The following is a 144,179-nucleotide window of genomic DNA, read 5'->3' as shown; positions in this document are numbered from 1 at the left end:
AAATTCTCTTCCTCATACTAACACGCACTGCGCTTTGAGGTGTGGACGCGAGGACCCCGAAGAAGGATGACAATAAAACACGAGGGAGGAGAATGGAGACGGTGAAGTAAGAGAAAAGGATTTCTCGGTGGAGTTCAAGGGAGTTAGGGATTCATAAAGACAATTAAATGGTGATAAAATAATTCTCGTAGTATAGGTCACACATGGGGGATGATTACAAAATAATTTTTAAACTTTTGGGCTCTTACAGCATTCGTTAACACTTTCACATTTTTGAATAAAGCCTTTTTGAATTGTTCCATTAATAAATACACTCGTAATTGAAAGAAATATATTCTAATTACATTCCCAAGAGATTCTTTGGAAAATTGACCTGACCTCGAATTCAAACCAAGCTGCATTCAACAGATATGCATTTTTTTAATTGTGGCGAAAACAGGGTTTTAGGATCTTGGTGAGAGGATAGGTATCCCTCCCTCCGCTGGGGAGATGATTATTAAGATAATTAATTGGGAGATTGGACAGGGCAATTTTAAAATGCACAAATCAAACCGACCTTGAATGGTAAAATACTTCAATAAAATAAGTATGTCCGGTTCTACGAAAAACTACAGCAGTAGATTACCTGCAATGGTCATTTTAAAAAATTCGTATTCCTGGGATAGTTTCACTAAAGGGTCATCACTCTGCTCATCGTAGCCGGATAGGCCCTGGTTACACCTCTGTCTTGACCTCACCTTGACGACCCGAGAGGAATGAGAATGCTCTGCAACGGATGTATTCCGACAAGTGTTCTCACTTCCCCTCAATATCTCTCTCTCTCTCTCTCTCTCATCCACGAGAGCCCGGAATCAGCGAGCGAAGTTTAGCGAAGCGTGAGCACGCACACACGTCTCTGGTTTTGAGATTAATCAAGCGAGCGTAAAATTGGACCCCGACACAAGGACCCAACCCTCCCCCGACACAGGAACAGTTCTTCACCCTCAACATTGCCGTCTCTTTCTCCAAAATGATACACCTTTTTCTTAATCCTGCATCACCATCGTCTTTAAAAAAAACATCCAGGGCCGAACTGATCACCCGAAGTCCAATGCGACGAGGTCAAAGCAGGTGCTGGCAATGAGGTTGGGCTTCAGCACCCTCTGAAAACTGTTCCCTTGTGGCGAATATTCGGAATACATTATTAAATCCATCGCGATACTGGTGGAGAGCCCTAGCCGAGAAAGGGAAACCTATCTTCCCACCAAGAATCCTAAAACCTTGTTTTCGCCACAATTCAAAAAATACATATCTGTTGAATGCAGCTTGGTTTGAATTTTAGGAGGGGGCAGCTGCCCCTCGCTGGGTACGCCCATGGTCGTGCTATCGAATTGTTAACCAGAGTAATGGAAAATTGTATTTTATTCACCGATGGAAGATGCAACAGTTCCACGAATAAAAATTATGTACCTGAACATATGTACATATACTTAAAACAAGTTAACTGGCGGGGAAAATGGTTAAGGATTAGTTGCTTTCGAAGGGGAATACCCCGTCATCATTGTGGGTACCTCTAGGAAAGGAGTTCAGCACATGAAATGATAAACTTTTTGAGGTTAACTAATATATTCATAGAAACAAATTAATAAAGAATATGCTTTCATTTTCCATAGTTAATGGAAAGGTTTCACGAAGTTCAGCCTGCAATCGTCATTTATAGTTCAGCTCATGCGGAAGACTCGATTTGTAAAGAAATCGCATCGCGAGGGAAAGAGGCGAGGGGGCGGAGGAAGAAACAAATGAAGGGCGAAGGATAAGGCATCGAATGAACGCTTTGGCGCGCAATGAGAGGACTGCCGAACCATTACCACCCTCACAAATCGTCGATCGCTTCCCTCAACGGCCACTCCAAACTCTCTCACTCTCTGCTCGCCTCGAACGGAAAAAATACATCGCAACTCCTTCCTCCTTTCCTTGCCTCTCTTGCACTCGAACTTCGAGGCCTCGATTAAAAAGCTCGCCTCGACCGCAGCGCGAAGCATTCTGGGAAGCCCACTCCAAGTCTGCACCTGGTTGAGGACCCAACTTAAGCTTAAGATGGGGCAAGCTATAGGGGAACTTATCCACTGCCCCCATCCACCATCGGCAGTGCGAACACAGATCTGTAATATACTCAACTTCATCATTTATTTCCACTTTTGGAATTCATTGAGTTTCATACTCGTCCAATGAATCAACTAGACTGCCATTTAAAATAATCAAATTTACTATTATTATTGAAGAATCTTGCCTGGATAATTTTGAATAATTATCTCGCTCTGTCTCCCATCCAAAATTGCAGCTCCCTTTTCGCACGAACAATAAGGCCTACTCCCTTTCTTCATATCAATCGATCCTATTCCATTCCTCCCCATTCCGCGATTACTAAACATTCTTCCCTCTATCACGGTAACTAGCACCCCTCCTAGATCCGTACTCGCCCCATCCAAACCCTCCGTCCCTTAGGTACCAAAAGATTTCTCTTCTCGCCCAAATGCACCAAAGCAGTCAATGGACAATGTAATAACTGAATACACATACCTAAAAGCATTACTCACTTTTATCTTTACCAAATCAATAACAGAAATTTACCGATCTTCTTAAATGACAATCCCTAAAGGTATTCCTGGCAACTAATACATAGTTGTCAGTGATAATGTACATGTAGAATGTAAGACAGCCAACAAACTAAAAATTTCAATGTAATTTAGTACGTTAGCTAAGAATCCCATAAAATATGTGGCAGAAAATTTCCTTCTCGTAATAATGTACCGAAACGTTGGCCGAAATTTTTTCCATCAATTCATACAGATGTACACTCGAAGACACTAACAAATACAAACAATACTACGCACCGTTGTATAAATATTATATTATTAAATTATATTATAGTAAACATATAATATGTAGTGTAGTAAAAATTCAAGACGCTAGTAATAATAATATTCAGTCTGAAAACCACGCCACCAAAATTCAGTGCCGTCAAACCCTAAATAAACATCCATCCACACCCCTGTCGCAAGTACAGATTCATTATTCATACTCTCTAGCTGCACTCTTTACAAAAAATAAACTTTCTCCCCCCTCGCCGTTCCTTCAAACTATCACTCACTCGAACTTCTGAGCGGCAAGGGCTCGATTAAAGCACTTCACGTGGCACACACACACACACACACACACACAGAGTACGAATCGAACTTTTTCGGAGTGTCGAGAAATAGCGAAAGAGCAGGGAGACAAGTGGTTGCGGAGGCAAAGAAAAAAAATTAAATGATAAACCTTCCCTCCCAACAAAAAAGAGAAGTCGGAGAACTCTCTCCCCTCCTCTCTCTATCGCAGCAGTCAGGGAGGGTTTCGCGAGAAGGAAAGAAAAGGGGGAAGAAAAAAAACGAAAGACTTGGAGCGAAACAGGAGCAGGCACGTACAATAAGGGGGCACTCGACAGCGGACGAATAAAAAAAATTGGCTTTTGGGTTTTGGGGACGATTGGTGGGTGGGAGGGGAGGGGAAGTTTTTTCGCCATGGAGTTGGTTTTGGAGGGGTTGGTGGAGGGAGGAAGTGGATTCCTATGGGGTGGTGGGCACTACAAGAACCACTAAGCAATGATGGACGAGGGATGGTAGCAATCTGAAAAGTGCACTCACCTGATGCAGACATTTAAAGAATCGCTTACCGATGACTGTCATTATTACAGGTTTTCCATCGCGTAAGACGAAGCATCCCTACCTCTGGAGCTTTCGAGTGTACATCTGTAAGAATTTATTGAAAATTTTTCGGCCAACGTTTCGGTACATTTTCATACCTTCATCAGGTTCTTTTTAAATGAAATTGATTTGTTTGAAGTCATAGCTTTAATTTTAATCCAGCAATGCGCAATACTCAATTTTAACGTTGATAAGTGTCTTGGATTGTAGGTCTTTATTAAGAATCACATACAAAATTTTTGCCCAACGGCTAAGTATATTTTATATCTTCATCAGGGCTTTTTTTCAGAGAATATGATTTGTTTCTTTCAAATATCTTGAAAACATTTATGTATTTAATTCTTTAAGGCCTTCACTACAAGACACTAATCAACGTTAAATACTAAGGTCAAGATAAAGAAAATAAGTATTTCAATATTTCTAGTAGCGCATTGTTGGATCAAAATTAAAGTCACAATCTAAAATATTTCATAGGATAGAAAGTGCACCCTTGCTAACATTCGTATGTATATCACGTTCAAACTAAAATGTGACTCAAAAAACACAGATGAAAAGTTTTCAACTTTCAGAAACAGGCAAATGTCAACAAAGGGTTTCCATGGAGCATTTTGCGAATCACTCATACAGTAGTACCCCATCCCAAAAAATGAACTTCCTTCTTTTATTCCTAATGACGGTTATTCCTTTTCAATCGATTTAGAAATTTAATTCTCTTTCTTACAAGCTAACTAACAATTTTCCCCTTTTACGGTGTTTAACATCCCCTCCCCGTTTAGTACTCGCTCCATCCAAACCCTATGTCTACTCTCTATTCAATGAAATTCCCCTCCTGTGAAACCGATGCGTGAGAGGTAAGGAATTGATTCACAATCACGACTTACTCTTGCATTGAATTTTCGTCATCCAAATCTATGCACAAATTCCGATGTCGTTCATAATAATAGGGTTCATAATAATAGGGTGGTTTCCTATTATTTTTTTATTGCCTAAATCGAAAGATTATTACCCCTGGAGTATGCATTTCACGCTTTTAGCTTCTCGAATGACGATATCTATTTTTCACAATTAAAAGGAAAGTGAAAAATTTCACGCGCGCGAAAACGCGACGGCTAAGTATGACTGCTGGGAAAAGCCCGTGTGACGTCATTCTGGTTCTGACTGCCGCCGTGTGAGGCCACCATGGTGCGAGGCTATGAGCGCCGCTACGATGCAGGCTCCTAGCACGTAGCAGCAGATATCTAGCTGGCTGCTAGCAGATATCTCTTGGCTTAAATAAGAATTATTAATACCCTATCAAACGAAGGAAATTTTCCGACCATAGGCATGTTTTAATAGGTGATTATTAAGAGATGTTTCCCTGAGCCCTGAGCTTCATGCATGCATTGGTAATCTCAGACGATGTAAAACTCCTATCAACTCGTATATAAACTAGTTCCCTGTGACGTCACGTGGAGTGGAATTGCATGGGCGCCAATCTGGCCTTTTCAAATGCGGTTAAAATTGACCGTTGCCATTCGTCTAAACTGGGATTTCTAAAACCAAATAATTTGTGTATCTATGAATACAGTAATGGCGGGTAAGGAATCGCAATCCATGCATTTCGTTTTCTTTGATGGAGGGAACTACCTATTAAAAGCATTTTTCGCGTGCCGTTCGGATCTACTAAACAATGCAAAGGCAGTCGATAACTGGATGAGAGGAAGCTTTTGGAGAAGTGCATTTAGAATAAACGCACGTGATGAAAATTAAATAACCTGTGAGTGTCGATTGCGTTGCTGGGTATTGATTCAAGGTTTTCCCATGATTGAATTTGCCCATAGGCGGATTTAGGGGGGGAGTACGGGGGTTCGTGCCCCCCCCCCAATCCCCAGACGCTTTAGAAACTAATAAAAAGATTTTTAATGCGGTTATCATTACGTCCGTTTTGTTTAGTATATTGTGGAGCCGAAACGGTTGAATTTCATATTAAGAACTTTAATGTTAAAAGAAAGAGAATACTTCGTACAGTATTTGTTGCACCTTATTTTTAACCTCAAATATGAAAATATCGTTTGCCTTGTCCTTTGCCCTACAAAATAATCCTGGATCCACCCCTGCCTTACTCACGCGAAAAAATATTATGGATTTATTACATTGCAGACATAATACCAAGATCCAGTTAACGGTGGATATGAGTTAGATAGGATCTAGGTAGCTAAAAAATACATCCATTATACGGCAATAATTCAGCAATTGAAGAGTCCCTTAGGCATAAAGCGTGAAGAAAAGAATTTCATCAGAATTGTTTAATGATAGGATTTTGAAATTTGAAAGTGAGACGATACAATGTACCTAACCTAAAGAGGAAACAATTAACTTCACGTTATTTCGACCATTACCTTTCGTCAGCAGCTTCCGAACTGCCATGAGGAGCCCCTTGCGCGCATATTACGGCGCCTGGAGACTTGCATTGGTAGGAGACGACAGTTTTCGCGCTATCCGCCCAGCGCGCCTCGCGACAATTCCCCGTGACACCTCGTAAATCAACGAAGGCGGCTCGCACACCAGCATCTGCCGTCGATGGCTTTTAATCCTCTCCCCAACCATATCCGAGAAACTGCGCTTAAAGTGTTTTGCCGCGGCTGAGGGCTCCAAATACGACGCGACTGCACAAAATGACTGGAAACCTATTGCGCTGCTATCTCAGCGCTATACGAGCGGAGTTAGCGGAATTAGTCGGAGGCAAGAGCTTGCAAATGCGATGTCGGTGGAGCAAAAAATTAAATCGCGGATTGGAGGGAATTTATGCTACTGGATACGCATCCACAGGCTTCTCTTGTTTCTTCCTTCCGTTTCAAATCGACACCAATAACTCGAGTGGAAAAAGAAAAATTGAATTCCATAAAATTTGCATTAATTTAGCACATATAAAAATCCTTATAAGCCACGAGAGAAATTAGATATTAATGCCATGTTCTAGAGGTAAAATATTTTTGTAAACAAAAACTGCAATTACCCAAATATTTCAGCCATTTAGACTAGATTTTATTTCTGAATAATTGTCTCCGCTTACTTGACAGCTACAAGCAGGAACTTGTATAGATCTTATGGTACATTGCATATCTGCTGAGGATAAATATGTCTTAATGTCGTAATATCTTTACCCATAGCCATTGCCTCTGAATTTTTCATAACAAATTTTCATTTCAAATAAATGCTGAACTTAAATCAACAATCCAATTTGAAAACAAGTAAATATGAAAAGTAGAAATCCACTCCCAACGTTTGAAATTTACAATTCGGAGAAAATTGCGACCATAATGCCCTTCCGTGAGAAAACAAAATTCTAGGGTAGCAACGAAAATAAGCGAGATTTATACATTCCGAAACAGCGAATTCCATTCCGAGAAATATAAAATACTAATGTAGAGAATTGAACGCTCTTGTTTCTGTCTGCGAGTACAAAAACGGAAACAAATACTGTGCATTTAAGTAACTACGTGAATTCAAGTGTGAATAGAATTGCCATCAAAAAATTGAAAACTGTTCATTTAAATTTTTGATATGGCCATTGCGGGATACAAGTATTGCATCATTGGCTCTAAAACTGGTGAGAATAATTAAAATGGTCTCTCTCCATTAAAATAGTTAGGCACCAAAATTAATAATAGTACAACTCTGAAACTATTTCAATGATGTATTTAATAAAAAAGTATGGCAATATTCCAAAAATTTATTTAATAATGTGCGACGCTTTTCGACCGTCAGGTCATTCTTAAGTACAAAGTATTTTCGAGGACAATGCATTTGCATATTAATTAGAATATCGCCTCCTCTCTTTTTCATTACATTCATTCATGTCATTCCGCTACATCTCGTCAGCCTCAGTTAATTTTCATTCAACGATATCGTTCGAGGATGATGTAAATCTGAGTCAGGTGCATTGATGCTTCATTAGAGACTTGAAACTCATTGGCTAGTTACATTATGATTGCAGGAAGTTACAGGTGCGGTGAAGGAATGATGTGAAGCGCTGCAGACATTTCCGCGCCTCATACTATATCATATATTTATGCAGGTGAATATAAATAAATAGAACTTCTTCTTGCCCTGTGTAACTAAATGTGTTTGTGAGCCGACCGTAGGGCAAGAAGAAGTTTCATTTATTTGTGATGCTCATGTAAGTCAATTTCAAACGCGTTTATTCATACGCTTACATACCTATCGATGGCTAATTTCTAACAACACGTATCTCAAATTCGGCCGCTTTGAGACAGGTATCTTAATCAAAGTGTAACAACATTAAAAAATTAAATTAAATCAAAGAACAACTCTTCATTTACAAATGAATGCTTCTTTTTCAGTTTTACGAACTTTTGATTTTTAATTTCAGTGTGCAAGTAAAAGACACGGTCTCAGGCGTTACTCTGTGGAACTGCTTCATCATAGAATAGAATAAAATTACTTTGTTCTATTCCACGCTTTATTTTAAATAGCACGACCCGGGTTTCAGCATCTCATGCTATCATCAGGTCGCTCTGTCGACGAAGGCATGAGACGCTGAAACCCGGGTCGTGCTATTTAAAATAAAGAGTGGAATAGAACAAAGTTATTTTATTCTATTCCATGCAAGTCATTAGCAAAGGAGGCGTTCATGAGCAGGAAGGAGCTTCTGAGAGGATCGTTATGTAAGAGTTTAAAGAAAAGGTTAGTGAAGAGCTTGATTTGGATTGTAGCTCGCTACGGTGCGGAAACGTAGACACTGAGGAAAGAAGACGAGAGAAGATGGAGGATCGAGATGTGGGTAAGGAGAAGAATGGAGAAGGTGAATTTGACAGAGAGGAAAAGGAACGACAAAGTGCTGGATATGGTTGGCGAGGAGAGGCAGCTTTTAGATGAGGTACGGAGGAGGCAGAGGGTGTGGATGGAGTTAGTGCTTAGCGGGGAGGGGATGTTGAAAATGGTGTTAGAGGGTAGAATGTTAGGGAAACGAGGGAGGGGAGGGAAAAGAATATAATTTTTAGATAGAATGAAAGGTAGTAGGTCTTATTGTGCACTGAAGAGGGAAGTGTATGATGTAAGGGGAGGCTCCCGGAATTCTTCTTAAGCACTCCATGGAAACCTACCTTAATCGGTCGAATACTTTAATAATAATCTATGCCAGTAAAAGAAATTAGTATTGGTTTTTTTTGCTCTCCTGAGAAGTTGCTATTTTTGAGATTCGTGTTGTAAGAGCTTAGCCATCGATATATGCCTCATATTTTCATCTGGACATTCTTTGGCGAAAAACAGTGAAGAGTGTGTTGGCGCACGGCATCCGTGGTGCAGGCAGGTCAGGTGTCCGTGTCCACCCAGGCGCCGTTTCATCAGCCTGCGATTGCGACTAACCCCCCACGCTGCGACTGATTCAGCGAGATATTCGAGGCGGCGAGAGGGGGGGGGGCAGTAGCAGTGGCGAGGAGAGGGGTCATCAGTCGAAAGAGTGGCAACGTCCACGGGCATATGGATAGGGTCCAGGCACGCAGGGAGAGAGAGAGGGTTGGAAGAGGGAAGTTGGGATAATGGTGGGAAGATTAGCGAAATGGGCACGGCGGCCGGGTGCACACGCGCAGTATGGACAAGAGCGGCAGTGGAGATGGGTGCCCCTGATTCGAATGGGCCAAGCATACGATCGCGAACAAACCACAAGGGTACAACGGTAATTACGCCATTGATTAGAGCTCTTCCCTAAGGGCTTCGAGGGCGCGCAGACTTCGCTTCCCCATTCTCCCTTTCCTTTTTTGCTGGTACAATCTGATCCACGCCCCATAGATTAGTACTATTCTCACAAGATATCACAAAAAGAATTGCTTACTACACGGAAAAAAAAGATTTGATTAAAACTATCAAACTGGTGTGATAGGGAATATTTTTGTTAAATTTACTTAAACTATTACTTATATTACTTCATTATTTGGATTTCTTCAATAACAATCTATATTTTCACTTAATTCCACATGAGATTACAATTTCACAAAAATTGCTTTCACTTCCCATAAAATTTATTAACCCTTAGCCAGTGACGTGAACCATTTGGTACACTACCAGTGGCATGCGGTCTGAGAGACCGCAATAAATCAAATATTCATGAAATGTTACGACGTCATTTTTATTGCTTAGGTTAATGTTTATTTATCTGCTAAACAATACTAACCTATATATTTTATGCGTTACCAATACGCATCAATTTTTCGGTAAAAAATAGTTTAAAACAGGATCAAAAAGCTGGCGTCAAAAACACTTGAATTACTACTATCGTTTTTAAGTGTTAGTGTCTCGCTGTATTTCAAAATAAGTCCTTAAATTTTAAAGTTTTACATAACTAATTAGAAACAATTGAATTTATCTCGTTTATTAAATTTTCTTGACGCACTCTGCAGGCATGACGTGAGGCCTCTCAGACCGCTAATTGAATTAATTTGCAAATCAAAAGAATTAAATAATAAAAAAAGTTTCATTTTAAGTTATATACAAAAATATGAGGCTAACGATGAGTATAGATATAAAAAAATAATTTTGAAAATATTAATAATCTCAAAAACGCAGCGGTCTCTCAGACCGCACGTCACTGGTTAGGGGGTTAACTTAGGTACCTAAGATAATCGTCCTTACAAGGATAAACTTCTTTTCCCTTGTCCTATGAGACAATATTCAAAGATGAAAACTTCTCGGGTTTCCAACCGGGTCATAGTCTGCATAATGTAAGTCGACGTTTCGTTGAGACACTTTCCCAGGAATCCTCAGAATAGTAAGAATAAGATAAGTCTCTCATCAGCCCTGATGATGCTGCGAAAGTGTGTCAACGAAAGGCCGGCCTGGACCATGCAGACCATGACGCGGTTGAAAACCCGAGAATTTTCATCCATGCTACTCACCGGGAAAAGCTCAGATTCTTCAATATTCAAAGACATTTCGGTATTCATAAAATTCCTTTTTTATTCATGAAAGTTCTTGAATGTTTAGGAACGAATTACACGTTCATAAAATATGAGGTGAATACAGTAGATCACAGAAATCGAATACATCCTACGAGGTAAGAGCTACAATGAAATTGCACACACACATACTAAAACGTAATTTCTGAAAATAAATTTAATTTTATCACCACATTCACAAATCAGAGGGTCTTTTAAGTTCATACTAGGGAGAGGAGAATTATGGGATAATTTCAACATAATTTTATTCCACAACGGGTGGAAACTATTAGCAATTCACCCCAACGTCAAATGAAAGTCAAATAATTTATATCGAGAAGGTACATGGCAAAAAATGGGAGAGGAATACCAGAATGAAGAAGAAATAGAGTGAATGAAGTGTTTGAATATCAGAAAGCTAACGTTGAAAAAAAAATATTCTTCTATAATGACCTCACGAAAATAGGCGGTGATTTATTCATATAACTCAGCCATAATTTATATTATTATCCATTGATTTCAATAAAAAATAAGGCCACTACTTTGAGGAAGACATTTCCAACACCACAATCATATTTCTTAGCAAAAAACCATAATTGGTACCTCGATCATCAATGCGAATTTTATTGATAATTTAAATTTCTTTTCTTCCATTGATGCAAATGTATTCCTACAAAAATTATACGCTTTGTAATTCGCGAACGGTTGTCTCTGAAGTCCTCAAGACCGTAGTCATGGACAAAATAGTGAATAATTAATTACTTTAAATTTAAAAAATTTAAATTCAAAATACCAATTAAGTATATAAACTATAGGGAGAGGATGTACTAGGGAGATATGTGCATTAGTATAGCATTTTCAATTTATCTCGATTAAACGCTGAGTGAGAAATGAATGAAAACAATTACGATTCACCGAAATTCACATTTTGCGGACTCCATTTCAGCTGGCATAAATTTCAATGGCACAGGGAGCAGTCGACTTTACACGTCCCATTCGTATGAAATACTCGAGTTCCCCTAGAATCATGAATGCACGATGGTTAATTAGGGAGTCGCTTCCAGAATTGCAGGTACAGGTACTCTACTCGTGAATTCTCGTCGGTCTTCCGCCACTCGAGTTAAGCGAAATACGACTAACCGCATAAATTGCAGTGAGCCTCTCTTCGTAACCACTACACGTAAGCTTTTCTAAGAAGCTCTCGGTGGTGCGGAGGCTGGCAAACGGTTTAAAAGCTTCCGGAGTCCAGCGAAAAAGATATTGCAGAGCAGCCGATTTAAAATTTCCTACTAGCTTCATTTCAAAGACGATGACATGTGGCACACTTAGTTACGGGTGAAATATATAAACTAATTTTGCAAAGCCCAAGGTACTTGCTTATTAGCCGACTCAAATAACGAGCAAGCGATATCCATATCAAACATATACTGCTAATTTCATGTTCAGTATTTTTTCAATTCGCTCACGTAATATATCCTGAACTGATAATACTATCACCATTATTTATCTTAGGCATTCCTTACCATTTTTAACATTCTGTAAAACAGCCATTTATTTTGAAATAAGTTTCTTAAATATTGCAAATTTTTGAAACCCAGAAAAATTATATCCAAGTTTACGAAATCATCAAAGAGAATATTTACATGATATCAACAAATATTGGCGCCCCACATGTTTTGCACATCTACATAAAAATCAAATATTCATTTAAGAGCTCTCATGCTTTGTAAACAAGGCATATGTATAAACATATCTATAGCTAAGTTTAACAACACGTATCTCAAAAACAGCAACTTTCAGGAAAGCACAATAACGATTATATTGTTTTATTTGTACGCTGAAATTAAAAACCAAAAGTTCAAAAAATTGAAAAAGAAGCATTCATTTGTAAACAAAGAGTGGTTTTGTGCTTGTATTTAATTTTTTTAATGTAATTACACTTTGTTTAAGATACCTGCCTCAAACCAGCCGAATTTGAGATACGTGTTGCTAGAATTTAGCCATCGATATATTCCGTATGGAAAATCAAACAAGCAAGAAGTGAGAGCTTCATAAAACTCAAACGATTCTTTTCTAGATGTTGATTTAAGATGAGCTTCCGACGATTGTCAGGACACCACCGCTGACAAATTCCTTCGCATTACAAGCAATTTCACTTCTATTAACTTACACATGAGCCGCTGTCTCTCACTACATGCAACACCTTATACCACAAGTCATCTCCACCATTGCCCGTTTCATAGTCTGCAAAGTTTTACGTACTGTGAGAGCGTTCACGCATTTTCACACAACAAATGGCAAATTTCTTCATTCAATAGTTATTGATAAACACCTTAAGCCAAAGTTTTCATTGTTGCATATGAAATATATCCAATAGCCTACATGGCAAATATTCCACTTAAAGCGGGGTGAATTCATACCGGTGAAATCTCCAATATCTACTCTGAACGCGTCATCGGCTCATTAGAGAAACTCATCAGCAGTAATTACTTAATAATTATTTTATTTAGATAATATTATTATGAGGAAGATTTTAAAAACGCCAATGGCAACGGTTTTTAAGCAAAAAAAATTGGAAAAATATGCAGCAGAAGAGAGCTCTCGTTTCCGATATAATGCAAATAATAGTCCTGATGCAGTATCACAATGGGTCAACTCAATCGTAAAATATAGCGAGCATTCAACAAACATAGAAAAATGGAAATAGAATCCGAGACTGTAAAATAGAGGGAAACGGTATTAAACCAAATTATTTCCACACTAATCCCATCATTTCAATATCATTCATGAGTGTACATCCGCATGATATTAACTTTGATCTGCTTCAATGCCCCACAAATGGGCAAATTGAGCAAATTTTGCATGTATTTTCCATCGGATCACAAAACTGCACGATAGCGTGTCAATTATCAACAAAGGTTCTCATTTCAGACGGCCGTAATCATTATCATGGTCATACGAAAACTTGGTTGGCAAAAAAAAGCCCATGTTTACCCAGTGGTTCGGGCTGAATAATTATCCGCAAAGATTTTATTTCGATGTCCTCCACTTCACGCCGCCGGTATTCGGTGGAGTTGTCACAATCGTATTATGAAAATTTCCTCATGCAAATGTGTATCATCTGTGGCACACTGCCGGACGACTGACCGGTCTTTTGCGATTTTATTTCGGTATTCACCAGCACTGCATGCAATTACCCTCGCTATCGCCACGAACTGGAATAAAATCAAACTTCTATATTCACAATTCCATCAACAAGAGCCTTTTAACGTCCCTCCCATTAACAAAACGATCGAATGTAACCGACCGTGCGCAACAAGAAACGTTTGTCAATGCACTTAAAACGCAGGAACGCAAAAAAAGTAGATGGTTCTGTGCACTCGCAATCTTTCGAATGGTATTTTAAAGTGTCCCGCAGTGACAGCGACGACGGATACTTCGAAATTCAGTTCCACGATTAAAGGGGAAGTATTGACTGCATTTCCACCCTCCGTCACTCAAAAGTTAGCCAGAGACAGCCGAGGAAACTGGAAAAGACAAATCATAGGGAAAAAAAAGAGCCAAACATGCAAAGACATTCGAATCCATTCGACATCAGATGGACGAAACGAAATTTGATTAACAATAAAACAAACGAAGGCAATAAATAACGATTTCCGTCAAGATATCATAAAAGCTCTCAAAACAATTTGCTCAAGAGCAAGAAGACGGGTACGAGGTACGGAAAATGACGCGGTTTCACATCTACATCTACATAATACCCTGCGAGCCACCTCTAGGGTGTTTGGCAGGGGGTGAAAAATCACATTTCGATCGACGACTTAAAAACTGATGACTGTAATAACACAAAACTCCGAATGAATAGCGTGAAATCCTTCAAGGACAACACATAGAGAGGATATTTTGATATCTCGATCCGCCATGTAGTTTAAGCCGTATATGCAATGCATCCCTGCGGCAACCCCAAAATTCTATTAAAATCCGCCTCTGAGTACACAATAAAATTATTATCATCACTTACAAGTGTCCATACCATTAGTAAACGCATCAACAATCGAGCTAACATTTGATGAGCATTTTTTTGTCGCATGAGATATGAGGGGTTGGGAAGCCAATGGGGGTGCAAGTGATATTTTTCTCGACATGGGTAAGTAAACTTAATTGTTAGAAGAAATACACAAAAATTGGTTGCCAAGGTGATACGGGTGAGTCTCCGTTCTGCGCTGACATCGAGTGGAAAATCAAATCCACTCCTAAACATCTAATTGATCTCGTTTGTTTTCTGTGCCTAATTTCTGTACCTAACTCTGATTAGAAAAAAAGAAATCTCTTGTACCCAATGGCTTCTCACCGACTCATATAAAAGATGTATAAGAATTCAAATTTGATTGCCAGAAGAAAGATCTAGTGCTCTCGGAGTGAATCAATTGTTTGACATTTCTCGAGCCTCCCACCGGGTGATGAACACAATCTCCGTCGACGTTTCGGTAATAATCCCAAGGACTCTAACTACGAAACTCATCCTTAAGAAATACCCCGAAGGCAGAGAAGATCGAAGCACTGATCGATAGGGAGGAATCTGATTCCATGCGCAGAGTGTGAAAGACTGACGAAAACGGCACCTGGAAGTCCTGAGGATTATTACTGAGCCCGTAATCGAAACGTCGACGTCGAAGAAGTCAGTAACCCGACGGGAGACCCGAAAGAAGTGGACACACAGTTATGTATTGGATAGCAAGCTCTCGCTTATTTTGCCAAAGACAGCCCGAAGAGATCACATACATTCACTCTACTCTAGTTAGGTTGAAACTGAACTATAACACAAGAAATTGGAATAAATTAAAGATATTGCGACGAAAGAGGTTTGTCTAAAGAGTCGAAAGGTTTGAATGGAGGCAGTATCCCAAAATTAATAACAAAATTATATTAGCCTAAACCCTAAAGTATAATCGTGGGTTTTACATCGTTTATACATGATTTACCATGAGCATAAAACACACGCGCTCTTTTTTTCTCATGGCGATGCATGCCTATTTCACCACTTTTCACGTGGCAGGCCTTGATATATTACACTTTACATGGTTATTTATTTTCGAAGTTATTTAATACGCGTTATATGTAATGTTTATGTGAACTATCGAATAGAGAAATATCCATAGGCATTCCCGTAAGTATTTGCTTTTAATTTTTCTTTGCCTTATTGATTAAATTCGAAATTTAATGGTTCCGATGTTATTCATTGTGGTATGAAAGGTTCTTGGGAGTTCCCTACACCCAAAATATAATACAATGAGTGCACGTCATACTTGATATTGAGATACGAAGATTTACAGCCAAAACCTGCGCGTTATATATGAGTTGCCGTTATAGTAATAGTAGGAAACTTCGGATTACGAAACACGTAGTTCAGAGTATGGCGCATGTGCTTGAGATAAATAGACGGGTAAAGATACATGACGTACCTATGGGTGGTGAAGAAATAGATGATTTCATTTTTTTCAATTACTTCGTTTCAAAAAATCCACTTAATGCCTTAATATCTTTTTTATTCGGTTGGGTTCAAGACTTGATTGAGGAGAGTTTATTGAAAAGATGCTAGCTAGAAAAAGCAAGAAAGTGTGTCGAATTGAAGAGAAAAATATGCGTAACATGTGTTTGGTGAATATTATGTGTCGACCAATGTTATACAGGGTGTCTCATTTATCTTGACCACCCGAAATAACTTTTTGTCCAGATGCAAATTCAAAAATGTGTCAAGCAAATGTTCATTAGCCGTCAGGGGGACATTAATCAGCATGATTTCCTTCCTTGTAGCTTTGTTATTTACAAAGATATGAACAGCGGTATGTCTTTTTTAAATGGCACCCTATATTTTTTATTCGGCAATTCATTTCCTCTCCAATAACTCCTCCTGTTCATATCTTTGTAAATAACAAAGCTACAAAGAAGGCAATCATGCTGATAAATGTCCCCGTGACGGCTAATGAACATTTGCTTTACACATTTTTGAATTTGCATCTGGACAAAAAGTTATTTCGGGTGGTCAAGATAAATGGGACAACCTGTATATGTAACATGCTGGATTCCAAGTAGACGTAATTCAATCGGTAGATAAACAAAAATAATGTTGCTCTCATTATGGAAACCATCAAGAGTTAAAAATTGGCGGGCGATATTTGCTCAGTTTTTCTCTCACAGAGGCACTACAAAAATCCCAAATCGTAACGGGCACCCACTGCAAAACACAGTCATACCATTTCCCCATGAGGGAATTAAAATTTCAACGAGGCCATACTGGTCCAATATCCCCTTTTCACGTAACTTAGATGAGGAGGGTATTATCATCGCAAATTAATTGGTCCCCTCTTTCCGTTTGCAAATTAAAATCATCGATGCCCATCGGGATGAATATGGATCAATCGCATGCATTAAAAACACACGGGAGCCCATACTGGATCCGGCATCCACTGAGCCGCGAATTTATTTCATACACGTGTTATTTATTATTTTGTTTAACTTCTCCACTAATGAAGCCACTTAATACTTAAAGTCCTTTGTGTTAGGGTGGGTCTCCAATACCCAATTTCAGTTTCAACAGAATCACAACGAAACACTCCGAGGCAGATCAATTTCAAATCAATGGAGCTTTTTAACGGCTAAACGGACAATTATGAAATAAAAAAAAACCAAAGCCCAATTTCATGCACATGTAAAAAAAAACTTGAAAACGGATTTCAGAAATCCTGGGAAAGTTAAAGGGCATATAAGGTAAAAGGCTTCAGTTTGTGAGGAAATCGGGGCATCCGGATGATAAAAATGTTGATGGGACGATATTTTGGAAAGTGCTTTCGGTGCATTAAAATTATCCCAAAATCCACGCAGTGAATAGACGCAGAAACAAAAAAATTCACTGATGAGCATAAATAGGCTACTTGTGATAGAAATGAAGAGAATCCAAGAAATAATCGTAGAAAATCCGACTTCAGGAAAGATATATCATTCAGTCAAGGTATACTCAAGGTATAAATTTCATACTCCCCATTCACCCTTAACTGTTTCCCCCTCTCCTCCGCATGCATGATCAAACAAAAGTGCTCTATATATCTAATACATTAAATGCTGAGGGCACTGGTACAAGGCTTATCACATAATTACCGTATGCATCGGTGGCGTAACCAAGAATTTTATTCGGGGGGGGGGGGTCCACAACCATGGGGAAAATGTTTGAAGAACAGGGTACTAAGTAATGGGTTTTAAACTAATTGTAACACTTTACATAATAGGAAAAACTTCATTTGTTAGAGAAATATTTTGTAAATTCATGATTTTTCAATATTTTGCTTTCTTTTATGAAGGAAAATAATTGTGTTTTTATATTACGGCGGGCGATAAGGGGGTTCGGACCTACCCGCCCCCCTCCTGACTACACCGCTGGTGTGCAATCTCCGCCAGCAAATCATTCTTTATATGAGAAGAGGAGAGGGAGGTCTTCTATGCTTGACTATTTTCCTAAACATTTCATCACGATATCATAAAAACAACAAATAGAATGAGGAAAAATTCAACACGAGGTATGGATATTAGAATTTCTAATAAGAAGGTGATATATTAGGTAATAAAAACTTTCCTATTTCCTCAAAAGCCTATTCCTTGGATATTTTTTTCCAAAAATCACGAATTCGTATAAAACTGATGGTTAGAGGCGTGACTTTGTGAAAGCGATTCATTATTTATTACAGTATTCTCCCGATTAAGGTAGGCTTTCCATGGAGAATTCAAGAAGTGATCTGGGAGCCTCCCTTTCCTTCCAGCACTGCATTCTTCAATTCACTTTAAGGCCTACTCCCTTTCAATCTATCTAAAATACTATTCTTTTCCTTCCCCTCCCTCGTTTCCCTAACATTCTACCCTCTAACACCATTTTCAGCATCCCCTTCCCGCTAAGTACTCCCTCCATCCATACCTTCTGTCTCCTCGTTATCTCATCTAAAAGCTGCCTCTCCTCACCCACCATGTCCAGCACTTCGTCGTTCCTTTTCCTCTCCGTCCATTTCACCCTCTCCATTCCTCTCCATACCCACATCTCGAATGCCTCCAATCTTCTCTCGTCTTCTTTCCTCAGTGTCCACGTTTCCGCACCGTAGAGAGCTACACTCCAGATCAAACTCTTCACTAACCTTTTCTTTAAACTCTTACATAACGATCCTCTCAGAAGCTCCTTCCTGTTCATGAACGCCTCCTTTGCTAATGCAATTTGCTTCCTGATGTCCTAGCTACTGCGTCCCGATTCATTATGAAAAATGAAAAAAAGTTTCTTCTTTTCCATTTTTCATAACGAATTCATGTTTCAATGAGCCAATTGGCGTGTTTTGCGCAATAAGTTATAAACTGCAGAGTGCTGGCACAAAGGTTTCCGATCTATTACGCGTCCATTCCACGGCCAATCGCCACAGTGAGTGAGTCTTCGAGTGGAGCAGCAACTGTCTGTCTTGCGGAGGAGAGCGCAATGGAGGTTAGAAGGCGACGCGGGAGGCTGGAGACGGTTGGTTGGCGTTCACTGACTGGATCCGCGGGGGTGAATGAACTTGGCTCCGGAGGAGGAGGTTTACAAGAGCCCCTCCCCCTCATTACCTCCCCTCACCTCTCCCATTATTCCTCCCCGACTTCCCCTTCGAAGCCGCAAGGCCTTGTGTTGCGAATCATCGATGCCGTCGTCAAAAGAAGCCGAACGCCACGACGACGATCGTGTGAGTGAGTTCTCAGGCAGTTAGCAGTAATGTTCGAACAGAGAGAGAGAGAGAGATTGGCGGGACGAATTCGGCTTCTCTGAGGAGCGTGAGCCCCCTCTGGCGTTTTGAACTGAACTGAAATAAAATATCGATGGCTTTCGACAGAACTTCACCTCCACCGTCCGGGGGATTTGCAAAATCATCCACATTATCCTACCTAAGCCGGTGGAATATTATTGAAAATTATGCAACTCCAGGAATGTTTTCGTTATGTCAGGTTTGAGTGAATGACCTTATTAGGAAGAGAAAATCCTCCGCAGGCAAGCGATCAATGGATGTCTGATCTAACTGATTGCTTGTTGTAACGTCACCAACTCAAGAAAAATGGGCGGATGCTTTCACGTTTTTTATTTATTTTGAAACTATGAGAGAGTGGCTTGAATGAGGAAAATTCTGAAGACAAAATCCTCCTCAGATTGGCCTCCAACGGATGCCTGACATAACCGATTGCTATTTCATTAATTTTGAAAAAATACGGGGAAGTTTACGTCTGTCAAAGTGGCATATCAGTGGAATGCCGACATTAAGGAATATGGCCAGGCAGTACTGCATAAAGACACGACCAAATCAGATATCGCCCTCTACGCCTTCGCCTAGAAAGGACACGTAATTACATTCGACAAGACGACGGTATTATCAAATATTTCCGAGACGGTTATTACACAAGGCCGAAGGGGAGACGAGTCACGACACACAAAAACATATTTCGAGGAAGAAATAAGGAGAAAGGGGTCAGCAGCCTTATACATAATAATGCTATGGTGATTTTCTTCTAATAAACTCCCGAGGATGCCCGGGGAAATGGCCGCGTAGGCTGGAGAGAAGACACGAAATACTCAGATGAAAACGCAGAATTTAACGAGTGATTTGATAACACATTGTAGGACTTAAATATTTATAAACATCATTAAACGTATTTATTAACTCAATCAATATTTTTTAATAATTTACGCAATCTTAAGAATATATGCTAGATTTATTTTCAATGTATCTACCAGAGAAATAGTCCTAAAAATCAATTTATTGATCTCTGCACAGTGGCGGTATTAACCAGGGAACAGTGGGTGAATCCGCCATGGAGCCACTTATTGTTAGTACAATGACGCCAGTCAATACGACAGAATACCAAGAAGGAAAATGTAAAGAAAATATTTTGCACAATTACTAACCAAACTTTATTAGATGTATCAATTGAAAAGCAAAAGAAATTAAATTTTCAGGTTATATGAATGAAAAAACAGTGAATTTTGAACTTAATCTGATTTTTTTTAGTCTACAAAAATCACCAACGCAGTCGTCTGCTGTTTCAGCCCAGCTGCACTTTGAATACACCATCTTACCACAATAAGTGCATCTGTGGCATAGTTCGTTTGTGCCACATTCTTTGCATTCAGCATGAATTTCAACGTTTGGAAATTTGAATAAGGGAACACTATTTTACTTTAGAATTAGGAACGGAAAGTTTCAACAAAAGCAGTAATCGTAATCGATAAAGTTTCACAACTTTTTGTTGATTCAACCACACGCGAGAATTCGAAATAAGCCCGAAAAGCAGGAAAATACGCTGTGATGTAAACATTTACAAAAACAATATATATCATGAGAACGAAAGGAATAAATCCAGCGAGGATCGAATGATTAAAACGTCAATGGCCAATAGCGGCGGATTGCGATCCGAATAATATATGGAGAGACGCGTTTCACAATAAAAAAAAAACAGGACGAGAGAGGGAAAAATCAACCGTAAATAAAATTTGAATGAAACATTTCCATCGTAGTGGTTTGCCTCTCCCCCCTCGCTCCCCCACGGCCAGAAAGGGATGATCCCACCCTCCCTCCCCGTTGTCACTGCTAATGCCGAGACCACGAACCCAAAACCGAACACCCACAAATACCCCCCTCGTCCAACCCCCTCTCTCCCTTATACCACACACCGTGGGACTCATGTCGCATGGGTCATGTCCTTGTAGCACAACATTCAGCTGCGGGGAAGGGTGGAAGGGGGAACAGGGAGGTACAAGGGAGAGTAGATGCGCTCAACAACAGTGTCATAGTCACGGGGCCCTCTTAAAGGGGAACCACTCATTCATTTCTAAAATTCAACAGAGCTTGGCCTGAGGAGGATTCATTCATTCCGCAACTTTGGTCTGCATCTAAATCGGTTTTCAAAAATGTCAGCAAAAACGCCTCGACATTTGTTCCTACCGAGGATGGATGTAGAATAGGGTGGCTTCCTATTATTTTTTATTGCCTAAATCGAAAGATTATTACTCCTGGAGTATACATTTAACGCTTTTAGATTTTTAAATGAAGATATCTATTTTTAGCGATTAAATGAAAAGTGAAAATTTTCAAGCGCGCGAAAACGCGACGGCTATGTATGAATGCCGGGAAAACGCCGTGTGACGCCATTCTGGTTCCCGCTGTCGGCGTGTGAAGTGACCTTGGGGCGAGGCGTTGAGCGCTGATACGATGCAGGCTGCTAGCAGGTAGCGCTTGGCTTAAATAAAGATTATTATTCCCCTATCAAACGAAGGAAACTTTCCGACCATAGGCAGTTTTAATAGGTGATTATTAAGAGATGTTTCCCTGAGCTCTGTGCCTCATGCATGCATTGGTAATCTCAATGTAAAACTCCTATCTACTCGTATAGAAACTAGGTCCCTGTGACGTCACGTGGAGTAGCATCGCATGGGCGCCAATCCGGCCTTTTTCAAATTCGGTTAAAATTGGCCCTTGCCATTTGTCTAAACTGGGATATCTAAAACCAAATAATTTGTATATTATGAATACACTAATGGTGGGTAACGAATCGCAATCAATGCCTTTCGTTTTCTTTGATGAAGGAAACTACCCTATTTGGATGAGATTACATATATATAATACCCTGCGAGGCACCTCTAGGGTGTTTGGCAGGGGGTGATCAATCACCACCATGCAGCATGCAAAGAAGACCGCCACATGCACACCGCAGGGTCATTGAAATATTACGCATAATAACAAAAAATACGTGTATATTAATGCAAGGACAAAACTTGCCAGCGGTTAGTGATTCCTATACAAAATCCATGCAAGTTTAGAACAATGGAGTACAGAGGCGAATCCAGGATTTATTTCCGACAGGCAAACGATCATTTCATATACAGCATACGACAATTACAGTACGGAACTCTCTTTATTTTTACATTAATGTTATTTGTATAAAATTATATGATTGAGGCTCCGTAATAGACAAAACAATGCGAGCGCATTGATAACCGTATTAAAAATGTTGTCTATTTTTTAAGCGTCTTGGGGAGCACGTTCCCCCGAGCCCCCCCCCCCCCCCCTCCTATATGCCTATGAGGGAAAAAATAAAAAAACAATCATTGAGTCGTCCAAGCAAGTGACGCCCTTAGTAATATTAATCGAGACACTGTAGCTATCCTTAATAGTACGAGGAGACACTGACATTTTAAATCTCTTCGTTTTACAGTCTATTTCTTCAATTTTCTTCTGGAGGATTCAGCGAGAAATACGATGCAGCAACTTAATGGGACCGAGGAAAACGAAATTTGACAAAGATGAATTATTACATCGACATGGCATCAAGCATCTGTGGTATACATACACCCACACTGGGCTGTTAATGAAAATAATAAGGTGTAAGGCTGCTTTGGCTGTCGCGTTACAAGCAGACTTGGAGAGCGAAAGGGTAGGTTGGCGATTATAATAAAAAAATAATCCGATTTAAGAATTAGATAAGCGAATTGACGAAAACAATATAGAAAAATCCCATGTTCTTGCGACGACAGGTAACCGTGCCTGAGGAGACTACGCCTTCCTCTTACATGCTGGCAGAGGGGATATATCGTGAGAAATTATGACTAGAAGGGGACAATATGATTGATTTGTTAATGAAAACTTATGAAAAGGGCACTTCAAGCGAAAAAAGGGAGGACAACTAGGATTTTCACGTTGAAACAACTGCACGAGATCTCGTGACTTTTCATGCCTAACAATCAAAGTTAGACCACGGGAGACAAGACTTGGAATTAGTTAGATTCCCATTTCGCGTTGACGGGCACACGAGCCAACTACACGCACGACCCATTGCATATTAAAGGTGTGCTGTCCCTCGGGTGGCGCTCAATGACACTGCGTGGCTGACGTGTCCAAGACGGAGTTACGACACGGAGAGGATGACGAAGGCGCCCATCGGCTGCAGGGCAAGAGGATTTGGGGCCGAAGGGAGAAGCGCGCATTGGCAGTTGCCTCACGCCTGCGGATACGAATGTGCGCGTGATAATTTGTCCGAGACGCACGTTTGGGACACTCCTTAAATGGAGTGCCAACGGCGGCTCAACACGTTTCGACGAGAGAATGAACGCCATAAAAAAGACGACCGATGCGTCATCTTCAAAAAAAGAAATTAGTTTTGCAAAGGGAAGAGGTTCTTTGATAACAACATGAGCCAAATTTTAACATCGTCAAAGTATTATACAAACGCACCTACTCACGCTTTCTCCCAACTACTGACAGCTGTGGAATCAAATCAGTGTCTAAGATACGAAATTTTCTCAAAATAGGTTATTGATAACAACTATCACGAGGGCTTACGCGAAGTGAAATGCACACAGCTAAATAGCATAAGAATCGGTAGCATAGAGATCTACTCCAAGATAATATATCTGAATTTAATGTCACAAGTTTCAACTTCTGTGGCTCACCTCTATTGAATGCCTTTCAAAATTATGACAGGTACTTCCGCGACCAGATCGCCCATCCCGTGGCTTTAGAATGTTCCGATCTCCACGAAATCCCATCCCAAAGCGAGGGGAAAATACTGCTCCCACCCAATCAATATACCTGTCCACATTCATCAAAGGAAACGACAGAAGGACCAAGCATTTATTTCCATGCTATCAATCATGCCGTCAAATAAATTTCAACTGAATGAGCGAACTAGTAAAATGAAGAGACACGGCTCAATCACGAATTGAGTGATTGAGACTTCCGAAAGAGACTTATTCCGTTGGGAACAGTTCTCGCCAACCCTTTTCAACGGATCGCAATACAAGTCACGGAGACATTGACGATTACTCGCTCAGAGAGAAAAAAAAAAGATTTTTCATCGAAATAGACAAAATCCAGAAATTTATACGAAGTACCCTAAGAAGACACTTAATCTCGTGGGGTTGTAAATTTGATTTTTCTTTATGGCGTATTTCGCTTTCGATAATAACTTTACGATCTTGAAGTATTCAGCTTACGAAGATGAAATGGATAGATAGCGTCAGTGATGCGGAAATTGTATTGACAGTAGGTGAGAAGAGATGTATTTTGAAAATCTTGGATAGAAGGGGAGACGGCGTTGGGATTCTATAAATAGAATTATTCCAGAGATTTTCCGTAGGTAGAAGAAGATAGAAGATTTAATTGGTCACATCATGAGATAAGTGTATCTCGTGAAAATCATCATTTAAGGACAGGTGGTAGGGAAGACGGGGAAAGGTTGGCCACGCATGAGGTAAACGGAACAAATAAAGAAGGATACGGAAGAGATGAAATACGAGAAAAGATTGGCCGATATGAGATTTGAGTGGAGAGCTGTGTTAAACTAATTTCGGGATATTTGCTTGGGTCTCCGATATAAAAATTTTCATCTGAGAGAATCCTGAGGTGAAAAATTCAATTTCGAGACACAGGCATATATCGACGAGGATGTAGCCGGAGGACTTCAAGGTGATAGCATCGGTCAGCAAAAATTCGTCTAACATTCACTTCCAAACATCATTTTCCGCTCAAATTGTTCGTTCATTTGCCCCAAATTGCCAATTCGCGGAACAGGCATGAGAGGTCGAGAGCAAGGAAATCCTGGTAAAATCACGAACATTATGCCGCGAACATTGGAGCAATTTCCTGAGGATTCATTAATCTGATGAGAGTACAAGCAATAAAACGATATCAGGTTGTTTGACTTACTCTATGAGAAGGAATATTTCAGGCAATTCCCTGCCCTGCCCTGCCCTGGGTAGATAATTACCTGAAAAGATAGAGAGAAAAGATTAGCTGATAAAAGATTGATCCATCCATGATGCCAACAGTCGACATTAAATTATAAAAATTAAGTTATCACTAACATTTTTCGAGTGTAGAAATACTTTTGCGCAAATGTGTGTTGACCACACTAAATGGAAGAATACACACAACAAATTATCCAATGCATCTATCGAATGCCGCGGTTACGCTTCGCGTCCGAGCCTACAATAAATGGGGAAACATATACATAGGAGCATCATTACGGCCATGAGATAGGGTGGACTCCACACGAAGCCAAGCCGGGGCAATATAACGTATGTATGTATGTATATGGTGCACCCGCGTGTCTATTTACTCGGTCCACGGCGCTGCAGTTGGACGGAAACCGCTGACAGATCCCCCCGCGCCCCACTTGGCCCATCACACACTTCGTCAATCTCCACCGCTGCTGGCGGGGGAGTCCCCCTCACACCCCCTTCCCATAAAACACGTTGCCAATGCCCTCCCCCGCCCCCCTGTCCATCATCCCTCGCGGTTCTGCTCCATTTCTGCATCGTACGCGGCCCCGACCCCGACAATCTATCGAGACGAGATAGCCGGGTCATCGGAGATGTTAAAGCGCTATGCAACACATCGGGCATTTATTATTACTGCATATTAAGTATTTTACCAGTTTTGGCAAGATAATATAGAGCATTTTGTGACTTGTCCCACCCTGTCTCCCTTCTGCCCCGCTCCTTTCATTCTATCAATTAAATACCGAAAATATATATTTTTCATGAATTTTCTATTGTTCATGACATTCATAGCAATCATTACACCTGATTGATCGCTTTAATGTTAATTGCCGTCATTACGTGGTCGTTTAAACGGCTTTTGTTCCAAATAGCCGTAGAAAACTCTTGGTGAAAATCTCTGTTGGGTTCTGTTCTTCGCCCCAAGTAAGTGGCCACCCCTCACGGTCTCCCCCGGCACAAAAAAAGAAACAGGATCCAATGCAAAATTTTAGATCATTCTACCCGAAAAAATATCAAGCACAAAATTTTCATCAAACGCGTAATCCTTTGCTTAGCTGATCTCCATCATCCCTGCCTGTCCTATTCCAACCTCGTACGCGGCCGATCGACTCGGCTCCTGCCGTGCTGGACTCGAGAAAGCCAGGTCATCAGGGAGCCCCACGGCGGCCGCGCGTTGAATGCCAATTAAAGGAAGAGTTGGGGTCGGATAGGAGCGTTGATGACCTCAGATAATACGAAGTTAAGTTTCCGCCGAGGGTTCGCATGTGACACCCGAGCGCTGCAGGCAACTATCCGATAATGTACATGCGAAAGTAAAAATGGGTGAATTGTGGCTGGTGCCTCTACAACGAGCAACCCCGGGGGTGCTTGTAAGGGGGTTCGACATCATAGCATCAGCAAATAATGACAGATACCAACTGTTTTAAAACCCTCAATATCATCCACCGAGTAATACAGGATTTCGCGATTTTAGTAACCCTTGGATGCCTTCCGTTCCATCAGTGAAGCCAAAAAGGGACATGGTAATGCAATGACCCCTTTTTCCAAACAAGATTCAAAATTTGTTGCAATTAACTCTTATTTTTAACGAAGAAAACGTCGAAATGCTTCCCAATAATCATACTAATTCATACATCAGTTTAGTGCACACATAATTATTATAGTAGCGTGACGATAGTTCCATTATTTCCATTTCTTTGAGCTGTTGTGAAAGCGTGTTGACTGAAACGAGATTATTGAAACACCATTATGCCTTAATAAATTATAACATAATATTACCCTTTTAAATCATTGAAAATCAATGTCTTCCGTGGAAGGCATGAACTGGGTACTGATGACCTCGTTCGTATTTCAGGTAATTTATTGTAAAGAATACTAGGTACATATATTTAAGTCTAAAGCCTGAATCATGCGATCATTTTCCCGTTCCTTTCCAGCGATTCCGCCAATGCTGACGGAAAAATAACCGTTCCACACGATCACTTTCTGCAATGGCTCCAGGGATGGCAATCCCATCCCTATTCCTATCATTCGTCACGTCCCTTTTTCCGTCGCTTTGATGCCACCGTCTTTCAACCAATCAAAACACACGACCGTTAAGAGCGATTGAAACGCCACGTTTGGACTTTTAATGGAACGACAGTTGTAAATGACCTTGGGATGCAGTGGCGCAGCTAGGGGGGGGGGGTTTGGGGGATAAACCCCCCCCCCAGAGCTCAGAGAAATTTTGAAGTTTAATCTATTTTACTTAATTGGATTAATATTACTTATAGAATAATGCGAAAAATTAATGAAATACCCCTCCGAAAGACGTAAAACTCACCATTTTGAACCATTTATCTTAAAAAAATTCTGCCCCCGCCCCTCCCGCTTCCCCTGGAGGGTATTCCATACCCCCAAACTCCCCAGTATTAGTTGCGCCTAAAACCCCCCCTAGACTTAATTCCTAGCTGCGCCCCAGTTGGGATGTAGGCTAAGCAATACGAATTTCAGCTTGCATTCGGCGATTTTTCCCTGGGTCTGAGGAGGACAGGATGAGACACGGGATTCATCGGCGCGACATCGCACGTTCCGAACCATCGCAAGAGTCTTTCGAGCCGAAACAAAAGAAGGACGGATGTATGACGCCGCGGCGCTTCTACCAGCGCTGTGACCGCACGCAGTGGCTATGGCCAGACCGCAAATTAATCGGCTGCGCCCCTGTCCCTCGCTGCTTATGCATGCGTGCGTCGGGTCACGGTTCCCAAGATGCACCGCTCCTCCTCCTCTCAGGGCACAGAGCGCGCGCACGTCCAAGATTTTGCAGTCTGTGGAGCACTCGTGACAATACTGCTCTTGCTAGAGCGGCAACATGTCCCGAATACGTGATTCCGAAGGCCCGCTGCTAACGGGGATGAATATTCAAGTCCACCCGCTGCGACGTAAGAATATGCTAGGGAATTTACTACACAATTAAAGTAGTAGCCTCGTTTTTTTCAGTACTAAATTCAACCGATTCTTGCGTGATAAACTTCGAGGAATTGATATGAAAGGTAGTTTCACTTTTACACAATAATTTGATGCGTGCGACACGACACTCAGATATCATGAACGTGTAGTGCGGAAGAAATAATTGTGGGAAAGAGCAGATACCTCTCGTTTCAATTTTTTTCAGTAATATTCACCCATATTCGACTGATTAGAGAATTAAATTTCAGGGGCAACTTTACAAATATACTTTAATTTCACTTCAAGACCGACTACAACGCATTTTGTATCATCTTCAGGTGAAGATAGTCAAGCGTTCTCCAGTAGACAATATGAAATTTATTGAAACCGGTTGTGAAGTGTTATTTCAGTATTGGTGCAAGATTGCACATAACTTTGAATTTGCTTATCTGCTAAAATGTCACCAGATTAAGCCAGATACAACTCTCAATTCAGTACATAGTCAGATCTCATTAGAATGCGTGAATATTTTATAAATAAGCATGAAAAATTAATTTACACGGAATATTAGCATGTTTTATTACTGCTATTATCGTTCAGGCAGAATAGATTTAAATCAACCATGTGGCCAGGGAGGTAACATGCGAGCAGAATAATTTTTTTTTAAATATGCCAATTAAAAAAGGACGATGCCCGAATAAAAAAAACGAAGACCATATAATAACAGAAGAGGAGAACCCTCACGGTATAAACATACACTTCATTTGACCTCGTCTCCAATGCTACGGTTGGGAAGGGATTCAAAACTTCCTTGAGTAATCCGTGCCTGTATTCCTCCTCCAATGCAAGAAAGAATGCTCCACTGTGTTTGAAAGCTGCTTCGGACGCTCAATCTTATATTCTTTAACTTCATTGACTGCCACGCCTATGTTCCAAATATTCACTACGGATTACATAATGTTTATACCGACAGTGGCGCAGCGAGGGGGGGGGGGGGGTTTGGTGGGTAACCCCCCCCCCCCCCCCAGAGCTCAGAGAAATTTTTAATTTTAATACATTTTACTAAATTGGATTGATATTACTAATAGAATAGTGCAAGGATTAATAAAAAATATCTCTCAGAAAGCCGTAAAACTCACCATTTTGAACTGTTTATCTTAAAATTCCGCAATTTATTAATTTCGCACATACCGCTTATCCTGGTGGGTATACCATACCCCCACACATCCAGGTATTAGTTACACCTAAACCCCCCCCCAGCATTAACTCCTAGCTGCGCCCCTGTATACCGTCAATAGGTTGTGCCTGAGTTCACTTCCAAGATAGTAATTATCTAAGCCACGTGATCTACCTCCATCCTTAACCTCTCAAAGTAAAGGCTGACTGGCTATTATACCATTAGCGCCCTCGTTGAATCGGCTGAGTATATCTATTTCCACAGAATATTTTATTTTCGCTTATAAATTTAAGACCGGCAACAAAGAAGTTGTATCACTTGAATAAAAGCTGTATTATAAGTGCTGGACTTTTGATTGATTGATTGACTTGATTTGTTTTTCCCATTTTCCTTAAAATATAATAGAACTATTTCAATACCACGTGCCGCAGGTGTTGGCGTAGCATGAACATAAATCACTTAAATTTGAATACGATTTGAAAAAAAAAATTAAAAACGCACGCTGGTATGATAGCATAAAAGTTAAATGCTAAATTTCTCCATTCAATCCAATTAATTTCGAAAATGTGCAGCCAATTCAAGGAAAGAACTTTTCCAATCGGATAATTATATCCTTAAGAAATCCAGGAATTCATGGATAATAAGTTCTCTCTCTCTCTTTCTCCGCGTAAATATAAAAAAAAACAGAAAGAGAGGTAAAATAGGGCTGACGAGTGCCTATTTTCCATTCAAATATAATATTTCACACTATTATATGACTCAATAAACCCATTTAGCACCCGAGTCATTTGCGATCTATTTTCCTCTACATCTCTAAAACTCGATTAACACGAGAAAATATATTTCCATCAACCAAGGCCTTTTTCAAAAAGAAATGAATTTTTGACGGGTTCATTAGTTCACGAATTCATAGGAAATCCATGTTTTAGAGGTCGCAAATGAAATTAAATTGAAATAAATCCCTATTCACGGTTCTCCCAACAGTTTAGAGGAGAAAAAAGGTGGCGTCGTAAAATCTTTTCGTAGAAAGCCCTGTAACACTAACATGAGGGTTCATGGTGTACGAATCGAAATTTATTTATTGCATTGAAATTTATTCCTACCCAATTCTTCAAAAGCCAAAATCCTACACCACTCCTATCCATTGCTATATGGGACAAAAGTACGCTAGTACCTCTAAATCGACAAAGAAAACAACGCGGAAAGCTCCTTGTTTCCTTAAAACAGTTGGTTAAGGGTGATCCGATGCTAAGGATCTCCCACAAAATCTTTTGGTTGTCTTTCTGTCATAAATCTGTGAGGTAAATCATGTACAACTCTAATTCTAAGAAGCCATAGCAAAAGCAAAAATAAATACATAAAATTAAGCTCAGCTTATATCTGCTTAATATGCCAGATAAAGAAGAGCCGGCATAAACTTTTTGCAGATGAGCCAAGTTTTAGGGTACACGGTTGAGATTCACCTCTAAGAGGTAAGAATTTCGAATTGACACGTCTTATGTTGAAAATGTTCATTTTCTTAAAGTCTGATAGGTAAATAAAACTGAAAAAATAGCTATTTTATATTTTTGCATTGTTGCGTCACGAAGTTTTATTGATAAACCTCTTAATTGGATTTTGTGCATCAAAAACAAAGAGGAAACGATGAAATCCACCCCTTAAACTTTCCGAAAAAAAATACATTTTGACTGGAGCAAATGTAAAAAAATACCTTTGGATTTCCTCCTCCACCCCTGGGGTAGAGGGCGCCTGCACCCTTACCAGTTGGTATATCGATGGCTAAGTTCTAACGACACGTATTTCAAAAAATAGCAAATTTTCAGGAGAGAAAGAAAATGATTATTTTTTTACTTGCACGCTGAAATTAAAAACCAAAAGTTCATAAAACTGAAAAAGCAGCATTCATTTTCAAATAAAGAGTTGTTCCTTGCTTGTATTTTATTTTTTTAATGCTATTTAACTTTGTTTAAGATACCTGTCTCAAACCGGCCAAATTTGAGATACGTGTTGTTAGAATTTAGCCATCGTTATGTTACATAAATTCCTGATCTTCGCCTGCCGCAGAAACCGATGAAAATAGTAGTTCAACCACCTCATTACGATAGGGCAATCTCGTTGGATTTTTTCCGAAACGGGACCCAACGATATGAAATTAACGAACTGGGCGGCCATTCAGCTGCGCAACAATGAAGCCAACAATGGAAAGTTTAACTCCCGGCCGCTTGACGCGATGCTGAATAGCCATTCAGGAGCGGCCTTTTATTGGTCCAATCGAGAGAGAGCTTTAGCATGGCGACGCAGCCAACACAGAGTCAGTGGAAAAGGCGGGCGAGAAAAGAATAAACGAAACTAAAGGCCCATTGTGGGGACGAGGACTATTTTCAAAACTATTTTTCAAAACGCTCTCTTTTTCGGCGGCGAAGTAATGAAACAAAAAGGAGAACGAAAATAAAAATCTTAGAGGAAAATATTTTATCGTAGAGGCGTACACTGCTGCCTATATAAAAATTGACCCCACCCACTCCCCTTTCGCTGGCAGAGGTCATCGTTTGCTGGAATGGAAAGAATAAGATCGAAATCGACAAAGGAGGATTCATGCGGTAAAATAGTACGTGCCCCAAAATCCTCAGGACAAGATGGCGACGGGTTCGTTTTCAGTGGCGGGTCACAATAGCCTATTGAGCTGGAATAAAAAGAAGACAATGGAGAAATCAGCAGCATATTGTCCAAGGAGCCCTACCTAAATTTCTACACCCCCAAAAAGCCCACATACGGTCTTCTTCAGGCAACTCATTATCCTCGGGTGACTAACTTACATCAACTGTTATATTGGCTCCGTGAGCAGCTTGTCAATAATGTTTTCCCAATCACACGGAGACCTACTCTCATAGCTAGAAGAAAAAAGGATCATTTTGTACCCTACGCACGTCCAAATCGTGCCAGCTAAATTCCATAAATGAGATTCATTAAATTTGTAGGATAAACAACAAGAAGAGGAGTGAGAGTAGAGCGTGGATTCTTACAATCGATGGCTTAAAACAAGATTTTATCACCAATTCTAAAATAAGATACACCAAACTAGTTTAACTATTGGAACCCATATAATGCCCTAAAACCCCCTATCATATCAAGTTATTTGGAATTTATTCGATGCATAAAAATTCACTATAAATGGTACCCACAAACCTTGGCTCCACTAAATGAAAGATTAATGTTAATATCCAGCCTTAAGTTCTGCTGCAAATCACGAATAACTCAACTTGAACAAGTGCAAACTTTGAAGTTCCAAACTAAATTTTATGGCGAGTAAATTTAAATAGCCGAATTTTATTTCTTCACTTTGAGATAATTCAATATTGATCACAGATATCACAAGTTAGATGCTTAGATTATTATTAAACTAGAGCGATTAAAAATTAGTTTCATTAGGAACTCGCAAACTCTCTATGGCTTTTAATTTACATACGTTCAAAAAAATGTACCAGGGTTCTATTCCTGCAAATAGGCGAGTCCTGACCAGTAATTTATTATCGTTTCTCATCTGTATCAGTGTGTATCTACGAACCACGTAACATGGACCAAATGTTTTATGGGTGCAGTTATTAATATGGGCTCTCGGAGGCTCGCGACTATCATTTCTCCCGCTTAAAAAACTTGCTAACCACAAGGAAGAGTTACCTACTTGATCGATAAAACAATTCTAATGTGCATTCATTCTCAGAAGAGCATACGCTCAGATCCAGGTAGGAAGCGCATAACATAAATTGTACTTGGAATCCATGTTTAAGATCCCTCCGAAGAGGTATGACATCTAATGTCATTGCAAAATCCCCCTTCGCATTTGATAGAGTATCTTCTTATGAGGGTGCTATCTTCCTGACCTCTTAATACATTATTTCTTGGAGTATCGATCTCTTATTCTTTTAAATCAAAAACTCATGCACGGCCAACGTATCGGACCTTTATTGATCCATTATCAACGCTTGAATGAAAACATGTTAACACTTTAGGAGAATCAAACATTTCAAAATATTGCTATCGTGTCTCGCAATAACTTAAAGAGTGCAAAAGTAACTAAATAAATTAAACGAACGAAAATCATTACAGCAACCATTAAACAGACAATAGTCCGGAAACAACATGACTTTAAGAGGGATCGTATCGATGGCAACCAAGTCAAATGATTAATGGAAACAAACTAAATATGGATATAAAAACAAACAATCTCATGATTTACCATCGAAGGAATATAAATTACGCAAATAATAAGAACGCAATGATCCTTAAATATTCTAAGAGAAGACGAAATCTATTCTTATCTCACAGTTAATGACACGGGAGTCGAAAAAGAGTCTGAGAGTGATTTGGAATCGTATGAAGAGTGCATTAAGCTCACCAGGCCGTGACTTCGCAACCGTCGACCGAGTCTAAAAAATTATGATGACGTAGGCTCGCCGCCGTCTGCTGCGTCTAGGCCTCTAGGAACTATAGGACCCGCGACACGTGTACAGAGGTTAAATGGATTGGAGAGGAAAGGATGAATCATTCAGGACTCCACGTGGAGCATTCAAACTCGGTTACGTAAATGAAGAAGGAATATAGGTCTCGAAAGCATGAGAAGGATCATTCACTTTTCCACATAATAGGGTGGTTTCCTATTATTTTTTTATTGACTAAATCGAAAGATTATTACTCTTGGAGTACTTTTTTCTCGCTTTTAGATTTTTAAAGGACGATATCTACTTTTCGCGATTAAATGAAAAGTGAAAATTTTCAAGTAAGCGAAAACGCGACGCGTAAGTGTGAATGCTGGGAAAACACCGTGTGACGTCGCTCTGGTTCCCGCTGCCGCAAGTGAGGCCAATTTGGTGATATGCTATCAGCGCCGCTACGATGCAGGCTGCTAGCAGGTAACAGAGTACCTTCGGCAATTTTAATGGGTGATTATTAAAACATGTTTCCCTGAGCTCTGTTCCTCATGCATGCATTGGTAATCTCAGACGATGTAAAACTCCTATCCACTAGTATAGAAACTAGGTCCCTGTGACGTCACGTGGAGTGGCATCGCATGGGCGCCAATCTGGCCTTTTTCAAATGAGGATAAAATTGACCATTGCCATTCGTCTAAACCAGTATTTTGTAAAACCAGATAATTTGTATATTATGAATTCACTAATGGTGGGTAACGAATCGCAATCAATGCCTTTCGTTTTCTTTGATGAAGGAAACTATCCTATTCCTCATTTCTATCTACCGCCAGCAAGTCGCCACAATATACAGCGGCCAGCCAGCCAACATTCAGTTACAGTTCACTTTTAAAATATCGAATATTTAAACTTCAGCTCGATTACTTGTCGTAGTCTCCACCAAAACTTAGTATTTGTAAACCTTACTTTATAAAATATAACACATTATCTCTCGATTTCATAACGACCATGGAATCTGTCATACATGCTAGATATCTTATCTCAACCAGTTTACCCTAAAGAATGAGGGACATTAGCATTATACATGTCAACATTCCACCATGCATTACATGTGAAAATGCTTTGTCTTACTGATCACAGACCGTACAACACAACAATGGTTGGCTGTAATTAAATACCAATGATTTTCTGATTGCATAGAATCATAGTTTTGTTAGGAATTCCTACCGATGATAGGAAAAAAATTGGCCTTTCTTGCATTATGGTGACGGTCACTTTTATAAAACTTTCTCCAGTTGGAGATACAAAATTGTTCCTCGCATACCCGAAGCAGAGTGATTACTCCGTAAAGTATTAATTTCCAAAGGCCATGCTCTCCATTTCATAACACTTTATTACAGATTGAAATGATACATAGAAACAGTAATTGAGTATTTATGCATAAATGGCTACCTTTTGGCTAATATATCAGTTCTCAGACATTCGACAAAAACCAAGAGTCACAAAATATTTTAGACTCATTATAATATGGTCGGCGCGGCGCAGAAATACAACGGTGGATTCTCATTCGGTTCTCCGATAATATCTGTCCTAAGATAGACTGCGATACAACGAAGAATTGATTGCATTTTTCCGCCACGAATCTTCTTCTAGCTTCCGGTGTTGCATACAAAAACTCACGACGACGTCGCGTCGCAGGAGCTTAAATCAAATTTGAATCGATGGAGTGACAAGATGCGTGCGGAAACTGCGGATCTCAATGACAGCCACTTGATGGATGAACAACGATTAGGGCAATAAATAAAGAAATATCGGGAAAAATAACTGAAAACTTGACGTAGCACATGACAGACCACATAAAGCTTGAAGATTTCATTGTTACCCATCGGATGTAACGTTGTAACAAAGATTTACGAGTCAAATTTATGAAAATTAATGTTTTTCTGAAATTGTTCTTGGGTCATAAGTATTCACGACGGGTAGAAGGAAAACCAGGAGGAAATTCGGAGATATTTAAATGATATAATCAGTAAGAATATTATTAGAAACATCCTGGTGACAAGAAAAGAATATTCTCAAGACGCATAACAAAAAGTATCCAAGCAAAGGGGGGAAAAAACAAGTTTTCAACAAAAAGGACAAATAAGTATACTTTTTCACTTACATTGAATTCAGTGAACAAAAAAGACGATTAAAATCTTCTGTCCAAATGCCCGAAGATAATATATTAAAAGTGAGAACGGATGACAGATTTCCAAGACTGATTACTGAGCTGAATAGGTAAGTCATCAATTTTATCGAGAGAAGAACTTAATGCTTAGTTATTTCTGGGCAATATATTCAAAAATAAATTTCATCATATCTATGTATATTTTTAGTACTTTCACAAAAAGAAACGGCTGTATAATCTTTTGGATTTATGAGATGAAAGGATAGCACTAGCAAAGAAGGCGTTAGTGAATAGGAGAGAATAGTGGAGGCGATAAAGCCGTTTTACACGGTACACGGAATTGCGCAGGTTAGAGCTGCATTAATTTCTAAAATGGCGTGGAATTGCGCGAATGCATGAACGAAATTAGAACAGGGGTTATTTTGCCGTCTCGCATCCACGCATTCTCGCATGTGCTCCAGCAATTCACCGATTTACACGACGCAATTTTGATTGCGCCTTCGCACGTACGTCAGAATGCGCAATTCCGTGTACCGCGTAAAACAGCCTATAGAGATGTGGGTGTGGAGAAGAATGGAGAAGGTGAAGTGGACTGAGAGAAACGACGAAGTGCTGGATATGGTTGGTGAGGAGAGTCAGCTTCTAAATTAGATACGGAGGAGACAGAAGGTATGGATGGAGGGAGTACTTAGCGGAGAGAGGATGTTAAAAACAGTGTTAGAGGGGAAAATGTTAACGAGGGAGAGGAAGGAAAAGAATAGGATTTTTAGATAGAATGGAAGAAATTTACCTCATAGTGGTGGAGCGGTAGCATATCTGGCTCACACTCGAGATATTCGAGTTCGTATCCCGATCAAGCCATATAAATTTTTTGCCGGCCTCGGTGGCGGCAGGCTAAAACCCTCGCCATCCCAACCGAAAGGTCGCGGGTTCTAGTCCCGTCTCGTTGGGTCGCCCCTACCCAGGGTATAGCTGTTTGTGGGAGTGCATCGCCATTGATTGTTAGGGTCCCCTGATGTGAAGCCCTAAAATTTACTGTGCACGGGGAGGTGAAGATTAAAAAAATGATAAAAGCTAGGCCTTATTGGAATTGTAGAAATTGAGCTGGGAAGTTTCATTTGCTGGCATTTGGGTTGTTAAGTAAAATGCTTAATCTAAACGTGCTACAACCGGTAGCATTTCTTTAGTAATAATAATGTCGTTTATTTTCGTAGGCACTGGGGCCCATGAGAAAATAAATGTACAGCTTTCTACATTTCCAACTTGGTAGATAAATAGAAATAAAAAGGTAAATAAATATAATTACAGACAAATGCAACCAGAGCAGATCGCAAAGAGCATAAAAAAACAATACAATATTTTCAACAAAAAAATAAATAATCGCACTTAGATATAACATACTAATTACAAGAATTTAAGGTGATAATACGTTATGACAATTATGCCAAACAAACATTTTTTTAAAGAAACCATAACATTAGGATAACACTGTGATTTAGCACAATTCTAAATTTAGTTGACCATTTATTAACATATGTATCAATAAAAATAACAATAATAATAATAAGAACTAGGCTAAACAAGAATATAAACAAAATAAATTCATCTTGAGGTAAAGGAGGCATTCTTCAGAAACCCATATGTGTTATGTTTAAACCTATTGATATTTGTACTGCTTCTTATTTGGGCTGGGAGAGAGTTCCATATTCGTGAGGCGGTTACTATGAATGATTTGTTCATATGAGGCGTGTGATGTTTTGGAATATGGAGGTCAATTAAATGAGTAAACTGAATGTAAATGTAATAAAATGAGTAAACTATATCAGCATCAGCGGACTGCATAATCTTGCTTAATTCGTGGAGGGATCAAGAATAGAGCGAGTGAGACAGCAGACTCGGCCTGCAGAACTTCATGAACTCCCAAGTTTCAATTGTCCACCGATGCGTGCAATTTCCTTTGAGGGCGGAATTAATGAATCCTCCGAGTGCAAGCGCGCACATGATATTAAACGCGAATTGAAGGCAGAGCTAAACACTGCCGCTGCTTCGCATCTCAACGACTGGACGAGAGGGAGAATCCGGGAATGAGCAATTGGGAACGGAGAGTGTGCGACTGCCCATGAAACGCACGGAGGGAGGCCAAAAAGACATCGACACTTACTCACAACCAGAGAACGTTCCTGCATCGCACAGCATTCCATTGCTCAGCTAAAATGAAGACAAAGACATCGAGAAGGGGCAGCTATGATGCATGATACCCAGCAAGTCGCCACTTGTTTTTGCATCCCTACATAATTGAGTTTTCCTGGAATGCACCGAAATTTATGTCATCACTGTTCATAGAGCATGTTAGAATACGTGCCATATAAATGCTACGCTTAATATCATAGCAACAATCAGAGCCTGCAATTTTATTAACGACTGTTTAGTCATCGCATAAACCTCAGCAAACCTGGCTTAACTATTATCCATCCATCGTATAGAAATCCGAAAGTTTGGTCTCTTCAATCTCTCCACTTCTACCCAGCACAAGACATTTCTTTCAGTTTACTGACGTTATCTTTCCTTGTTTCCTTCTTCGTCTGCCCCAAAACATACTTGCATCTTGGTCTTCCTCTTTGAATTTTCCATCAAATGGTCTCATAAAAAATACTGTTTAAAGATATTGCAATGAATTTATTTTATACACTAAGGTATTTTATTTATGCTATATATATTCCCCACTAAACCACACCATCTGATGAAATGGCCAATGCCCCGAGCTTACCCAGAAAAATCGGAACTGCAGAGTTTCCTTTCTTCTCTTATTCTTCCGTATCCCTCCTTATTTCGCATCCAATCAGTGCATTTAATCCACAGCAACCACTGCTAACATCAGGTCTTAAATATTCGTTTGCACTCAACGTTTCTACATTTCTGAGCTGAAAAGTATTACAACTATCAATCCATCCATTTCAATTCCAGCATTTACATCTTCTTGCTATCTCCTTACCCACTCCTCTGCACGCGCGCTGAACCAGTGGCTCTGGGGGGGATTAACCCCCCCCCCCCCCCCCAGGGCTCAGAGAAATTTTTCAGTTTAATCCATTTCACTTAATTGGATTAATATTACTTATACAATAGTGCAATGATTAATAAAATATCCCTCAGAAAGCCGTGAATCTCACCATTTTGAACCATTTATCTGAAACATTTTCTTGGGGTGGGCCCCCGCACCTCCCAGGCCTATGGTTCTCACCCCGATTCTCCGCGTCCTTCGCACCGATTCGACTATGCCACTAGCATTTAAGTCACCAATGTCTATCAGTCATGCCATTTAAGTCACCAGTCTATTCCTCCAAACCTAGTGTTTTTTCCTTTATATCGCACAATATGCAATCGAATTTTAAATAATTCTAACAATACATGCACTTGGAAACGAGGTCGATGAAAATTTTCCAATCTTTGTAATCAGAAGTACATAAAATAAGAATAATTCAAAGGCAATTGCTCTCTTTAGACCTATTTCACGCGATTCTATCACACCAAAATCATCCACTAAGCAACTATAATATCATCAGTAGATAGGTATATTAGAAGGCTACAGTTACACACACTAACTTCTCCGGCATTTTATATTAATGACCAGAGCGATAATGTATCACGCTACAATAATGTAGCGTCAATGAGCTTCATATTCAATGACATGTAATAGAAATTAATTTCTCGGTCAATTTCTATAATTTTTTTCAATCGCAAGTCTTTCGTCCTTTAAATTATTAGATTTCAAGGCTGAGAAGGTAATGAGAACCCCGAAAGCAAAAGATATGAATCATTGCGTTGTACTTTTCGCGGCAGACAATAAGGAAAAAGCACGCGTGTAAGCTATTCTTTTGATTGCCTCATTTCCGGTGCAACGTCACGGAACGGACTTATGGCCATGAAATAAATGAAAGACTTAGCATGTCGAGTTGGAATTTTTTGTGACAAGGCCAAATCTTGACAGGCAGCGCAAGTTTTTTATCCATGGCAGAGAAAAAACAGCTATTTATTACTTTATGACGACAACGGCATAATATCTTCCTCAGGAATACTCAACATCTATCCTAAAGGTATATATTAGTATACGTATCCTAATTGATATATGTATATTGCATTCAGTTCACAACCCCAAAGCTCAGCCTAATACATCAATTTGGGAAGATTACAACTAAAAATACTCGTGACATGAATGATAACAATTTTAATTTGTAAAAAAAATCGAAAAACAAATTTTTATTTAGCACAACCAACTCAATGCACAATCACGCGCATTGCCACATAAGAGTCACCCCAGGTCACATGTGTAACGCCTGAATTTGACCCGGTGGCATACCCGAAAAGCTTCTCCTGACATAATACGCCAGGGAAGCCTCAAATCTCTTTTCAAGGGGCATATCTGTGAACATATATATATATATAAATATATATATGTGAGATCTTAGAGGAAAGCATTCGACAAAAGACGAACGCGGAGCGGAAGAGGGAATTGGAGTGAGGTGGACGATGGTGGGGGAGATAAAGGAGACCTCTGCAGGGAAATAAGACAGGTAGGACGTTTGGGATGAGAGAGGAAATGAATACTTTATTAAAATCTCCTCTGAATGCCACCGCCCCCTCACTCACTCTCCACGTGCAACACAGCTCACGGATAGAATGAATTCGCTCCCCATTCTCATCTTTCTCGGTTTGGTTTTCGGCGCAAGAGCGTATAAGCAATGGTTAATAATTTAGAGCGCATCCGCATAAGCCCCACAGTAAGCTCCTTGCATTTTCGAACCCCCCCCCCCTTGGGGTTTTTCCAGGGGTTCGCCCCCCGGGGTGGCAGTGGTAGGGGACCACTCCCGTCCTGAGAAGGAACTGGGGAAATTGGACGGAACATCGCAGGGTTCCAACGCGAGCGACGAAGGGGAACTGCCGAGGTTGGGAGAAGGAGAATTGAAGATTTTCGGAAAATGGGGTGGGAGGAGGAAAAAAAATCGACGTCATTTCCGAAAAATCAAATTTTAACGGCGCCGATCCGAAGAGCGCGCATTCGATGAACAGAACAGCCAGCGGCCGTCTGTCCCTGGGGACAGGGCACGAGGCATCTGGGGCACGTTTCTGCGCGGCTCAGGCATAATGTAACGTGTCTGAACGGGGAATCGGCTTGACAAAAGGGAGGCGATCCCCGCGGTGGAACGGGAAAGAATACCTTTGTTCCCTTGTGTCCCAGGCGAACGATGGCGGAGTTGGAGCACTTTATTCAGGCTGCCCTGGTTCTAATCCCAGCAGCTCACGGTACCATTGCCCGTAATGCATTTTTGTTTTTTTTTTTTTCAAATAATTTTAGCGTTGATACGAAATACGTACTTAGAAGATTGTAGTGTATCTAGTAATGTAGCTGCAATTCAAATTAATCTGCTAAAAAGAATAGATGAATTAGTAATGAAGATGATGTTACTTAGAGTATTCTACCGGTAGGTTTCCATGGAGTACTTAAGAAACATTCTGGGAGCCTCCCCTTCCTTCCAACGGTCCCCTCTTCGAAGATAATGTAATCTTTTTTTTTTCAATTGTCTTTAATGTTCGCTCATTCTTTCCTGAAATTCATCGAATGCACAGAGATCTTCAATGACGTATTTATGACTGCCAGCAGTGTCATTTACTTTCCTTTCCTCGAACTCTCAATCACGGATTATCAAATCCCTGTTTAGTTAGACATTATTTATTTATTTATCTAATCCAGTCTAAAAACAGGACGAGGCCAATTACAGAGGACTACAATGACAGGAGAAACAATTTAATAATATTAAGCAACGCAACCAAAAATGAACAAAAAATATTCAACAGTATTTACAAATAAATAACAAAGAATAGCAAATTTCATCGCGTGGTGCGAGGAATAGGGGGAAAATTACGATAGCGACGGTATAAGATGGATGAGGGATGAAAAAAAATGATCAAAAATTGGAACACATTTGACATAGGAGTTAATGGAAGAAGGAAGTCCGAATAGAAAAGAACGTTTAGAGATAGAAAGGCGGGGGGTGAAACAATGAAATAGGTCACTCTACCTCGTCGTGCGCGAAGGAACACGAAGCGGAAAAAAAAGAAAGAAGGTCAGATGATCTGTATTTGCCATTAATGATATTTAAGAAGATAAGTAAAAACCAATAATATCGTTAGAAAACTCACTCTCACACGATTACGATAGAAGTTTTCTATTAATAGATGGAGGGTATTCGGTAGAGCCCATGGCTTACTATCAAGAGTCCCAGGTTCAAATCCCGGGTGATGCCTTCGGATATCCCAAATCGAAAGGTGCAAGGCGGCTCGAAAGGAACTCACCCCACTACCTTGGATGTATGAAGTTGATGCGTAGTTTTCCGCGGCGTTGTCTAGATGATATCTCCATGTTCCTGGGTTTCACCGCGTGGATTTTCTTTGTGACGACAGTTTCGACCTGAAGACGCCGGTTGGAATACCGGCGAAACTGTCGTCACAAAGAAAATCCACGCGGTGAAACCCAGGAACATGGAGATATCATTTGGATGTATGAAGTTCATACGCCTGTGGCCTAGTTCGGGACGAACTCTACTCTCACCTAACCAAACTAACATTCGGGTTGAATCGCTTTCTAAATGAGAAATATTATAATAATAACATTTAAAAATTATCATTGAAATTTGCAAGGGCGAGCATAGGCTTAACAAAAAGGCGCCATATGCTTGATGTGAAGGGAGAAATCACACGTAATGTCCGCTGTCTCCTTGGTAATACGGCGCAGAATATTTCAAATACTTAAAACAGGACTAGCTCAACGGCTACATCTTGGGTAAATATTGATCAAACTCAATGCAATCATATTATTAAAGTATCATACCGATTAAGAGAGGTTTCCGTGGACTATTTAATAACTTTTCTTCCAGTCATAGATATATTTTGAAAATCTTACATCAATTTTACAATACTGCCCTCCTAACATAACACCCGAGATTAAATTCTTATAGGCTCTCCATTGTACAATTCCCATGGAAAGAGCAATTTCCGTGAGGATAAAAGTCCCTACTCATTCTCATCCGCTGGCCATTCCATTCCGTCCATAAGTACTTCTTCTTCCACTACGGAATTCAGCATATTTTTCAACCCTCCATAAATCACTCTCATTCTCACCTGCCAAACATCACTCTCGCATCTACATCCCCACACCTCTCACCACACCAACAAACCAAATCCTGAAAACCTTTTCCATCCCTCAAGTACTTTCTTCTCTCTACATCATGCCAAGTTTGTCCACGCTGATTCACAATCATTATTTTACAATCTTGCAATCTTATATTACTATGATTGATCACGAAGAAAAACAAATTCACTTACTCATTACTAACTTTGTGGTATTCCATTATAAGCTTTCTTGGATATTTCAGTATTACTTATACCGCTTCTTTTTTAAATGGCGCCACTCGGGTTTCGATGAATTATCATAATCGTCAGGCGAAAATTAATTAAATTGATTTGCGCCTAATTTCATTAAATTAATTTGCGCCTAAAGATGATGATACTTCATCGAAACCCGGGTCGCGCTATTTAAAAAATAATAGATATAAGTAATAGTGTAATATCCAAGAAAACTGATCACGAAGACTCACCGTCCGACACGATCAAGTTTTAAATGCTTCTTACATTCGTATAGATCTTTAATTCAGCATATTTCTCACTCGTTTAGATAGTTCTCAGATCCCCTCGGATTAAATCTTTTTCGTCAAAATCAATCGCGTTTCCTCGTAGTACCAACATCGCTTCCGGCTATGCTTTTCCATTATATCGCACTCCTGGTACCAATCATCAATTTATTCTATTCTAGGAAGTTCCTTTTTCCCCGAAATTATCCAACTTCTGATAACATCGCTGATTTTTTTCCTCCAGGACTCAGTGCAAATCCAACCACAACCGAATCCAGTACCTACTCCAACCCAAAATCTGAATAGTACTGAATATTAAATAAAGCAAACGATGCCGCGATAAATTATTTCCTTAGGGAGGCAAAATACCGATCACTCGAGTCCTAAACGTGATAACATAAAATGACGCTTTAATTTCTCCAGCAGCACCAACCTTTGGGAAATGAATGAATATAAACAGCGCAGACAGTCTGGTGAGATCAAGATAAGACAAATCTCACAAAGTAATCAAAACTTATTGCCAATTATGTCTCACAACAAACAGGCACAATTAGAATAGCAACATTCGCGAATGCTCTCATAAGGACAATTACGTACATTAATTCGTTTTTCATTCGAAATTTTAACAAAAATAACAAATTTAATTGAGGTTGGATGAAAACAAAAATTTTTAACCTGTTCTACTTTCTTGATATTCATCAAATTGTGAGAAATTAAAGTCTATTTGAGGCTATGCGAATTATAATGTATAGCGGTCCTTTGACACAACACAATTAATTAATTTTTTTATCCAAACAAAAACGCTGAATGGTGAGGGAATGAGTTTCAGTTTTTAATGTTTATACATAAATGTCCCAAATTTAATGCTCTTCTCGGTCTATTTTTAGAATGCTTGGTCAATCGTATAATTAAGTAAAATTTTCGTTAAATATATTTAAACAGCATACACAACAGATAGCACTGCATTGAATTTTATGCGGTTTAGACAACTGAAATTTAGAAATTACAAATTTGACAAAAGGACATAAATGGAAAAAAATAGATTTAAAAAAAAAACAAAACTTTTAATACAATTTCTAATAAGGAAGATGGCGGCGCTGGCGATGGAGTGAACCCTTAACCGGTGACGTGCGGTCTGAGAGACCTCTGCGTTTTCTTAAATTATGAATATTTTCAAAGTGACTGTTTTTAAATATCTAAAATCATCGTGAGCTTAATATTTTTTGTATAATAAGGGTATAACACTATTAAAATTAAACGCTTTTATTATTTAATTCTGTGAATTTACAAATTAATTCGATTAAGCGATCTGAGAGACCTCAAGTCACGCCTGCAGAATGCATCAAGAAAAGGAATAAACGAGATAAATTCCATTGTTTTCTAATAGTTAGCCATCTTTCTTTAAAGTTTAAGGCCTTTGTTGAATTATGGTGAGATATGGGCACTCAAAAACGATAATGATAACTCAAGTGTGTTTGACATCAGTTTTTGGGCCATGTTTAAAATTACTTTTTTGACCGAAAAATTGATTCGCATTGGTAGCGCATAAAATATAAAGTTAGATATAGTTTAGAAGATAAACATACACCTAAACAATAAAAATCACAACATTTTATGATTATTTGATTTATGGCGCACGCCAATGGTAGTGTAAAAAATATTTCACATCACTGGTAAAGGGTGAAGGAGGGAGGCGACTTAGAGAAAAGACGTGGCGATAAGACGATGGATGGAAGGGGGATCTGGTGATTCGGACGCATTAGGAATGGGGGCGAACACAAAGGGGAACAGAAGAACAGGCTCGACTGATTTATACAATGTTCTAATGAGGCGAGTTGGGAGCAGCACAAAAGAAGGACTTCCTCGGAGGAAAGGGTGAAATGGATTATTAAAGATGAAAGATGAAAGGAGTCGCCTCCGCTGGGTGACGAGAGAATGGATTGGATGGAATATTATCATCATGTGCTGCACGCTCAATGAGGAAGGGGTCAAAGAAGTGCGGGTCCAACGATTTAAGCACACAAAAGACACCGCGGGAAAATATAACGGCACATCGACTCGGGACTCGCTCAAGTAAACGTTTTTTTTCCAACAGCACACGGCATCTCATTCTCATTGACATTCCGAAACATCGTACGTCAAAGTTTATTCGTTCAAATTCTACGTCGAAGTTCATGTGAAAAGAATTTAGTTAAAATTATCACAGTGATCCTGGCTGAAACGCCCTCGGGTACAATAACGAGAATCATGGTTCGGATGAAGTTACCGGAATGAGTTGCCAAATCCAGTTCAGTATTGTAAGCCAGAAGGTCTGCATGGGGTGCCTGGTTGATTTTAAAATATAAAAGCTTAGGGACCATTGAAGTATTAAGTAGAGCTAGTTTCCCACGGTTAGTTTTTCCGTAAATTTAGTCATAAAAGAATTGAACATCAGTGATACGATGTTGAATTTAAATACCTGTCGGTGTGGGTCTCCTTTCTATACACTGAATGGCCTAGGCTTCCATCCATTTTTCCTTTAACCAGGACATCTAGGAAAGGGAGAAAACCTACTTCTTCACGTTCTTTTGTGAATTTGATGTTTGGATGCACTGTATTTAGATGTTCGTGGAATGCCTCAAGTTTTTCTTTCCCATGTGGCCAGATCACAAAAGTGTCATCTACATATCTCAACCAGCATGATGGTCTCTCTTCACTCGTCTCAAGTGCCTTCTTCTCAAAAAACTCCATATATAAATTGGCTATTACGGGAGAAAGCGGGGAACCCATTGCCGCGCCACTTTTTTGTTCATACATTTCCCCGTAGTATAGGAAATAATTGTTTCGAAGGCAGAATTCAACCAATTTTGGGTAGTCCTCCGGAAGTCCATCACCTGTAAGAGTTTTTAAATTTTCCACCGAATCAGGGACAGGAACTTTGGTAAACAGCGACGTGACATCAAAGCTGACTAAAATATCTCTTTCGGTCACTCGAAGGTCTTTCAAGATCTACATAAAATGCGCCGAATTTTTTTATGAAGGAGTCCGTACTGCCGACGAAATCTTGGATGCCTCTTGAGAGATATCCTAGTATTCTCACTACTGTATCCGGTAAGGACATTAGCAAGAGAATTGCATTATCAAAGGAGGCTTTCAAAGCTTAAAAAAATTAAAAATAAATTACCGTTTAGTGCCACAGGCAGATAAATCGTATCGCATCTCGGGTATTTACCTTATTATTAGTGTCCTACTCACTCTTGAGCATTCGCCCGACCCACTTTCCAATTGGCGCATCTCTTTTGCTTTCCAGCGAGCAGTTCACTTCCCTCCCACTTCGCAAAAGTGGATGCGAAACGCCTTATTCCATCCGGATGCCTTTCTCTCTGCTCCCTGCTGATGGGAGCGGAAGAGAGTGACTCAATTACCGGAGGGTTTATCGCGAAATTTCATTGCCCTTATTACTCATTTCAAAGTCATCCTTCATCTTTCTGCTTTACGCAAATCGCTTCTCAAACGAACTCCGCTTCACCTTCAACTTTATGCCAATCCGATGGCGAGGAATAGAAGCTTGGGAAAGAGGGTGTAGAAAAGAACAGTTTCTTGTAATACATAAATAAACATTTCATAGACTTTTACACATTTCCAAATCACCGGAAGTCGATTCGGTATAGTATTGAAACAAACAAATTTTTATGTAGATCATCGAGGCTACCGCTGTCATTGGAAAATTGTTTTCGGGGTTGATGTCGCGTTGACTCAATTTGGTGGACGACAGTTTCGGGCGCATTCAAGCTCCCGCCTTCGCATTCTCGGACCATTCAATCACCGTGGAAGCCTTCGTACCAATTTGACCGTCGTCATTATTAGGTCTCCCCCATGAATAGATAAAGTGATTTATACAAATAATAATTTTCAAACCTGGGAAGCCAAGTTAGCAACGATGGACGAAGCAAGAAAAAAATAGTCAGTAGAATAGCGCAGGCGAAGAGGGCTTTCTACAAAAAAAAGAATCTTCTTACACTTGAGAATACAAGCATAGAAGTAACGAAACAATTCATCAGATGCTACATATGGAGTACGTTTCTCTATGGAAGCGAGGCTTGGACGTTGACAGCAGCAGAGATGTCAAGAGTGGAAGCATTCGAAATGTGGTGCCACCGAAGAATGATGAAGGTAAAATGTATCGACCGTGTAAGTAACGAGGAAGTGCTAAGAAGAGAAGGAGAAAAGAGAAGCCTCCGAAAAACCTTATGCAGAATACGGACAGCTTAATTGGCCACAGAATGAGACATGATAGCCTGATGAAGACTATCGTAGAAGGACAAGTGGAGGGGAAGAAGGGCAAGGGACGGCCCCGAATGAGTTGTATAGGACAGTTTAAAGGATGTAAAAGGGAAGAAATATGTAGCTATGAAAAGGTTAGCGGATAGGAGAGAGAAATGGAGAGCTGCGTCAAACCAATCTTACGATTATTAAAGCCTTAAAGCCTTACGATTGTTAAAGCAAAGTAATGATGATGATGATACAAATAATAAAAAGGGTGGAGCGAGGGGTCCCGGCCCACCCTCTGCAATGAGGAAAATGAAGAAAAATAGTTATATTAGCTAAATGAATCTTTCATGACGGCTTGACCACGGTGTCCATTTTTGAAATGGGTTCACCTAACCTTGCAATGAACATACCCCCCTCCATAGCTACATCATCATCATAAGTCATTGCTAATACGTGTGATATAATAGGGGAGCAAACCCGAAGGACCAAAATCGCCTCACCTCCCGAAATGAAGGCCTTGATACGCCACTAAATAGATGAGTTACCATTACATACATGACATTAGATACATATATAAAATGCAAAAAGATTCAATCGAGGCTGGGTGGAATGTATCCATATTGGAATGATAGAAGTAATATTATGCGAAAAAAACTTTTGATTCGACCCTAGTTTCAATGTAAAGCGTACAAATGGTGTTAAGTTTAGCCAATTTACAAATATTTTGAAGGATGGAGAAGCTGTGATTACGAGAACTTTATAATGTGTATCAATTGGCGAAACTTAACACCATTTGCACCCTGATGGATGACGTCGTCTCATATAAGCTCGAATCGAATTAAACCCTATTTTTCTATTCCATTAAAAAGTTGAACTAAAGAATTAATGCGAGGGCCGACGTCTTTTTCTATCCAAATGCTCTTTTTCTTACACGAAAATGACCTTTTTACGGTGCTGAGGAATAGATACATTCGAGCAAGAAACTCTGTTCTCACGCGCTCCCCTGTGTGTGTGACATGCGATGGCCTTTGACCTCTTCCGCTTCTTATCGGCCCTTGATTCATTGTTTCCTCTCACCCTTGTTTTTATGGACAGGGCTGAAAGGTGTTGACTGGGACTTAAATTGAATGAAGAACGAGACCAGGGCTGAATTAAGGGGTAGGTACAACAGGAAACAATGGCAGAATGGATGTCAGGTAGGAGGGAATGAGGATGAAGGGGAACAGGATTAATGGATTGAACATAAAGGATTATTATGTGAGACTAACTCGAATATTAGATCTCCAAGATTGACTACTTTTCAAGGAAATAATTCATGCGAGAATATGAAAAGGATTCAAGGAATTACTTTGTAATTGAGTGCTTTATCCATGCCATGGAACTGTGCCCACACATAACGACTGAGGTTTCACTTATACCGAAAAAATCGCCAAATTACATAGCCAAAGAATAATATTATTACTAGAGTTTTCCACTCATTAAGATATGCTGGCGTGAAGCATTTTGCGAGTGTTCACAGCAGAACATTTTCTGAGTCACCGCGGAAGGCCGCGGCTCACCCACTGTCCCTGGATTGAACTTTCCTATTTAGTTCCTAGAAAGGTTTATTTCTATCTGTTCTAACTATAAATCCCATTCTATTTATCCACCTTCTCCCCTCACTTAATTCACACTCTTCCCTCTAACACTGTATTTAAACATCCCCTCCCTTCTCAGTATTCTCTCCATCTCTCTCTACTCCAATTTATCAGTGGACTTTTCCTCTCCAAATGGATCACTTCATCGCTCATTTTCCTCTACGACCTCTCCACCTTCTCCACCGGATAAAAACTGTGAGAGGATTGTTGAAAGAGGATAGACCTACTGTTAGATCACAATGTTTGATTTCTTTTCTCGCCCGCAAATTCTTAACAAAAATGGAACGGAAATCAAAAAATGATTGGGAAGAGACTAATTAATTTATGCTTTTAATTATCCGAAGGATTTTATCTTTCCAAACTGTAATAATGAATTTTCACAAATTACGAAAAAAGCTGATAGGTACCTAGTACAGCCAAAGAAGGTATTCCGGAACAAGGTGTTCAAGTTCGTAATTGTCAGTAGAGAAGGCAGTGAATTCTAGAGAGGAAGACGTAAATTATGGCCAGATATAGAGGAAACGAAAAAAAACCGGCATCATATTTTACATGAGACGATTATTTACTAAAGCAGAGACTCGGGTCGATGTAAATTTTACTTTTGTCGAATAGTGCACTAATAAAGTTCCAGTGTTTTAACTTCCCTCTTTTCTTTTGCCATTCCATCATCTTCTTGTCTCTTTCTGAGAGAGAGACTGTTGAGAGAGCCACCGAACACCGCTGTCAGATGCACTGCTGTCCCTTGCCACGCCCCTCACATGTCTTTTTTCACGCGACCCTTTCGGAAGCGGCGAATCCCACGCCGTCTATTTATCACGCGGCTTTCACAGCGAGACACGCTGGCTGACCCCGGGAAGGACCTCCTCCAACAGTTTTGTCGAAACATTTTGGAGCGAGCGCTGATAGCTGGACGTATCCGCCCCTTCTAGTGGTGCTCTTAGGCGCACTCTGGAATGAGATGGAGCCCCGAAGCAAAACGAAACAACATTTTGATGTGGCGAAGCATTTTTGACATTTTTCAGTTTCGAAGGTTACGCAGGCGATAAGAAGATGTTTGACTTGCGAACGTCCGCCTTACGATCATCCAGAGTTACAACCAAATTTATATTTTTTAAACAAGCTTTGAAAAATACCCAAAATTTCCTCTGAGAAAATGACGTACTACGATCTCTTACATACTGCGGCCTCGTATTCTAATCGCGACATCATTCACGGTTTTTTCATGGAGAGGGATTCACGTACATGAATTGCCATGAGAAAAAAATCCGATTCAGATACAAATGCCATGGGACTTCATTAATTTGGATAGCGTCATGGTCCACGCAGTTGTCCGGAAAGCCATGGGTCCGCGTTTCGAATCCGGGTCGGGATTTGGTTATCGTGGCAATCCATGATTACTTCACCGCCGTTCACTCGGCAGGATTTGAAATATTACACATGGAGAGGGGAGTTGCAACTTATTCCATGACAAACAATTGTTTATGTAATATCCATATTCATCATCACAGGTCAGCAATCTTAAAAATTGCATCTGTGAGTTTACACTATGCGACACCACTCGCGCAACTTATGTCGCAACTTTTCTCGCAGGTGTAAACCTAGCTTTAGGATTGGTTTGACGCAGCACTCCATTCAGTTCTCCTATCAGCTAATCTTTTCACAACTTCGTATTTCTTCTCTTTCACATCCTCCTTTACTTATTCCATATTTAATTCGAGGTCTATCTTTTCCGTTCTTGCCTTCCCCTTGTCCTTCGACGATTGACTTCATCAGGCCATCATGTCTCAAGATGTGGCTTATGAGGTTGTTCCGTCTCCTTGTTAAGGTTTTCTTGAGGCTTCCCTTCTCTCCTACTCTTCTTAGGACTTCCTCGTTACTAACTCCGTCGATCCATTTGAACTTCATCATTCTTCTGTAGCACCACATTTCGAAGGCCTCTATCCTTGCTTTCTCCGCTGCGGTCATTGTCCATGCCTCACTTCCGTATAGGAGCATACCCCAAATGTAGGTTCTTATAAATTGTTTTTTTTTAACTTCCATATTTAAGTTTCCCGCTGTAAGCAGGTCTCTCATTTGGCGGAATGCTCTCTTCGCCTGGGCTATTCTGCTGATGATTTCTTTCTTACTTCTCACGTCACTAGTTATCTTGCTTCCCAAATGTAAATTGAGTGGAGTAGCTGCGACTCCTCGGGATGATAACGTGGTGGTTTCTCCTTGCCTTCCACATCGCAGTACTACAGCCGTTAAAGTAAATGTTACCACGCCCGTATATCCATAGTATAGGAGTAAAAAGTAAGTGTACTTCACAGAGCGAATACACGTCAGTCGGCACATAAACGTATTCGGCTTCATATGATTAATGACCTGTACATCATTTCCGAGTAGCCACAGGTGAGACCTGCGACCAAGCCCCCAGAACTTGGGTATCCTGCTCGTAGGTCAGCTGGTAAGTAAGTCCGTAGGTACCTCTCTCCTGATCAGATGTTAGATTTGGGAGCCACTCCGCCTTTCCTTGCATTTGGAGGGGAAAAAATGGGCGAGCTCAAGCAAAAGTCGACTTGAAATTTCGCTGCAATTATTTGGCAATATTCTAGGAGACATTTTGGTCAATGATTACATGATATGATAAAACTCCTGCTTGAAGTATGATCTAAATGCAGAACCTGAATTGCAGATGGCATCATAAACAGTTGAAACATAATAATATGAGATTTGATCTTTGTCATACTTGAAACAAAAGCTGGAGGTTAAACCATTGTTCTCGAAATTAGGACGGTTAAAGTTATAATCTTACCAAACCAACGCAGCGATCATGTCATAAATAAGAAAGCTCTAACAGGTCAACCTCCTTCATCCGAAAATTAACATGGTTTCTGTAACTAATGCGTGAAACTAATGGAACGAAAATTCTCTCTTCTAATATCATTCTTTTAAATTTTACTACAGTAGTATGTGAAAGAGCAAAAGTAGGAATGTTTTTAATAAAATAAACGTGCCTAAGAACTAATTAATGCTCTGATAATGTTTTCTTTCCTTTCAATTCCCACCCTAGTTCCCGAAGAGACAAATATCCCACACTCTCCTTCGAACAAGCTTTGTTCATGGTCCACAGTTACGTCGCGTGTAACAGGGAAATTACGGGCTGGCAATAGGGTAATTTCCTTCATCAAAGAAAACGAAAGGCATTGATTGCGATTTGTTACCCACCATTAGTGTATTCATAATATACTAATTATTTGGTTTTAGAAATACCGGTTTCGACGAATGGCAATGGTCAATTTTAACCGTATTTGAAAAAGCCCAGATTGGCGCCCATGCGATGCCACTCCACGTGACGTCACAGGGACCTAGTTTCTATGCGAGTAGATAGGAGTTTTACATTTTCTGAGATTACTAATGTATGCATGAGGCACAGAGCTCAGGGAAACGTGTCTTAATAATCACCTATTAAAACTACCTAAGGTCGGAAAGTTTCCTTCGTTAGATAGGGCATTAATAATCCTTATTCAAGCCAAGCGCTACCTGCTAGCAGCCTGCATCATAACGGCGCTCACAGCCTCGCACCAAGGTGGCTTCACACGGCTGTAGCCGGAACCAGATTGACGTCACACGGGCTTTTCCCAGCACTCATACTTAACCGTCGCGTTTTCGCGCGCTTGAGAATTCTCACTTTCCTTTTAATGAAGAAGCCGGAGCAATTTCCACAATTTTAATTTATTCGTATTACCGGTTTCGCTTACAGCATCATCAGGTACAATATATCAAAATTGTGGAAATTCTTCCTGCTTCTTCATTATGTTCCGTTTCCACTCCATCCCTCCTTAAACCTCAGATTATCCACTTTCCTAAATATCGCGAAAAATAGATATCGTCATTTAAAAATCTAAAAACGTGAAATATGTACTCCAGGAGTAGGTAATAATCGTTCGATTTAGGCATTAACAAAATAATAGGAAACCACCCTATGCCTATCTGCCCCCAACTATTGTCCTTCATTTGTTTATCAGTAAGCGATAGGATTCTGGCAGAGGATATTGAGAAACGCCCCATGACCGTTGAAGTGGTTCAAGTATAAATTCTATTGTCGACCATGTAGACGAGGAAATAGAAGGTGGGTATGAAGAGCTCGTGGAAACAATTAGAGAAATCCCCAAATAATAATGCCAAATATTCGGGTGAAAAAAACATAGAGTAGCCACGGGATATTTTTTGCTAAAGAATTCCAATATCGCTTTCATGGTATGCTGAAGGACGGTGTTGTTTATGAAGGCGTTTGGCTTTGAATTCAGTGATTCTCGGTGAACGTGCAAAAATTACGGATCCAAAACTGCTGTGTCCTTACTGGAAAGTAGGAATTATTTAATTAATTAATTAATTACGATGATAATTCGTAAATTTTCATCAGTGTTTGCCTATAAAATTAAGCACTCATTCACTGAAAGTTGTAAATTTATTTATTATTCCATGTAGCTTCTCTGTGTTTACATTATTATACCGTTACTGGTGGACGTTGAATCGTATACCAACGTCAAAACGATCCGTGTCACGCTAGAACACATGTTGTGAATTACGGCTTGAAACAGCATCACCCATGCCTCTCATTTATTAACTCCGTTTGTCAGTGAAGTATTCGGTCATCTAGGACGATCCGCGTAATCCCGGGAATTTATTTGGTTCATTAAATCGACCCAGATGTCAAGTAAGAGGAGTTTAATGGCCGAATTACGGGATGGGATGAGTTCACCAAGGCATTATTCGGATCCTCCGTTAATTATCGCGTCATTTTAATGCGCCATCGGATCGCGCGGAAAGCGGACGGCAATTGTTTATTGATCGAGCGGCAGATCGTTATCGCCCACACGTCATGGTTCACGCACGGAGGAATGCGGCGCTGATACAGATGAGGAGGACCATCGCCTCTAATCAACTGACTACACGCGAAAAGAACATGCACCAACTACTATTACTCCATTAAACGCTAAGCAGAGAGCAATACGCATGCGTTGAAATATACGATAAACTTGTTTTTTATGTCGGTTTTTCGGTTTTCACATTTTAAAGTGTGCCTACAAGAGTTTGGGGCAATTGGAAACGAATAATTAGATGGAAGAGAGAGTAGGTACTTAATAAGCTCTATGTTTCTCTACTGAGTAAAATATTCGAATTCACTGTTGTATTTTCTATCAAATGCGACAAACAGTCGGAAACTTAAGATCATTTAACGTCAAGGTTTCAATATAAAAATATTGGAAGCACTGACGAACGACTTTATGAGCTCTTGTGGAAAATAAACAATATCATCGCCATCGTTGTATGTAGGAAAAATAAAATGCAAATTTTGAAAATTATATATTCCGTGGTGAGCATCATTTTCTCAAATATTCACTATTATAAATTGAAATTACAAGTGCGCCCATCGCAGAGGTTATTGAATTTTTTTTCGCAGAAATATGCTGAAAAGACAATTTTTTCGACAACGGCAACAATCCAACCTTCTAGTTCACGAATAAGGCACGTGGTGTTACCAGGCTTACTGTTTGTGACTGCTGGCGCACTTATATGAAGCGCTAGTATAGATATTACCAGTCACTGCATCAGTCCAGGCTATTATAAATCGTCAGCAGAAGACAGTAGCAGTTGTATCACTTCAGACTCTATTATAAAGGGCGTTCCAGACCACAACAGAAGAGCACAAAAGGTGTTTACGCACGGGGAATTTACAACAATCCCACTTTGCAAAGAACCTATGGGATGAGGGGCATCACGGTGACTTCGAACCGGACGTTTTACACAGAGTCAAGAAGGGGAGGGAGATGGACGTCCTGGAGGAGTTGGAGATAAAAAGAAATTTGAATTTGGGACATGTCCTTAATGACATCGTCTTCCTGAGAAATTCACCTCTTCCTTCCACAATTTACCCCGCTCCAAACCGACCCTTTCCCCCGGTCCAGGAACCTTACCTGCCTCTCCTAGCGTGGGCTTAGTCACGCTTCCCAACCATTCCCTCACCAACCCTCCCACTCCTCCCCAAATTCCCCCCCCTGTATAACCCTTCTCCCTCCCCCCTGCCAGAATTTGGGTATTTATTGGATTGTCGATATTATAAACAGTGTACTTGATAATGACGCCTCACCGTCGAAACGCGTCGTACCAATAAATAACTTTCCAGTGAAAAGTTACCAACGTTGTGTATTTTCATTTCAACATGGATTTTCACAAAGTAAAAGTCGAATCAATTGAATTATTCAGATGAGAAAAGTGGGTCATCCCACTGAAACGTTGGAAAAACAATTGTGAGTGTTCCTTTTTCTGTGTTTCTATGTTTAAAACTCTAGTTAATTAGAACGTAGGTTTTCGCGGCGATGGTTTGATCTCTGCATATCTTAAGGGTTTTCTTCCGCGTCAGCTTGTTTGTAGACAACAGTTTCGCTGGCTATTCTGCCAGCGTCTTCAGGTCGAAGCTGACAGCGTCTTCAGGGCGAAACGGTTGTCTACAAACAAGCTGACGCGGAAGAAAACCCGAAAGATATGCAGAGATCACTCCAGTTAATTATTTACCATCGTATTTTCGATATCTCATAGCCTCATCGACTTTTTGATTGGTCGATCAGTGGGGCATGCTTGTCTCAGGTTATCTCTTCCTCCTCTTTCTCCCTTCTTCCTCTTCTTTCACAGCCTCCCTTCATCGGCCTTTCTGTTCTTCCTCCATCTCTCCTTGTTTCTCTCCCGGAGTCACATTCCCCCTCCCTTTTTCTTCTCTCCTTTGCTTTCTCTTTTTCTTCCCACACAATCTGTCTTCCTTGAATGACTCGCAAGCGCACTTCCCATGATCCTCCGCGGCTGACGCGTGCCTCATCTTCCGCTAACTCGCCACTCCTAATGATCCTCTCCGCTTCCCTAATTTAATTTCGGAGCGGTTTCTCATTCCTTTCTCATTCTCCTTCCCCTTCGTAGCTGCCGAGAAAAACGGTCTCACATCTCTTGCCGCGTTTCCTTATTCTTTCTGTATCCAATCTTCTACCTTTGCCACCACCTCTTAGCTTTCGTTTTCTTTTCTTTCGGATTTCCTCTCAGCAGCAGAATCCTCGTACTACTTGAGAACTTCATCAACTCGAAACTTCTTCTAGTAGCACAATTGCTTTTCCTCCATCAGTCAACCCCACCGCTTTGACGGGCATGTTACTTGTAAATTAATAAACCTAACGTTGCATTCTGGCAGAAAAAAACTTAATCATTTCCTCGGTATTTTCTCCCATATGTTTTTTCAGGGTAAAATCACCGTAGCCCTTCTTCATCACATATTTTAATACTATCACATATTTAATACAAATAAAGCATGCAAAAAATAAAGATATTTAGGTACTTAGGCAGTGAAATACCTCATAAAAAGCGCATTAAGCAATTTCATTTTAACGCTCTAGTGGATTTAAGTCTTGCGTCCCACTTCACCTCTCCTGAGGCGGCTTGCGGGGCAGTGAGCACAAATAGAAATCTTCCTATAGTCCTTCCATGGTATCCAATTGTCACACTCCCAAAAAATATATAAATTTGTTCGCTCTTGTCTTCTGCTAATCTATCACCACAAACAGTGATATTTTGAAAGCCTAACACTCAGAAAATTCGAACTTCTTCGGTAAAATCTCAATATTAGGAATCATGTTGGGATGAATAATCACTGAAATTTTAAGAAAGGTACATGATCTTAAATATTACACCCATTTGATCTAACAGGAAACGCTCGTCTCGATTGTAATTGCTGCTAAAATCAAGCACTGAACCGCTCTCCATAAATATGGTCAAGAATGGACCAAGAAGAACGCAGAAGAGGAGATGGAACGTTTTCCTTCGGAAGAGATCCAGGACACACGAAACTTTAACGACACCGCGACGCTGCTCAGCGGGAAGTCCAAGGAACTCCGGCGAAGTCCTCCACTAGCCGCTCGCTGCTGGTCTAATAAGGCGCTATGGATGGCGGTAAGAAGACAAGTAGGAGAAGGCAGGAAGCGTCGCATCCATATCTGGGAAGCGAGTGGAAAAAGGAAGCGGCCTTCGAAGGGCGGCAAGGAAGGATCGAACGAACAGAGGTGACGTTATCCCCAGACCATAAGAAATAAAAACACTAGAGTAGAGATAGTTTATATTCACTGCTGCCCAACAGGGCGATACCACAAAATTTAGCACAACGCAACGCAAAGTAATAACTGTGTGATGCGCTTAAGATGATGGTACCTTCCTCACAGGCCCGAAATTTTAGATAATCAAAAGAATTCAATCAATCACGGCGAAAACATGACATTCCTCATTCAGCCATTCTCTGAGTAAGTTCCAAATAGACAAAACCCTATTCATGAGTTGGTGACATCACAGAGTTCCGGCTCATTGACTCGTTCAGGGAGAACCACTCATTTGGGAGAGAAATAGGGTAGTTTTCTTCATCAAAGAAAACGAAAGGCATTGATTGCGATTCGTTACCCACCATTACTGTATTTGTACAATTAGGCGAACTCTCTTGTATGTGGGCATGAAAAACTTTTAAATTGTAGAAAGAAGACTAAAGAATGTTTACAATGCAACATAAGTTTATTAAATAATTAGTTTGATTAATAAATGAGCGAGTTTAGTAAATTTATTATCATTTTCAAGAATTATAACAATTTAGCTGAAAACATTTTTCACAGCCTCGGGCGATACTGAATGAATGTCTTTTACTTAGCCCTATTTAAGAAAAGTCCTTTCCTCTTGTGGATAGTATAACAACAAGAGCTTTCAAAATAGGGCAAGAATAGGAACAATTGTGAAAAATAAGAGTAGATCAAAGGAGGAAAATATAAAAAATAGTATTCTGAAAACAAACAATTTTAATTTCGTCGCGAGTATAGAGTCTATGTGGCCGACTCATGGCCCAATAAAGCGGCATGTTGTCCCAATTAAACAAAGAACACTCTGGGATGTTCCTCTATTGGGTTCTGTTCTTCAAGATCTGCCCCAATTAAGCGGCTGCCCCAAGTAACCGGTGGACCCATTAAACGGAATCTACTGTATCACACCAAAATAAAATGTATAATTTTCAATATCAACACATCCCCTCAGATCATAACGAAGATGTTTCACCAATAAATGATACTATGATAAAGAAGGGTTAAAAATATTTTCTTGGATCTGGAACGAAATATTACTCATTAAACATAATAAAAAATACACTGTTGTGGGTTCTAAAGAAGTTCCTGGGTCGGTTAAGTAAGCTTATGTGGAACATACAACAGTGCATCTTTTATTGGTTCCTGTCACCAAATTCCACCAAGTATCGCCATCCAGCCTTCAGTTGATTACTCATTAACATTTGAAAAATTACTCTTTTTTCTTTCGACCAATTTTATGATGTACGTAAATATGATACATCTTTCTGCACCTGACCTCTACAAGGATAGAACTTAATGAAACCGATGTTAGTCCATTCGCTAAACAGCGATTACTGCAGATAGTCCGAGTGTCTGAGGTAGATAAACTACCTGGAGACGATGGCACGACCATATGCCACACAGTTAGAGAAACAGATAAGTGCACCGCGGCAGTCGCTTCTGAGAGAGCAATACGGGCTTTGAGCGGAGAACTTCGCAAACTGAAATACGTCCCGCAAACTTCCGAATGATATCACAGTGCAGTTACGAGCTAAAATCCCAGCCGCTTCGTTAGTTACTACTTGGAAACAGTTTCAGAGGCATATCGCGTGATACTCTCACGAGGGATCCAATCCCTAAAGGATTATGGTAGTTGACGGGCAATCAAGCTCAATATAAAAGCGCCACAGATCTCAAAGGCTCAAGTAAACCTTCGCTTTGATCGCTCGCAAAAGGATAACGAGAAGCGAGAGAAGAAAAATTAGTTTCGAAAACAACTGAAAAATTAAAACGCTCGCACAAGATAAGAAGGTTGTGTAATAAGAAAGATTTCGTGCTTTCCCGGCGTATAGACTTAGTGAAGAGTTCTCGGGATCGCCATCGTCTTCAGGTTCACAGCCCTGAGGACGATGGCCGAAACGTCGGCAGTTTTACAGTTCCTGACCCGGTGGCGATCCCGAGAACTCTTCACTAAGGTTGTGTAATGTTTGTGCCACTTACACAATATCTTCAACTACTTACTTGTACATGCATATCTCATCGACTGAAGATCACAAACAGTAGGTTTCTTTCATTTTTTATTTTTATTTTTCATTCCCAAACCACCGAATACAGCTCATATTGGCCATTTTATACCAGGGTATTCAGCAAATTCAACAATTACAAGTACGCGAACAACCATACTCTGGAAAGGAGAAACCTACCCAGGCGGGACTCGAACCCGTGACCTTTTGCTAGGTAGGCGAGGACTTTACCCCGCCGGCACATTTTACTGGATAATCCGAAAGTATGAAGGTTTTTACAGTTACACTGGTCAAGGCATACCAAAAAAAATTGTTTGATGATAGCATAGGTATGTCTCAGCTGATGTTAATATCTGTTCATGAATTATATATGTCGCATAAGTTTCCTCCTAGAATTTCTCTGGCAGAGGAAACGAGTACCCTGGGCGGCTTCGCGGGGTTACACTCCTGAAGGGCCAGGAACCTAGTCAGAAACTTTGGCGCCCGTGAGTCTCAGGTGGGGAAGGACAGGGGAAGGAAAAAATTATAGTAGGCGCCGCCGCGATGAGAGCTCGACGACATGCCCATAGATACAGATAGGGATAAAAGGAGTAGGACAGGGTAATCCCAACGTCGTCATTAGGGCTGCGTGGACCACTACTAGCGAAACCATGATTTAATGTTTCTACATAAAATGGAAGAATATTCTACAAGTAAAAATATTCCATAGATTTTCCTGTAGATAATTTCTCAGGCAATAACATTCACTGCAGTGCATCCTCTTAGCTGTCTGATTTCAATTTGGAGGTTTTATTTCAAATTCCCGCGTGCTGTTATTCGTCGCCATGCATCTCAACTGCTGCAACCGAAGGAAACTTAATTTCAAAATTGATTACCTGTACCTACCTCTTTAAGATCCTCTCATCAATTATTTCCTTTTCATCCTTAGTTAACGCTCTTCCTCATGCCCTAACCTATGTAGATATAGACGTCGGAAGGTTATTTGAGGCCAAACATCTTGGATTATGTCGCCATAATACATTTGATATCGCCATCTGCATATCACGAATCAACTCGTCATCTTTCAAAGTGGTGCTCTCCTCTGGCGCAATGAGACATTAATTAGCTTAAGTAAACGACGTTCTAAGCCAATGGAAGCGGGGAAGTTGACGGACGCTGGCACGAGACAAACGGACCACTCCTGGAGATTACTCATTAAAGAACGCACCAAGAGATTCGCACAGAAGCTAAAACATCGTCGTGAGAGGCACCCCCCTCCACACACCCTCCTTCCCAAGAGGGTAACGAGGCGTAATGGACGACGCTGCGCAACCCCAGAGATGACTCGAGGAAGTCGGGAAGAAAGGACCAAAAAAAAATAAGAAATAAGATAGTTGGTGGTTAAGTTAGCGGCGGCCGAGAACTCCTCCCTCGGCCCTCCCGACTGGACACGCACACTCGGCCAAAGAGACTTCGGGATGGAAGAGAAGTTCATGCGGGAGAGCCATGGAGAGTTAGTTATAAGAGATATGAGGGAAGAAGTGGGGAAGTTGGGGGATGGGGGGTTAGGAGGAGCTGGGGTGAAGAGGGTGGTTGGCTACCCCAGGGGGGAAAAATCGTTAAAAGGAATAACTACTACGCTGTCTATATTTCCACATTACTTGACCACCACTGACATTATTACTACAGTATTCTACCGATTATGGTAGGTTTCCATGCAGTACTAAAGAAGTGATCTGGGAGCCTCCCTTTCCTTCCAGCGCTGCCTTCTGCAATTCACTGTAAGGCCTACTCCCTTGCAATCTATCTAAAAATCCCATTCTTTTCCTTCCCCTCCCTCGTTTCCCTAACATTCTACCCTCCAACACCATTTTCAACATCCCCTACCCGCTAAGTATTCGCTCTATCCATACATTCTGTCTCCTCCGTACCTAATCTAAAAGCTGCCTCTCCTCGCCAACCATATCCAGCACTTCGTCGTTCCTTTTCCTCTCCGTCCATTTCACCTTCTCTATTCTTATCCACACCCACATCTCGAATGCCTCCAATCTTCTCTCGTCGTCTTTCTTCAGTGTCCACGTTTCCGCACTGTAGAGAGCTACACTCCAGATCAAACTCTTTACTAACCTTTTCTTTAAACTCTTACATAGCGAACCTCCCAGAAGCTCCTTTCTGTTCATGAACGCCTCCTTTTCTAATGCAATTCTCTTCCCAATGCCCTTACTACTGTATCCGTTTTCCTCAAATATGCTGCCCAAATAGTTGAAGTGCTCAACTCAAGTTTTTCACCACCCACTTTTATCTTGAGTCTCACATTCCTCGCTCGTGATGCTTTACAAAACCACATAACCTTAGTTTTCTTGTGATTAATCCTCATCCAATACTCCTCGCGACGCTAGTATAACGCATCCACTAGAGACTGAAGCCCCCTCGCTGACTGGCTAATCAACGCCTGATCATCCGCGAATCTCACTGATTTGAACATCATTCCTCCCACTTTTATTCCAGCTTCTAACTCATTCCACGCTTCCCTTGCCATCTCCTCAGCGTATACGTTAAAGAGCAGCGGCGAAAGAGGACAGCCTTGCCTCACTCCTCGTCCCATTCTTGCCCACCCAGATTATCCATCCGCTACCCTCACTTGCGCACCACTGACAATATTATCAGAAATTTTAAAAATATTTCCCCTACTCTCTCTCCTTGCTTCACTCACTCCAGTTAAAATAGTAATAATTCAATGAACTATTGCACCCTGGAAATGGTGCAGCAACATTAGTAAAACCTAGATCTTAATCAATTTTATGATCGTGGAAAATTGCAAGTATTTTTTTCAGTATAGAAAAATTCCATTCCGTCACGCTGGGATCTTCGGATTTCACTCAGAAATTTAAACATTCACCATCTCTAATACTACACTGCCAAAGTAAAGCGACAAGGTCTTTTACCTTCCAGTTTGGTTACGTAAAGATTTGGTTAACATCGGATATCTCCCCAAATAATTTCTAATCACATTCTATCATGAATTTCCCGGTCGTGAAAATGTGACGACTTCAGATTTATTACCGACGCAATAATTGTAAGCATTCGCGTTAGAATACATAAAAAAACTAAAGAAAAATGACGCAGGATAACTAATAGCACAATAGTTTTCCTTGCTCAATTATTCGTTTCAAGGCTAAACTTTGACTCCAAAAACGCATTTGCTTGGTTTGATCACGGTTTTATAATAAAAGAAGTAATAATAAATGATACTTAGGGGTGTATGAGCAAAGTATCAACTTTGGCAGCCCGTACTTCAGTACTTGTTAGATAAAAATCATTTCTGCATATCCTTTAAGTTTTGATATGATACGTTCAACATAAAAGAGTTAAAATCAATTTTGAAAAATGCCGTTTTTTTAATGACAACCATACCTTACTGGTTCAATTCTGCGGAAATCGAAAAAAACACATAATTGAACGCGAAAATTAAGGTGCATTTGGTGTTTTTATCTTCCTTTCCGTTATTTATAGCAATTCCACCAAAATTATTTCCTGCGTCCACGGTGGTGAACACATGTTATTTTTATATTTCTATTGAAACGTATCGAGGACTTGTGCGGAGAAAGACGTTAAGGAGGAAAGGAAATAAGGAAGCGCAGAAGCGGAATGAGGGTGGAGAAAAGCCGCGGAGTTGCGTGCTGCGTTACGGAGAGCAGAGGGGAATTAGGTTTATGGGCTGAATATTTAATGCCGCCCAGCGCGATTTCGTCCCACCCCTTAAAGACTCTCCAAAACAAACCGAGGAAATGGTGGACGACTACTGTCGCGTCGGAGATGAAGAAAGAGCAGAAATATATCTCTCACAAGAGCAAAGAGGAAGAGAAGGCGAGGGAAAATGGAACACAAACAGATTAAGTTAGAGATTAAGCTTGAGACGTATCCAAGAATATAATAATGTGATCATCATCACCATAAGTCAACAATTCGCAGATTTAATTTCACGCATCTCTCATTACGCTCTCCCGTCAGCTAAACTTATCATTTTCACGCATTTTTTTCACATCATTTTTTTTGAGCTGCGATAGTCACTGACTTACTTTAACCAAAAGTACTCAAAACAATTTAAACGTGTTGACTTTGATGTTTTGCCAAATATTATTACTGGTGATGCTGAAATATCATACGCAAACTCCGATAAAAATCTTGGGGTCATATTGATGCTTAATTTGTCTTGGCTATATCATGTTCAAGCCATCACCAATAAGATTAATATAGTCCTGTTTCAGCTAAAAACTCATAAAAACCTTTTCCCCCTCATACCCGCACGTAACTTCTATCCTCACTAATATTCCCCCATATCGATTACAGCTGCCTTGTGTATCACGTCACTGCAGGCATGGTAGTATTTAAATCAACGACTCTAGTACTGCTATATGGCTTCGCAGTTCATGCACTCGTCCTTTTTAAAATATACGTGATGGAATTATCTGATACCTAAAGAAAAGCATATTAATCCAAGCAAAGTTAAAGTTATTTGGTACACACTGACTCTTGGTAAAGCAATAACACCAAAATATTTTCTTCGCCACGATGACTAACAAAAGAAACATCGAGTAAAAACACCGTATGAATGGGATGTTACACATATTTTCGGCAAAGAAGGAAATCATGAACGACCGAGAGCCATATTTAGATATTTTCCAAGTTGTTAATATTATTAGCGTTCTTCAGGGATGCCGAATTACAAAAACTTTTTGAGGGGCCCAAACCGAGTATACCCCGGGAAATTTTATAAGTAGTGAGTTTTAAGTTTTTTAAGCATTTTAGAAGAGTCATATGATCAGCATTAGAAACCTGATAACTCGAATCTCGATATCTGGACACTCCGGAGAAAATCGACAAGCCTGACACATTTTTTCCTCACACCCATAACGAATTTTGAGGGGGCTCGGGGGCCCTTAGGCCCCATGGAGTCGGCGCCACTGGCGTTCTTTGGTATAAAGCTTGTATCATCAGAAGATAGGATTAGCCAAGCGTATTGCGGGAAGAATTCCAAATGAAAATGTAAATGAGAGGTGCTATTTGGCACTCGTCCGGCCTACACCTTGAGTATGCAGCGGACATATGAGATCCGGCTCAGAAATACACTCACGATTCGTCAAAAACCGCTACAGTAGAAATAAAACATTAGATATTAAGCGAATCAGACTGAGAGCCACCTTAGACTCTGCGGCTCCACGTTACGCTTATGTTGCTTGACCGATTGAGAATAAATATCTTTCAGAGCGACACGGGGAACATCATACCAGAACCCCACTATATTTCCATGAGCGACTGAAATGAAAAAGTTAAGAAGGGCATTTTGCCCAACGATTGCGCTAGGGAATTTTTTTATCCCGAATAATAATACTTATAATATATGCTAGATGGAACTTCGTAAGAACATTTTCCCTTCTATTAGTGAACGGCTAGAGTCCGACGAGGCCAAAAATAATTCCACAGATGAAATATTTGTACCTTAACAGAGTTTTTACCGATTCAGTCCACGATACACGCTCATTGAGGCAGCTTGCGAGGTATGGTATGTGGACGAACAATGAAACCAATAATACTTTCCCTGAAGCGGAGCGATAACTTCAAAGGTTAATTGTCAAACATAGATGGTAAAACTGCCTCTGAAAATCTAGGAATGAGTTAAGAAGGCAATGTCGCATGGTTCTGATCAGTAATGAAAATTCCAAGCTAATCCGACAATGGAAAGTGGGTTACCAGATTACATCGATGAAATAGGCAAACAGACGAAGTACGATAAGAAAAGGGAATAGTAACAGGAATGAAGTCGCCGGCAGTGAACCATAAACAGGCGATCAAGCCCCCGCGTGCGTTGACGACTGACGTGAGTTATGATGTAAACAGAGGCATATAGGTTGACTGCTTAATGGATCGCGGACATATTATCAGCGCTGGGAGTTACACAAGAGGAATGGCTGCTCATTGCGATAAAGGCCAGAAAGAATCTTCAAGCACATGCTTTTTAATTAGTAATGCATAAAGGAAAACTTATATCCATTATATTCTCATCAACTATATTTTGTGAATGAAATTAATAATGAACATCAATATTTTTACTCAACTGATAGCTACAAAATTTGTATTCACTTAAGTCAATTGTTCTGAATCGTTCGTTCTGAAGACGCTCGTTTTACCCTTCGGGATCAATATGTGACTCATTTCGAACCCATTTTTGCCACAATAAATATGCCATATAAAATTCTGCCGAATCAAATAAACGAGTCAAGTTTTCATGCAATTTGCGTACACATAGGACATACTTGACATCGGAAACTCACTAACGAACCAAGAATTTTTCTAATATACTCACCGCCACCAATAAGGTATTTTTCGGTTAAGGTATTTCAGGCTCAATCACATCACTCACCTGTAAAAAAAGGAGAAATATGTTTTATAAAAAAATAAAATTAGGCACTTTTACATCATCGAAGGTGATGTACGAATATCAAAAATTTTAACGTGTTAGGAGAGAACTACGATGAATAATACTCGTTAAATAAATATTTATTTCGAAAAAAATACTACTTATCAATTCTAAAATTAAATTCATCAATTATGATAAACAATTCTACAGACTTTATAATTGCACCATAATATGGAGTGTCTACCGCTTCAGTCCTCACAAAATCATAGTATGCGTAGAATTATAAAATTCGACAGCAGGCGAATGAATTCTGTTCATTTTGGGAAGCAGAATAACTACCAATGGAATACTTAATCAGCAGAATATTCCAGGCGAAAATACATATCATTCAACAAAGAGAAAGATATACTTAAAGCGGGGATTTTAAACATGGAAGTAGGCTACGACGTGCTTTTTTCACTCTCTCAGTGCATCGACCCGAAGGTTGGTCTGGAAATGTGAGGGTAGAGCTCACACCGAACAAAGGCACAGGGGTGTGAATTACTCAAATTCAGGGTACATCAACATACTTCCCCAATTCAAGCCGCCTCAAGAGGTGTGTGGCAGGGGGTGTTAGGACACCAGCCAATAAGAAAATCCGCATGAGAAGTTCCGCCCAGAATTTAATAAAGTGCTTTATTGTTCGGGGGAAAAAGGAATTTCTACACCTATGCCAGTTAATAGGGTAGTTTCCTTCATCAAAGAAAACGAAAGGCATTGATTGCGATTCGTTACCCACCATTAGTGTATTCATAATATACAAATTATTTGGTTTTAGAAATACCGGTTTCGACGAATGGCAATGGTCAATTCTAACCGCATTTGAAAAAGCCCAGATTGGTGCCCATGCGAAGCCACTCCACGTGACGTCACAGGGACCTAGTTTCTATACGATTAGATTAGAGTTTTACATCGTCTGAGGTTACCAATACATGCATGAGGCACAGAGCTCAGGGAAGCATGTCTCAATAATCACCTATTAAAACTGGCTAAGGTAGGAAAGTTTTCTTCGTTTGATAAGGTATTAATAATCCTTATTCAAGCCAAGCGCTACCTGCAAGCGGGGTACTCGAGTAGCTGTTAACAGACTGCATCATAACGGCGCTCACAGCCTCGCACCAAGGTGGCTTCACACGGCTGTAGCCGGAACCAGATTGACGTCACACGGGCTTTTCCCATCATTCCTACTTAGCCGTCGCGTTTTCGCGCGCTTGAAAATTTTCAATTTTCATTTAATCGCGAAAAATACATATCGTCATTTAAAAATCGAAAAGTACGAAGTGAAATACATACTCCAGTAGTAATAATCTTTCGATTTAGGAAATAAAAAATAATAGGAAACCACCCTATTAAAAATCGTTTTATTTTCGATTAATTTACCTATGACCTTACCCTGGACCACCTAGTACTTCGAGTATTTCTTTCGGGGATGTCCGTGGGCTATACCTGGGATATGAACCCGGCACTCCGAGATAAGCAGCCAAGCGCTCTTCCCATAGGCCTAAAAACTCTCCCGTATTCTCTCAAATGAATCCAAAAAAGGGGGATAAAAATACGCGCTGTGGAAAAGAGAAACGAAAGCGTGAGGGATGAAGTGGCGTTAAGGGAGTCCCTGAAGAGGGGTTTTGGATGAGGAGAGGGAAGATGTGGATGGAAAAAAAGTGGTGAATAAATGAAAGCAAAGCCAGAGAGAGAGAGAGGGAGTCGACGGTGCTTGGTGCGAAAGTGCCTTCGCCCTTCGCGCCCGCTTCAAACGCCTTCCGCGCGGCGCGGCGGTCGTGACAGATGACTGACGTCGCGGGCGGGACGATCGAGGCAATTGTAGGATGATGTGGGGAAATGGCGCAGACAGTGGAAAAATTCATGGTTGAGGCTGACGCGAAATCAACTCGGACGATTTCGCCCATTATAAAGCTTTCCATTGACCGAAGACCCCCTGTGGGACGGAGGGAAAAAAATGAAAGTGTGAACTTCCGAAATTATAAATTTATTTTCCTTTATTTTTTTATTAAATCATTCAAAACAGTCAAAACGGCCTGTTGCGTATTATTTCTCATAGTTTTCGTTCTTCAGTTATTATCGTCTGCTGTAGGCTTCCCCGTGTTCCCGAGGAGGGCGCTAATAGTCTCCTGGCGTTTTCCTTTGCGGAGAAGCAATGCAGTTCAGTCGTGCAGTTCAGTTGCAGTTGACGAGCAGTTGACGAATAAGTGGCCCGAGAGGCAGTCTCGCCTTTCTCCCTCCCCTGAGTGTTCCGCCGGACTGCATGCTGCTAGCCTACTCCTGCATGCTGCCCGCTTATCCCTGCACGTTGCTGTTCGCATATCTCCTGCATGTTGCTCGCCCTCTCCTGCATGCTGCTCGCCGGATCAACGCAATCTCACCGCTGCTCCGACTCTCCGTGACCTGTATTTCCAGGCTTCTCTATTATGTATTTTTTGTGTTAATAGTTCATTATTTGTTAAATTGCTTAACCGAATTAAATGTGGGAATTGTCTCTCTTCCGCTTTATACAGTCCACTTGATTATTCTTTTACCCCACACGGCCCTTATATTGAATAGACAACTTAAAATCTGCAGCTTTAACAAATATAAACTATAAAAAAAATAAAAAAGGGGGAAAAAGGGATTCAGAAGATGGCTTTTCGAAGCTGCCTCTTGAATTATCTGCTGGGCATTGAAATATCCAGGGAAGGGTGAGTAGTCGAAATGGTATTGAAAGAATTAGGAAGTATGTGAAAAAGTGATGTCTGAGAGAGAGAAAGACGGAATTTAGGTTGGTGTAGCAGGTGGTTATTACGGAAGGAGCGGGTGGGAATGTGGAGTGAAAAGAAAGGCAGCATTTCTGAGGATCGGAACTTGTAATTAAAGGCATTGTAAATGAGGGAAATATCGTGGAAATTCCCACGGGAGGATAGCGGGACAAATGATAGAGCAGACATTACTTCAGAGCGAGAAGAATGACGGAGGTGAGGAACACGGTGTCGGCCTACTGAAATAAAGAAATTAACTGGGCGTTCAAGAATTTTAAGGTTGGAGGGACAGGCAGTGACACGGACACACGACACGGAGAAAGAATGATTTCTCGGGGGTTTTTTTTTCAATGAAGTATACTTTTCGACTAAACCTTCAAGGCCTTCCATCATGAAATTGCATATCTAGATTTCAAAAATCGAACCATTCAGAATTATAGTAGGTAATACAAATGTCTCATTTTCACAGGGAAAAGTTGCTGTAATGCCTGTATTATATTATTACTGTCAAAGGTACTCTACAAGTTTCAGTCAAGACTAGCACACACGGATCATTTTGTGAATCACCTCAACCGCCTCTCAATCCGAAAGTTAAATTCCACAATACGACCCTTTTCATTTTATCCATTAGCACTATTCACATCCTCCCGTTTGCCTATTGCGAAACTCTAGCGGGAAATACAAAAAAAAACTATCATATTGTTAATGGCGACTTTTTTTAATGTTTCAGAAAAGCTATGGAGTTTTGATTAAAGGTCGTATGCTTTTCCGGCGAATACTATGGATAAATTCTTCTCGTGCCACGCATCGCGTAAAACTGTTTAAGGCCAACTTTTCTTCAATCTTAGCCCTGATGACAATGAGGGAGACAATGAGGGAATGGAGTAATAGAATTTAGCCTTTGATTCGGTCCGTCCGGATAACAGAAGATACATCACAATCAGTCTGAGCAGGGATGCCGACTTACAAAAAATATTGAGGGGCCCAAACCGGGGATCTTGCCCCAGGAAATTTTATAAGTAGTGAGTTTTAAGTTTTTTAAGCATTTTAGAAGAGTCATATGATCAACATTAGAACCCTGATAACTCGAATCTCGATATCTAGACACTCCGGGGAAAATCTATGAGCCTATCACATTTTTCCTCACACCCATAACGAATTTTTTAGGGAGCTCGGTTCACCTCAGGCCCCATGGAGTCGGCGTCACTGCTCCTGAGCGAAGCGTTATGTAATAGAAGTCGAAACGTTGACCTTTTTAACAGCCTTACCCGATGCCTATCACGAGAAGATTTTATTTATAGAGTTTTTTCGTAGAGCTTTTAAAAAAAATCAACCTATCGTAAACATTTCGTTCTTTAATGAAAAATACAACACGCCCTTTGCTCCCTTCGGATGATCTTCGGTCTCAGGAGTTAGAAATATTGAAAAAATGGGGAAGGAAAATCGGATTGAACTAATGAGAAGACCAACGAACACAATCAGCGAAAATAAAATATTGAGGACAAGCGGTTGCTAAAATACCGATCACTTCATTACTTCAATACTTTTGACTTCAGTAAATAAATTATCTGTAGGCTCAGGAATTAACTTTGTTTATTCATCATAAATATACGTGTATAATGGATGAACTAAATACTCTCCTACGCTTCGTCTTCGGCAGGCAGATTAAAATTTCAGCCATTGAGTAAAGGCTAATGTTCTATTATTTTCAATCGGATTCATTCATAATAAAGTCATTCCAAAACGTCCCCATAAAGCGGGGAGACACTTCCATATTCCACTGGATCTCGTCGCACAGTGCGCGCTACGGGATTGCTACAGAATTAAATAACGCTGGCTTACCACTGTCGGAGCAAAAAGAACACTGGAAGGGAAGAATCATGATAGACGCTCAGCTTTGCCGATTACACAAGCTACGCATGTCAGCACTTGGGGAGCAGATAAGAGGCTGACAAAACAGGATGAGACATGTAGCCAGCAATGTAAATACGTATGACTCTTTTATTTGGACAGGACTCCCAACTCTGAATGCGTGCGGATATGGATGAAAATGAGCTATCAGATACGGGAGAAAATTTGAACAAACACGATGTGTTCGAAATGACACAACAAAATCGAGAAAATAAAACTGTTCATACTCGGAGAAACATTCTGGCATGAAATATGGCTCACCTGATAACTGATCTTAAAATGGCATTAAATAAATAACAGCATGAATGATATGATTACGAAATCACATTTTAGTCTCACACGTTAGTTTTAGAATATGAGGAGCTATTTAAATATTTATGCGATTAGATGATCCACTTTCCAAATTCAAAGCTCTTTTAACTCTTTAAAAATTCCCATGTCCTGATTCTATCGAAGGATTCCTGTTTTTATTTCCACCTCTCGAGAATGAATGGTTTGCTTACATTTTGATGAACATATGAAAACGATGGAGGAAGAGTTCTCGGGTTTCCAGCTGGGTCCAAGTGTTTTTCAGCACCGACGTTTCGAAGACTAAGTCTGCCATCGTCTTCAAGGTGAAGGCTCACCGAGGGCTCACAGGTGAAGATTCACCCTGAAGACGATGGCAGACCTAGCCTTCGAAACGTCGGTGCTGAAAAACACTTGGACCCGCCTGGAAACCCGAGAACTCTTCTTCCAGTCTATTCGCCGGGAAAACCTTAGATGCTTCAGATGAAAACGATATCAAAAATTCTAGTTTCAAAATTAAAGGAATTCAACCGATTAGGGTGGGTTTGCATGGAGGATTTCACTAATCACTGTCCCCCTCCATAAATTAACCTTCCGTCTTCAACTCACTGTATTAAGGCCTATTCCCACTCATTCTTATCTCTATTTCTTATCCTCTCCCTCCCACTTCCGCGCATATTCCGACAGGCATTTTGCATTCCAAACTCTATAAATTATATTATACTCCAATTAGCCGTGGATAATTCGCAGATGTTATTGCAATTACTTCGTCATCATTCATGAGAATCTTTTGTCCTCGTCCTGACATGAAATGATGGGATATAGCTCAATTGTGCACATGTTTTGCCTTAGTGCCCTTTTAAACTCCTTCAGTCGGGTCTTAATCTTCCGTTTGGTGTCTCCGATAAAACTAGACCAACACGAACACGTAATCTGGTAAATCCCTTTATTTTGGAATGGAGTAATAGCACTTATGGCAGAGAGAAGTTAGCCTTTGATTCTGTCCGTCCGGATAACAGAGGATACATCACAATCAGTCTCCTGACGAAGTCACTTCAGCGAAGCGTTGAGTAATAGAAGTCGGAAAAAAATTTCTATAAAATTAAATATGCAAAGGGTTTAATTATTTCCACTTAAACGCTGACTCGCACAATTAGTTTCAATTTCAATTAGATTCACCGGCATCGGTGGAGCCGGAGTAAAGTCCTTACCAGCCACAGAAGACGTCGCGGGTTCGAGTCCCGCCTGGGTAGGTTGCCCTTATATAGGGCATGGATGTACGCGTACGTTTTATTGTTAAGTTAAAAACCTCGATGAAAAAGGGAAATGGTACTATAGTCGTTGGTGGAGGAATAAATAAATGAAATACATAAATCCATACGTCCCGCCCCACCCTCTCATGTCTATGCTTACTTAAAAAATCTCCAACACCACGGAATCATTACGTGCACCCGAATATTACGCATGAATGAATCGAACATAGTTATACGAGTCAACATAGAAGTGGACGTACGCTAAATCCTTTGCATATTTCATTTCACATCATTATATTCCATTAAGAATTCGCCTCACACACCGTTGATTTCAAGTTTATTCTGGTGAACCGAACCGCTGCGAAAACCTAAATGACCAGAATTACGACATTCATCCGCTGACCGACGCAACACTCTGAGAAGTCTATAGGTTTGTATGCACGAGGCGCGAGACGGCGTCCACTCCCAAATTCAGAAAAATGCACCGTCCCTAATCCCCAACATTTCGCGGGAACATCGTTAATCCCCGTGCAGCGAGCGATGAGCTCTTTCTAAAGCGACCAGACGGGAGAGAGAAGGTATTAGGGATTTTGGGCGATTGCATTTCCTCCGCGGAGTAATGAACTGCATGCATCTCCCTCTGGCGTGGACTCCGAATACTCTGGCGGGAAATGCCAAAGGGATGGCGGATGCTCACGCGTAAAATGAGGAAGACAACGAAGTGGCGGTCGGCCGCAGGGAAGAAAGAGCTTTCGAAGAGCAACGTTCAAATCCCACTAATTCACAAAGTCATTTCCCCCCCACGCGAAAGCGAGCTTCCAACTATTGGAACCAGGGGCGCTGGCGATTTACAGCATGCAACACTGACGAATAGGGTGGTTTCCTTTTATTTTTTTATTGCCTAAATCGAAATATTATTACTCCTGGAGAACGCATTTCACGCTTTTAGATTTTTAAATAACGATATCTATTTTTCGCGATTAAATGAAAAATGAAAATTTTCAAGCGCGCGAAAACGCGACGGCTAAGTATGAATGATGGGAAAAGACCGTGTGACGTCACTCTTCTTCCCGCTGCCGCATTGTGAGGTGACCTTGGGGCGAGGCTTTGAGCGCTGATACGACGCAGGCTACTCCCAGGTAGCTGAGTGCCCTGCTAGCAGGTAGAGCTTGGTTTAAATATGGATTATTAATACCCTATCAAACGAAGGATACTTTTCCACCATAGGCAGTTTTAATAGGTGATTATTGAGACATGTTTCCCTGAGCTTTGTGCCTCATGCATGCATTGGTAATCTTAGACGATGTAAAACTCTTATCTACTAAAATAGAAACTGAAGCGATCATCAAGCGAAATAATTCACGTGGAGTGGCATCGCATGGGTGCCAATCTGGCCTTTTTCAAATGTGGTTAAAATTGACCATTGCCATTCGTCTTAACCGGTATTTCTAAAGCCAAATAATTTGTATATTATGAATACCCGATTTTGTGACGGATATTGAAGTCGAAACTAAACTGAAATCCGTTTATATATGGTACAAAATTAATGAAAACGCTTTTATAATTCATAAATACATACGTAGAGAACGAAAATATGGGTAAATAACGTTATTTAACTATTGGTGGGAAATGAATCGTAATAAATGCCTTTCGGTTTCTTTGATGAAGGAAACTACCCTATTCACTGAGTCATTTCCCCGTCGCATTTCCCCCACGCGAAAGCGATCTTCCAGCTATTGGAACCAGGGGCGCTGGCGATTCACAGCATGCTACACTGACCAATTCTCATCTTCACGTGCGAACTATCAGATAACAAACTGATACAAAAACGAAAGAGAGATATTTAACTCTGATACTTCAGCATGCACATAAATACGAAATCCAGCTGGAATAATTAAAAAGCCCTGAGAGTTTAAAGTGAAAACACAGCAAAGTCTTTCCATACGATGCCTAATTGCAAACATATTTTTTTAAGTGTGCACTGCTAATGGAAACCCCATTTTGTGACGGATATTGAAGTCGAAACTAAACTGAAGTCCGTTTATATATGGTACAAAGTTAATGAATACGCTTTTATAATTCAAAAATACATACGTAGAGAAGGAAAGTATGGGTAAATAACGTTATTTAACTCAACGGAATGAAATATATTTGACGTCATCAAAATAATATTACAGATTTAATTGAATCTTATATCAATAAAAAACGCTCAGTTTCCTGTTAATGTAAAATTTCCTGCGAGCGTTTCCACCGATAGCGAAGCATACGTATTCATCACGAAGCAAAGTGAATTATTATGATTTTGACGAATTCAATGGAAATGAGTCGGTATCAATGCATAAAAAAATTAATTCGAATCAAAAGTTAAGGAAAAAGATTAATTCATGACCTAAAAGAATTCCACTTCCCAGAATTAATAATAATATAATTTTCAATTTCCTACAATTCCCAGTTATTTACTTCTCCATTCCGTGTCCCTTGTTCTCCCGTTGTGGAATGAAACCTGTGATTGGGAAATTCTCTCACCGTTGCTCAAAATATTAACCTGCTCATCATCCTAAACGAAAAATTGACACACTTGGTACATGACCAATAAAACGCCCACCCACGGGACGCAAAACAGGATTTATTCATTTTTAACTAAACCAAACCACCACACAGGACAAAAAACTACAGCAGGACAATAACGAGAGGATTTGAAAGTGGTCCACTTTCTTTGAACATCTTAGGACTCTAATTATTAGTGAATTTAAACATTAAAGAGAGATCATTTGGATTTCAGTCCACTTTCTGACAGTTTTTGCCGAACGGTTAGGAGAAGGAATTGGTTTCTCCCCGGACAAAAAAAATGATACGGTGGAATGGAGGCAGATGAATCACTCACACCTCCCACATTAGAAGTTTTTTTCATTCTTTCATTCATTCACACGGCTGCTGTGCTAACACCTCCGCCCCACATGCCAAATGAAGTGGCTAGCGGGTAATGTGTAAATGCAGTCGATATACATATTTACCTAATATTCACTTACTGGTGAGGTTTGAAGGTTTGAGGTATTGTAGAGATTAGACTACACCACAGGGGTGTCAAATCCACAGTAAGTGGGGTTACTATCCCTGGGCTAATTCGAAGAATTCATAAGGGGGTGTCCAAAGGATCCAATCGGGATTTGAACCAAGGACCTTTCGATCAGAATCCAAACGCTCTACCCACTACGCTACCACGCACTCCTACTTCTCCTTACTTGAAAAAAATTCAAAACCAACTAATACAAAGGAATAGACGGATCAACAACTTTGCTATTTCCACATAGTAATTTATTGACACCGACCATGGTTTCGTAACAGAGTAACATTATCAAGGTTACTCTTAACTCAAGGTTACAGAGTAACTTATCACCTTGATAATGATACTCTGCAACGAAACCATGGTCGGTGTCAATAAATTACTATGTGGAAATAGCAGAGTTGTTGATCCTTCCATTCCTGCGATTATGGATTTCCACCAAGTTACGGCCGCTACGATTCATTAACTACTACAAAGACAAAAACTTAAAGTGACAAAAGAATACAAATTTAACTTGAGCGAATGTGAGCTATTCTTCCGTTAGTCGAGCCTTCAGCCTTTCTAGCTCCTTCGTGAACGTTCCCAACTCCTTTTTCTCGAAATATCCCAACACAGCCCGATCCGACCCATCTCAGGGAGGCAAAATACCGTGCAGTGCGTCTTCGGAGCAGGACGCACTCGATTGCTGACGCTTAGCTTTCCCTTTCAGTGAAGAAATCCTCTCATGACTTGTGCTGGGAGACCCAATCGCAGGCATTCCCCTATCCGCCGGACTGCTCAGGTGCAAGCGGCGGTCTGTTGGGTTCCAGGACGGAAAGGACGAAGGGGGAGCCAGGAGGTCATCGCAGTGTGGTCTGAATGGCAGGGTTCAAGCCTACGTTGGCTAAGAAGATAGAGTATTGGATCACAGGATATATTGATAAAGGGAGGGTCACTGGGAGTTTTCACCATCTCGGTGCGTATCCGCTATAGTTCATTTTCATTTAAAAGAGCTATTTTTTTAAACATTTGCGCTCTACGCTCTAAAAGCAATGTTATCGGTCATGTATTCATCTACATCTACATAATACCCCGCAAGTCACCTAAAAGGCACGTGGCTGGGGGTGTTAGGACACCAGCCGTTTACAGATAAAAAATGAAGTCCTCTAACCAAGTTGGGACTAGCGTTTTCAAGCAATAAGCGCCTAGCGCGCAGCCTCCGAGTCTCCAGCGGCTCCCAGCCTCATTCGCTTAACATTTGAGTAACGCTGTCTGTACGCCCGTATCAGTTTTTGACGAAACGCGCAGCCTTCCTTTGTATTTTATTCAGTTCGCGGATTAAGTCTTTCTGCACCAGATCCTATACGCTCGCTGCATATTCAAGGTGCGGTCGGACGAGTGAGAAATAGCACCTTTCTTTTACTTTCTCATCCGAAAATCTTCCCACAATACGCTTGACGAATCCTAATTTCTTCAGGGCTATGCCGCAAATATTCCGTATATGTGTTCCCCACGGTAGTTTCGAGGTTATCGTAACTCCCAGGTACTTCAATTCGTCTGTTGCCTTTACGTTAATACCATCCACTGCATTAACATGGTTATAGTTGGACGAATTCCGCAAGAAATGTACCGTCATGCATTTCCTCTTATGAAGTTCGATATGATGCCACAAGCAGTCCAAATCGTGCACACAGCGCCACAACCGGAGAGCAAAGCCTGGAATAGGAACACTTACAATTAGAGGTGTTCGCCCTTGACTAATTAAAGTATATCGGGACTAGCCACGGCGATAACTTTTACGGGAGTCACCCGTATTGAGACATGATGGCCTGGTGAAGATAATTGTCGAGAACCAAGTGGATGTCGAGAACGGAAAAGGAACACCTCAGATAATATTTATACGAAAGGGGTAACGAAGGATGTGGAAGTGAAAGAATAACTGGGCGCAAAAAGCAGTGTACAATGTTTTATTTGCACGAACGAGCAATTCATTATGAATACTCACTGATCACGAAAAAATGCATCATAGAAACATTTTAAATTTTAATACATACTCAACGTCGGCATAAGAATATCAACAGTTCTCACGGAAATAATTTGAATTAAATTTGCATTCCCATTATTTTGTTATTTTAAAATAATTACCCGATTTTTATAACTATAAACAATAATTGCCTGGTGGGACATTAAAAATATCACGAACGTAAGAGAATAATATTGATGATGGAATAAATAAAAATTGGTGATGAATTCTAAATGAAATATGATTCGGGTAGAAATACTTCGCGTAATCTTCAGGTGAGAATTTATTACAGTATTCTACCGATTAAGGTAGGTTTCAATAGAGTACTAAAGAAGTGATCTGGGAGCCTCCCTTTCCTTCCAGCGCTACCTTCTTCAATTTACTGTAAGGCCTACTCCCTTTCAATCTATCTAAAAATCCTATTCTTTTCCTTCCCCTCCCTCGTTTCCCTAACATACTACCCTCTAACACCATTTTCAATATCCCCTCCCCGCTAAGCACTAACTCCATCCATACCTTCTGTCTCCTCCGTACCTAATCTAAAAGCTGCCTCTCCTCACCCACCATGTTCAGCACTTCGTCGTTCCTTTTCCTCTCCGTCCATTTCACCCTCTCCATTCTTCTCCATACCCACATCTCGAATGCCTCCAATCTTCTCTCGTCTTCTTTCCTCAATGTCCACGTTTCCGCACCGTAGAGCGCTACACCCCAGATCAAACTCTTCGCTAACCTTTTCTTTAAACTCTTACATAACGATCCTCCCAGAAGCTCCTTTCTTTTCATGAACGCCTCCTTTGCTAATGCAATTCGCTTCCTGATGTCCTTACTACTTTATCCGTTTTCCTCTAACGTACTGCCTAAATAGTTGAACTGCTCAACTTGCTCAAGTTTTTCACCACCCACCTTTGTCTTAAGTCTCACACTCCTCACTCGTGATGCTTTACAGTGAGAATATATAATTTAAATCCAATAAGTGCGTGCTCCGAAAGTGTTAGCAAAGCCGTTTCATTTCAACAGGAAATTCTCGTATTCTCCTCCGATATATATCCTTGCTGTGTGGGTTGGGGGGAGGGGGTCAGAAGGGTGGTCGAGGCGAAATGTCGGTCGATGGGATACGCGGGTGAGAAGACTCGTGGGAGTTGTTGAGCTCACTCCGACAAGGAAGGTCCTCCTGCTCCCGCCTCGCCCTTTGGCTTTGGAAATGGACCCTTGTAGGGACCAGTGAAAGACCTCCCGCCCCGTGTGACGCAGGGCAAGAGAAGGAACGGTCCAGGAATGCGAGGGAAGGCCGTCGTCCTTGGCAACCATCTTGGAGGACGAAACCGCAAAACTACGACCGAGTTTACGGACGGATTTCGTAGAGACTGGAAAAGACAACAACTGACATCCAATCTTGAAATTCCCAGAAATAACTCCCTCTTCCCACGGACCTCCCAATTTCCTTGAACGATAGACAATCAAGCGGTTATTTAGTATCGTAAAATCAACGCACATTACACAGTTGCGATTGAAAAGAAAATACTTGATTATTATTACAGTATTCCACCGATAAAGGTAGGTTTACATGGAGTATTCAAGAAGTGATCTGGAAGCCTCCCATTCCTTCCAGCACTGCCTTCTTCAATTCACTGAAAGGCCTAATCCCTTTCAATCTATCTAAAATCCTATTATTTTCCTTCCCCTCCCTCGTTTTCCTAACATTCTACCCTCTAACACCATTTTCAACATCCCCTCCCCGCTAAGTACTTCCCCCATCCAGACATTTTGTCTCCTACGTATCTCATCTAAAAAATACTTGATAATACCACGAAATTCATTTATACCACCATCGTTTCGACGTTTAAGGCAATCATCAAGTACTGAACGCAAGCCGTGAAAAGAAAGGTGCACAAAAAATACTTCGGTTTTCACCGTAGTGTCTTGTACCCGATTAAAATGTCCGAAGCCGTGGTCGTACTAAAGTCTGAATTCTAATTACCCAGTGCTTACTGATAAATCAAGATGATCGTCGAATTCGAAGATGTCACGCCTGATACAAGCTTAATGATAACATTCATAATTTTCTGCATGATTTTTGCGAGGAGGTCAGGATTCGATTTTTTAGCAATAGTTAAATATAATCTGCAATGTGGAGAGCTTTGAGATATCTAATATCAAGCGTTTCACGCACGAATTTAAGAAAGTATACAAATTAATATGAATGCATATTAAACCATGGAATGAATGTTGAACTTCTAGTGCTGAAAGGCTTAAGGAGAATGCAAAAAATTGATAGTTAAACGGTAAATTATTCATCAAATCGGTCCTGCCTCTGAGCTTTTACAGTAGAATGTAGGTACACAGATGCAACATCCCTATAATGGACAGAAAAGGAAAAACGTCCGTTCACGGAGGTACTTAATGTTTGTTTAATTCTGCTATTCGAAACATTCCACTTCAGGGCGTAACATATGCGAGTTTCACCATCTAATCCAAAGCAATTTTGAAAGAATATGTTCCGGAGGTCTACTTCGCAATATCGATGTCCTCCGCTAACTTGTTCCTTTCCCTCCAATGGATTCTGCCGACCGAACCAACCGACCCTCCAATATCTTCTCGTTTGCATCCGATGGAGAAAGAGGGCACTAGTTGTCCCTTCATTCCCCCTTCCCTCCTTCTAAACAGCCATTAAGGTCGTATTTTCATTCTGTCCCATTCCATCCGCATTTGTTATCATTCTTTTGTGCCCCTTTCAACGTTCAATTCCAACTCTATCATATTGACTACATGGGATTAGGCAAAAAAGTCACTACTTTACACTGCCGAAAATATTTGTCTCATAATCTGGCAGAACCGATTAACCAATAATTTAAAATTGATATAGCGAGAGGTATAGGAAATATAGATGCAAGAACTTTTGCAACACTACTAACTTAAGTTTGAAAAGCATTACCTAAGGGTGACAATTCTGTTAATAATGTTCCAATTATCATGAAGTCATCAGTAAAAATACAAATATATCTGTAACGTAAAACTTTATATATCTCCCTCATAAGAGCTTCAGCAAATCATCATAAACTGCATACTATTTCAATCATAATAAGTGATCGATCATAAGAACTAATCTTATACAAAAAAATCATCATTGTCGAATATGGATTGAAATGCAGAGAAAAAATGTATCGTTTTAAATATAAACTTGAGCATAAAGTTGGCCTTTCCGCTTTTATTCATTGAATAGAGGAAATTCAGAATTTAGAATAAATTCCCAGTAGACACTGGGTAAAACATAAATTGTAGGAAATGCCCAAAATTAGCCTCTAATGTGCTGGCCAAATGGGATAATGCTATAATAATGCATCTAAAAACTCGCCATTTCATCTCGCATACCTTGATATTTTTTTTGAAAAATGACTTCGGGTCTAAGTGAACATTGGGCCGTCTTAGGTCTGATCCGAAATTATCCAGACATCTGCGATCCGAAAGAAAAACTATTAAAATCCGTCAGGATAGTTTCAGAGAGCACATCTACAGCTTCCCTCTTTGGTCCATTCCATTTCTCACTCTCCGTCTCCAAACCTCCAACTTTCTCCCTCTCTTTCTCTTTCCAGGGAACCCTGCGGCTCAATTCCACTTCGCTCGGACGGCAGTCTTTTGTTCTGCCCTTTCATCGCCGATTTGTACAATCACCGGATTCAATTGCGGGCGTGGCACCGTCCTTCAAGGCCTGTCCTATCCCTTTTTTCCCTTCCCACCCATCTCCTCCCCAACGGACACCGCTTCACACTCACCGAATCTCTCCTCTCTTGCTGTTCGACCCGACCCCGTCATTTTCCCAAAAAAACTCCTGATTTCTCTCTTTCTACGACTAGTGGTGAGTTAAAGGAATCACATGAGGTCCTCCGGCAAAGTTACATCCTACGGGCCACATCAGTTCCTCTTACCCACCGAATAAACCTCTCAATAGTGATGTGAGATAACCTAAAATGTACTTTACCTGATCTTTTAAATCAAGATATCTCGTAGCCTTAGTAGTATCACAGAGTAAGTATATAAAGAGGGCTCACCGCAAGTACAAAAATTGTATGTATTTTTGATGTAGTTGTGGAACAATTAATCAGATGGCACAATCAGATGAGGAACAATTTTTTGCAATTTTTTTTTAATTTGCTCGTTTTAAAAGTCTAAAAATATATTCTGAAGCAAAATGGGTCGCTACGTTTAGTGGGTACAACAGTTAGTCGATTTTGTTCATTACAATAGTTATAAAAAATATTTCCTTGAATTTCGGCAAGTAGCTTGACTCTTCCGAGTTTATATTCCTAATCCAGTTGTCGGTAGACTGTTCTTAGTTGAAACTTGCAGGAAACTTTTATTGCACATTTTTTGCATACTGGTGAACTTTAATTTGTTGCTAACTCGGTTTCGACGTTGTTACATTTGTTTATATTTACTTACTCTATGGTAGCATATATAGAATTTCTTAATACTCAAGTGGTAAAGAAGTACACAGTAAAAAGTAATCCCAATAGTTTAATTGCCGCCGTGGCATTTAAGGAAGCATTTGGTTAAATCGTGTAAGTCATAGAAGCGCACACACTGACGCACTTTGACAACACTAATTCACCCTACTTTTTGCATTTCGCTTTCGACCCTAAATATAGTTTGTTCCTGGAGTAATTTCCAAGCTGTCAGTAATCTTCAGGAATCAGCCATTGTCGTCAGTACAAGATTTTCTTATTTCAATATGAAATGTTATAACATCATTTCCCTCTTCTCATTTAGTTATTTATAGAAATTTATTCCTTCACTCAGTCATTATCCCTGTTCCATTTTCACTACAAAACACCGCCCAAAAAGGCTTTTATCTGCCCATTAATTAGCCTTAAATTTAGCACAGATAACTCAAAAACTTCCTCCTTTCTCTTCGTGTAGCTCAAAAAAAATGCTACGGAATCATCTTTTGGGTTCCCCTTCCCGCTTACCAGTTTTGCCACTCAAAATCCATTCCTCATTCATTAACGCGATCATGCCCATTAGTTTACTGAAAAGAATGCAGGAAATGATAACATAATTTAGCTAAAGGCAGCCGAAGTTTATAAAATTTCAATTAATTTGGGCGTAAAACGTTAATTTAGTGGACTATTTGATTATGAGCCGTAATATAAATGACCTTACGGTTATATGAAAAAAGAAACCATTAGTGACTTTGTAGCTCATATTTCCTACTTTATTAAAGCCTTCAATCTTACATGCGGAATGTTCACAATTACAATAAACGATTTAGTGAAATATATTGCATTGAATGAATTAACGGCCACGGATTCGAAGTCAACTTTGAAGTTGAAATTACATATCACAATTTTGTAGAGTATTTTCAGCAACACCATCAGAGCTGATATAAAGGTTACTTTCAAGTTAATTCTGGCAACAATAATGGAGTATAAATCTTATACTATTTACCTTGAGTTGAAACATCTGACTGAGTAATGAGGAAGGCCTTAGAAGAGAGGGAATAAAAAGAGGTCTTCAAAAAATACTGAAAAAAGTAGGTTTAATTTTATCCATCACACCATGAATATAATCGTCGAAAGACAAGTAGACGGGAATAATGACCAAAGAAGAACCATAATGAATTACAAAGGACAGGCAATTAAGAATTTTAAAGACAAGAATTGTGAAAATAAAATAAAATGATAGAGCGTGGTTGCTTTACTAATATGTATGCACGTCAACAACATACCGCCAAATTCCATTAGCGTTGAACAGCCTCTAAATTAAATAGGTAATCATAAAACAATTGCACAGATAACGTATTATTGTTCTAATAATCGCCATTGAATGACTGCTAATGCATATACATATTATAACTATTGGCTTGGACTAAAAAGAGAAGGTGGAGAAGCTTATACTCACTCTTATAAAATAGAATAACTGGACTTTAGGCAACCAGAAGACTCACCTGCGGAAGAAATGAAGAAAATAAAATCAATTTTATGGATCACGTCAATAAACAACCATTTTTTAATGACAGCTCTTCTGAATATGGATTTGAAATTTGGAGCTCAAAAATCTTATCAATAGCACTAAAATAAAACAGAGAAAACAATTCAACTTTGGTACGAACCCAGAGAAAAAAATCCTAGGCATTATTATATTTTTACATATCCAGAATGGATTCTTATCATTTGCCTTGACCGCGACTCCGAAAAAATAAGAAGATGATAGAATACATATGCTTAATAGAAATAAAACCTTAAGCTATTTTTATTCAATATAAAAATCTTGTGCAGAGCAGAATTCATTTCCCGCTACCCACTTTCTTACGTCCTCCATCCTAAAATCTCATGAAAATGTGATTTCTTTCTTTCCGCAAATGACAAGTTAAAACCTTTAAACCCCTTACACTCCGATGGCCCTCCATTAAAAACCTCACTACGCCTCCATTACGCAAACTTTTAACACATTTTACCGGTAGAGGCCCTCACTTATATCACCACTGCATTTATCCATGGTTCAGTTAAATAGATTCCCTCGACAGCCCTTTCGGTACAGTGAGGACGCACAGCAGAGAGGAAAATATTCAGTTTTCTTCGTCGCGAAGGCATTAAAACATTTGAGCCCGCCATGACCATCGAGTGCAGCTAAATGCATTCGCTATCTTTCGAGAAAACTCGACTCGACGTTTGCTATAAAAATAACTGTCCTTTTTTTCTGAGCGTAAAAGTTGTAAATTCAATGTCATCAAAGTCAATTCATCAGAAGAAGATGGTGGGAACGTCACACTGCTTCATTCCATCTTCGGACCATTTTCCATTATACGCCTTGACTGACCATGATTACTTTTCACAACAGCGCAGATAATCGTTCATAATGTACTCAGACTCAGAATCGTTCTTCGCGATTCCAAGCAAGCATCTTCTGAAAATTATAATATCCAGACATTGAAGCGGACTGCTTTGCTGAGAGGGGAAAACTTCCGTTAACGCCATTAAATGGACGATTATCAGCAAGAACAGATCCTATTTTTTAAGCGTCTTGGGGGAGGGGCACGTGTCCCCCCACAAATCCGCCAATAAAACAGGTACTGAAGAGACGAGACTAGCTTCATACTGAACTAAATAATTTTGTATTTCAAGCTAGTACACGTATATGTAGGAGAAAAATGAGGGAATATCCCTAAAGTGAGGGTAACCACGAGACGAAATACCTTCATCGAGGGTTACGTATTAGCCTCCTATGTATTCATACAGACTCATCTTTGATCGCATAAAATAATTCATGTTAGGTAATTGTCTTACTTGAATAGATTATTTAACAGTTCTAGGAGGAAGATGAATTAATCGAATCAACGATCAAAGTGGTGTAGGTGGTAAGACGGAGGATGAGAACATAGATAGTAGAAAAGCTAATGCTATATTTGCATCCCATATTTGCACTTCAAAAAATTCGCCATATCATCTCGCCTACCTTCATACCCTTTTTTTCCAGCCTTTATATCAACTCACCAACCTGTCCGTTTGTTTGTCTGGTACAAATCTTGTAACTCAAATTTGACTCACTTCCTGTGAAGCAAAAACGCTGAAATTTTGCACACTTCTTCATTTCCGATGACAATACATGAAAATATAACTTTTTCTCTCCAACCCCCTTTAACCACCCCCCAATCAACCTATAGCCCCCCTATACGTCACTTTTGGTTTTTCGGGGTCACTGAGTTTTTTTGCTTTGTGTCATATATAAACGTTGCTCATCCCCTGTAATCTAAATATAAAGGCTGGTTTTTTTTTTTTTTAATTTTTATAAGAGCTTATTTCAATGATTTCGGGTCTGAGTGATTTTTACAGATTTTCCCTTCCTAAAATAATAAATTTGTAAAATACTTTTGAAGGAGCCCAAACAAAACTTCTGTAACGTTATGCTTCAGTGATTATTTCTTTTTCGTTAGAATCGTTTTCTTTATGTTTGCAACTATCCATTACGTATCAAGGCAGTTTATATTGTTTTAAGAACTCTTTGTTTCCACACAAATATATTTCGTATTTTTAAATGTACTTTAAATACTATTTTTCAGTTTGTTTTTCAATTAATCAAGTCAAAGTTATTTTGTACTTTGCATTCCAAATGCATTTTGAGCGGTATTTTGTATTTCAAATACTCTTCGGCCTGTATTTTTCCCAGCCCTGATTGTAGCAAAGTGCCGATACGTCCCAACTGACTCGACTCTACTGAAATAAGAGGAACAGCGACCGTAACTAAACCAAATAGCACCATAGCAACAAACGACCAGCGTTCTGTTCACCTTTTTTACATCCCCCTAATCACACACCCGCTGGTGGTTTCCGATCGTAAGATTGCGAAAGACAAATGAAGACTTTTTCCGAAGATTTAGCGAATCGCAGCACTCTGTCCAGATGAAATACTTAGCTTCAAAAAGTCTATTTCCGCTATATCAACCACGTTTGGCAAATCCGTCTCACCAGAGAAAGAGATTTGCATTTCCTCCTTAGAGACGACGAGAATCCCACGAGCGGAAGGAATAAAACACGGCAATGCAAAGGGCGGCATTATTTTTTACAAATCCTTAGCAACGGCTGCTTCCGGCGAGGGAAAGGAAAAACGGGGACTGAACAGATCTCCCGCGTGAGCATTGAAAGGAATGCCTTGATGATCTTAAGAAGGGATGAAGAACTCGTGGAGATCCGTTCGAATTGCAAACGCAATAAATACTCAGTGAAGAGTTCTCGGGATCGCCACCGGGTCAGGAACTCCATAACTGCCGACGTTTTGATGCCCGACTCGGTCATCGTCCACAGGGCTGTGAGTGTCGAGTGAGAACTTTAACTTGCTTATATACAGTTACTCTGGTGGTCAGGTGACTGCTGATTGGCTGTCGTCAGCGGCATGCTCTGATTGGCTGGCGTGATGGTTTTGTCTAGCCTTTTGGATAGTATTGAGCACAGGTTTCCAGGTGCTGCTCAATGCATATCCGGAATCTCTGTTGACGGTATTCTTGGCCAGTCCAATTTCAATACTCTCTGATGAGTCGATCCCAAAAGCCAATGGATCGGCAGAGTATCTTGGTGTCGTCAAATTTAACTGCTTTTCTGCATTTCATCCTATGCTCAGCGATGACTGACTTTTCCGGCTGTCCTAGGCGGAGGTGGGCAGGATGTGTTCTTTGAGCCGCGTATCTATAGTGCGGCCCGCCTCACCGATGTACATCTTCCCGCACCCACATGGCACTTGGTAAACGCCAGGTGTCTTCAATCCTACAGGATCTTTTGCTTTGACGAGCATGTCCCGGATCTTTTTTGGTGGTTTGTGGATGGCCTGTATGTTGAATCTCTTCAGAATTCTCGCTACTTTCCCCGACACTGAAGAGATATATATATGGTAGACACGCCTTCGCAGCTGGTTCGTATCTTTCTCCATCTTCTCTCCTTGAGTTGGTCTTGGATAAGGACCTTTTTAGGATTAATACTCGACTTCTTCGCAAAGCCTTCAACTCGACATCCTTCATCTTACCACCCAAAATTCACCACTTTCATGAAAAAAGGGTCGGAGGTTTTTGCTGTTTTTGGCGGGCTACAAGAGATTCAAAAAAATAGAAATAGCGGTTCATTCTTCGCTACCTTCACACCATCTCCGTGGAGATACCAGTACATCTGAATATTTATCGCTTTATGTGCAAAAATTCACGAGTCGACCCTTTAAATTACTGCGCCGCGATTGGAGCGTTTGCTGTGGAGCGAGGGGATGGCGATATTTCGCATGAAAAGGCTGCCGTTTAAAGAGTGACGCAGGTGATTCAAATCTCTCCAACAAAAGAGAAGAATATCACTGTTGCTCCCCCTATAAGTAGAATCCTGCAACAATGACGGTGAATTGGACTGGTGGAGGAGAAGCAAAGGAGAAGGTCGTAAGTACCGAATGAGTTTCAGAGATTTTTAAGTTGAGGAGAAGAGGAAGTGAGAGCGATAGGAGACGAAATGCAGATTGGAGAGGGAGAGCGAGGATTATTATTATAGTATTCTACCGATTAAGGTAGGTTTCCATGGAGTATTCAAGAAGTGATCTGGGAGCCTCTCTTTCCTTCCAGCACTGCCTTCTTCAATTCACTGTAAGGCCTACTCCCTTTCAATCTATCTAAAAATCCTATTCTTTTCCTTCCCTTCCCTCGTTTCCCTAACATTCTACCCTCTGACACCATTTTCAACATACCCTCCCCGCTAAGCACTAACTCCATCCATACCTTCTGTCTCCTCCGTACCTCATCTAAACGCTGCCTCTCCTCGCCAACCACATCCAGCACTTCGTCATTCCTTTTCCTTTCCGTCAATTTCACCCTCTCCATTCTTCTCCATACCCACATCTCGAATGCCTCCGATCTTCTCTCGTCTTCTTTCCTCAATGTCAACGTTTCCGCACCGTAGAGCGCTACACTCCAGATCAAACTCTTCACTGACCTTTTCTTTAAACTCTTGCATAAAGATCCTCTCAGAAGCTCCTTCCAGTTCATGTTCAGATAGCGAGCGAGGATAGGATGGAAAATAACGGAGAAATGCTCGTTGGAAGGGTGTAAAATGAGAATACTGAACATGAGCTTAGGGGTATTATTATTCCTACCCACACAATCTCATTTGAAGTAGTTCCACTTGGCACTTAGGTAAACCGAATTCTTTTCCGGATGTGTTCTTCCACTTATTGATTATTGTTCGCCCATATGGTCTTCAGCCTGTCCCTCATACCTCAAAATTCTTAATAGACCTGTTAATTTCTTCGTAAACATCGTGAAAAACCGTAACCCTTCCCTCCGTAATCTCACCGATGATGATCTCCTCTCTCAAATTGACACAGTGCCCTTAGGGCAAAGACATACTCTTAGTGACCTCAGGTTTTTCCACCGAATCATGAATGGCCATTTCAGGTCTGACGACATTCTTTCAATGTTATCCCTCCGTGTCCCTTCCCGTAAAACACGGAACTCATCTCTACTACCTCTCCACCGTTTATCTGTGACCCAGAGATCCCTTACCTACCGGCTACCTCTTACCTACAATTCCATCAAAGCTCCTTCTGTTGATATGACATCATCAATTTCATCATTTACGACCGCCATCAGGAAACTTCCTCTTTAAATCCCTCTTTTCTGTCTCCGCCCTTCCCAAAATAACAAATGAGCGGTTGAGGCGTTCATAGAAGTGAAGTATTACGTGATATCCGAGTGCATTTAATCATGTTTTTTTTTGTTTTTTTCTTTTTCCACTTTATTATTTAACCATTTGTTTAAAAATTCAATGTAAAATGTCTCATGTACTGTATTTGGGTTAATTGCAAATAAATAAATTGAAGCATTAGTAAATGTATGGGAGAGAGGAGGGAAGAGAAGGTGTTGCGATTTTCGCGCTTCGCTCAAGGGAGGTGTGGTGGCCTGTAGGGGAGTGCTCCAACGACTGCTGACGGAATGGTAGGTTCTCCGCGTTCAAAGCGCGTTCGGACACCACAAACCCTGGAAGATAGCTTAGGGAAAGGAACTGCACCCCCTTCCCTGAACGTGTGAAGTTCAAATGCTTGAGGCTAAGTCAAAAAACAACCTTTTGGTTAGATCACTTTGGGAAACAGATGTAAGGGGTGTTCTACTTCGATGAGATGATAAATCGAAACCAATTGAGTCGATGTCTTGAGCCGTCGACAGTTTTTTAATGCCTTCGTAAGCAGTGAGAGACTCCACAACTAATCCATTGACGACGGCCAACTGAGTATCAAAGATAATAAGACGGAGAGCGTAATAGGTGAGTTTTAAATGTTGAAATTCTTAGACCCGATCCACGAGGGAATCCAAAAATTGTTCCTCCTGAGCGAAGGGCGAAATATCATCCGTCGATCGTCTCCCGATTTTCAATAATCATCAATTGCGAATTATCATTCAACTGACATGTGCTATGCTCTGTTTGGAAACCGGTGCCATTGATAGAAGAGTGTTGGCTCAACTGAAAGGGGAAGTGCAATACAAGGGATATGAACGCGCTGAAAATTATCCGCCCTCATTTCGGGCTGATTTTTTGAATACCATTTTCTTAATACTTTTATCATGTATAAGGGATGGGATCATAATATTTTCAGGGTCTTAAAGCACCATCGAGTCGAGTTATTAGATAAGTGGATTGCGTTGTGTTACACTTCGAGTAAGAGGAAGTAATGCTATTTCTTGAGCGTCATCTCATCGACGTTTTCTTTTGCTGGATGAAGAAATAAGTCGCCGGTAAGCTAAGAACGTATTCAACCCTATGAGTGACAACCGATTTTCTAAGTAGGTACTATAACAAAAGTGCGGAGGCATTTTTGCTGATTTTGCAGTAGGTTAGGGAAAAAAATTAGGCCTCAAAAACAAGTAAAGGTATATGTTCAAAAACCTTGGGAAATCTTTAATAAATGCGGTTTCACCTTTTTATTATATTATTTGACAAATTTTTGGTAATGTGAGTTAATTTTTATAATTTGAAGAAAATAGTTAATGTTAAAATAAATGAATATTGACAATTGTATCATTTGTTAATTATCAGCATCTAAGAGTGACATTGCATGTGACATGGCGCTTTTCGCGAGAGATAGGACACCGGCATCGGCATAGGGTTAGGAGGCTCATTCTCGAATACTCAATTTCAGTTTCGATTCAAAGGTGGATGTTGAAGTGTTGGGAGGACAATGGCGATGGAGCAGAGGACGTGAGATTCGGGAGGCCTCTCGCAATCCTTCACTCCCACCCTCCAAACACGCTCTCCTCCAAGGAACTCCGAGATCACGGACCGTTCGCTCGCCTTCGAGAAGCCCCACTTGCCGCCGCACTTCAGATTCTCCGATAGTCTGTATCATTTGTCGCTCTCGCATTGCGCACTTGGCTGGAGAACGAGGTCCTGAGACAGACACGAATTCGCCGTTTTAATACTTGAGGAAGGAAGGTAGATGCTCGAATTGATTTTTGCCGAAAAATAATTCAGCTCAACGCTTGGAAGTCAAAAATAAGGAAAATACTTTTTTTATAAAACGCATGCATACCTCCTTCTCGAATGGTATATCGATGGCTAAGTTATAACAACACGTATCTCAAAAATAGAAACTTTTCAGGAGAGCAAAAAACGAATATTTTTTTCTAATTGTACGCTAAAATAAAAAACCAAAAATTCATAAAACTGAAGAAGAAGCACACATTTGCCAAAATAGAATTGTTTTTTGCTTGAATTTTATTTTTTAACGTTATTACACTTTGTTTAAGATACCTGAGTCAAACCTGTGCCGAATATTGAGATACGTGTTGTTAGAACTTAGCCATCTATATCCTTTTTGATGACATACGGCTCGTTTTTAACTTACGTTACACGGAGGAAAAAGAGTAATGAAAGCTACCAAAGTGATCCTGGTCCAAATCCTCTTGGGTAGTAGAGTGGTAATCATGTTTAAATTACCACAGCTTATGTTGCTAGACCCAGCTCAATATTTTGAGCCGGAAGTTGCGTAGCGGTTGCCTCGTTAATTTTACCAGACAAGGGATTAGAGGCAACAAAGTATTACATAAATCCTGGGCCCATCGGTCAATTTGACCGAAAATTTATTCAACAAAAAATCAATCACCACAAAGTGTAGTGAATCAAACCATATTACTTTCTGGCGGTGAATTCTTCTCGGGTTTCCATCCGGGTGAGCTCAATCTCCATCGCTGCCGACGTTTCGATAGAATCCTTTTCTATCGTCATCAGGGCCGATATACACACTTTCTATAGTACCATATTACTTTCTAATACACAGTGTGGTTATTTTAACTTTGAATGTATTTGGTTCATATTTTACAACACTATTCAGTATAACATAGGGTGTTTATAAATGAATATTGGTGTTTTAGCACTTTAAAATATTTATTACATTATACTTACAGTTATTAACTATGTATCAACAAGCGTATGGCGTATTAGGCTGTCGGTATGCTGCGTTTGCGTCATTCATTCCGTAAGACAACAACGAGTAATTTGTCTTGTTCACCGCGTCGCGGATATGTTTGAAAACCGATTAAGATGCAATTGGGCCTGCTCTATGCAGTCTACTTAAACTGATGAATAAGAAACGATTGGTAATCGCTTATTGTAGCGTCGGAGGTAATCGCAGTGATTTGCGTTAGTCCCTGGATGATTCCTGGTTGCAGTTTAAAAGGAACTATAATGAGTAATAACGAACTAAATAATATACCAAACGAGTAATGGATGGTGTTATAAGCACCGCGCGTACCTATTATTGCTTACGGAACGTCTACCCTTAAGATTTTTTTCGGCTGAAGAAGTTCTCCAGGGATGTTTGAGGCATAGCTGGTTGTAAACCGCGACGGAGGAGGCAGTGGGGATGTCTTCGAAGGGCATTCGTTTGCCCTGGGGGAAAATATTTATTCTTTCCAAGTGATGTCATTCCTATTAAGGGATGTCCTAATCCTCTCCCTCCCTCCTCCTTCTCCGAGGATAGTGCCATTTTGCTGCCTTTTCATTTTCTCCTCTTTAATTCCTCCGTAAATATTACTCCCGAAGACAACAAGATCCAGAAAATCATCATCGTCATGAAACAACATTTCCATGGTGAACTTGGCAGGTAATCCGTGGTCTGAAGGATTTAGAGCATGCAATAACTTTAACCGGCAAGGACGCAGTTGTAAGCGTTTCCTTAAAACTTCCCAAGCAGTCCACACAGGAATTTCTAATTCACTTTCCGGACTGATTTCTTTGGACTACAAGTGAACGGCTCTCTCACTCGCTCAACAGTCTCTTCGCTAACTCTTGGTCGTCCCGTGCTCTTCCTTTTACAAAGGCAGCCTGTATCTTCAAACTGATGATACCATCTACGGATGTTATTGTCTCTAGGAGGATCACAACCGAATTTAATGCGGAACGCACGTTGCACAGATTCAGTCTTTGCAAACTGTAAAACAAAGAACGCTTTCTGTTCACTAGTCACCATCTTTGCTACTACCACTTTCTAGGGGATCGCGGCGGAAACATTTCACGCACATGTGCATTGCTGCTAAATAACAAACCTGTTTGAGTTGCTTTTTCATTAGATGCATAGTTTATAACTATAAGTATAATATAATAAATATTATAAAGCGTTTAAACCCCGATATTCATTTATAAACACCCGGTATATATAACCTGCATCCTACTTATTCAAACCGGAATTCTTTTCCATTTATCACCTTGAAAATTAACAGTTGATAGAGTAAACCTTAGTCAACTTTTGCCTGAATCTCAAATATAAGAAATAATCATCAGAGAAAACTTTAAGAAAACATTTTCGACGATGAATTACAGGGTCAAATGTCTCCTTGCGTCTATTTTATTCAAACTGCCATTTCGACGACGATAGCACGAGTTTCAAAGGGCGTCGCCAAAAAAAAAAAAGGCCGATCGAGCGGAAGGAATTCGACCTCTTAAGACGCCGTCAGCCTCCTTAAAAGTTCCCGCAGTTATCGCAGAAGTTGTTCTTCGCGTAATCAGCAGGTGGGAGGGGTGAGGGGGCGGTACAGAGCGGTGAGGGAGTCGAACGGGTGACGGAAGACGTCAACAACTTTCCCCGAAGCCTTTTCACTCACTCCATCATCATCAATTGGTTGTCTGCCCACTGCCAAGGTCCCAAAGCTGTCTCCACCTCCTCTCCCCCTGTCACACGCTTCCTACTCGCTTGGTTTTCCTCCAAATTCTGTTTATCGTCTGTCATTATCAGCCTTCTTCTTCCTCTTCCCTTTCCTCCTTCCAGTGTTCCCTCCATTAATGCATTTAAAATCCTACACTCTCAAAATATGTCCGATCCTTTTTTTTTGCATGGTTTTCAACAATGTTCTGCCCTCCTCAACTTTATATCCCTCACCACCTCATTATCCTTCACCTTACCTCTTTCCCATCTCTCTCTGGCCTCTTCCACACTCACATCTCAAAAGCGATCATACTCTATATGCTTCCTCTTATTCCCTAAGTCAACGTTTCGCATCCAAACAATAAAACACCCCGCACGTAACATTCCACCACGGGACTTCGTTCCAGGAGGAGGCAACAGTCCGTGTCGTATAAGCTTCATTGAAAAAGATTTATTTATTTAAAATTATGAAAACAAGAGTAGAAGGACAGGTGGAAGGGGAGAATGGCAAGGGACGCCCCGGATGAGTTACATCGGACAGATTATATACTTAGGGTGTAAAAGTGAAGAAATATGTAGCTATGAAAAGGTTATAGGACAGGAGAGAGGAATGGAGAGCTGCGTCAAACCAATCTTAAGATTGTTTACTAATGATGATGATGAGTCTATACCTGCCTGTAAGCACAATGGGGAAGATGAGGAGACGAGAAACGGGAGGAGTGAAATGGAATCGGAAGGGAGTGACTCTCTCGAGGTGGGCGGATGCCTCGACTTGGAGCAGACCCCCTTTACCACCCCCCCCCCCAATCCTCAGCTTGGGACCCAACGGAGGGCCCACGACACAAAGGAGCAAATCATCGCCGTACTCCTACCGCCTTCGACGACAAAGCTGCTTCGGAATCTTCGAAATCTCACCGAGACGATGCGTGCGACACTGCATGCAAGATTCACACTCAGAGAGAGTCATATATGTACTCTATTCTCTGCTAGGTCATAGCAATAGTCAAACAAGGAAAAACTTGCAAATTCAATGTACATCTACATAATACCCCGCAAGCCGCCTAAAAGGCGTGTGGCAGGGGGTGTTAGGACACCAGCCGCTAACAACAGCTAAAACTAAACTAACAGCTAAAAAAAATTAGGTGCTCTAACGAAGTTGGGACTAGCATTTATTCAAGTCCTTTATGGTTCGGGGGAAAAACGAATTCCCATATCTATCCGTTCGGCAAAACATCTCTCTTAATTTATCGCTTCTATCGGACCTGGAAATATAGTGTAGCCCTAATATTATGTTCTCCGTGTCGCTCTTAAAGATATCCATTCTCAATTGTTCAAGCAATCTAAGCCTAGCGCGCAGCCTCCGAGTCCCCAGAGGCTCCCAGCCCAAATCGCTTAACATCTGCGTAACGCTGTCTGTACTCCCGTAGCAGTTTTTGACGAAACGCACGGTCTTCCTTTGTATTTCATTCAGTTCGCGGATTAAGTCTTTCTGTACCGGATCACATACGCTCGCTGCATTTTAAAGGTTCGGACGGACGAGTGCGGAATAGCACCTTTCTTTCACTTGCTCATCCGAAAATCTTCCCACAATACGCTTGATGAGTCCTAATTTCTTCAGGACCATGTAGGTTTGAAGTGAGTTGAAAGGAGAGAAATTCACATGAGTCATGAGAGAGGAGGGAGGATGAAGTGCTGGACATGGTGGGTGAGGAGAGGCAGATGAGATACGGAGGAGACAATACTGGATAGAGATAGGGAGACGGAGAAGGTATGGATGGAGGGAGTACTCATCGGGGAGACAACACTGTTTCCAGCATCCCCTCCCTATGAGTACTCGCTCCATCCACACCTTCCGTCTCCTCCGCATATCATATAGCAGGTGCTTCTTCTCAACCACCACGAGCCGACGAGCAACGAGCATATACTTATATAAAGGCCGTTTTTTGCACTTTATTGAACAGATTATTATTACAGTATTCTACCAGTTAAGGTAGGTATTCAAGAAGTGATCTGGTAGCCTCCCTTTCCTTCCAGCGCTGCCTTCTTCAATTCACTGTAAGGCCTACTCCCTTTCAATCTATCTAAAAAATCCTATTCTTTTCCTTCCTCTCCCTCGTTTCCTTAACATTCTACCCTCTAACACCATTTTCAACATCCCCTCCCCGATAAGTACTCGCTCCATCCTTACATTCTGTCTCCTCCGTATCTCATCTAAGAGCTGCCTCTCCTCACCCACCATGTCCAGCACTTCGTCGTTCCTTTTCCTCTCCGTCCATTTCACCTCCTGCATTCTTCCTGCACACACCTGCGTGACGAAAGCGTCCACTCTCATCTCTATCCTATGCGTCCATGTTTCCTCACCGTGAACTGCTACACTACCAATCTTCACTTCAAACTTGACAATCAATCCTCTTTGATATCGCCTCAATTTCTAGCTCAATTCTCCATCTAATATCCTTAGATACCGCTATTTCCGTTTACCTCTAGCGAACTTCCCAACAACAGCTCCACCTTTTATTCCGTGTAAGTGATGAAATAATTAATGCAAAACTTAACAGTACAATACTCTAAGTGCGATTTGTCGTACAAGGCTGAACGGATGCGTATTATTTCTACATTTCCGCAAATAATAATGAAGGCATTCCTTGTACAACCTCTCACCAAATAATGGCCTGCGCCGACGTTTCCCCAGCTACCGCTTCTATAATAGTCACCGGGGCCATCTCCTTTAAAATCGGTCGCAGCGGAGCCCCTGCTCGACCCATTGGTTGGTAGGTGGGCGATCGTTCGCTTTTTCCGATATAGAGGCCAGCCCAGGAGAAGAGTCCATGGAAAGCCGATAAATCGAGGGAGAATGGGAGAGGGGTGGTAAAATAAGATTAGCAGCATCCGAAGGGGTCGTCGCTTACGACATGAATAAGCGGCGCTCGAGGAAAAAGAGATTTTGGCGAGCGACCCACCCCGACGGCGGATCAAGACGCTCTCTCTCTCCTCTCGATCACCTGCGATGGAAACTGCATTAGGTGGACCTGATCCCGTGATTCGAGGATGAGAGATGAGGAACGAGCAAAAAGTTCAGGGGGAGAAAATGGAAAAGCAGCCCAGCAGCAGTCCAGCCGGTCAATGCCAGGAAGAAAAGTTAAACGGACGTCCAATATCCAGGATACAACCGCGCACTCAACTATTTAAAGGGGATGTGCTGGAATACATGCATCGCACCCCATGTGATATCTTGATAGGAAAGGAGTACAGCTCAACAGTGGCGGCTCGTGAGTTAAATGCTCAGGGGGGCACACTTCACCGCGGGGGTCAAAGTTTTTGAATATTTTGTGTATTTTAAGTTAGTTTTTATGGCTATCTAGGTATTAAATTTGTTAAATTTAAAATAATATAATTTAAATATTTATAATAATAAAATTTAAACCAAAACAAGGTATTCTCCGACTCTGCAACACGCCAGATTATAATGCCGCCAGCCGTAACGGCGATGTCATCTCACTAGATTCTTCGTTCTGCGCATTCTCGGACGGCGTCCCAAGACTTCCATAAGGCACAAGCTTAGACGCGTCATAGCACCAGCAGCCCCCACCACTACCACTCTCCATATAACTATATGCTAATGGGTTGGGACGCTCTGGCCATCGCCCCGCGGCTACAAATGCGAACTTCTCCCATTATTTTTGCGTGCTTTTCCTACATTTTCGATGCATGCGATTGAAAAAACAGTTTGGTTAATTAGATGTATAATTATAAGTGAATGGGTATTTCATTTTTTTCCTTTTTCAAATCTTTGGAGGGGCGGCGTCCGAGAGTCCTTATGGGCAAGCCGCCACTGCAGCTCAGTTAAAGACAGACAATGCAGTTTAGAAATCAGGAATAGAATAGCGTTAACTGAGGATCAATTCATGAATAGGAAAGAGTCGATGATAGGATCGCTTTTAAAGAGTAACGACGAAGTAATGGGTATGGTGGGTGAGGAGAAGGAGCCTCTAGATGAGACAGAGCGTTGCGATGGAAAAGTTGACACATTCAAAATTTAGCCTCTGCCGTAGAATCTTCAATGCCTTTAGTTCATGCCCAACAATGAGATAAGGAAAATTGAACTTTGTTTGAACGTTGAAAGTTTTACATTTGTCATGCGCGTATCGTCACAATGTCTCAAGGTAGTCGATTCTTTCACGTATTTATTTCATGCTGAGGTCGGGTCCTCTACCCATGCGCCCCCGATATTAAAACAGAACAAACTGAAGTCCACTCTTACCCAAACTTTGCTGGCTCGAGAAATGTTTGTATTCTGGAAAATCACGCCTAATGGATTGGTAGCAGGCAGAACGAAAGTAAACTCAAATCATTCGCTCGAAATACTTACGGTGGAAAATTATATAAAACCCTAAAGAACACATTTTTCAATAGCACAGATGCTGAGTAAATAATCTCTCTCCAATCACGAAAATGACTTTTCCCACCAATCCATCAGGATTTTGAGGCAATTCTAACAAAAAATGTACCGTTCATTTTTTTCCATAAAAGTTACTTTGATCGACGACCGGAAAATATCCAGCATCATCCTACTCTACGAAGGTATAACATTTGGCATCCAATTTATCTTGCAACGGGAAAACACACTCAGCGAACAAAAAAAAATACCTCATGCAGCACGGAAGACCATCATCAATGGAAAAGGGCTTAAAAACCTCAGAATTACATTGCGCACGCTGCAATATCTGCGCCTTTATAAATTCCAACCACAAAAAAATACTACTCGGATCCTTTCCATCACTCTACCATGAGTAATTTATTAGTGTCCGCATTCGCTGAATTAACAAGACTTTAATTTAGCTTAATGGATCACGATGGCGTAGTAGTATATAGGTATCGGTTGCGTTTGGGGTGAATAACTGATTCGGATTGACGAAACCCGATTATACGTTCACAAATACTTCGACGTATAGAACCACTGTTCATGGCCACAGTAGAAAATACATTTCAAAGAAGAAAGGCCCTGAGAGCAAAAGACTGCAAAATGTCAGAGAGATTTATTTCCGCAACCTTTGCCAAATCATGACTCTAGCTCTGCTCAACATAAGTTCGAGATAGAAACAAGACAAGTGCACATTGGAATTTCCACGTAGTAGGTTATCTAATCCAGCTTAGCATGAACTGGATCGGAGATTGCGAAGAGATTCCAATACATTGAATTCACGTAAGAAAAGAATAATACCTTGGGTGAGTAACAAATAACTTAGATTGTACAATGTACAGTATTTAAAAAATGTAAGGCGTAGTCAAGAAAATACCCTGAATCACAATTTTGCCACCGTTAGTGCACCGTTTCAGTAACCATAGTAGACTAATGAAAAATTGATCTTCACTCACACTTTAAATATCTTAAAATAACGTACATTTGCGCCAACCCAATTTTTTTCTTTGTATAATTAAACGTTTATTTCATGTTTGTTCTAAATGCATTACTTTTCAGCTGTCTTTATTTAGCAGTTAGTGTTAAAATTTAAATAATAGTGCTCCAGTAATATTTTGAAATCGAAAAAAAATCTATTCTTCATTTTTGGAGAAAAGGTAAAAAATAATTGGAGTATCTGGAGTAACTGGTAACATCCCCTCCCAAACACTCCTTGGGGTGCATAATGCAGGCGTAGAATGAGACTTCTCATGATAGGAAATTAAACCCGTCGACTATCGATGATGATGAGCAAAAAGAGGAAAAAGAAAACGATTTCCATTGAGGGAGCTGAATTAAAGAGATGGGGGGAAAAAAGAAGCTGGCCGTCTCATTCTAGGTCATTGGGGTTCATAAAACGACGGAAGATATTGAAAATGATAATTTTTATTCGTATAAATGACAGGCAGGGAACGGATTTATTTCTCATGTTTTTTTCTTACCCTCTCCCCAAACAGCGGCTTCGCTTACAGGGCCGGGAAGAGTTTCTGAAAAGGGGCCGAGAATGCAAGGAGCACTTTCCGAAGTCTTTGGGGGAAGTGTCGTTTGAGTGACAGCTGTTCGTTTATAGAGTAGAAGAGGAAGAAGGCCTCTCATCATCTCCACCAACCTTTTTTTTCATCCTCATTCTTTTCTTTTTTTGCCGTCGAGAGAAGATGAAAAGCGTACCTAGGGCGCATTATCGAAATTCGATGGGACGCTCTCGAGCAAGACGTCACGTGGACGATGCAAAAGAGTTGGCGGATCACGGAGGAGCACGCCCCGTGAGGGTGAGGGGGATCGTCCCCCGAGGGGGATCAGCCGAGGAGGATCACGGAGGGATGCCACGAAGGATTAAAAGGAAAGAAAGAAATCTATAACATGAACAGTGAGCAGTTAATCATTTTGAGTGATACTTCAAAAATTCTACGAATTATTACGATAAGAATTTTCAACTTAACAATACCCCGGTTCACTTCGTGGAAGTAAATAATTTTCATAATTATATATTCGTACTTTTCCACTAAATTAAAATTTTTACTCAACATGTTTTCCACATCAAATTAGAATTTTGTGATGTAAATATACTCGGCGATGTCGCTACGCAGTGAAACTTGCTGTGCAAAAATTAAAATTTTGAGAAAAGTATATAATTATAAATATATAATCATATAATATATATAATAAAATATATAATTATAAATATGATAAAAAATATTCAATCGGTTACGGCAGGTTTGCATGAAAAATTTGGCGATACACCCCGCATCTCTTAATTCCAAAAATTGAACTTCCCTCCTCTATTTCTAGCTTGGCCTATTTCCCTTCAATCTATCCATGCATACTACTCTCATCCTCCCCCTCCTCCCTTAGCTAACAGTCTTCTTGGGCTGCATTGCATATGCAGAAAGAGTAGCCACGGAAGATCACCGAAGGGTATGACATTGATTGGCTACATCGATTTCAAATATTTTTTCCACCATTCTTGTTTCAATGATATAACCGTAGGCACGCAACTCTGGTAAATTAAACAGAATTAACAATATTTTTTATTTTTAGTTTCCTCCGCAAAGAGATGTACTGGGAGGGTTAATTTTCAATGACTCCGGATAATGGCACTCATGCCAGGTAGGTCCCAGAGTAGGCAGGACCCAGACAAAAGGAAGTCCTCGTGAGGGTGTCACGTAAAAAACACTGTTGGGATGGAAGAAGGAAACCCTACCAACTGTATCTTCCCTGAAAACGTGGGAGTACGACCAAATGAGCCCCAGAAACTTATAAGAGGGACCCGAGCCTAAAGGGCGAGTGGTTTCCACGGACGTGACACAGTTTTAAATTTTCTATTTGATGTTAAAATGAAATTTAGTTGAAATTATAGAAAGGATAATGTCATCAAAGTTCATTTCAACGATTTTGGCAAGGAAAGAGATACATTGGTTGGTGAAGATAGGCTCACCAATTAGCATAAATGCAATAACCCTAGCTGATTGGTTTTCTCCACGTTAAATCTCACGGAGAAAATACTAAAAAAAAAAAAAAATGGAAGTAGCCCGATGAAATTCGTTTCAGCAGCTTGCACATTCATTTGCAACCAATATTCTTAAATTGTAAAATATAACGAAGATATTTATTTTTCACTGAAATGGTGGGCAACAAACACGACTTTAAAGGCCACAGGATATGTCATTAATATCGCAACGTGAGTATTTTCATAAATGGCGGCGGCCTTTATGACTTGGGTCGGCAGCGAGAAATCTATAGAAAAGAAAGAATCCAGCTGAGGGCAAATATATGTATTCCAAGCATTGTGACTATCTTCGACGACCGTATACCGAATTCCATTAAGACAAAAATATTGAAGCGGGAAGGGTTGATGTGAAAGCAGAATCATTCCGTATTCAAGGAAGAGATTCCCAGTTACCATTTGGGCGTCCCTTTCGATCGAGCCAGAGGATCCCAAACCATTCATTTTAATGCTAACGGGCTCGCGCGATGAAAGTGCGATAAGACAATGGCGGACCTAATGGACGAAAATATTCTCTTTAACATGGTCATTGCGATTTAAGGAAATCAGGCAAAGGGGAAGACATCTCTCGCGTCTCATAATATTGGCACATATTTGAGTGAATCACACGAACAAATGACTCGCTATGCAGTTACGCGAACGAATACTGTGTACATGTGTAACGCGAACGAATACTGTGTACAGAAAATGAAATTTTCCATGAAAATGTCATTTGATATTTATTTAAATAATAACGTCAACGCAAATTACTTTTTCCGTGATGTGTTTTAACTTGATAGACACAAACATTCGGGTAGGAACGTTTAATGTTCATTCAATTGTTTTAAAATATGTCGAACGAAAAACATAACATGCTAGCAAGCACACCCAAAATGCTAATAAATTCACGGCTTTAAAGATAGAAAGCACTTCACGGTTTACACTCGGTAGAATTGAAATGTAAGAAACGCATATCCGCACGTTGAAAGAATTGGCTTCAAAAATAGCCCACTCTCCTTACATAAAAGTTAACGTTAGACTGTGCCTAATACAATCACCTACAAATCACAAAAGCACGATACATTGTGGCGTCAGATTTTTATTATTTTAGCGCCTATTGACAGCAGTTTTTATGTCTTTATAGAGATATTTTTGAATGCTTAATTCGACAACGTGTGCGACTTTGTGTGAATCTTTTGATTCAAACCCCAAAACTCCTCCACACGAATGGGAATGGCAGTTAGCTCAACCGTGCCGGGGCGTCAATTCAAACAGCATTTCAAGAATGGTTTACATGGTGAGCTAACACATCCATCAGAACAAAGACATCGGCAACCGAAGCAACAAATTGAACACGACAGCAGAGAGATTGGAAAGCGTCGCATCGAAAAATTGAGGGAAACAGCACAAGGATATAAAAGAAAAAGGCTGAATGGAATGGGAAGAGGGGCGTGGAGTGTTGGAGTGTAAGGAAGAATCGAGGAATGGGAGGAAAAATAAGTGCGTGTTTACAGGGGCGAGAGATAAGCGATTGCGTCGCCCTCGGGCGGGAAAATTGTGAAAGGGAAAAACACTTCACGCTCCTCTCCTTTCGATTCCTCCTCCGCGAGCGAAACGAAAATAAGAGAGACAAAAGACGATCGGGAGGCGCTATGCTTCGAAATTCGAACCGATCTCACTTCCAACGTCTTCCCCGTTCCTACAACAACAGACGAAGGACGGATAAATGTTTCCTCGATAAAAAAATTCGCACAGGGTGAAGCCCTTTCGTTTGAAAGTGTCCGATTTGCCCCGAGACAACTGAAGTACGACTGCGTGCGTGACAAAAAAAAGAGTCCGTACTTTGGAGTACATTTGAAGCGCTCAAGGCAGCTTAGGACAGCAATTAGCAAAGGACAAAATTGAAACTCCGATGTTCAATATTTCAAGTGAATAGCTAAGATAATTATCTAGGTTGGAGAAAAGTTTTTATTACAGTATTCTACCGATTAAGGTAGGTTTCCATGGAGTACTAAAGAAGTGATCTGGGAGCCTCCCTTTCCGTGATGATGATAAGTCTCTGCAAGGATTTCGCACGTTGACGACCCCGAGGACCTTGCCGACCTCGCTGCCGTGACCGACACCTGCCCTTTGCAGACGGGTCCCGGACGATGAGATTCCGAGGCTCATTTGGTTGTACTCCATGTTTTCAGGGAAGAGATACTTGGTAGGGTTTCCCACTTCCATTCCAACAGTGTTTTTCACGCGACACCATCACGTGGACTACATTTCGTCTGGCTCCTACCTTCGACCTATCTGGCATGGGTGGCCCTACCAGGAATAATTTAGAATTAATCCCGCCAGTGGAGCTCTAGGAGTCAAAGGAACGCGCAAGCCTTTCCACCCCGACAAGGTTGTAGCCCAAGGAAAAGGGGAGAAAAGTTGTGTCACGAAATTTTAACCTAGGATCGCTGATACTTTAAGGAACCAAAAATACCAATGATATTTAGGTCGAAAACGCACCATTTTTAAATTACAGAAACTTTGAGTTAAGCGCTTCGATTGGTCGAGAGTTCGCCCTGCTGCCGGTTGCCTTGGATACGTCCCGATCTCCGTCAGGAACGCATTCGAACGCATTGAGTTGTCCAGAGCATCCGGCAATAGGGCAAACTCGTGGCCAATCGGAGACCTTGGAACAAAGTTTCTGTAGTAAAAAAGTGGTGCGTTTTCGACCCAAACATCAATGGTAACATAACTGATGACTTCAGGCTTTACTTTGAGAAACCTCTCCGGATTGGAAATAAAGGAATAAAACTTTGCAAGTTTCACTATTATGTTAATATGGGCACGTGTTTCGTAACGTAGTTACATCTTCCTACGATGATAGATGGAAGTTGTAACTACGTTACGAAACCCGGGATCGTGCCCATATTAATATAATAGTGAACCTTGCAAAGTTTTATCCCTTTATTTCCAATCAATGGTAATATTGGTTCATGCTGGCATCAGCTGTCCAGGGTTTAAATTCCGTGACACAACTTTACTCCACCATATATATTCTTATTAATTTATTTAATGAAAGACATTTACCCTTTAGGTTCAAATCAATTTTGGAATCAACTCTGTCTTTCCTTCCTCCTTCATCGCACTTCCCTCTTCAATTCTCACTGGGGGAGTTTACATCCATTCATTCTATCCATGAACACTATCTCTTCCTCCTTCACTTAACTAACATTCTTCAATCGAACACGGCATATTCTCCACGTATCGCGTGATATATATAGCTTTCCCTTAAGCCTTCTCTGATTATTCACCGAACTGGTATCATTGCATCAAAGATATGAGTACGCCTAAAAGCGAAACTCAACTTTGACTTGGAAAGCCCCGTAAGAATCGTTCATTCTGATTCAATTTGATCCGCGAAAGATGCCACATCACATTCACTGCATTTTCACATCTACATCTACATCTACATAATACCCCGCAAGCCGCCTAAAAGGCGTGTGGCAGGGGGTGTTCGGACACCAGCCGTTTACAGCTTTAAAAAAATGAAGCGCTCTAACGAAGTTGGGACAAGCGTTTATTAAAGTCCTTTATGGTTCGGGGGAAAAACGAATTCCCATATCTATCCGTTCGGCAAAACATCTCTCTTAATTTATCGCTTCCATCGGACCTGGAAATATGGTTTGGCTCTAATATTATGTTCTCAGTGTCGCTCTTAAAGATATCCATTCTCAATTGTTCAAGCAATCTAAGCCTAGCGCGCAGCCTCCGAGTCTCCAGTCTTTTGATGCAAAATAAAGTAAATTTTAGTAACGAAAAATAATGCACGCGGTAGAATAAAGAATACAGATGAATATTTCACTATCACCAAAATAAAGCTTATTTTGATCAAATTTTGATAATGTTACTGGTATTTAAGTTACATAGAACATTCATTTGCATAGAACTTCACTCAGACTCATTCGCTTATGAAACCCGCAGGTTGGTTAGGATGGCTGAGGGTAGAGCTCGCCCCAAAATGAGCCACGGGCGTGTGAATATCACATATTCACAGTAGGAGACCGAGTTCCTTTCCTTTAACCACCTCGTACTTTGGGAATTATTGACATAACTTAGCATTGAAATTACTTAAGCATAGAACCTAAAATTCCCCATTCTGGCCTCTCTGCAATGACTTCGTCAAGATACTAAAAAACAACTAAATTTCTCAACACATTGAACACGGGGTATCGAATTCCCGGAATCTCTGGTCGATAAACTCAGGAGCGTGAAATTTTCTATTTCCACAAAAGCCTTTTTCCTGGATCTATCTATTTTTTTTATTAAATAACAAATTCATATTTTTCAGGGAGCCAATACCAACAGACCTCTGACTCTAATCCTAGTCGGAGGAAAAGATGAATTAATTCCTCGATGAGAAGAGAAGTGAATAGTGAACCAAAATATTGAAGAAAAAATTCTGCGTTGAACAGACACGTGGGAAAAGAAACAGATAGCTGGTATGGAAATGAATTACAAATTCTCTTCCCTTGGCTCGCAATTTTTTTAACAAAAAATGCAAACACGCGGAATCGTACCCATGGATTAGAAATGGAAATGTGAGGATCAAACTGGAGACAATGGAGTTATCGCACGATGTACGCTGTCCCTGGACTTTGACTTGTAAAAGGTAAAAAAATATATTTCGAAATTTTAGGGGAGACGAACTAATAATTCAATTGGACGATATCACGGAGAGCAAAAGAAGAACTTGACGCACCAGTACTGCAATAAAATGGTATGACCGAATATATGAATATGGTTATGAGCAAATATTTTTACGACATGTACCAGTCAGGTCACGCTGAAATATGACAGCTGCTTTCCCTAACAATATGATGTATTACTGCACCGTTTGTACACTGAGAATATATGTGGTGTTACAATTTTCTTTTCGTGGGGACCTGAAGTTAAGCAAAACATATTTTTTCAGAGTTGGAATGCATGCCGCACACTTGAATGAATGCAGAAAGGGCACTTGAATGAATGTAGAAATGAACGACTATATTATACGCATTCGATTAGCTCATGGAGCTTCATCTGAAAAGCGAAAAAATTCACGGTCTTTGAGCGAAGTGCTCCAACATAGATAGGATCGTAACATATCTATCCCGGACACTTTGAAAAACAACAACACATTGAGTGAATTCACTACACATTGTGAACGACTAAATCTACATTATGGATAATCCAATAACTATGAACAAGGCCCCAAAGCTAAGACGAATAATATTGTACCATATGTACCACAAATTGGTAGGTTTACTGGAGTGATTGAAGACATCTTCCGAATATTACTTTGACTTTTTCCCTCTCAATTTTTAGTGTATGACGACCTACTAATACTGGACTCATTTGCAGTGGCTACATCGAATTTCTTGCTCATGTTACAATTTTAATTTTTTTATGCAGGATGGGTTTTCTTCCGATGAAAAACCTGTTTCTTGGAGTAATTATTCCATACACCACGGGTGAAATTCCTACGCATATTTGCACCTGTGCACCCGACTGCGTACAAAACTGTTTCATACAGGAATTTGTAATTCTTCCAATATCTCCAAGGCTATCTACTTTCAAGAGTAAAGCTCCAATCAAAATGACTTAATTTGCCGTATCTATGGATGGGGCATTGAAATGGGCCGCTACTACTTCACAACAGCTTAAAGTGGCGTAATTTGAATTGGAATGGTCGTTAGTTATAACAAGATTTCATGGAAGTAGCCAGTCTCAGTCAAAATTATATCATTTAGACATTAAATGTATTTGCTTTACTCCATAATTATATAATACGTACGACGCGTACCTGCCCACACAGCCATCATCTGGTACAAGACCTGTGACCAGGTGTCTTCTATCATATGATGCCTGAGTGAGCCAAATCGTGTCGTACGCATTAAAAAATCGTGGAGAAGTTTAACTACCATTCATTTCAATGCGTCGAACCAGTGGCGCAGTGAGGGGGGTTTTGGGGGTTAAAATCACCCCCCCCCCCCGAGCTCAGAGAAATGCTTAAGTTTAATCCATTTTACTTAATTGGATTGATATCACTAACAGAATAGCGTAAGGATTAATAAAATATACCTCAGAAAGCCGTAAAACTCACCATTTTGAACCATTTATCTTAAAATTCCGCAATTTATTAATCTCGCACATACCGCTTATCTTGGTGGGTATTCCATACCCCCACACACCCCGGTATTGGTTGTACCTAAGCCCCCCCAGCCTTAATTCCTGGCTGCGCCCCTGCGTCGAACTGCCACTATATCACTCCTGAATCGGTTGAAATTCTCATATCAATCAACAGCAACAATAATAATAATAATAATGATAACAACAAGCAATTTGTGAACTATTCAAAGTTCGCCTTAATAGATTCCAAGATTGCTACACGATCTAAGCTTTGATTGGTGTCATAATAAACTTATTATTGGTCTGGTTGGCATTAAGACAAGTTCCGCTAAGTTAAGTTGATGTGAACGGGGGAATTGGTCCCTGAGACTCGTGTAAGTGATAAAATCTGAGAAATATCGATAAAAGTGACGACGGCACAATCACCGCCAACCCAACACCCCTGTCTCAGCCGCAGGCGATATCCCAGGGAGGAAGACAACACCGATCCTAAAACCAATAACACGACGCCCCCTCTGTTTCACGAGTGGAGGGTTTCCCCTCTCATACGACTCAACATCGTCTTTGAAATTGAGTCGCGCAGCGAATAGAAATCGCAGCCACACTCCCTCCCTCCAACGGCAAACACCACTACAGACCCACGAGAGAGACCTTCCCCTGAAAAATCATCCATGGACCTCTCCTAAATTTGCATTCCACCTTTCCCTCGCTCAGTGCAGTGCATTACGTCGGGCTTCAATGAAGGCAGGAAGAAGGATAAAGAATACCCTGCCGTATTGACAATCGCTGACTAAGGCTTGAATCAAAAGCGCAAACTTCATGCGGAACGGCTGCATGGATTTTAGCGAGTGGTGCCATCGGATTACACAGAGTCGAGTGTCATGAGGCACTGAATGCAATAATAGAAAAGAGCAATTACTTACTAGTGACGTTCGGTTAAAATAACGGACAGGTAAATAACATAAAGACGGCCCATAAAGCAAGAGGAGAAATATTGTAATTATCATTATTATTAAGGGATTTCAAACAGTAAATGAAGGTTTATCTGGAGCACCATATACTCCCTACCCTCCCGCGCTAACCTACAATTCATTTCTCCAACACTGTTTATAATATCCCCTTCCTGCGTAATATTCGCAACAATCGAACCTTCCATATATCCTCTAGAAGTTTTCTCTCCTCGTCCACCATGCCTAACACTTCGCTGTTTGTCTTTCTTTCAGTCCAGTTAACTTTCTCCATTCTTCTCCACAACCATTCATTCACTGGCAGCATACCCTGGGAAAGAATATCTCACTTCACGAGGCTATTACGCTAGGATGTACCTAGTTGTAGAGGAAGACAAGAGAGGAACTTTCCCAGGCCGAGATCATTGCATTGCGGATTCGGATGCATTTGTCGAAATGTTAATGGAAGAGGTCAGACCAGGCGTGTGGTAGTCACGGTATTTGTGCGCGTTCAATTATGAATCTCGTTTCCATGGAGACGCTGTGCATTAGACAAACAACTCATTACTCCGCTATGCCCCACTCTCTTTGCCTTCAAGAGATAGCGAGTGATAGATACCCTGAACATTGTCGTTCTCCTTCAAACTCGTCGACCTCTGTCTTTCTTCCCTTTCTATCCAAAACCAAACAAGAAGCTCTCTGCAGTCGCAAACAAATCTCCCTCCATCCTCTCATTCCCACTATGAAGTTAAAAACTTTGCGAAAATTTCACGACCGTCGGCGGCTCGTTTTACGGTTCGCTGAGAAATTAAAAACTCATTTCTCAAACTCCCGCGTGCACTCACGAACGGTGAGTCATGAAGTCGTGATTTGATGTCGGAAATGAGTTAATTAACTACGGGCGACATCTCAACTAGGAACCTGCATAACTTAAATTATTTTCTAAGAATTAAAGAATAAATTACACTAAAAAAATAATAAAACGACCTAGTATATGCTATTAAAACAAAATGTAATTGCATAGCACCCTACCACGACTATTTCAATGCGTACCAAGTGCAAAGTGCAATTAAATTTTATTTTAATTTGTCGAACTTCCGTTATATCACGCCTGAATCGGTTTCATTTATAAATAGATGCGCCTTCGCTCTAAAAATCTTCCCCATAAATAATACTTCCCCATTATGGAACACATGATTCGTAATATCATCGTGAAAGATGAAAGGAATAACGAGAATTACACTTAAAGGGATTATATTAATATAATATATTTTAAGACACATTTTAGTACAATTATTCTAGGTAATTTAAGATATGGTATGGTATTTAGAGGAGCCGACCGAAAACTTATGACATTTGCTCAATGAATGAAGAGTGGAGAGAAACCCGGTGTCGGCATAGTGAAAGGCGCCAAGGGGACTATGAGTTTTTAATTTCTCTCCTCTTTGGCCATATTCCTTCAGCCTACTAGCACGGAACCTTAACTATGCCATTTCGCAAGGAGGTTTTAATAAAAAAATTAGAAATTTTTCTCAATAGGGTGGTTTCCTATTATTTTTTATTGCCTAATTCGAAAGATTATTACTCCTGGAGTACGCATTTCACGCTTTTAGATTTTTAAAGGTTACTCACGACAAGGTTATAAATACTACTGGTAATGGATAATTACAGGAATATTGTCAACTAATGCCCAGAAAAGATGGCGAAGAGCAGACGCTTGAGTTGGACACTATAGGACTATGCACTCATTTGCAAATGTTGAGAACTCGTGCTTATATTCCATTCGATTCGACAATGATCTTTTCATAGCGGCTCACGCACAGTCGCGGGATTAAATGAAGAGACTCGTCGTCGGCGAAAGCGACTTCAAAGCGAAAGCCACAAACAATAATGACGTTGCTTGCGTTTCTTATCGGGCTCCGACCCATAAACCATAAAAGTAAAGTTTACAGACGCTGAGGCGAGCGCCCGAGTTATCAAAAGAGCATCACCGATGGCGCAATTGAAAATAAAAACAGCGGCCGTCCCCATTGTGCGAGATAGAAATGAGATACTTCGACCAGAAGGGAATCCGAAACATACAATTATCCTCGCATTTGGGTCAAACACTCTCCTACACCACCTTTTTAAATTAAACTTCAACGAACATGCACCCGTATGCATTTCAAATAAACAGCAATGAGCACATGTAAACACTCGCTATTTGAAACAAAAATAAAAGAAAATGCTGCCCGAGTATACATTACATAAGTAATCTTGAAGGCTAACCTCTTCTTTACCACAGTTGAAATACTACGCATTCTACTCTCTTTCCCTCTATGGCCAACCCCACGTTTATTTCCAGAAAATCCAACATCAGCCTAAGCTAGTGAAAAATACACGGAAACTATGGATTTAAGCCCACTAATTTAGATAAAATTTAATGAATCCCCATAAAACATCCATGCGCTTACCTCTATTTGCATGACTACATTTTGTTTGCTTCCCTTTTCACCAACGCAGCTTTTTCGCGCATTGAGTTAGAGAGAAAATAAAAAAGGGATTACTTGCGTGAGAAACACTTTCATGATGCATTTCATAGCTAACGCAGGTTAAAATTATTTGGATGTTGATTTTTCACCATAGAACTGTGATCCAGGAGCATCATTCTTTGATTCAGTCTGCACATGGAAAATGAGCATAAATTTTCCGCGATATTTAGAATAATAAGATATCGTAAGCTACGCATAGCCAACGAAAATGTTCCATAAATATCTGACGTTCGACATATTTTCCTCAATGATATTCATTTCAAACAGGGATGGAAATATAGCGAATATAGGATTAAAAGTAATAAGTAGTCACCAGAAAACAGTTAAGGGTTCCACATGCCAAACAAGACGGATAGAGCTCATGACAACTGACAAGTAACACAATCCGTCGAAATGAATGCGGTCTCTGAAATTCGGTCTGCCTCAATTTAATTAACTGATGAATCGTCCCACTTGATTTGGCGTCGTTTTTACGACTGACACCGCGCCTCTAATAAAACCAGTTTCCAATGCTAAAAATAAAAGAGTGACAAGGATTTTCCAATCAACATCACGAACGAGGCCTCATCTAGATTCTTCACAATAGAGCTAAAAATGGAAATAAAATTAACGGCGTCATTTCAATGGGGCTCCGCCGCAGCCACGAATCAACGATTCCCTGCTTCCTTTGTGCGATGACCGGCGGGATGGGAGGGCAATGGAGGGAAACCTGGCGTCAAAACAATTGTCAGCCACGCCGTCGTATGGGTGAGTCGATTTAAAGCATGAACTAGCCGCCTTCAAAAGGTCGTGTACTTTTCAGGAGTTCACTTTTTATATCAGTGTGCGTTCTATCCCTCGTTATCTCCACCATAAGTTCTTTTCGTGTCCTTTCTCTGTTCGCCTAATACCCGTTCCTAAACTTTGCAGAACTAAATAATGAATTGAGTTTATCTTTCCCTTTCTCTTGACCTCAACTTTTAACGCTGATTAATACCTTGGAGTGTAGGTCTTTAAGACTTTGAATGCAACGGTTCGGTGTATTTTTTTATATCTTCCTCTGTAAAGAAAAGGGTAGCGAAGGGTTTGATTTGGAGTGTAGCGCACTACGGTGGGGAACCTGGACTCTGAGGAAAGAAGACGAGAGAAGATTGGAGGCATTCGAGATATGAGTATAGAGAAGAATGGAGAGGATGAAATGGACGGAGAGGAAAAGGAACGACGAAGTGCTGGATATGGTGGGTGAGGAGAGGCAGCTTTTGGGTGAGATACGGAGGAGACAGAAGGTATGGATGGAGTTAGTGCTTAGCAGGGAGGGGATGTTGAAAATGGTGTTAGAGGGTAGAATGTTAGGGAAACGAGGGAGGGGAGGGAAAAGAATAGGATTTTTAGATAGATTGAAAGAGAGTAGGCCTTACAGTGAATTGAAGAAGGCAGTGCTGGAAGGAAAGGGAGGCACCCTTGAATACTCCATGGAAACCTAACTTAATCGGTAGAATACTATCATAATAATAGAGCTTTTTTTGCACATTATTTGTTTGATACTTTAATTTGTACCCAATAATACTACCAAATCCCACTTCCACGACTCTCGCCTGCCAGTCCAAAATCTCACTCAACTCCACGATGAGCACGCCGAGTACATCCCCGTTTGTCTTCACATAAGTTTATACCACCTCTCCTTTCTCCAAAACAATCGTATCTCAAAACTCCCGAAGCTCACAAAGGAAGGATCCCAACCCGTAAAGCCGTAATGTCATATCACTAGGATACGTCGCTCTGCGCATGCTCGGGCGGCGTCCCAAGACTAGAATCCTTGTTTCCTTAATTATATTTTATTTGTATTAATTATTTCTGTTATGATAAAATATTTGAACGAAGTTTTTCAACGATAAAATCTTCCTTAATAGCACCGTTTAGAATGCTTGGATCGGTAACTCTATCTTGATTATGTGTTTGTTTATCCTCGCAAGCCACAAGTTTAGACGCGTCATAGCACCAGCAGCCCCCACCGCTACCACTCTCCATATAACTATATGCTAATGGGTTGGGACGCTCTGGCCAGCGCCCCGCGGCTACAAATGCGAACTTCTCCCATTATTTTTGCGTGCTTTTCCTACATTTTCGATGTATGCGATTGAAAAAACACTTTGGTTCATGAGATGTATAATTATAATTGAATGGGTATTTATTTTTTTCCTTTTCCAAATCTTTGGGAAGGGCGGCACGCCGAGAGTACGCCGCGGCGCGCCGCGGCGTCCGAGAGTTCTTATCGGCAAGCCGCCGCTGGAAATAGCATAATAAAGTAGCTGGTATTAGATATCCGATTTGTACTTCGATGCTTATTTTTTTTAACGCGGCGATGACCGCGTGATGTTTCTGCCGCTGGAAGTAAATAAGCGCTTCATGGGATCGCTCTGCTTCCAAGTTTTCTCGTTGGCTCGAAACCAAGAGCACGTGGCGTTTGGCGCTTTCCGAAATGATCGAAAGTATGGACGGGAGTTTCGAAGAAAATCTTCCGAACTCTTTGTATTCAAACCCGTGACGGTAACCCAATAAAGCATATTAAAAATTCACGCAAGTTGATCCGTTCAATTACTGATTCAAATTGAGAGGGAGGAGACACCAATCAAGCCAGTGGAGGCAACAGCGAATTTTTAAAATTCCAACACAAAGCTCTCACCACACGAATGTAAAACTAAAAAAAAAACTGCCACGAAATTTCTGCCTGCATATCAAATTATTTGAATACTATGACACGTGGAGGAATTTCCTAACGTTACTCGGCACGAACGAGGGTAAAAAGAAACACATAATCAAGATCCGATCCAAGCATTCTGAACGGTGCTATTAAGGAAGATTTGTATATAAAAACTTCAATCAAATATTTTATTATAACAGAAATAATTAATACAAATAAAATATAATCAAGGAAACCAGGATTCTAGAAAGACTTCAACGCTATAAAAGCATTTTTCAATGCAAACTTAGCTTCATGCTGCTTGAAATTGTTACTTAAAAGGATAATACTATGAATGCATATGCAGTCAGGTCAAATATTTATTTTGTGCTAGTGTAAACTTTTTCCATTCACAAAATGTCATTTTCAAGATTAAAAATAGGCTAATAAATGTCCCTTAACACGAAAGACATCTGCATAGATCGAAAACGCTACCTAAATACTTATAGGCAGCAAATTACGAAGCCTGAGAAAATAAATTGTATTACTTTAGACATCTATAGGTAAAAATTGTGGATTTGAATCTAGAGTTTCCAGATGGTATATACATTTAAAAAAAATATTGCATGAATCAAGATGAACTGACGTCTACAGTGTCTAAATTAATATTACATTAAGTAATGCAATACATGATGTAGAGTGTAGAAATTTCTTGTAATTTTGTGAAATTCAATTTCTTCCTTCGCATTAAGCTCCAGTTTTCAAAACTGCGGAGACAAAACGCCTCATAGCTGCGCATATTGAATCGGTAGAAATATCCGAGGTCAGCGGCTTATGTGCTTCACGCTTTGCAGCTCAGCCAAAAATTGATGAATATTTCATCGGCCACGGAATCTCGCGACGTTAAGGATTAAGGAATCCATTTCATGAATCTACATCACCCGAAAGAACCCGGAAAAAAATATTGGTGCGCGACCCCGGTTTCAAGTAGGCTAAATCCTGTGTTCAACGGAGCATCAAATGGGATTCATCCTTGATCTTAAAAATTATTCATTTTTTTTTTGACAAGGCGATCGGAAAGATACATGAAGACTTGAAATTCAACGCTCAAGATGACGCCGCTCTCATGACGATACGTATCTTAATAAAAATGATATTTCTCAAGAGAATATCTCCGCAGCCAGAATCATTGCTAGTACACGGTCCACTTTCACCAGTCGTATAAGTAATCCGTGCATTTTCTAGTTTCTCAAGGGAATTAAGCCAAGTTTCACCACCAGATCGATTCGATCGATTCGCAGTGTGATTGACAATGATATTTTAAGGGTTAATTGCGACGCTCATGCGCATAATTGCTCTCATTTCTCGAGATATTAGCGATAAAAAGTATCTACTAATAAAAACACCTACGATTACGCAGCCAACGATATAACAATACCACTATTCGAGGGAAATATTGCCGATTTCACGCAGTTGCCAGCCTAGCAACGGGATAGAAATGTCTCCGTAAATGAGAATTATCCGTATATCGCCTCAAAAGGGTGAAAAATCCAATAATATCGCTTCAAAAGGGTCTATATTATTAATTAATTATAATTGCGGTTCAATTGTTTCGCGGGTGGCAATACAAACAGAAGTTAAAATTTGGTAGTTTTACTATCACAAACATCTCCAAAACTTAAGTCCATTGTATACTAGAGCAAAAAATCATGTATCTCGAACAATTTCAATTTTCCATCACGCCGTGAAGTTAGAACGGGATCTGGTGGAGACAATTGGTTAGATGTCGATATTAACATCCATCGTAAGAAGTTTAATCTTTACGAACTGCAAGATTTTTAAATATTTTTTTGTTAATTTTAAGGAAATTTAGCGTTAGGCTTTGAAGTTTTGGCATTTTGGCTCACGGTGCTTCGCCGGCAGACTTTGAGTTCTGGGTCGCACACGGTGGGTGGTATGTATTCAAGCGGTGACTCCACGCCATATCCGTATATATCGCAGTTCAAAGTTACACACTCTCCGTGAAGCAGCGGGTAATTGCGACGCCAGGCCTAGAAACACTCACCATCCGCGGAAGACGGAATATGAGACGGTGGTGATTGCGTCGGAGGCACTATACGGCTTTGCCCTCAGCTCAGCTCCTCTCAATCCCATGCTACACATCCGCCGCCTTCCCTTGATAGTGGTGCGCGGGACAAACCCTTCTGATTGCAGCGGAAGCGCCGCACGTTGGCATGGGGACGGTGTCATGACGACGATCCTACCCGAAGACGTCTATCCCGACATCAAAAGGGTGGCTCCACTCTCTGCTCACTGTCAGCTCCGTCGCCGACTCGTGACCTCCACCCAAGGTCTCCCTCATATTGCATGCGCTTCCAGACGACGGATAGCAGATATGTGCCGAAGGGGACTCGCTACGAGTGCTTTCGGGTCGACGTTCTCTACTAGGTGCCATAAAAGTGTCGCGAAACCTTTTTTCATTAAATTCGTCACAAACTTCCTCGTGCCATACTAGGCTGGAGAGGTAACATTGTTGGTGGGGACCATTCTTTGTCAGCGTGAGTGTTTCATACGGGAAGGGTGTGTATGGACCGTGAGATGAGAGTCACGCACAGAACAAGAAATTCGCTTCGGTGAGGGAGAGATAGTGTGTTCTGCGGGTTGCCTGCATACACGGATATTTAATGAACGGATTACGATACGGATATTGGCAATTCGAACGCATTGGAAAATCATAAATTTCAGAAAATTATTATGCAAGTATTCTACCGATTAAGGTAGATTTGTATGGAGTATTTAAGAAGTTTTATGGCAGTCCCCCCTCCCTCCATGTACTTAATAAGGCCTACTCCCTCTCATTCCACATAAATATATTTTTCTCTCCCTTCATCTCCCTCGTTTACCCAACATTCTAACCTCTAACACTGTTTTCGACATCCCCTTCCCGATATGTAATCCCTCCATCCATGCATACCTTCTGTCTCCTCCACATCTAACCTAGAAGCTGCCTATCCTCACCCACCATGTCCAGCACTTCGTCGTTCCTCCTCTTGTAAGTGATAATTTGATTCCTGATGCATTTTACCAGAGGGAGTTGATCTTCGTAATCAATTTTTTGCGACATGCGACAGTTTAAGTCCCAGAAAAGGTTTGAAAATTCAAACTTATAGGGAAACCCAAGGATTTATGCACTCAGTGGCTAGCTCGGAAGCTACGATTATAGTTCAAAACGAGACTACAAACCCAAACAAATGAGAAAGAAAAGCCTACTGGAGTAGCGCAGAAGCGCAGGTGACACACAGAAGGGTACCTATGGAGGATTAAAGTTTAGGTGAATAAGTTAGACACCGGCAACAATTAACGGTACGCCTAATTTTTTAAGATATCGCAAAAGGGTACATTATATTATGTATTTATATTTCACCACACAACCCGCCACAGACCTTTTTAGGTGGCTTGTGCGATAGCATATAGATGAAGATACTCTTTCTTATTTTCACAAATTATCTATACCCCCTGCATAGTCGGGTTCAATCAAAATATATTATTCAAAGTCCTATGACCGTCTTCACAAATAATAATGTTAATTCATTTATCTAATAACTATTTCATATTTTATAGGGCTTAACTTTTCAATTTATAAATTGTCTAACATGCAAGTATTTTTTTGATAGCGAGTACTATATATCTCGATCACAATAGAGAAAATAGAGTCATGGAGGAGTAAGAATAGAGTTATGGGCATTTCTAACCGTGATTCCGTCCAGCGGAGCACATATATGCATAGAAAAACTTAATTGAGGAGCATAATAGTGTCTCATTTTTGAAAATTTTCCGGATATTTTTAATTTCTTTAAACATATTTAGTATGACAATGCTTTTGGTTGTGGATAGGGTGATGATTAAAAAAAGTAGGTTGATTGTTTTGTTGTCGGATTTGGGGAAGAGGAAATGATGAGCTAAAGCTATAATCTGTTAGATATTTTTGAGCTTAGTCAGATTATTTAGTCAACGTTTATCTTTGAAAGCGATAAAAAGAGAGTGTACATTATGCAATTTATTCCGTAAAAAAAATTGCCACGTCCTTCCTTCAGCATGCGCAAGCTGTGTGGAGCCGTTCACTTGAAATGCCTCTTTAAAAAGCCGAAAATTGTGTGCGGCAGCAGGCGACGGATATCCGAGGACAGAGAGGGTGGCAAATATCGGAGGAGGAGGAGGAGGAGAGAGGAATCGCAAGAGAGGAGAAGGGCTTTCCCTTCCACCTCGTTTCGCATCCAGCTTCTTTTCTTTTTCTTTCGAACGCGTGCGGTCCCTCGCGTTTCTTTTTTTTTTGGCGTTTTTGCCCCAAAATGACTTCCGCAGAGAGAGACGCAAATTGAGTTCCGCCATTCTTCCTTTCCATTCGAATGAAAACGTCAAGAAAAAACCGGGATTACGAAGCAATTACGATCTCTGGGAAAAGTCGTCTTGCCCCGCGCGCGCCCTCATTAGTGTTAGCGCACGTTTTCGCCGCCTTTCGCATTTGCACGCGCGCTTCCTGAACACTGCGGAGAGCGGGTTGAAGAAGGGGGGCTTGAAGGGCGGGGGGAGATGAGGACAGGCAACAATCACGCGGGTGGAGAGACGAATGAAAGAGAGAGGTCCCCTCTTGACCTTGACTTTCACGCAAGTAAAAATAATTTGTCGTTCCAGAGGATTTCCCTTTTTTTTAAGGGTCGCTGTTTCGGATATTCCGTTTTCACGCACACAACGAAGTGCGTCACGTGGTTTCCCATGACGACCGAAACATTCCAGCCTTGTGCATTCGCGTGATATTAATTTCTTAAATACATATATATATATATATATATATATATATACATTTGCACACATTCTATACGAGATAGGTAGCAAGCAAATTTTCTCCATGGATCGAGTGCAAAATAGGGAGGTGTTGCTTTAAAACCGACTCAAAGGGAAGAGAGAATGTTGGGTGAGCAAGGGAGAGGGAAGGAAGAGTATAATAGGAAATGGGAGATAAAACGAAAGTTCCCTAGGCATTACTTTAGCTTGAGGAATTGAGTTCAAAGCGGAAGAGGGAATTTGCTCCATTGAAAACTTAGCTCATAGAATACTTTTATATTAACATATTTTCACGATTAGGAAAGATGGCATACTTAGTGGGGCTCGTAAAAGTAAATATTTTTCTCATTTGGTCGAGCCAAACAAAAGTAAAAATGTTGGAGAAAAGTCTCTATGGAGTGTTACTTGCCGTGGGTTCGAAACTTAGCCGAGTCTTCGATATTTACCGACGTAAGGCATGTGTGTTTATGCACATATTAGTGCAGGGTTTATTAAAAGATTTAAAATCACATTAATACGCGATCAAAAACCACTGAATTAGCTCTGTTCTTAGTTAAAAATTACAACTACCTAAGGTTCCAAAGCTAGTGGTACCGGTGATTGAGTATTATCTCCCTTATATCGTATAAAAAATATCAAAGTTACTTTTAAGCATTCGACACGTAAAGGTAGTTAAACATAAGGCGTTTTTCGATTCGCCCCGGTCTGTTTCCCCGTAAATATTGAACTTCCCCCTTCAATTCACAGTAAGACTTAGCCTCTACAATTCTATCCATGAATTCTCTTCTTCTCCTACCTTGAAATCATTTTTTGTAGCAACTTTAAGATACAGAGAAATTCTTTTGATTCCAGGAGGGTCTTGAGAATCCTAAATCTGTCCCTCTCCCGATAACCTTAATTTATTCTGCCTGACAAGGTTTGTAGCATTCTCTCCTCGCTTAATATGTACAAGCTCCGTTCTTCCAAAACCTTCCGTCTCCTAAAGAGCAAAGAGTATGAGGGTTCAGGGCGAACCCTTCGAGAATACAACGCACCGGGGCCGGGAAACAAGCCCGTGGCTTATACGCCCGATCACCCGGGGAGGGGGAGGAGAGGAAGGAGAAAGGAAAGAGGCGCCGTCTCCTCTTTACCGCACCTGGAAGCCTCCTCTCATCCCTCAGCATGTCCAACAAAACACTCGATACCATAACAACTGCACTTAATATTTCAATTAAATAGTTTCGTATGGAAAGCGGTGATAATTATAACTGGAAGTCTTTAAAAATCCGCAACCCTAAAGTTGTTTAATGGTTACAATACCTCTGGTCGAAGATTTAACGGTCGCTAATGAAAATATACATATTGGGATGAATGTGTCGGTAGCTGAACTTCTCACCTAGTTGTGCTCCCATGAAGAGCATATCTAATGCAATAATCCTCCCTCACTCAGGCACTATGGAGAGGTAACCTACAAGGAGAGCATTGTAACCAATTACCATGAAATGACGCACATGTTGCATGCACACAAAGAAATTTCCTTGATCATAGCTTTGATGGCCTCCAGAATGACAAAATCGGATTAAAACACGGTAAGGAATATCATTTTAAGGATTAATTTTCATTAGAGATTACTTCATTTCACCACCGACACTCCAGAGCCAAGACAGGGGTGCAGTGGCCATCCACACTCACCGATATCGTAAGATTTTATTCTGAAATTTTAAAACTGCCGAATTGTCGATTGGTTTCGCGATTCAATTAATTTCGATCCCCTTTCTGCAAACATTTGTATTGATTGAAAAATGCGTAATAAGATAAACTATTAGTCTGATTTAATACCGCGAAAAAGCCGTAACAATACAAGCCAGTAAAGTAATAGAGCTCGAAAACTCTCCATCTCATTATAATTATTATCAGGAACGTAAGGCAAAGCAATGTACTACACGATGTACAAGTAACACAAACGCCAAGTCTCCCATATAATGCGTTCACTTCCTCATTAATGCTCTGAATACGCAGAAATAAAACTTTTTTTCAAACGCAGACAATTTTCTGAGATGGACCCCAAAAAACTGGAAGTTTGTGAAACAAGTGCCCAAAACCCGAAATTCACCTTATTTTGGCATTTTATATGTAATATTGCACATAAAAGCGCAGTATACAAGAATTTGACACAGAAAAATTTCACATTGGTAACTTCTACTTTTAAAATCCAAAGAACACAAGAGTATATGTATATTAAAATTTGAAGTAATCAAATCAGTAAGGCTGCTTTATTTTGAGTATGTACTGGAATATTTTCTTAAATTCAATTCACTTAAAATTATCGGTATTATAGAAAGGGAAGAGCTTTCACTATACCATTGCAAACTAATGGGTATCACTACGTTTCACCCTTCTTCCATTTTAAATGTTCAACCACGCAGAATTGTGTATAAATTTAAAGTATGCACGATCCATATCATATCACACAGGTAAATAATTTTTGAAGAGTTTTTGGTCGTCCAGAATGTCTATCTACCTACGGCACTAGTAACTAGCTCATAATCCAAGGACAATAATTTTTTATAAAAATATTACCATGATTTTCGTAATTTTTTAAGTCTTGTCGCCCATGCCTCTACTTGAATATCCTTCTCTAGTCGGGAAAATGGTCCATTCATCAGGCTATTCTATGTCCATTGTCCAATAACGTTACATTTTACCGTTATAGAATATACGATACATTTTCGACAATTAAAAATAATAAATATCTAATCTCAGGCAGGGCAGTCGGTACTGAGCATAGAGTATCATCAGTAGTTTATTTAAACCATAATAATTCGCACAGGGATTCTTGAAAAGACGCTGTGCTACCCTAACGCAATCACGAGCAGCAAGCATCGCATCCCATCCCACTCCTTCCATCTTTTCTTCCGTCTTCTCCCGAGCCATGAACGATGGTTCCCCTCGCGGGCCCATTTAATTTTTCAGCTCGATTCACAGAAAGGTTGGATGAGCCCATATCTGTACACTCAAATATAATGGGGCCTCCATTAATGGCTTCGGGATGAGAAAGCAGGCGTAGGCAGGTAGGGGGTTGGAAAGAGAGAGAGATATTATGAGGTTATGCGCGGAGACAAAGGGATGTGTTTTAAGACGCTGCCGTGCATAATGGAGGGATCCCTCCCGTAAGAATAATCTGGCACCGAACTCTTGGCCTCTTCGAAAGGGGAATCAGAAGGGGAGGGTTGAAAGCCATTGCTGGGGTGTGGGAGAAGGGAAATTGGAAGAAGGGCTGCACACACCCCCGACTCTTTCCTCTCCACAACTGTTTTCGTCTCGTACTGCACATCCCCGATTCTATCCGTTGCGGCGTTCGCGGTTCATGGCGGTTTAGACTTAGATAGGCGGTTTAGATGGCATTTTGCGGGCGTTGTTGCATCATTCTTAAAAGAGGCCGAATCAGTCGACCAGTCTTCTTTCTCATCGACATCCCTGAAGACGTTGCGAATGTCTCCAGAAGAATTCATTCGCGTATTCTTTCTCGATTTCCTGAAACTGCACTCCCTTCACACTTACGCAACCGGAATAATTTAATTTAAATTTTAAGTTGAGCCACTAATTGGCGAAAGTCCGAAGAGGATAATCCAAAAAATAATTAAATCTGGAAGGGAAAACACCTCCAATGCAGGTTTTTCGATCGTCTTAGGCAATCATCAGTGGGGAGCAATCATATAAGGGTGTCAACCCGCCGAGGGCAATGGCAAAGATTTATTTCTTCATCTACTTATTAAAGAGCAAAAACAGCACCAAGGCCTTTACATTAGGTTATAAAAAATTAAAATATATAAAAATATGATGCATACAAATAGAAAAATAATCTCATGAATTACAATGATGCTAAATAAATGCAATTTGTAGAAAAAAGGGGGATATCAGAATGAAAGGCTCTTCAATCGGCTATGAAACTGGTACGGGAGATAATAAGGTCAAGAAAAGAAGTAAAATTAACTTCTTCATTTTAGCATCGCTTGCTTTCAGCTGAAGACTTGCGCTTTTTGGAAGCAATTCCCTCATTTTCCTTGCATAATACTCACCGACCCAAAACCGCACCAGTAGTTACCACTTTTCTAAATAGTATATTTAGTTATGTAACCCCACATATCTGGATTTGAATTTATAAGATTCCCATGGCATAGCCAAACATTGTTCCTGCAAAAAAATTTCACTATACTGATAAAATACAGTCTGCACCTTATGTCAAGAGAAAGAAGACTTCTGAACGGTGAAATCAGACCCTGTAACCCTTTTGAAGGAAGTAAAGCATATCAGAAACTCTCGTGATATGGTTAAACGTAACTCGAAACTGGAATATACCAGTAGAACACGATGCAAATAAATAAATATGAAGATCACAGCTTTGCATTCAAAGAAGAAAAATTCTTTTTGAGGGTTTCTAAGAGCTCTGTTCAACGGAAAACCACTTCTCAGGGAATTGACTGCCTCACGCAATACTGAGAGCAAGAGAATTTTTGCCTTTCACAACACGTTTGCCAGAGGTTGCTTCACCTAGGAAAGAGGAATATTTTTCAGGGATAGCTCATACGTGCAAGGCCTTTCCATTTAATGTTTTTTTTCCGGGATATGAGAGACAAGGTGGGGGAGGGAAACGAGTCAACAACAAGATTACGACGGGGCGGAGATGGATTCGACGAAAGGGAGGCCCTCTTTTGATAAAGCAAAGAAGATCATTGGCGCGAAATAAACGCGGATGAAAAGGAGCGGAGACCGGCTGCCTCAAGAAGACGAGGGCGGAAGTGATGAAGAATAAAAATAATAATAAAAGCGAAGAAAAAGGCGAGGAAAGGAGAGCGAAAGAGAAAGGCAGCACAAAATCCACTCCCTCCCGAACCCGTCCACCACCGCGCGCGCTCTTATTTTCCCAAAAAATTTTCATCTCTTTGGAAAACGCGAAAAATTCATGCGTATCGTATTGAGCGGTACACAGCCTAATGATAAAGGAAGCATTGAATGCATGTGAAAGAAACGGACTAGCACTCGCGCAGAGATATTGAAGATGGCTCCAAGTACTTTCTGAAACTTACACTCACATCAGTAAACACGGATCCGGAAGGGTAAAATCTTCGACTCATGAGAAACTGAAAATTTTCAAGGTGCTGCCTTCCGTTCATCCATTACCGAAGCAAGGACATAGAAGGGTCTCATTTCTTCATATAACCGGAAGAGTCAAAATCTTCTCAGCACTGTCAAATACCTCCATGCTTTAAATTTGAATTCTTTAATTTCCCTTTTCCAAAAACCCAACATATTCAATATATTTCGTAAGGTTGCCGTGACACTGGATGATTATTGTGTCATCTTTCATGGGAACAATTCAAAATACTCTACTCATGATTTACGTGATTTCTGCGCCAGATTTCCAGGTCTGTTTTGTAAGGTATTTCTCCCTTGAGACACTCAGCGTCACACAGTCGAAAATCGTATAGTCAAATCCTGACGTAAACATTAATCATGCGGACTCGATCGTACATTTGCGCAATTTGGGGAGCAATTTCATTAAGTAATAGCATTCACGGATATCCATTAACAGATCTTTTAGTGGAGGCTTCGACGATACAGGTAATTGCATACAACTTTAGCGGTAGAATGCAAGAATGCAATTTAAAAAGATGAAAAATAATTGATTCGTTGATGGAATGAAAGGTTACATGATGCATGAGGGACATAGGATAAAAGAGAAGAGAGATTGAGACTGTGTAAAGTATTAGAATAGATATTCACATTTACAGAGAAGTACAGAAATGATATTGGTATTTTACTTATTTTATTTATTTGAAGATTTGCTTTTTTCAAACAATACAAACCGAACTAACAACTTCAGGCTTGACTTAGTGAAACCTCTCCATATTAGAAATAAAGGGATAAAACTTTGTCAGGTTCACTATTATATTAATATGGGCACGACCCGGGTTTCGTATCGCAGTTACATTTTCAGGTGACCTAGGCATGTAAGATCAGTCGCCCTAAAGATTTAACTACGTTACGAAACCCCGGTCGTGCCCATATTAATATAATAGTGAACCTGACAAAGTTTTATTCCTTTATTTCCAAATACAAACCGATTTTTTACAGTCTACACCTTAAATCCTCCTAGGCACCTTTTTTCTTTCATCCTCTATTAAATCGCTGTTTAAACTATCAGTACAGTATATATCAACATCAGGGTGCTAAACCTCACATGTAACGCTGACAAACAATCCAGATATTTCGCCGTGAATTTTCATCTAGTGCACACTTTTCATTTCTATGGCGACGTGTATCGTGGGAGGTACTCATTAATCAGCATATACACTGCATGGAAAATGAGTTTGAATCAGACAAATAGTGGTGACAAAGAATTCTAGGTCTAAAGCTTGCTCGTAACGTTAACAAACAGAATGATTCGTATCGATGGCACTGCAGCTTATTTGGAGCATAGTGAGGATTTGCCTTCAGAAATCCTAAACGGTACTTTACTTGAATAATAACTATTCATACTTCCATCGAAGCAAGTCGCGGCCGGAGATTACTCCTTACAGCAATGGATATACATATACTGTGAGATGGAGGGGAGACTCGGATCATGAGTTTCACCTTTCCACTTCCGTGGATACAATATTTTCTCTCTCTTCTTTCCGAGAGAATGGATTTGGGGAAGGTCGGCAAACATGAAAGATGAAAATGCAATTCCCGCTTAATGGGGATTTCCCGGTGCGATCCAAGGTGAACGTTATTCTTCCGCTTGGATGGGAACGGAAAAATTGGCCCTCACAGTTCGCGAGCGAAGGTAGGCAGCCGGCGGAAACGAAAACGAAATTTTTCTCCGTTCCCAATATACGACTGTCAATCATGAATCTATATTCCATTCTTTTATCAATCAACGAATGCCCAAATCTAACGGATAAGGTAGATTCTCATGAAAGTCAAATATTCTCATACTTTTCAAGAGGTGTTTTCCTTCTTCATGTTGACTCAACCCTCTCCCTCCAACAATCACACCCCGAAATCGTACTTATATTTCTTCCCCTGCATTATCCACTCCATTATGCTCCGTAAAGTAAAAGCATAAATATAACTTCACTCCGTAACATCTACTAAACCGACTTAAAGGGAAGAATGTTGGGTGAGCAAGGGAGAGGGAAGGAAGAGAATAGGAAATGGGAGATAAAACGAAAGTTCCCTAAGCTTTATCGTAACTTGAAGAATGGAGTTCAAAGCGGAAGAGGGAATTTACTCCATTAAAAACTTAGCTCATGAAATACTTTTGCATTAACATATTTTCACGATTAGGAAAGATGACATACTTAGTGGGGCTCGCAAAAGTAAATATTTTTCTAATTCGGTCGAGCCAAACAACAGTGAAAATATTGGAGACAAGTCTCTATAGAGACAAGTATCACTGCGGTTCGTCCGGTCCAACTCTGTCTTGATTTCCTGATACATTACTTGCTTGAAACTTACGCCACAACCTTGAAATATTCACTGCAAATAGACAAGATCAGGTTTACATCAAGAGGACGGAGAGGAAAAGGAACGACGAAGTGAACGGGCATGATGAGCGATGAGAAGAAACTTGTAGCGAAGATGCGGAGGCGGAGAGGGTTTGGATGGAGTGAATAATGAGCGGGTAGAGGATGATGAAAGCTGCGTCAGAGGGCAGAATATCACCGGGGAAGGAGGAGGAGGAAGAGAAGAGGATTTATATAAGGGATGAAAGGGAATATGCCTTATAGTGAATTGAAGAAATGAAGTTCATTTTGAGGATGTAGGACAGTCGGGTTGAATCACAAAATGTAAACCTGATTAATCGGCAGAATACTTGTAATTTAATGTAAATATGAACTTTTCGTAAAGCTCTGTATGTGTAGTCATTAGTTTTAACCGTTTCGTAACCATCGAATTTGCTCATTACTTGTTATAAACTGACGCATTTCCCCTCTAAGTTCAACAGATTCAGGCTTCAATTGGTGGAAGATAGACATATTTAAATAAATAAAAGATCGTAGCAATTCAAGAGCTACGATCTTTATTTATTTGAATATTTCCCCTCTCTTGTTTTTCTCTTACTTCCTATTAATTGAAAGTAACCCTCGAGGCTACATCCTGCATCATCCTCATCGCGAAATCTATGGGACCCCCATAAAACTCAGAACACAGCCTGAATTCAATTTGGTTGTCTTTCAACATGAGGTAACATCCCGTAGTGAAATTAAAACTTGTTTCACTGTTTTGATTTGGTTTACCTTAAAAAAAGAAATACTGTTCCCAATGAACGATGTGGAGCAAGCAACAGGAGTACACTGGGTACGGAAAATGATTCTCATTACTGGGAAATGCTAATTATGCTAATTGAAACAAATTGGATTTTGTTAACTGGTGCTGGAAGTGCGTGCGACAACAGAGGCCGACAGAGGCACAAGGAATTCATTCGAATCGGATTGGCTCTAGTTCAAGGGTAAGGGGATTCGAACTCGGGTCCTTCCAGAATAGAATACCCTCAGAATATTTTTAATAATCCTATAGTATTCTAGAATACTACTGTCAACGACAAGACACCTGTATCTGATCATGAATGAACTTAAATCTCAGTGAAATAACTAATATTTTGAGTAATAATATTACTAATTGACCTAAACACCTTGCCAAGTGCCACTTGCGATCCAAAATTGGAAACTAAATCAATATTTGCATTGATTTTTTTTTACTTTTTTCGCATTCACCAATTTAATAAATCGGATTACATAAAATAAAAAAACATTAAGACATCATGTTGGGAACCCTCCACATAGGAACCAAACCTTACTCACAGTACACTATTACACATGCAAATGATTTCCGTTTCAACCATTGAGATGCACTTGGTTGCCATCACAACGACAAGACAACCTGGAGGGTTATTGCCCACTTCCGAATTTGGGCTCCGATTCGGATGACGTCACAGATTTCGGCCAAATACGCGGAGTGTATGCAAGTTCATACAGTGACGCGAGTAACGGATCCTTTAAAGTTTCACGGGTACCGTTCATTTCTTCACGTGTCCTGGTGTCATCGTAGTCGCTTACAGAGAAGGAATACGACACATAAAACAGAATAATTTTAAAATCCAACATATCACCGAATGTGGTTTTTCATTTTTATTCGGATACTAGCTAGCACGCCACCCGGCGGGAAGGATAGAGGGCCCAGAGAAGAAGGATACTTGGAGTGTATGGTTACTTAGCACGATTTTTAGGCAAAGGAACAAAGCAGGTATGATGATGGAATACATATGTAACAGAAATAATGAAAAAAAAACAGTTACCACACACGGGAGCAGCTTCTACCCCGTTCCACAGCATTGATCGTTGTGTGTCTCCGTACGTGCATAGAACAAACACGTCATGTGAACGCATACCACAGCAAAAAGATTGGCAGCAAGAGGATTAATAATTTAGAGTAGAATCCTATGAGTTATGTTTTCCCTTTGAGCGAGTCAAGAGATGTGTCTACCCGGCAGGATATTCAATCACAGAAGTAGTATGACGTGACGTAACAAACGGTAATGAGAAAACGACGCAAAGGACACCACCAGAAGTAAAATACACCAACGGATGAAGTTCGCCAGGAAGACATATTTGACTTAGCCGGGTTCGAACCCGGATATCCCAATTGCCAGTCAGGCGTGTTCACCAGTTCCACCACCAAGCCATTTTCTCAGAGCGATCTTCGTGATGGCTTTTAGCGAACAAGATGTTGACGTCACAAGTCCACACTGTTGCACATGTGGAGAGGGTCGTGCATACTAAGCCACTGTCGGGGTGAAAAACCCTTATTTAGTCGCTGGTCTGCGACGACGAATTTCAAAGCACTGCAGGAACAAATGCCTTAGAAAAAAGTACTATTATGGTATGTAAGAGCTTGAGATGCACCTGTGCAGGGGAGACTGGGTACGGTTGTGACAATTTTCATTTGATCGCCCTCTTCTTTGTAAGTAGGCTACTAAGCTGAGCAAAGAGCGTTACTTAAGGTAATTTGTGCATTATTACAGATTTAAATACTACATTTGTATTCCTAAACTCAATTGTTAGCTCATAGGAGCAAGTTATGATAAATATTTAAGTGTCACAACCGACCACACCCCAAGGGCGGTTGCGATAGTAGGTACTTCGGGTGGGTAGTGGCAGGTTCCCAAAATACTCTGAAATTGTCTGAAATCATTTTAATAGCTAGAAATATTTAACACAATGCAGCATACTCTTCTTTCTGAAAACATTGCCACTTAATAACAAAAGAAATAAAATCTGGGAACGCTTCAAACATTTACAACTAATAAGGTAGCATAGCATCTGAAATTATTATGCCAGTCTTCACATACACCCTATAGTTAATACATCAGTCTTCGTTAACAATTAGTTGAGAAGCTGAATAAACATTTCTAGTCACGCTTCAAAATGAATTCTATCGAAATATGAAGTCCGTAAGGAGATAGTCCAAAATAAATGTCCGCGCTACGTGCTAAGTATTTCGATAGTTGCTGCTGTTGTTTTGTCGGAAGGCGAAAACTCTTGGCTGAGAGCAACATACCCCATGCTTACAATGCTTTCATATTCGACCGCACCAGGGCTACCGAGTTTACAAATATATCTTAGCAAAGACATGTGATTAACACTGCCCATTACCGCAGATCTCCGTAAAGAAGTCTTTAGTGTCACTTCTTTGTGACCGTATTTATAGTGCAATGCCACACTGTCCTCTTTTTGTCTTTCTCACGCATATTCTGGGCATCTAAAACAAGAAAAAACAACTTTGACTTGTGCCACAATCGTGCCCAGAAAAAATGTCACAACCATACCCATAGCACCCTTTCGCAAAAAAACAAATGCTATATCGACACAAAATAACTTCCAAACAAAGTAATCGCTGCTATTGAACCAATAATTTTAATGTGTATCTTATATCGAGAAAAATACTCAACTTTCTATCTATATTCATGTGACAAAAATCTTCAAAAGAATTCGAACAAACATATTTACTTTTGACTGTTGAAAAGCAATCAAGGGACCCATGCCGCGATGGCTGACACAAACTGTGACATAGGTTCAGATGTGCAAGCTGCTCCTCTATACCCTTGCATACTCCGCTATTCACAATGGGTTTGCTAATAGGACGACTGTGAGTACCGTAAACAGTCTACCCTACCAACTTTGGTTTCAATGGTACGGAAATGCATAGCGGACAGACAAACAGACATCTTCTTTTATACATATAGATAGAGAGAGGATAGCCCTCCTGCAAGGGCCATCGGAGCGTGCCGGAATCCAGACTCAGGGGAGACGTTAGAAAAAAAAATGAAGGTAGGAGTGCGAGGGAGGAGATTTCGAGGGCGGGAATGGGAGGGACGGGAACTCGATCGGAACGGCATTAGCAGTCTGGTAGCAGCGGCAGCGGGTGGGTGGTTTGAGGAGGGGAGGGGAGAATGATACCCCCGGCAGCCTGATACCCCCCCCCCTGAATCTCAGGCCGCCGTGGTCCTTCCCCTGCCATAAATATTCAACGGTCCAGGGAACACGGAAGGAGCGACCCACCAAACATGGCGAGGGGTTGAAGTTACACATCCTACGATCCGCACCCCTCAACCCACATATTCCCCAACACACACAGCCTGTACTTCTTCGGGCACATCCCGAGCATTGAGTGCCGTCTTCGACAGGGCTGGATACATCACAGAGAGCATGCTGATTAATTAAAGTTTAAGGTCAGACATATCCGCGACAAAATTAGTCGTGCAGAAAGCTCCTATTATTTTGAAAAATAGAGGATTACGAATTATACGGAAAAGAAAGAATCAACATTCAAACTCAACCATTGCTTGAATGTTTTCATTGAAAAATCTGAGGTTGTCCTCTATGAAGATACATATAAATGGGGGGTTCCATTAATTACCTGAATAGGTAATTTTGGCGATTTTTGGACCCCTCCCTCTCCCTTTAGTGAGATATCGTGAGATTTGGCTCGTCCCCCTCCCTCTAATCTTTCGGAAGATTGCTCAAAATGCGTATTTTCAGCGTAAATACGTAAATATATTCTTCATCGAGTTAGATTTATTAAATATTATTAAGTAGAATTTAGTCATTTTTAACACTTTTTGCTCAATTCAACCCGGTTTTCTCGCAATTTTACCTTGTTTCTTGCGAAAAAAAATTACGTAATATTTTCCAGGACCCTCCTCTCCTACACGTGAGATTAAGTGAGATTCGGCTTGACCCCCAACACCCCCCCCCCTAAACGCCTCACGTAATCAATGGATGTTCCCTAACTAACTTCAACGGAAGATTACTATTTTGGATTGTAGCGAATCAAAAGCACATGCATCTATTTAGGCGTGTTTACACGATGAATTTACCTGCGTAAGTATACACGCGTGGACAAATTCATGTTCAAAGTTGCACCACGTAAACGCCCAAATTGCACAAATGAATGTCCAGGAAACAGGCCCTGTTCTCCTTTCGTTCCTCCATTCAAAGCATTTTTTTCCCCAGCCAACAACTCGCACGCGTAACTGCAACGAATAAGGATCGAACTGATGACGTAGGCATACGAGGAAATGCTACCTACGCTAAAAGGTAGGAATTTTCTGCGATTAAACTGCTCTTTCCCAAAAATCGCAGTCTGTACACAGTGGAAAACACGTATCCTGTATCAGTATTTGCAAAAAATGTAGAAGAATGTAAAATATTGGGTGAATAACCGCTGGAATGAGAGAGAAGCGCATATTTTGCGGCTATTTTCGAAGCTTTCCAGGAGCTCATTTTCGTAGATGGGAAAAGGGGGTCACAGTCGGCGGACGATTAATTGGCAGTACTCAAGGGAAGCAGCACTCGACGCGACTTCTCTCGATCCGTGCAATTCCTCTCAGGTTTTCTTCCCCGGACACATTCCACACGCACTTCCCATCCGTCCAGCGGTGAATTCACAACACCCTACACGAGTGGCAATTTCCAAAGAGAGCCAAATAGAAAGCCATCATCGCATTCGAAAGAGTGTTTAACATTTCCTTTACAGATGACCAAACGCGAAGCCAAATGCTATTATCTTCGCACCTGATTGTACTTTTATGGAAACACAAGTTCCCAGCTACGAACTCTGCACCTCCTTTTTTTCAAATAACTGAACTTCGGGTAGCACAATGCGGGAAGAGAAATCGGTTGAAGATGGATGAATGGGCTTGTTCAAAAACGTTGTTTTACTTTTTATTATGATATAATGTGAGTTAGTTTTTGAACCTTTAACTACTTCTTAAGCCCGTATGGCACTTTCCAATCTATTGGCCAATAAATAGGCGCGCAATATTGTTTAAAATATTGGGCGTTACGAACAGTATGACACATAACAATATTTACACCAATATTGACCGAAGTAATGTTCTAATGTCCCGCTAGAGAGCGCCATTGTATTTCAATGATTTTACATTGTATAAGCATTTGTGTGATTTGTACGCTTTAATAAGTATTGAAACAACTTCTTTCGCCCACATTTTAGAAACTTCAAGCGAATTTTCGGAACAAATCCAATGTTTTGCAGCCAAACCTGATGTGTTTTGCGAAGAGCTTCTTTTTTTGGCCACTAGGAGTCAACATAACTGAGTTCTGATTGGAGATTGGCCGCGAAAAAATAGAACATGTTCTAAATTACAAATTGGGCAATAAATTGTGTCCAATATTATGAAAAGGATATTGGGCTAGAAATTGGTGCGTTTCAGTTGGGCCACAATCTCATATCCAATGAATTGGCCAATAAATTGGGAAGTGTCAAACGGGCTTTAAGGTATTCGCAACGGAAAATAGAATTAACCCGTTTACGGATAAGTTGATGACGTCACGAACTCTACCCTAGCGATTCGCCGCTTCTCAGCCACTCGCATCGGCCTCACGCGGTTCGGTGTCGCTTACTCTCTCGTCTCCTCCCTCTGTCGAGCGTGCCTCACCCTGATTGGGTTAATAACTGTAATGACGTCACCAGCTGAGGAAAAGCGGGTAATGCCAACTTTCTCTTTTTTCATTTTGATACCACTGAATGATGGATGATGAAGTCTTTTCCGTCGTTACTTATCCTTCCCCTTCATCTTTCCTAACTATTTCTTACAACGATGTGCGATATTGAATAGCCTCACAATGTAATTCATAAAATGTTTCAAATATTGCCTTGGCTCTTTTATGCAGAGGAAATGTTAGGGGAGGCATTGGATTAGTCAGAGGCAAACTTTAAGTGGGAGATTTGATTTTTGCTTTACGATTTTCGAGGCGAATAGAAACAAACATACAAATCACACGCTGTCGGGTGTTCTGCTGAATGTAATTGACTAAAACACTCAACGTTGCGTTCTTTCCGAGTCTCATGACGAAGTTCCCAGGAATAAAACGTTGAGAACTGCAAGTCCATTCAACGCGGCAGAACACCCGAAAATGCTTTATAATATAGGGAGGATTGATCAAGCATTGACCAGCCACACCACGAAAGAGTTAGAGTTAGGTTGATGCGTTAGACAATGAGCGCAAGCAACATGATGCATCAAAAGAACACCTGAGTCAAGCGGGTTTGTAATTCGTCGAGAGCATGGAATGTGTGGCTCATGGTAAAAGTAGGAGGGCAAACAATCGAGCAGTTCCACGAATTGGGAAACACACAAGAGGAAAAAGGATACAGCAGTAAGGTGTTCAGGGACAAAAAACAAAAGAGGCATTCTATAATAAGCAAGACATGATGAGAGGATCGTTGCGTAATAGTAGAAGAAAATGCTTGTGAAATGTCTTATATGGAGTGTTAGAAGTGCTAACAAAGGAGGCACTCATCAAATCCTTGAACGTGCCGAATGCGGTACGAAAATTACGATATTTTAAAAAGCAGTTTCGATTTCAACAAGTGTTTACCGCATTACCTCATTAAATTCAATCATCTCAACACTCCTATATAAAAAAGTACATTCGTGGATTCATATGCATTCGGCTCTCCTGATTTTTTCACATTTATTCACATAGGCACACCAAGCAAGCGTGTGTCACGTGTTTGCGTGCGGGTACGCCAGGATGTTGTTGTGAGGGTGCCGTGCAGTACCCTAGGGCACCTTCGCTTCCGCCGCGGCGAGAGGAACCGCCAGGGGGCAAAGCGAGAAAGAGAGAAGAATGAGGGAAGACTTCCGGGAAAATGTTAATTGGAAGCCATCGCTCGGGGGAATAAGGATGCGAGTGGCGGTGTAATTACTTCCGCGAGTGCGGAAACGAAAGTGAAGAGCCTTTTGAGGACGTGAGAAAAACTGACGACGACGAAGCGAAACGCGCTCTCCGAGAACACAAGTAGAGAATGCCTTCTCACCAACTTGAGGTTATTATTCCCACTAAACGTAATCCAACCTTAGATTACGTTTTCCACATTGCCATAATTCTAATATTTAGTGAAGCGTTGTGTACATGAAAAATAATGAAAGTCGAAGTCGTTACATAATTCAAGTTTATTAAAACACGAAAGTCTTGAAAAAGCAACTTTTAGCTATTCACGGCCTTCACAATGCTCATTGAAGATATTTATAATTCCAAATATGTCCTGTTTAATGCGAAGTAGTTTCCATATAGTGTAACGATGTTTCAATGTCGCGCAAAATCATTGCAAAGATATAAAATGGCATTAGAGTTTTTGCTTTTCAATCAAATGATGAAGATTTAAAAAATAAATTCAAATTCAGTTGTCTCAAGGATCAATAATCTGATTTAATCGAATTAATCTGGACTGCGTTTGATAATGAGGCATTCATGAAAAGGAGCAAAGAAAAGGCTAAAGAAGAGCCTAATCTGGAGTTCAGGAAGTAATGGCAAAGGAGGCACTCGTAAAAATCGTTTTGAACATTTCGTTTGTGGTACGGGAATTACGAATTTTTGGAATACATAAAAAAAAATTTCAGAACATACTCTTTAATCGAAGCGCACAATTTGTTACATACAGAGCGTGCAAAATAAATTCACTAATGGGAGCTAGTCTTCTTCTTTTAAATTTCAAACTATTATTATCCATTAAAACAGCATTTATAAACGAGACTTCAAAATGGAAATCAGCGATTGTGCATGATGCATTTGCGGTAATTCGCGGAGGAGCCTCCTAAAATCGCGCACATGAACTTCGGATGGATTCGCGGTGCATCTCGGGAAGGTGGAGATTCCGTTTTACGCACGAGTAGCAAGCACGCAGACACCGAGGCAAGCAACCCCATCACGCTCGGCTTCCTCCTGCAACCCTTCCCAACCAAATGAGTCAAGCACAACCAGTAATGGCACTCATTTGCAATGCGATCGAAAGAAGGAGAAAAAATATACAATAAGGGGGCGCACTTTCCGGGGAAGAAAAAAAAACACAGTCAGACGGAAAAAAATTCAACGTCCGTTCCGTATCGTTCCACAAGAACGAAAAATCACGCGCGACATTTAAATCACGAAGTATGTGAGTACGGAGCCGAAATTCCCTTCCTAGCGTGCAGAGACGGAGGCATTTTATCACCGGTGGATCGCTTCACGTGGTTCACCAGAGCTGCATCTACAAGCGAGACGAAAAAAAAACAAACTACCCCCGTTAAATTTTGCAACCCGTGAAGATGAAACACAAAAATGATGAAGGCGCAACAGAGACGCTTCTCAAACTTGCCTCTGTAAAAACCAGAAATCGAGTGAAGCCACAGCAGAGACTTGGTTCCCGAAATTCAGCAGATTAATATAGCTTTCATTTATTAGTTTTCATTCTTTAGATTCTGAGTACTGAAGTGGGAGGGTTTGTAAAAAAATCCGCTGTAGAATTCAAGGTAAACGGGATAGAATGAGGAAGAAAAAATTATATTTAGGTAGCCAAATGGCCCCTGAAAAGGTATCGCAACCGGTAAAATATTCATTAAAATACAACGCTGCCGAATAAAACAGCATTTTTTGGGGGCAACACATGAATACTTTAAGAATCACTCGTGGAAATCAAAACTAAAGATGCCTTAGGTGGTGCGTTGCCCGTTCAGACGGGATATAAACCAGAGACCTTTAATTTAGAGATTAATGATTCCTATGCCACCCAGGAAAGGAAAAATGAATGCCATATTAATGAATATTAATAATAATTCAGGAGAAGATACTTATTTCAAACAACTCGACTTAATCAATAGGGTGGTTTCCTATTATTTTTTTATTACCTAAATCGAAAGATTATTACTCCTAGATTACAAATTTCACACTTTTAGATTTTTAAATGACGATATCTATTTTTCGTGATTAAATGAAAAGTGAACATTTTCAAGCGCGCGAAAACGCGACGGTTAAGTATGAATGCCGGGAAAACTCCCGTGTGACGTCGTTCTGGTTCCCGCTGCCGCCAGTGAGGTGACCTTGGGGCGAGGCTCTGAGCGCTGATACGACGCAGGATGCTAGCAGGTAGCATAGTGCCATGCTAACTGGTAGCGCCTGGATTAAATAAGGATTATTAATACCTTATCAAGCGAGGAAAACTTTCCGACCTTAGCAGTTTTAATAGGTGATTATTAAGACATATTTCCCAGAGCTCTGCGCCTCATGCATGTATTGGTAACCTCAGACGATGTAAAACTCCTATCTACTAGCATAGGAACTAGGTCCCAGTGACGTCACGTGGAGTGGCATCGAATGGGCGCCAATCTGGCCTTTATCAAATGCAGTTAAAATTCACCATTAACATTTGTCTATGAGCTGGGATTTTTAAAACCAAATAATTTGAATATTATGAATATACTTATGGTGAGTAACGAATCGCAATCTATGTCTTTCGTTTTCTTTGATGAAGGAAACTACCCTATTGCATCACTACGAATTCGAACTATTCAACGAAATATACATTACATACCTCGATATTCATAATCTTTTTTTAACAAAAATTTTCAAGATTTATAAAGTAGAAAATGAGGCATAGGGCAAATAAGAGTAATAACTTGGATTTATCAAAAATTCAAGCCTCCCTAACCACCTCTAGTAATACTTGCGCAACTCGGAAAAGTCTTGACATAAAAGTTTTGAAGATCATAGTAATTCTTCGCTCGCGTAGCGCGACTAAGCACTTGCATCCCTCCTTCGCACTTCACCTCACTGAAAATTTCTGCTAAACCTTCCCTCTTTCAATCTCATGAACCTCTTTGGACCCTTTAATTTTTTCCGCAGCTGCCTCTTACCCTAAACCTCACCCGCCCTTATCCTAACAAGTTATTATACGCACAAAAATACACTCTGAGGAAGAAGCAGACACAACCTTCATTTGAAAGGAAAAAAGATAACGTCGAAAGATTAAGGTGAGCATTAAAACGGTATAGTACATTTTATATCGCACAAATTCTAGACGAGGCATTAAAAAAATTCTACGCTTAAAACCACTGTTTCCCAATTATGACGACTTATATAAGGTATAAAATCGCCCTTACTATGTATAGTTTATATGCATCTGCATCTAATGACAAGTTATCTCGTTTAATAGATACTCTAATAAATTCTTCCCATACTTTTAGAAAATAACCTGTATCGTTTAGCTGTGGAGAAAATCTCTAGCATAGCTCAGCCCTTGTGAAAATTATCGCAAGTACAACTGCTTCCAAAGAAATTCTGGAATTAAGCCTAAAATATTCACTTAGAAAGTGCTCTTTGAATAAAAATGAAGCAGCACCTGAAATTAAAAAAATCAATAAATATCTGCAAAATCATCTAAAATTTATTTCAATAAGCCATTCTAAATTTACGTCCATCGGATGGTAATTCACTAATATACCAATAAATTAGGTTCGCAATAGCTTTTATGGCTTGAGATATTCAGGCAAAAGAAAAATTTTATTCGTGCTTTCAATACGTTACAAATTTATGAATCTTCGGCTTAATTGTGGACCTGATGCTAGTTATGGAATAAAAACGAAGAAAAAACTGCGACCCTGCCGGTGAAATTCATCTCCCATAGAATCGCAAGCTCATAATAAAAATCATTACAAAAATTGACTTTAAAAACAACTAATTGGCAATCAATGCATAAATTACAAAATAAAATTAAAATTTCGATCTGAAATGGTGGATGCTTCCCTTCTTCAAATATCTAACGAGAGTGGCCGAATATGACACAAATCACTTAAATAATTTGCCGCTGTGCATGGCCATTTTTGTCGCTTTAGATACCCGTTTTCACTCAAAAACCAACAAAATCAATTAATGACATCAAAGGAAAACTAACGCTTAAAGAGAACCTATTGAATGCTCGTAAAATACAGCACAAAGGTCGCCATAAAAAAGGCTTGAAGATATAAATATTTTGTTCTCTGCTGAAGAGACGCAATTAAGGTGAAAGGTACTGGTAGCTCACATTTCCATTTCTATCGTATATAAATTCAGCAACGAGGAACGCTTAGTTCCTCAAAAGGGAAAAACAATTTCGTTTTACACGATTCTCACTATTAATCAGATAGAGTTGATAATGATAACTAATAACGTTAAGAGCATGAAGAGGAAATAGAATTTAAAACCGTGGTCTAGCCAAAAACGCCATTCAAGAACAGATAAATAACTAATAGAGAATATAAAAGAAGTGGCTATTTACATCACTACAATTACAGTATCATTGATAAACCAATTAAACATCAACTTAGCGAAATATAAATGCTATAATTTTACAAATCAATTTCATACGCTGTAGATATCGTTCAAATCCGATTAGTTATGGTACTCGAAAATATAAGAGAAAGGTGTTAATTCCGCATTAGATTCGTCAGTAGGAGAGGTTGGTAAAAGAATGAAAACAGAATCACCGGAAATTTCAGAAATAATAATTGAACAAACAACAAGGTTATTCCTATAATAAATTAATTTCCCGTAGCATGAACTAGGCATCTTAAGGAACGAGAAAGAGCGAAGAAAATATAAAACTGACGAGGACAAGAAAATTATTTTAATGACCTTTGATGACCATGGGAGGATTATTGGTGAAATAATTACGCGGGCAAATTTGACTCCCTGAAGATAAAACAGACCAGTCGAAACGATAGCACTCGTGATCCAAGTTAACATAACTTTCGGAAAACAATTCAAAGTGATTCAATTCTCACTAATGATTGAGTTTGAGTTTCTCAAAGGAGGACTTTTACTATTGCTTACACCATTGGAGATTAAAAAATAAATTAATTAATATTTATATATCATTGTTATTAATTTAACTAGATACGTTTGGACGGTAATTTATTTTAATAATAATAATATCCTTTAATTATTAATACTAATTCAAAAAAGCTATTCTTCCCGGCTTGACGGTAAAAATGACCGTACCATGAAATCAAAATTGTGATAGCACTATGTATGGCATCGCCACTGAAAAAACGCCGAGTTCAATGTAATATAAATTCCTTATCGATTCTATGCATACCATTCTTTAACTTTTGCATTGATGGAATAAATTTAAATCCAATATATTAAAGTGACCTGGGTAATTACAATAATAGTATGTCCAATTAATATTTGGAGTAATACGGGTTACTCAATTATAGCCCAGAAGAAGATTGAAATACCTTTTTCTGATACTGCTTCCTTCAAAGTTCCTCTTATTCATTATTTTCCCACAGTAAATAATTTATTACACTAAGTAAGATATAATTTCCAACTGAACTATTCATATACTTAGCTTACCACGTATCTGAAGACTGGGCACAACTAGATTACAACCACGATGCTTACCTAAAGAAAAAAGAAAATGAATATTAATCAATCGTAGATTAAAGCAGTTACTAGTAGATGGAAATAATACCATAAATTTTGTTACTTTTCAGACTGAAGTTGTTACATAACAACTACAATATAAAGGCACTTGAAGATGGCACAAAATTTATTAAAACCGGTCGTGAGATTTAAGTATTTGTGGAAAATGTTCCAACAATTCATCAATTGCTAATTCATAACAAAAATGAATACCAATAACGCGCATATGTCCAAGTACTTATTATTATGCACTACTTTGAATTAATACACATTTTCCAAATTCTTTCTTAGAAATGTGTAAATGTATATGATAACGAAAATTTCAAGATTTTTAAAATTTATTGAAAATTTCTAGAAATCTCCAGCTTCTGAATGAAACTACTAATTTTTTGGCTGGTAGCGAAATATTATGGAGCCTCATATTTAAAAAAAATAATAGAGTGCTGGAATATATTTAATGGCTTGAAAAAACGCACGGCTCAATTTAGATTGCTTCCAGGGGAAACAAAACTTCTACAACGCCGACCATTGGAACGGAAATGGAAAATATATATTACGTATTGATATCGGCACATTTTAATTAATAATGATATTTCCAGTATAACCGTATCCCATTGGGGGGGGGCAATATTTCAGGTCCAAGTACGTCCCCCACTGAGCCACTAATTACACCATTCCGACAGTTTCAACGTAAGCAGAGGGGCCCAAATGAATCATATTTTAGAGGATCAATCCCTACCTCTCGTCTCGCCGTATTTTGATTTTTTTTTCGTGAACTGTAATTCGCTTAAAATTAGTTAATATATCATACTGAAAATTTTCACGGAAGATTAGATTTTTTTCAGCGTAAGCTTTTATCTCAATAAAACAATTGCACCTTTCAGTCGCGTAAACCTTTCAATTTTGGTGAATAGAGAATGCTGAAAATCTTCTCCTTCACACTGTGAGGAAAAAAATTGTGTCACGACATTTTAACCCCTAATGCCATTAGATACCAAAATTACTAGTGATTTGAGGTCCAAAACGTACCGTTTTTAAAATAAAGAAAATCTGAGGCAAGCTATCCGATTGGTCGCGAGTTTGCCATGTTGTCGGGAACTTTGGACAACTCTTGCATTCGAATGTTTTGCCTGCAGGAGATCGCGATGTATCTAAGGCATCTGGCAACAGGACAAATCGCGGCCAATCGGAAGCGCTTGGCTCAAAGTTTCTTTAATTAATGGTGCGGTTTCGACCAAAGTAATCTTGAGTAACTTTGGTTACAGATGGCGCCAGCTATCCTGAGTTTAAATTTCATGACACAATTTTTCCGCACCCAATATACCCTGAGAATTTCAAGATGACAACAAAAGCTTTGAGAGAGCAATGTTTCACGAGAATGGACTGGTTGAGGGAGAGTGAGTGAGCAGGTTTGCGCCCGCTGGGAGTAAATTGGGCAACCTGCATCCACCCACTGCCTCGGTCGATTTCGTATGGAGAACATGCGCTCGACAGTTTTTAAAAATGTGGACGGTTAAAACAAGAACCAAAAATTTAGGAAAAATATGTACATTCAAATCATTTATTTATTTTAGGCTTACAATTAGTACGATAAAACTCTTTATTCATCTCGCTGTCAAATCCTGATAAATTGGAATGTACATCAATTTATTTTTATTATAGTATATAGGTTTCCATTGAGTACACTGCCTTCTTTAATTCACTGTAAGGCCTAATCCCTTTCAATCTATCTAAAAATCCTATTCTTTTCCTTCCTCTCCCTCGTTTCCCTAACATTCTACCCTCTAACGTCTTTTTCAACATCCCCTCCCCGCTAAGCACTACCTCCATCCATACCTTCTGTCTCCTCCGTAACTCATCTAAAAGCTGCCTCTCCTCACCCACCATGTCCAGCACTTCGTCGTTCCTTTCCCTCTCCGTCCATTCCACCCTCTCCAATCTTCTCCATACCCACATCTCGAATGCCTCCAATCTTCTCTCGTCCTCTTTCCTCAGTGTTCACGTTTCCGCACCGTAGAGAGCTACACTCCAAATCAAACTCGTCACCAACCTTTTCTTTAAACTCTTACATAATGATCCTCTCAGAGGCTCTTTCCTGTTCATGAACGCTTCCGTCCTTGCTACTGTGTCCGTTTTCCTCTAACGTGCTGCCCAAATAGTTAAACTGCTCTGCATGTTCAAGTTTTTCTCCACCTACTTTTATCTTGAGTCTCACATTCCTCGCTCGCGATACACTACAAAACCGCATTACCTTGGTATTTTTGTGATTAACCCTCATCCCATACTCCTCGTACCGCTCGTCTAACGCATCCACTAGAGCCTGTACATCAATGAGAGTCATTGAAACATTGACGGAATATCCCTATGATGAACGGATTTTATCACCTTTCCTTACCAACAGGAATTTAATGTTTGAAATTTCTATCAGTTCCTCATAGTAAAAGCCAGTAGCACTTGTACCAAACAAATTTACGGCGCTCCCATGGGTTGTGTGCTCCAGTCTAATATTCCATCGAATCCATCCGATAAATTAACATGTTTCCGACACAATCGGAAACAGCTCGAGTCTTTGCGAGAAATATTTATTATTTTCTTTCACGGCGCGAGTAAATATCCCGCTGAAGAAATGCTATCATCACGCACACCTCCTGGAATTCCCGTAAAGTATTTATGCAAAATCATCGCGAGGGGAGTTGGCGCTTTTAACTTGATTGCAACACGTGAAGCCAAACGGCGCTCCGTGAGGATAATGAAAGCAGGACGTGGACGACGGAAATGAGAGGAAAAAAATAAACGAAGAGACGGCGACGCGCGTGCAGTGTTTCTGGTGCTTTCACGTGAGCATACGTCCATAGGCATAAACATTCCGCACGTGTGAATGCGAAAAAATGAAGTCATATAAAGATTAGGAGGGACGCGCGGGTGGGAGATATTTTCGTAACTATTTCCGTTGCCGGGAGGGAGGGAGACTTTCATTACGTCCGCTTGCTCGCATTCATTTATCCCGGCCACCGTGAAAAGCGCGCGTCCGCGAGCGCATCGCACGCGAATTAGCCGACGAGACGACCGTAGGATTGCGCGAGAGGGATGCGAGGCGACACCTCGATGATGACCGCCAGCGGCGCCCTGCGGTTCCCTTGGTAGAGACGCCACGCGCCCAACAAAAGAAAAGGAATTGACGCAGGAAAGAGTCACTTTGAATTCTTTGATCACCAAGCAGACGGATGGAATCCAATTACACTGGGGAACAGCCACTTTGTTGTCTTAGATCTGTGACTTGTTTTTTACTAACTTATGGCCCCTGGATAATAAAATAATGTCTTTATCCATCAGGTCAACTTTTTAATCTACAACTTACCCTCTTTTTTCTCATTTGTCGTACGAAGTTTGCACATAAAGGAAGATATTTTGAACGAAATTTAACTTTAAGAATTGCTTAGGAAACGAAATATCCAGCAGGTTTCATGAAATGGATGATTTAAATGAAACAAGCAGGTGAAATATAGTGGAATGACATCCTGTAAGCATTAAAAGAATAGAGAGATGGCACTTTTCACCAAGGTTAGTTTGTACTTGATAATGACCTAACGGTCGGAACGCGTCGTACTCTCAATAAACCTGTGGAAAATTGCCATCTCTCTGTTCTTTTAATACTTACAAGTGTATAATTTATTGATGCGTACGGGCGGAAAACGTAAGATCAGTGTAGGCAACCTGAATACCACCCAACCTCCCTCCGAAGCACTTGGCTGGGTACACGCCTGCGTCTCCCTAATCTATCTCCGACGTGACCGAACAACAATGCACCCGTCGCTGTTCTCCTACGGCGTATTTCGGAGAATCCATGCTCAATCCAGCAATGCGATCACATTCACATCAATAAGGCGCAGAGAAAAAAAATTGACGCGGTAGAAGAAAACTAACTATATTTTAAAAATCACTATGCCCATTTCACCCTGAAACACCTCAAAATTCTAATTCAATAGAAATTGTGTTAAATATGGCTCCCCAATCTTATTCATCACGCGTTTCCACACTTTACGAGTGTTACCTCACTAGTCGAGTGTAAGAGGCCAAGAATCACCACAAGGCCTATTTGATTTGATAAGGTTGCATTCATTTCCTCCGTTCTCTGTATCTTCGCTTGACTCAAGCCATCCCATTCTCGGAGCATATTAAACCTAAAGCCAGAAGAGCGCTAAAAAAAACTAAACGTGAAATTCGATTTGCTTCTTAGTACGTGTGCCAGGAAAATGATCTTTGGCACATAAAAATCAAAGAATCAAAAAGTATCAACAGGGACGGAATGGCCATGGGGGGCGGGCGGGCAGCTGGAAATCCTCGCCGTGGCGCCCGGCCCTGCGAGGGCCCAGGGCCACTCATTATCAGGTCGCTTGAAACTGTTTGGATCACTGGAAAACGCTCATTTTTTACGGGAATTCGCCTTTTTGGGCCCCTTGACCACGTCTCCGAAGGGACCTTGGAGAAGCTACTTCGCCTATGGAGCATGCGGCGGGCACCTGTGAGGCAGCGTTTCAGCACGAAGTAATCGAGATACGACTAAACGGTTGAAAAATTATCCCATAGAACTCTAAAACGTGATGTTTACCTAAGAAAACTTTTTATCCGGATCCAAAAACTCAGCATTCAAAATAATTGCATTAAGACCCTATTGGCGCCTTTAGGCGTCTCAGGCAAGGCTATCCGACGTCACACGAACCTAAAAATTTTTATGCTTTTTTTCTTACCATTTCGCATATTTTGAGACGAGGAATTTTATATCGGACCATTATTTGAAAAAATAAGCGCCGGCCTAGTGTCTCATAATACCCCTCACCCCGGAATATCCAAGAATGGTTGAATACATGAGAATTGTTTTAAAATCATTAAAAGATAATATTTTCACCTGTATGAATCAATATTCAAACATTTATAGAATGAAGGAAATAAAAAGTTTTTCTACTCATACAGAAGCTTCACGACTAGTACGCCACCACGACAAGGGCAAAGGAAAATAAGAACTTCATTCAACCGCGGAAGCACGAGGAAGTTCGGAGATGTAATTGACGAGATGTATCGCAGGAAGGCGGAGCAACGTCTGAGAACAAGCGAGCGAGGATGGGAGGGAGCAGTTAGTTACATGAAAATCTTCACTTTTTATCCTTGTATCCCTCGGCAAAGAACAAGCATGCTAAACCACCGGCAACTCTGCAACTCTCAAAGCGGAGAAAGAAACATCCCAACTACTGAAGATAATTTTGGCGTCGCTGTCACCAGAGGAACACACGAAGATAAGATAATGAGGCCCCCACATTAAAGTTCAAAGAAAGTTACATAGGTGACACTAATCCTTTCCCCGCTTATCGCAAACATTTGCTAAGAACTTAAGCGTGTAAGGCTAAACTTTAAGGCAATTTCAAACATCAATGTCAGAAATATTTTTACAGCTTATAGAAAACAAAAGGGGAGCATGGAAGGCTAAACTATGCTCATTTTATCTCTGCGGGTGAGCTGGTGTAAGCTCCAAAGCAAGTGGAGATGAGGGGAGGGAAATTTTCACGACATGTGACTTTGCCGTTGCCAATTAGCAAACA

The sequence above is a fragment of the Ischnura elegans genome, chromosome 8 (genome assembly GCF_921293095.1).
Source record: "Ischnura elegans chromosome 8, ioIscEleg1.1, whole genome shotgun sequence".
NCBI classification, from domain to species: Eukaryota; Metazoa; Arthropoda; class Insecta; order Odonata; family Coenagrionidae; genus Ischnura; species Ischnura elegans.
This window is presented reverse-complemented; position numbering follows the sequence as displayed.